The sequence below is a fragment of the Rhamphochromis sp. 'chilingali' genome (assembly GCF_963969265.1).
Source record: "Rhamphochromis sp. 'chilingali' genome assembly, chromosome: 22".
Taxonomy (NCBI): domain Eukaryota; kingdom Metazoa; phylum Chordata; class Actinopteri; order Cichliformes; family Cichlidae; genus Rhamphochromis; species Rhamphochromis sp. 'chilingali'.
This window is the reverse complement of record NC_137950.1, coordinates 16,241,465-16,385,643: the sequence shown is the minus strand read 5'-3', so window position 1 is coordinate 16,385,643 and position 144,179 is coordinate 16,241,465. Positions and strand designations below refer to the sequence as shown.

The following is a 144,179-nucleotide window of genomic DNA, read 5'->3' as shown; positions in this document are numbered from 1 at the left end:
GTTCCATCCGATCCTTGTCGTGTCATTGATGTACGTCTGATGTTAGTGTCGTCTGTATGTTCAGTTAGCCAGCCAGTCCTTTGTTCATTCATTCATTCATTCAGTCAGCCAGCCAGCCAGCCATTTCCTCCCTCTGTACTGTTTGCTCACTCCTTCGGCAATAAACATCCACCTTCACCTACCTGCCTGTGAGTCCAGCGATTGGGTCCTCCTTCTCTCGTCCACGACACTACTCCTGACACATTTATATAGCGCTTTTCGAGGCCCTCAAAGTGCTTTACTCATTACGCTACTCATTCGCACACTGGTGGAGGCAAGCTACAGTTGTAGCCACAGCTGCCCTGGGGCAGACTGACAGAAGCAAGGCTGCCATATTGCACCATCGGCCCCCCTGGCCATCACCAGTAGGCGGTAGGTGAAATGTCTTGCCCAAGAACACAACGACCAAGCCAGACAGAGCAAGGGATCGAACCAGCAACCTTCCGGTTACAAGATGAGCTTCGCAACCCATTGAACCACGGTCGCCCCTTAATTTCAAGGTTCGAATTTTTTTCAGTGAAGCATGTCACTGTGTTTAAAGTTATTTAATGCACCATAAAGAAAGGCGACAGTGGTAACCACTGCTCCAGATGAAGTCAGATGAACTCTATGAAGTGTTGCTGACTTCAGATGTGCTACTAAAACAGTATGGCCCCTGATCTGTTCAGTGCCACATTGAACTCAGTGGTAAACACCACTTTAGATTTAAGTCAAACAATCAACATGTGATTGACTTACAGATTGTCAGCTTTTAATTCAAATGGTTTAACAAAAGTATTGTATTAACTTTTTAGGAATTACATCAATTTTTATACAGCATACACCCCCTCGTCTACAGGGCGAGTAAGTGGATAATTAACTGACGATTGTTTCATGGCCAAATGAGGCCTCTCCCCTTGTTCTTTTATAACAGCATAAGCAGAGAGAAGATCTGCAGTTGATTGAAATTTTTTACTTTGGAAGCAGAATAGCTATCCCTTTATTATTTAATAGCTTTTCAACTGAATTGTCGATTTAATTCAAAAGAGAGGTCAATCCACCTGAAGGAAGCTGGAAAAAACTGAGAAATGGCAGAAAAATTGTCTCCAAATCAACAATCTGGTACATTCTTAAGGAGGCATGCACTGACCAGCTTAGCAATACAAGAGTCTGAAAAATTTGTGCCATTTTCTAATACAAATGGTTCTGACTGTAAATGAAATACAGCCATACTTACTATGCACATGGTAAGCCAGACTTACCATATGTAGTCTTGAATTTACAAAGGTTTTTCATCATAATACCTCAGGGAAATTAATATCAAGCACCAAACAAAAGCATTGCTATACTCTACAGTTTGCTATGATCAAAGAAAAAAAGATAAGGAAAATAAATAACTGAGAGTACTGACTAGCATGAACTGTATGGAATGACAGTTAAAAGGGATGCTGTGGACAAGTATCTTCCTGTGTGTTTTATGTCTCAAACACACCTTTTTTATGTCAGTTGCTAACGCTCCCATTGTTTGCCTCTTGTCTGAATTGATGTTTTTCAATTCCTTTAATCCTTTTATTTTTCGACTCTATCCTATTCACCTTTTCTTCCTTTTTTGCCATCTTTGTCTCCATTGAGATTTCACTTCTCTCGCCATGTTCACTTCATTCTGTGTGCTGATTGTTTCTACACTGAACCTTATCTGAAACTCCCTGTAGGATTGGTGCTGGGTAGAAGTGTACACACACACACACACACACACACACACACACACACACACACACACACACACACACACACACACACACACACACACACACATCCAACTCCTTTCTTTCTTACTACATACAGCTATTACACTCACAAAAACAGACATGGAAAGACAAAAAAAACCTTAGCAGAATTTCCTCTCTTGGTTTAGAAGAATTGAAATGTCACTGCAGTCTTGATCACAAATCAATAAACCATTCTCACCGCTGCCATTTTAGTGTGTGTGTGTTTGTACATCCTTTCAGGCCAAAACTTGTGAAAACTTGGACATACCTCGCTAGTTTTCATTCGGTGTGTTTTAATCCCCTTAAACATCCCTTAACCAAGATGACATGAACTTCACTCATCTGCAGGAAAAGAAAAGAAAAGAAACTTTGGCAGAAAAGAAAAAGATCTAAAAACAAGAAGCTCGTGCTCTCTGCAGTATTTCCTTTACAGGGAGTAGGTAGGCATTAGAAAATATGTATTGATTTTTACATAACGGTACCTGATTAACACAAGCATACTGTATAATATTATCCTATGACATCTCTAACTAACTAACTAGACAGCTCACTCTCTTGATAATACCTTAATGGACCTTGACAGAGGGCCAAAATAATCTGATATTTAGATTGTCCATATATATATATTCCCATATGCCATGTCAATAAAAACAACCATAGTATGAAACAGTTGTACATAGTATGAAGCTTCAGATCAGTCTATTGGCACTAAAAGACATGTCAGAGGTTAAATGGGACACTTATGTGATATTTTAAATATTTTAAAGGATACTTTCTGTGTGTATATGTATATGCATTTCTATATGTTAACAATACACATCACACTTGTAAGAATCATAGTTTCTATGTTAAAAGACTTTTTGTCAATAATCAACCAATTAATCATTAAGTTGACCTTGAAGACCTTGGTGGATGTGAAACAAATTTTAATGGATTTAAACACTACGAAAAACACAATCTCCTTTGTGGAGGTAAAAAAATATGAAAATATCTTCCCTTTTTTCTGCAGTGAGTTAAAAAAATTCTTTGGCTATTTGCCTTTCACTTCAGCTCACATATATTGTAGGCTGAATCCATTCATAAAACGTTGCTGGTATTTTATAGAGCTGTCTGTTGTTTGTCCAGTGTTGGTGCATACTGTAAGTCCAGCGTGCATAAGAGAACAGTCTGTAGTCCAATTTGCAGTAATATATATTATAGTTACATAGAACATGACATCTACCCAACAGATCCAGTATTGATTGGGCTGTAATATTGAGAACATTAAGCTATTTATCGATGTCAGCACAGTGTGTTTGCTACAGGCATTAGTCCCACATATCCAGCATTATTCGTTACAAAAAAATAAGCATTTCAAAAATTAGAGCCCAACCAAATTCTTAGTGGACCAATGATATTTGCAGATATTATGTATTACCCAATCTATTTGTATTGGCATTGATAACACCCAATCCATTTTAATTTAAAAAGTAAAAGAGAAACACCATTCAGTTATGTTTTGAATGCTGATGTTGCCTAGTTTGCCCACCAGAGAGAGCTCTGCAAAACATGTTCGAAATGCCACAAACACAGAAACCAGCTGATCTGAGCAGAGCGTGTAAACATGTAAATAAAAAGCTACACATAAACAGGAAAATGTCGTTATGATTTGTGAGTCTGAAAGAAAAAATATATTTTATTTGATGTAGTAGGGTATTGTGTTTTTAATTCTAAATTTTAATATTGGTCTTGGAAGTCAGCTTCTCACCTCTATTTTTTTCATCTGTAGTGTGTCCAGTCATCTTCTCATTGCCAACAGGTCAGATTAAAATTTAAAAAAGAATTTTGAGAATTCAGAAAGATTGGTAATGATATGGTGAAAATGTGCAGAGGGATTTGTTTATCACGATAGAAATCTGATTCATTCACAATTAATCCACGCTGACTTTGCTACGATTTCCTTCGTAAATATGGGATCCTCTTAGTTTCCACATGCTGAAGCACTTTGTGAATTAAGTACTTAGTTCTGGATTTTCCTTTGATCGGTGCTACAGACTGGTATCCTCCTCAATCTCCTGCTGGCTGAGTTCAATGTGTCGCTGAACTCCAACATAGCAACGAACACCCTAATTTCCCTTGGGAGTGTTTCGCGTGTCCCAGTAATGGTGCATTGCCTTTTGTAAGGCCTAAGTGAAAGCATGAATAATTCTGGCACTATATTACACTTGATATGTTGTTGGAAAAGGCACGGAAGGTGATACGGGCAATGCAGGGCAGAATAAATTTATTAGTTATGCCACCTCAGCAGGGATCTTTTGCTGCAGCCGTTGAGATGCTCTTAATGGTTACTTTTTCAGAACAGCTTTGTATATTTAAAAACTTAATGGCAACAATAGACAAAAGTAACCAACATTAAAGAGTTCTTCCTGTATTGTTATTTTTGAAACAACCAATGATATAAAACAAGAAAAATGACAATGCTAGTAGTAAAACAGTTTTAAAACCATTTTTGTTAATTGGGGTTGACTCAAACATAATAATTTCTTGTTAATCAAATATTAAAAACTAACATAAAAATGCATTTTATTGTACAATGACCAGTGATATACTGCTGTGCCCCCCATCCTCCGCACAGGCCTGTTCTAAGCCATGGGAAAATCTTGCATTCCAGCTGCTCCAGCTCTGTTTCCTCTTGGCTGGATGTCCTGAGCAGTGTCTGCTGCTTGTACATCAGCATTTAAAAATGATTGATGGTTCCCATATCCTGTGAGATCAAGTCACTCTGGCCGATGTCAGACTTTTATATTTGGGAAAATGGTCTAGACGCTTTTCTGTCCATGCACTTAAGATATGAGACCTGACATGCACTTAACTTTATGTACTGCAGACAAATAATAGTGAATAATTCCTGCAGAAGTTAGGTCTTAATAAATCAAACAATGTAAGTCTCTAATGCATTATCTTGTCATATTTGTGACACTATTTCATATGGTGGCCTCATCCGGGGGCAAGCTGAGAGATCACAGACAAACCCAGACACTAGAACATTTTAGAGGACTTCAGATAAAGTCAATGATGTTCAAAAAAGTAGAAGAAATAACAGAAACACCTCTGTGAATACTGCAGTGCAGTTCAATAATACCACAAATCACACCCTCAATAAGCTCTATGGACACTTCTATCATAGAGTTTCAGCAATAAATAGCCATTATTATATACAGTACAGGCACTAGCTATTTGTTCAGTGCACCTGTTCAGTTACTCTTTAACTCATATATCTAATCAGCCAATCACATGGCAGAAACTCAAAGCATTTAGGCACGTAGACACGGTTGAGACAACCTACTGAAGTTTAAACTGAGCATCAGAATGGGGAGGAAAACTGATTTAAGTGACCTTAAATGGGCTTGGATGCAATTGGCAATGTGAGCGTTGGCATATAACTGTCTCCAGAGTATCCCTGTGACACACTGGAGATCTGTCTTAGTTGCACCCCACCTCTCGCCCTATGGTAGCTTGGATAAGCTCCAGCCGCCCCATGACCCTGATAAGGATAAGGGTTTTAATGGTCCAGAAAAGCAAAAATATCCAGTGAGTGGCAGTTTTCTGGGAGAAAATTCCTTGTTGATGTCAGAAGACAATGAACAGACTCCTTCAGGCTGGTTGGATGTAACTCAAATAACCGCTCATTGTAAACAAGGTATGCAGAAGAACATCTCAGCATGCACAACATGTTGAACCTTGAAGCAGATGAGCTACAGTAGCAGAAAACCACACCACGTGGTCCTTCTGCCAGCTGAGAACAGGAAACTGAGGCTACACAAGCTCACCAAAATTGGACAAAAGAAGACTGGAAAAAGCTGCCTGGTCTTATGAGTAAACATTAAAAAAAGAATCCACAGTGCTTTGTATCAGTGGTTTAGGCTGGTGGTGTAGGTTTGTGCTTGACTTTTCTCAGCACTCTTTGGGTCCCTTGATCATCATTTAAACTCTGTCTTCATGACCACAGTGTATCCATCTCCAGAAGGACACACCATGCCAAAAAACAAAAATCACTTAAACTTTACTTGCACAACACAATGAGTTCATTGTGCTCAAATTGCCTCCACGGTCACCAGATATACACTTTGGATGTAATGAGATTTGTGCAGCCAACAAATCTTCAGCAATTGTGTGGTGCCATCATGTAAATAGGGAAAGAAAATCTCAGAGAAATGTTTCCAGCACCTTGTTGAACCTATGCCATGAAGAATTAAGGCAATTCAGAAGGCACAAAAAGGGCCATACTCGGCATTGGCAAGGCATCTAACAAAGTAGCCAATGAGTGCAGATAAAATGTATAAAACCGCATTTGTGCTTTATTCATTAGTGGTTAATAAACCACCAGCTATGTATAATAGTCCAGGTAGATGGCAGAAAAACAAATTACTTGGCACTTCCTAACCAAGTAACAGACACAGCTAAAAGAACCAGCAGGCAGCACAAACAAAAACACAACACACACAGACAAAGGCAAGAAATATTAATTGTTAAAAGCCGTCTACTTAAAAGAACTAAGGGATTGGCAATGTGGCCAAATTACCACACATCAACAACACATCTTTCCTCCCCACTGCTGTCAGACTCCATAATAAAGACTTTAACTGATCAAGCACACACATCCATACATATGCAATAATACTAAGTGCAATAATCCTTTCTGTCATCGTTGTATTTTTACTCAGTTGTATATAGTATTTGTATTTGTATTCTATTTTTATCTTATTGTATATTTATTTTATTTTATTCTACTGTATATAGTATTTTATTTTATTCTATTCTGTACAGTTGTGTACTGTATTTATTCTTATTGTATTCTAATTTTTGCCTCATAACTTTTGCACTGTCCACTTCCTGCTGTGACAAAACAAATTTCCCACGTGTGGGACTAATAAAGGTTATCTTATCTTATCTTATCTTATCTTATCTGGCAGGAGCAGCTATATCTTCCATTCGCATGAACATCTGTATACTTCGTTCTTCCCAATTTAGAAAAAGTTTACATAAACAATATACTGTGTGCTTCAAAGCTAGCTTCAATTCACTTAAAATTAATGCCAACAACAGCAGTCAGACAGAACAGACAGAAGCTAGAGAAATATGTCCGTCGTGTGTGTTTCATCCAGGCAAACAAAGCTTGAAGTCCCTGTCCTATTATTTATGCATTAGACACAAACAATGTCGGCAAGAGGTTTTAGGGCTAAATTAGCAGCCATGAATTGTGCAGGTAGTCTTTTCATTTAGATACAAGCCACAGAACTGTGACTTTGAATTGTTTTTCACTTTCAATTGTGTAGAAAACCTTAAATAACCCTTTCCATATATAAGGTTAGCCTACTCTCTTTGAATAAGCTAGCTAGTCTCACGCACCTTTTGTGACCTTTCATGTATGACATGAAGTTTCTGCAAATTTGTTTTGCATCCACCTAAACACTACAAATAAGGCTGAAATATAGTGATTAGAGAGCAAACATCTATAGGGAAGCAATTGCATCAGTTTGTTGCAACTCAATTTCTTTCTGTTGGTCTCTCGACGCTGGTTGAATGTCAGCGCTGCCAAACGTCTGCCCAGATTACTTTGGTGCACAGGTGGTGTAGGAGTGATAGGTTGTGGATTCTCTGCCGACAGAATTTGGCACAAATTAGCTTCTGTTATTTTTTATGTATTTTTTATGTATTTATTTTGAAAGTGAAGCGGGTGAGTGGATGTAATGCATCAATCCTTTTGAACAAATGGCAACAAAACTATGGTAAAGAAGAGCTCTGGGCTTGTGTTTTCAAAAACGTGGCTCTGTGAGTGACATCTCTAGAAAAAGAGAGTAGACTCTAGAGAAGAGAAACAATCAATTAGGAAAGAAGAACAAGAATAATCTCTCTCTGAATGAGATCAGCGACTGCATGTGTAACACAATTGGAATTCATAACCAAAACTTGGAAAGAGTGATTCACATATGCTGCTAATACTTTCCCCAGAGCAGTTCATGCTTTAACACACACCTCACCAAACCTATTTTACCCCATAGTGAGAAAACTAATCATGTCCAACAACTATTCAGCTGTCAAGCCCTTCCTCTGGCAGTACCACAAATGTTGCCCTGTTCGTCTCTTATGTTCAGCCATCTGCTGGAAGTCCCCGAGTCACCTCAACACAGGATCATCACCTATTCTTCTCCTTTTAAATCAAACAGACTCCACTGAGGATTTTTCAGTGCAAACCTAATCCATCATCAATGCCTGACATTACTTCGCTGCATCAGAGCCAAAGAAATTCATCATCTTCACCTCTCTTCACACAAACAATGCAAAACTTTAATAGATTTGGCAGCCTAATATTGGAGACTATCCTTCTATTCCAATGCATGCCAAAGTTTTTTGAAGTGCCTAGCCTCATCACGCTGTTTTTGACTGCTGCTTCTTTTTAGATTCTTAACGTTGCCAGTGTGACATGCGCTTCTCTACAGACACCCAGAGCTGACAGCACAGATATGTGATTCACGGTTTAGAAAAAAACAAGGTGAGTTCTCAAAAAGTGAAACTGAGCTTGAGAACTACACCTACACTTTACGTTTACATTTTAAAGCAGCTTTAAAATGATATCTGTCCATAATCTGTATTGTCTTGTAAACACATCTTGTCTCCAAGAATCATGTCTCGATGGAAGTAGATTTCTGAGACTGTATCCACACTGGAAACTATTTTCTCGTTGTAAATCTCCAAAGGCGAGGGCTCAAATGTTGCTTGCAGACACTCCAGTTGCCTCCAGTTCACATGCCAATTAGGCACAGTCATCGGCTATCTAAAGATTCCAAAAAAAAATTATTGGGATGGATTGGTTTCACAGTCATGTAGTAAACATGGGTGTATCTTTGCATTTTCAAGCTAAAGCTAAGGAAACGGTCTTTCTAAATATCTCAATTTTAGGGATTCTAAAGGACCGTTCTAGAGTTCTGGGACATTTTTTGGCCCACCAATAATGTTGAACATAATCTCTGCCCTACAAACATTTGTTCTCTAAATGACACGTGTCCCCCCCCCCCCTCCCCCCCGACCACAGTTCAGTCCCCTTTCATATAATTTGTGTCATCCCAATGTTTTCTGATTAGGCAGCAACACCCTCATTGGTGCGACCCTGTAAACCATATTAGCAAAAGACAAAAGAAAATTAATTAATTAATGAATTAATTAATTAATCACCAAGCTTCCTTCTTTTAATTTATGTATTTGTTCTTGACTTTCACATAAACATGTGTTAAAACATAGAAAATATTGTTAAACAACAATTCTGTGGTCCTGAATATTTATTTTTCAGATGTATGGCATAATATAGAAAAATGAGTCATGTATTCCTTTGGCCCTGTTATCTTGTGCACACTGTTTCTCTAAGTTTAACCTTTTTACTATATAACAAAATAAAATCATAATTGTTAATATTATAACCTTAAATAGTTTTCTTGGTTTGCAAGGATTTAATCTGTTTAATCTCTCTTTGTAATTATTTTATGAATAGTACATTTTATCAAAGATAAAATAAAAACTTATATTAGCATTAAAAAAAAACATGAGTGACTATTAATAGGTACCTTGGGCAAAGTAGAAAGTTGGTTAAATTTATATGAGCCTTATCTGGCACTGAGACTGATTATCTTTAACTTAAAGGTCAAAGATTTGGTAAACGGTAGTTTTAAAATCTACTTTGAGGTCCCAGAGTATTAACATTAGCAGTATAAATGCTCACGAATGGACCATATACACATCTTTTATTTTACATATAAAATTGTGGATAGTAAAGCATAAGCATAGTGGTTTTAAAGAAAAAATATCAAAAGTGTCAAATAAAACTAAAATATACAAACTATCCCAGGTCTTTACCAACACATTTTGTTTCATATAACTACTTGTTTCACATTAGAGAATTTTGGTTGAATATGTGTCATATTTTTGTTCTTCCACCCATTTAACTTCCCGGTGTAGACTGTGTCACAACAAAACATTTAATAGACATTCAAGGAAAGAGTTTTGTTATTCGATTTTGTGCCCTGACAGTGTCTCTCAGCCCACTTAAATTGAATTCTAAAGACTTTTTTTATTACAAGAATTGAATTTCAATTCTGAGAAGTGACTGTACAGTTATATAAAGATTTTAGCTGAACTGAATCAGCAAAGATACTGAAGTACAATTTGAGTTTCAACCAAATTCAGTTCTGTAAATTTGCTTTTGGATGCTTTTATAAGGTATTGTGAGTGCGCTCACCACAAAATGGACCATTTTAGCCCCTTGCTAGGTGGTTGCCCGGCAACGTGATAATATTAAAATATATAATGTATAAGGCAAGGCAAGGCAAGTTTATTTGTATAGCACAATTCAACAACAAAGTGATTCAAAGTGCTTTTATAGATATATAACTGAGCTTTTATAGATATAAATATGATGTTATTATCATGAAATTAAAACAACAGGATGGATTGTTTGGTGTTGCAGGTGCAGAAAGTCAGAAAAAGTCATTTTAGAGTGTTGCTAGGTCGTTGCTAGGCAACATGATGGCATTATAACATATCTAAGTTTGTATATAGGTTTTGTGAATATAAATTACTTGTTGACATCAAATCTAAATGATGCAAAGCATTTACAAATGTTAAAGATACTAATGCTAAAAACAGGCAATTTTGGTTCCTTGCTAGGTGGTTGGCAATAAGGTGATGTCATAATATCGGGGGTCTAATATGTACGCATATGCCAAGTTTGGTTGCTCGGCTCCTGATTGTGTAAAAGAAGCCTGTGCACAAAGAAACAAACCAACACATAGACAGAGATTTTGTGTATTATATAGTGCTGTCAGCGTTAATCTCGTTAAAATGACGTTAACGTTAGCGAGTTAACGCGGCTCGCTCCGTGCGAGGCCTGCACGTGTTAACTCACTAGCGGAGATTTACCTCGTTAATGCAGTTATGGCGTTAACGTCATTTTAACGAGATTAACGCAGACAGCACGAGTATTATAGCAAGATTCTATTTCAAATGATTCAATTCCTGAAATTCAAATTTTTAGTGCACTTCCTCAGGTAAAACAATTCAAAACATTAAACTCTTAAATTTAACTGCAATTAGTCAAGTTGAGGAATTCAAATATTAAAGATTCAAATTCAGCATTTTTGGCCTCATATTTCAACCAACAGATCAGATTTAGCAATGTGTGTCTTTCAAGAGACACAAATGTAAAGTGTGGAATAAAAATACATTTATTACAGAAACACTTGACATCAAACAGATAAGAGATGAGCATGTGTCTGAAGTTTCCAAGCCTGAAGTTAATCAGTCCACAGAGAGTTTTCTTTATAATAGCTCCCCTACAAATAAGACAAGCAGTGAAAGTCTCTCAAACAACACCCAGACAACAAGCAGCACTGTCCACGAGGCCTCCATAGCTGCAGAACAGATTACGCCAGTCAGTCTCCACCAGTCCTGACCTTTCCAGGCCTCTCTGTAGTATTAGCAACTCACCAAACAGAGGGAGCAACTCTGTTTGGTTTCTAAAGTCCAAATTAATTATGGCTGCCAGAGGGCTTTGGTACTCCATAAATGTAAGTTGCTGACATAATTGATAGTCTTTTCTCTTGGGAGCGCTGTCTCTGCCAGTCCCTGACTTGCTGTCTGCTCTCTTGGTACTTGCTGAGCGTGACTGAAGGTCTTGGCTAGCCAGAGCTATTGCTTTTTTGTTTTGATAGTTCAGGATGAATCACCCTCATCACCCTTCAGACAGGTGCCAACAGTCATGGCATCAGCTCATGAGTGCAATGCAACTTAGGCACCTGGGTAATTGGCATTTTTTGTTTGTTTGCATTTGTTGCACATTCAGGCGCAGAGAGCTTTATCAAAATGATGCAATTTTCACCCACGTTTATTAAATCAGCACCAACACTTTTCTTCCGGCTACAAGAGGATGCATCATCCCGTTGCAGGGTAGACGACTGTGTGACAGTCATACAGTATTAGAAAAGCATAAATATGTACAGTGTTTCCCCCAAGAAATGTGTTCTCGTACAGATTCATCATGACTCAGTTTGCACTGCCGGGAGCAAACCTGTGCCTGCTCACATCTTTTCTTTGACTTTATATGCAAAAGTGCTTTTCTTGAAATTCATCTCGCATTCACTATGAACATACCTTAAGGCTCTAAGAATCTCTTCTACCCGGTCTCGCGTGCTTCACCCTGTCATGAGTGCAATGGATTTAATGGGCAAAGTCGTTTGGGGAGCATAGCTATGACCTGGATTCACACAATAATGGTTCTATTGCACAGAAAGTGGGACATGTGACATTCGAAGAAAGAAAAATATCAGTTTCAAGTCCCTCTGCTTTCATCTCAAGAGCTGAAAGTCTCAAACAGGGAAGCACTGTAAACAGGTTTTTCTCTCATTGTGTTTTTTTTTTTGTCTGTTTCTCAAGCATGACTATATACCTCTGAGTATGGATATGTGCGTGTGTATTTGTATTACTCGTGTCTTGGGAACTTTGGTGTGTTTACATAGTCACAAAAATTAGAAAATTGTTCCATTTTAAAGTGAAAACCTAGTTGAATCCTGGGGTACAAGACGAGGCGTGTGGGAATATCTACGCCACATGTTCTCAAGTGATGGAAAGAAAACTGTGATTCTATGAATGCCTGGTTCTTGCTTTTTGCTACCTGGACTGACATATTGCCAGAGAGCATGGGCAAATTGCAATGTCAACCATTCCTGTTGATATCAATCTTCTCAGAAATGTGAGTTCATGTGTGTGAAAGTGTATAAACTGCATATGTGTGCCTTTTGGCACATTCGGTCCTCAGCAAATATATTTGCACTATACCATCAGTGGGGTGTCTGATTGAATTCATTCTGCGGTGTGACAGTGACTCTAATAATGGTATAGCTCCCTTAAAGTCCTGATCTTGAAATCGTTAAGCTAGTGTGAGATAACATAAAGAGACAATGAGACATCCTGAAGCCAAAGGAGAACTCTTGCAGGTAATTTGATTTTCTTTTTTCAATCAACTGAAATTTTCATGAAGTTAATTGATAGAAACTGCTCATGACATTGTTTCTGAAGTCATCTTCACTTCCCTTATAGTGCCTGAAACTTTTGCCTGGTACTGTGTGTTTGATGTTATTTTATTTCGTCCTTCCCATACATTTTTCTGTATTCTCGATACGCTGGTGCATGGTGGATGTCGTTGCGTATGTGTGTAAAGCTTACCCAAATGCATGCTGTCTCATCATGTTGTTGTACTGCTCCTCCATATAGTGTTTGTGCTGAATAAATCAGCTAGGAGCAGGGAAGAAGTCAATGATCCCATCGCCTCTCAGTAAGAGGTTACAGGAGAATCTCTGCCACTGCCACAAAACCTTCTAAAGCTCCAGCGTTTGAGGTATTTCTTCTTTTTAAACTTCACAAGGTCCTATATTCATGCTGTTAGGAACCATAAAAAACTGTTCTTATCCAGCTGTTAAGTACACAATCGAATTGTTACTGTAAAATTTGACCCATTTTTAATATTAATATTATTAATAGTAATTATTATTTTTAATCATTAGGTTGTCTTGTCCCATCGTCCTCCCTTCACCCCCAACCAGACGCTTGTCTCCTCCTCCCTGAGCTTGGTTCTGCAAGAAGTTTCTTCCTGTTAAAAGGGAGTTCTTCCTTCTTGCTGTCACCAAAGCGCTTGCTCATAGTGGGGTTATCTGATTGTTGGGGTTTTCTCTGTAATTAATGCTCTGTTATTAAACCTTTTCATTAATAAACTTGAGATCTCGTTGTTTTTGAAATGGTTGCTTTGTAGACAAGGACAGGTCTGCAAGCACTCGCAGTCAATTGTTATTATCAGAACAATAAAGTAATAAGATGGCAATAAAACAGCAAAAAGACAGTTTGTCTGCTCTCAGTTCTGGACTGAATGGTTTCAATCACAAATCTTTTGCCCTCTGCTGGAAATCTGTCGTCATTCGTATGCACATTAAACATAAATTCCTATTAACTACTTACATTCAGACCCCAGCTGGAACCTCATGGATTTGAAATAAAAATCCCTCAACAGTTTGTGATGTAGTTGCTGCAGGAACTTGCTTTTACTTAGGAATAAAAACCAGTATACTGTACAGCCAGTTCACTGGAGTCTCATATTGCAAAGAGATGTGCCACAGATGAGTTTCATTCATCAGACTCAGACTGTTGTCTCTATGTTTATAAATTAGATGAGAATTATTTGCAAATCTTTGCCAGTCTGTCTGAGAATGATTGCAGTCAGTCCAAGTCAGACTGCGATTGTTTGGAGACAGGTTGCCTACCACCATCTGTCCTGGCAGCTTCACAGTGGAAATTTGAAATTATTTAATGCAATCACCATTTGATAGATGTAAAAAAAAAAGAAAAGAAAAAAAAGTCCCAATAAAATGGAAAGAATATTTCAATCTCAGGTGACAGTTTTTTTTTTTAATTAGCAAATATTCATCATAATATGAATGTAGTGGTTTGACGCTATTCCTGTGTATTCTTGTTGTAACATCTCAAGATTCATAAAAAAGAGAGACTTTAAGGTGACAAAACCTGACTGATTATTATCTTAAGCAGTCATTTCTTTGATAAGTGTCCGAACATCCAGTCCTTCTTTTGCGCTGCACATTGTGCAGCAGAATGTTGCTTAGCCAGAGCTGAAAAAGTTAAACCTGGCTCGGAGATTTATGCAAGCTTCCCTTTTCCCTCTAAAATAATGTCTTAATATCACATCCTCATTGTTACGCCAATGGATTCATTCACTCACGTCATGCCAATCCCTCTGTCTCTGCCAGAGAGGCAACCAAGCATTGCCAGTCCCTTGTGCTAGTCCTGGCTCAGGATACAAGATCCCTGCATGTACATGCACAGACTGCATATGTGAGTGCAGATGAAGGTCCGGTACCTGTGTGCATGCATAGAAATGCATGTTTCTGTCTACGCATACACTTATGTGCATCCCATTTTATTCCCTGAGAATTCCATCCATTTTTTCCCCCATATTCCTGCCTTTTGTTAAGGCGATGGCTGTGACACCTGGACTTAGCTTGTCAGGTGATCAGTTGAAATGTTTTGTTTGTTCGCAAATTAATGAAGAGTTTGCTCCTAAAATGTGTCTCAGAAATGCCAATGACCTGGTTGACATTTGTTTTTGTGCCACTAGCAAGTGGTAATATTCACTTAATGACACTTCAGCTCATGAGAGAACACATGCAGCAAAACAATAACCATCTTTCCATTACATTTGCAGTCTGTTTATTCCACTCTCAAGGTGACTCGGGTGGATTCTGGTCACCCCCTGACCTTGCCATTAACATAATGGCTGATTTTCACCATGACATACATAAAGTGGATTATGCTTACCTACTCTAAATAGATCTGTGCGCCCCAGGGGATTCATCCTTTGGATTTTTAACAACCTCTCTCTGAGCACCATCTGCAGGGAAACCATTTTTACCCATTGTATCTAAAATTCCTAAAGGTTAGATTGTCATAAGCAATTTCCTGCCTCCTGCAGAAAGGACCACTTTACTATTGACAGCACCCTGACCTTCTCACAAGCACCTCATTCAAGTTATAATTTACACTTATATACAAAACAGTAGATTCAATTAAAAAATCAGTGCAATACTTAATACATTACAGATATGCTTATGCCAATATTGATTAAATAAAGAGAAGATTGCAAGTGGATTCTGGCTCCACTGCACCATAAAGGGGCCATTGAAACTCTGTAAGAAGGATTATTAATGAACATATGCCTGGTTGAAAGGCATATATCGCATTCAAACATGCTAAGTGTTGTTTCTTATTCCTATTGCGCTCTTCCCAGGGTTTCCTTCCTCCTTAGCAGCTGTGCAGACAATGTTGCTTCCATAAAAGAGCCTGGTTGCATCCTAATAAACAGTTAGCTACCAAGGTGTCTTTGAGTGCACCACTCCTTCAGAAGGTCTTTCTAACAAATATATATATATCAAACATCCATAATCCTGCATGAAAAAAACTTTCTAGGCAAGAGAAGGCATATTTAGCTTGTCAGCTACAGAAGTTTTATGAAAAATACCTACTCAGACTTGAAGAACTGTTTTAAATCCAGGCCATTGCTTTCTACCAAGGATTGTAGCCTGAAGCACACTACAGCATCTTAAAATTAATATGCATTGTTAATATACACTGCCAAGCCCAAAAATGAAATACTTGGTTATAACTAAGCAAGCCGTTGCATCCATCAGATTATTACATCCGTGGTTAAAACAGTCTGCTGGAAACAGTTATTAGACTGCGTCAAGCTAAGAAAACAACTAAAGAGAGTGCTAAAACTACTAACACCTGATTAAGAAATGTGAAGTATCATCGTTGAGGAGGAAACTTTGCTCAGGAAAAAATTGTGCATCTTCATGATCTTTTAAATGTAGAAATGATGAGATGGCTCCTGACCAGGAGACAGAGAGTAACTCTCTGTCTCCTGGAATCTCCTCCACGCTCTTCAGACTGTGCTGAAAGACAACCAACATTATTGTTGTGCCATCCAGGAGCTGGACTACCTGTGCAACCGGTGCAGGGTCATCATACTACCAGTAGTTACACTGACTTCAGTCAAATGCAAAAGTAGTGAAAAACAGTCAGAAAAGATGATGAGGAAAAAATGTCAGTGACCTCAACCTGTTCCAGGGTTTCTCTCATTGTTGTCGCTCTAGTGCACTTTTTGTTAATTTCGTTAATACCAAAGCAGCTGAATCTGATCAACTGATTAAATACCTCAGGCAGCAGAAACCCAAAGAAGAAGAGGCGGTAGAAGAGGAACCATGATGGAAGGACAGGCCCCTGCATAGCATGTACCACCAGCAAATAGAAGAAGTGGCTGATATTGAAAAATCCTACCAATGGCTGGACTGAAAGGTAACACAGAGGCACTAATTATGGCAGCACAGGAAAAAGCTCTGAGTATAAGATTGACAAAGGCTGAGGTTTACCACACCAGGCAAGACCCCAGGTACAGACTGTGTAAAGATGCCCCTGAGAAAAACTGGCACATAACAGCAGGCTGCAAGATGCTAGCAGGCAGGGCATACTTGGAGCAGATCCCAGCAACAACATCCTAGATATGTGTCCAGAGGAGGGCAGTCCAAGAAATAGCAAAGATACTGTGCAGGACCCTCAAGCTCTCAGACCTCTGGTAGAGAATCTGAGGTTGAAGGATAGAGACTGCTCACAGTGTTTGATTCAGGTTTAATGCTATAAATGCATTCCTAAACTCGTTGAATAGACAAATATTGATAACAGTAACAACAGTGTTGCTTGAGTCATTTTTTGTGTTTGTGCAGTATGATATCAGTTTGCTCGCGCTGTGTTTTGTTGACCTTCATGTCAAATTTGGAGAGCAGTGAGTAGCTAGTTTGACCATCCCTCGGATAAGTGCAGAAGAAGTGAGAGAGTGCTCTGCTTGCTGATAAAAAAGAACCACTGAGTGTACACAGCATCATTTGCAGGTGGTATTTGCAGCTGCCAAAATGTTCTCTCAATAATGCAAATATTTAAATATCAGTGGTTCTGAAAGACATTAGTCCATATCTTTGACCATTTTTTAATTGACCCACTTTTTTCCCTCTATTTTTCTAAGTAAAAGATGTAACTTGAAAGGATTTTTTCACCACTTTCTTTTACACCCTCCATTTTCCCTTTTGTCCCTCTGCTTAAGGAAAAACTCCTCTTTCCTGTTCAGTTACTCTTGGTCCGTCTGTCAGTTTTTACTGATGTCAAAAATAGACCTTTTCATTCCTGTTCCTGCCTCTTTCCCCTCCTTTTTGCTCTCGCTCACCTCTCTGTTCCACTCTCCCTCTGTCTTTCATAGGTGTCAGAAAGACGTCTGTGTGCTCTGAATGTGGAGTGGAGGTGATGTTTGGATGTTTTGAAGCAGAACTGTCTGTCTAACCGTCTGAATACAGAGACCTATTGATTGCTAGTTTACGAAGGGATCAGAAGCTAATCTGTATGGCCTACTCACATACACAGAGATACACGCATACACGCCTGTGCGTGGACCAAGCGCTCGCTGTCAGTGTTCTTTTCTTAATAACTGTCCAAGCAGAGATAAACAGTAAAAACAAATTAATTTCTGATGGCTTTCATGGGGAGTCATGACCTTCACGTGGATATATAAGCAGCTGAATATGCTCAAATGCACAGCCACATGCACGCGGAGTAGGAGTGGGAGTTTACTGTAAGGCATAAGAAAGATAAAATGTAAAACCCAGCAGAGTACCAATAAATTAGAGTTTCTGAATATATGAGAATCAAATTTATCATCTATTTTATTTATGATTTTATGGTTGGTTCATTCACAATGAAATAGACGAAAATGTGTGCATGGTGCTGAATGTGCTCACACTTTAACGTGTGATACACACAAAACCAAGGCAGTGACATGAATTGTCTCATGATTTTCCATGCTAAGTGATTTGGGAGGCTCCCAGGATGAGTCACTCACAGCCTGACACTCCCAATAACACAGCTCTGCTTCATGAATTCTGCACTGTCTCACTCTCTTCTAATCACTACTCCATTCATTCATCCACTTCATCCGTATGTTCCGCCTGTTGTCATGATGATTTGGGGTGAAGCTCACGTGGAAGAATAAAGCAATCTGCACTAAACCAGACCTATATCCTCATCTGAAACCAACTTCTGACCCTGAAGATTTTTATCTAATCATACTTGGAGTATAAATTGAATCTGAATTTGACGTAATAGCAGAAGTTGTCCAGTAATGCATCGATAGGATTACAGTAAACCTTTAAAAGAAGGGGATTGATTGCAGTGATCTGCGGAGTGTCCCGGCTTTAAAGCTGAAGCTGAGAAGACAGCACTAATAGGGAATAACTGGTATGTCTAAGTGTTGCGTCGTCTGTCATGATGATTTGTGATGAAATTTAGATGTAATAGTGTCCCAAATGGAGCCAAACTGTTTCCTGAACTTAAGCAGCATTATCTGCCTGACCCTAAGGCAGCTGCTGCTGCTCCCGCTGCTGTCTGAGTGAGAGTTGTTTCCCTTACAGCTTTAACTTTTCAGCCTTTGCACGCCTCAAAAACTGGTGCAGCATCCAAAGTTAGGTCACTAGCTTATTTAAATTGGGTACAAATTGTTCTGGAGATGTTTCTGTCAGAAAATGGATTTATAAACGTCTTTGCATGAAAAGGCTGGTGACAAGGATGGATGGATGTCTATTTTCGCATTCTTACATATATCTCACACTGCATACAATCAACATGGGGTTTGACAATATGAGCCAACAGCCAGTAAATGCTGGTAAATTTTGACTGCTGTTGTTTAGCTGTGTGTATTCTGCCACCATGGCAAGTGTCCAAACTGGCATATGGTGGTTCACTTAAAGCACAAAATTACTTTGGCTGCTAGAATAATAGAAGTGACTGACGAATTTTGGGATGCAGAAACCACTATGGCTGACATCCAAGAGAAGATTTGTTTTCTGCTTAGAATATAATCGAGTAGGACAGGAAGTTTATAGTTGCTTGAATAGACAAAGCAGATACATGCTTGATTAGTCCTGAAAGTTAGTGATGACAAGTTTCATGGAGAAAGACAAGTTGTTCCTCTAAGGGAAAAGGTGACATGGAATTTGCTACAATGAAACTGGAAAAACAAAGGCTCAATCATCTAAGAAGCAACACCATAGGTTATTTCTGGAAGATGATAAAGCAGCCTGATGATATAAGGATGACCTTATAAGTAAATGCACATAGATTCTGTGGTTGTAAGGGATCAGATGGAAGAGGATTCAAATAAACACCAGGAGGCAGATCCAAAATCCAAATCTTTAATCCGCACAAGCAGTGGTCATACACAGGTGAACAAGTAAACAACTCTTTTGAAGGGCGGGAAAAAGTCACGCACGAAGGGATCAGTTATGAACACAAGGAAGATGCGAAGAACACTGAGCCAAGAACCAAGAAACAATGGACAGAAAGCCTAAATAAAATCAATCTGGGAACTGGGCAGTGACATGTAGAAGGTGGGGTCACTATCTCTAAATTTTGAATTATATATTTCACAATTTCCACTCAGAAAGTATCTTGACATTTTTATTTACCTCTGGGTAACTCACAATTTTGAGATATGAAACTTGAAATTTCAAGTTATGTTGAAATTTGGAGATTTTAACCCAAAATGAACAAATGAAGTTCATTCTGAATATCTCTTGGTCTGGTATATTAAGTAAATGTTCTTGAAGTGAATATGTTGGATGCTGAGAAGTGGGAAGGTGCAAAGATATAAGAGTAACTCTGACAAGAAGCTAATGGTAGCACGCCAGAGTTGATAAAGCTTGTTTCGAACTCCTAGTGTCAGCAATGTTAAATACCCACAGTGTTCTGACAATAGACAAACCACTGACTTGCTACAGAGTACAAGCGATCTGCACAAACAAATCTCCTGGCAGAGAGGCAGCTCCTTCGACTCCTAAAGGCTTTAAGAGATCTGCTGCTAATCTCTAAGGGCAATGGGCACCATCAAATATCTTTTACTCTACCTAAGACTGCATAAGCAAGACAGACACAGGGAAATTCAGTGATTAAGAATTCATTATCAATTTCGATATCGCAATTGATTCTCATCAGTTCTCGCAGTTGCTAAGTAAAGACATTACATTTTTGTGAATTAATTGCCTGCTGCGTGGTCAAATGTTTGTGCATAGATGTATTTCCCCTCTTTGTTATAATCATTGTTACTCAAACAAAATGAATGCATTACACATATTACACAGATCACTGTTCTTAAAAGTAACACATTACTTTAATGCCAGGAGAAAATAACTTGTTGCACTACTCGTTACTGTATATTACTGTGGCATTTCTCTGTAAAATTACCTGAAATGCATTGTCTCATGATTTCCATTAAACAATATAAACCTACAGGCTACAGTCTCACACACCAACACAAGAATCCTTATCCTAATGAGGACACACATATGATCTTTCTCTTGGTTTTTATGTATAAAAACAAAGCTGAAAGCATTTAGCAAAGATGAAAACTGGCACAAAGAGACTTTAAAGCGATCGCCACACTGATTCTACTTTAGAAAAATGAAAAGGTAGAAATGGAAGCTGCAGCCTGACTGCTCATCACTGCCTTTGTTACCTGTTAAGGTTCAGGGTCTGGCTGCAGGGCTGGGGTTGGCATTCACTCAGGTTTAACATCACTCTGGTTTCTTGGCTAGCTTAGCATTGCTGTCTGCACAGGTGCTTGCAAAGAGCAGTTATGCTATGTTACTGCAAATATTTCTGTCCTGGATGCAGTTTGTAAAAAATAAATAAATAAAATAAAAGTGATGTTGTAAACCAACCACTATTTTTCTCCTCTGGCACTCAAACTCAAATCAGTTGATTGCAGCAAAAAAGTGGAACCAAGCCAAAATGATTGGCTAACAATTCCAAGAAATTGAACTACTGGGAACCAGTTCTCTACAAGAATTAGTTCTTTACTCCTATCCCTACAACCAAGTACATAAAAAAACCAATTAATTTTCAAAGGACACTTATGAAACAAAAAAGGTTGCTTTTCATAGTGTCCATAGGTATTTAGCTTAGAAAAACTCCGAATTGCACACCTGAAGCTCTCTGACAAAGGGCACTTCATGAAGTCACTGTGAAAACATGTTGGATTTTTTTGCACCTAACAGAGTTAATAGTTGTTATCTAAGTTAGCTAAACATACCAAAGAGGCAGGCAAGTCCTTCAACCCTCTGCAAAAAATGGATAAATAAATGAATGACACGATGGTGTTCAACTAAAGTAGAGCCTGACGTTCAACTTGTGGACTGATGTTATTGACCAATTTCAGCTATTTGCCAGTGTATCGGTATCAGCATTAATAATGGTGATTTTTTTTTAAAATTAGAAAGTGAACAATAGATGAGACAAAAACCCACTGACTGTATTATTTGTGTTGAAATTGCACAATTTGTCCACCAGAGGGACTTGCTGCAACCTTCCTGTTGGTTTGGAATTCCAGTTGGCTAACTTGTGACAATCAAGTTATTTTTTTTTGTTTGTTTGGGTTTTCTTGACTACATCATCACATTATCTTAGTGCGGATTCATAAATAACGTTTAATCTGTCTGAAAGAGAACAGTTTTGCCAGATGTATCCAATTTTATATTCCTAAATTTCAATATTGATCTTAAAAAGTAATTTCTTTGTTATTATTTTGAATTAAAATGTGTATAAAAATTTGCTTTGGTTTGGTTATAAAGTTAAAATTATTCTCCAGTTTTAAAAATGACATTAAAAAGGAGCCTGTTTAGCTGAGAAGGTTGAGCGGGCAACCTGCAAGGCTAATGCAGAGACCTAGGTTCAAATCAACCCTCAGGCTATTTACTGTGAGTCTTTCTCCTACTGTTTCAGTCTTCTTTTCACTGTCTCACCAAATAAAGGCTTGAATCACACAATCGCACTATTTTAGATTCAAACTACACTTGTCTTACCCTTTTTTTTCTTTAGTGCTTGACAAGTGTGGATCTAGAAAAAGTAGAAACCACATATTCATTCACTTTACAAACACAATGTTTCGTCCTCTGATTTATTGTAGCCTCATACTTGCCAACGATTTTTTGGAAAAAGATGTATGCTGGTTATTTTGTGTCTGTCAGGGATGGAGAGCCAGAGGGTTTTAAAGTGATGAGTCGTGTAAGAGAATATAAATACAGGACACCAACAACAAAGCTCAGTCGGTGCTCTGCCACATGGTGAGATGAAATCATATGATGCCAGAAGACTGTCCTATTTCAAAGTTTGTCATCTGTTTTAACAGAAAAACCATCTTCCATCCAGTCCTCCAAAACATCTACACCACCGGCTAGACTCTTGCCCTAATTCCTGTGACTGCTGGGATTTCATTGTGCTGTGATGTGCCATCAGAGTCTAGCATCCAAATAGCATAATTAAATTCTCTATATCAATAAATCAGATTCAATTCAGTCTAATGATCTGTCCTTATTGAACTAAAATGATAGCATCACACAGCCGCTGCAGATTTGTCAGCTGCAGATCTATGATGTGAATCTCCTGCCCTACCACATCCCAAATGCGCGCTACTGGGTTGATGTCTGGTGACTGTGAAGGCCATTTGACTACACTGAACTCATTGTCATGTTAAAAAAAAAACAGTCTGAGATGAATGTGTGCTATCCATCTGTTCTCCATACCTTGGTTGTAACAAGTGGTTATTTGCCTTCCCATCATCTCAAAGTGGTCTGGCCATTATCCTCTGACCCCTGCCATCAAAAAGACATTTTCACCCAGAGAACTGCGGCTCACTGGATGTTTTCTCTGTTTCACATCATTGTCAGTAAATCCTAAAGATGGTTGTGTGTGAAAATCCCAGCAGATCAGCAGGTTCTAAATTCCTCGGACCAGCTCGTCTGGGACCAACAACCATACCACATTCAAAGTCACTTACATCACCAGCAGGTTGCATTAACCAAGTTTGCATACATAAATAAATTGAGTTCCAGCCATGTGTTTGGCTGATTAAATACTTGCATTAATAAGCAGCTAAACAGGTGTACCTAATAAAGTGTCCAGTGTATATGTCACAAATACTGTATACTTTTATATACAACATATTTTGTGTTCATTTGGCAGTTAAGTGGATGATGTTTTTATTGAATTTCTCTATCATGTCAAATGATATAATGTGGGATTTATAATGCACAAGAGATTGCCTACTGAATATCGCGCCAGGCCAGAAATAATGAAACGGCTGCTTTGAATCGAAGCCAAATACCCATACTTAGGAGGACTCTGCATCATTCACTCGAGACTTAAAGTAGTACTTGAATTGTTAAAGTTTAACAATAGTAGAATAAAAATAATCAAGGCCTTGGCAGAGTGCGTACCCTTAATCTCAGCGTTCAAAACCAGGTTTTAATCTTAAACTGTGATGTTTTTGCTTGAAAATGCAATCCATGGTCTTATGGACACACACAAAGTAGTACAGATGGTTTTTAATGACATCATTATCATCATAACAGAAAAATACCTGCAGTAGTCTTTATAGTAAATGTTTTTTTGGGGGATGGGGAGATTCTGGGTGTACTCAAATACATTTTAGAAAGGTGCAGACCCAGACAGGTGATGTGTGGTTTTGCTCCATTTTCTGTTTCATTTCTTTGCCAGAATAGATAATGGGATTGCAGAGTGATACAGAAAGAAAAGGCGAGGTGAAGGTTGCCAATAGTAATAGTCATTATTGGAAAATCAACATTTCAATCTCAGACCATGGGGATTTTCTCAATTATCTGCCATGCCCTTGAACAAGACACTCAACATTTCTTGTCACTTTTAGTTACTTTTACTCATCAACTTGTAAGTTGGAGAAACACCCCCAGAAAAGATCCCCAACTCTCCTGCCATGAACTCTCCTGACTGACTTTAATAATGAAAGTTGCACAAAGAAAGAGAAAGACAACGATACTGAGCTCAGAGCTGATTTTGAATGCAGATACTTTTGTCCAGTTCTTTCATCAAGTGTGGCAACATGGCCAAATAACAATAACAATGCCTTTGATTGCCTGACTTACGAGGGAGGACACTCCAATCAGTGCAAAACAAGCTTTTCATTTTCGGAGTTGTTGGCAACATGAGAGACGCGTCATGGACTCTTTGATGAAAAGCTGCTGTTTTGGAGCCAAAATTGGGCTGGTAGTAATTTCACACTGACAGGAAAGAAACAACCTCTGCCTTCTCGAGTTTAATGAGAAAATTTGACCAAGAAGTTTGGTTCAATGGCTAACCCCATAAAAAGTTTGAACTTTCAGATTTTGTGCAAAACTCTTGAACAATCACTCATTTCTTTATATTTTGTTAGAAAAATGTGAAATAGTTGCCTTGGTTTAATGAAAAATCTGCAAATATATCTGGAAATACAGTCGATTAGGCAAAAACAGAGTTTGTACAACTCTGACGAACTTGAAAGTGAATATTTGGTATGAACAACTTCATTCTTCAGCACAGCCTTAGGCAAGGTTTCTTGTAATTTTTGTGAGTAGTCTTCAGGAATAGTTCTCCAGGCTTCTTGAAGGACATTCAAAGCTCTTCTTTGGATGTTGGCTGTGTTTTGTTCTGTTCTCTGTAAAGATGAACCAATACTACTTCAGATCTGGTGTTACTTTTATGCAATTGTAATTATTCAATTTTGACAACATCCCCAACAACACTGGCTCAAATGCAGCACCAGACCGTGAGTCTCCACTGCCGACACTCACTGCTCTACCTCTCTCCTGACCTTCTCCATACATAACGACGACAATTTAAAATTTGGATTCATCGCTACATATGACTTTTAGTTCAGTTCTTTTGGCATATTTCAGCCTGATGTAGCATATCTCAGCTTTTTCTTATTGTTTCCATTCCTTAAGAATGGCTTCATGACAGCCACCCTTCCACTCAGACCATTCCTGATGAGGCTTCAGTAAACAGAAGATGGATCAGCTGAAATGCCAGATGTGTCTCTCAGGTCCTAAGTCAGGTCATTTTCCTATTTTTCTTATTTATTTCTGACTTTGCTGCTTTGAATTGGGTTTTGGGTGAGGGTTTATGTCTGCCATTTCTTCCTTTGTCTGCCACTTATCCAGTCCATGCTAAGATATGCCAGGTTTTCAGCTAATAGCTCTTTAGGAATCACCTTCTTGGGGCAAAATACTATTTCATGCTTGTCAAACTGTGTTAACTTTGGCATTTTTCATAGATTCAAAAAAAGAAATTGGAACAAATTCTGTGTTTTTGCAACACTCTGCTTGTCAGGTACTGAAAATGAATGAAAACACAATGTAGAAAAACTTTGAAAGGCATTCAGAAAGCCTGGAAAACAACTGCTCAAGATGACTTGAAAAAAAATTACAAGAAAGTCTGTCTCCTTGAAAGCCAGACTTGTATTGTATAACCAGACACTATACTAATGCCACAATGCAAATGTTTTACTGTTACCAATTAGGCAAACTCAACTATTGAGGAACCATCCTGCAAAAAGATGTGTTGCACTGTTTGATGATATTTGTGAAATATTAAAACAATTGGGCAACTTAAGGCCATTTTAGGTACTGGTTGACAAACTGGTTTGATGCCCCATCAGTGGCAGTATGAAAAAGTACAACAATAATACCGTAAAAAACAGCAGGAAATGTCATCTTTGCAGGGTGACCTCAGTCACCTGGAGGACACACCAGGGAGTTGAGAGAAACTCCCTGGAAATTTGGAAAACTGAACTTTTTAACACTATTTAACCTTTTTAAAGGATATATTTTGACTCTAGACCTTGACATTTACCTATCCCAAACCAAGTAGTACCTCCTAACAATGGCCATGTCATTCCTTAAGTGACACGGCCCTATATGCTGTGTCAGGAACTTTGTATAAGGAATTTCAGACAAATGTTTCAAAAAACTGTTTGACAGCTGATCACATGATATTAACAAGAAAATCTGACATACCAGTAACATCTCAAGATCAATTTGTAGCATTAATCAAGGGATAAATGTATAATTTGAACTACTTACACTTTGCTGCACAGCCCAACATAACAGGATTGGGCATCCGTAGCAAAATTTTCCACTCATTTTTGTGAATACTAGCTTTTATTGTGAGGGGAATATCCAAACCTCATACCAGGTGTAAAGCTTGGTGGTGGAAATGTTTGGAGCTACTTTACTGCCTTGGAGATTCAGCAGCTTGCGGTCCTTGATTCAACTATAAATATTCTATTCTGCATCATATCAAAGAGTATTTGAAGGTAATGTGTGGCCATCTGTCCAAAAGTTGAATCTGAAATGGAAGTGGAGTGTTCAACAGAATGATGACACTAAATACAAAGCAGAAAGAAGAAAGAGAAGGCTGTGGAGTTAAAACACAGAATTAAAGACATATTTAGTTTAAAAAAATTACAATAATTACAGAGCTGAGGAAGAAGGGTGATATTATAAGAAATATTCTAATAAATTTTAAGGAAAAAAAGCATTCCTGAGATTAAAGTCAAGAAATCTGTGATGGGGTGTTATTATGACAATAGATTGGTGCAGTTAAGTGAAATAACTAAACAGACATCTTTAAAAAGTGCATGCAAGAAAACCTTTAAACACCACTGATGACTGTGAACTTTGGAATGGGAAAAAATAATGAAAAATATCTGTGAGCCGATATCAGAGGCAATTATGCCAAACGCTTACAACAATTCGTTTTTCCTTAAGGAGGCAGTACCATCTGAGTTTGAGAGTGTACTTGCTTTTCATCTATTGATATTTTTGTTTAAAGATAATTACCACCTCCCACCTTTATCTACAGGCACTGTTTCAAAGAGGATCAAATGTTTTCTTGTCCAAATAAGTCTAAAAATAATCCCAATAATTTCTATTAATTTCACGTCTGTATCTTTATCTTGTCAAAATGACAATGGGGGAACCACATATGGGAAAGAGAGAAAGAAATAAAGTGGCAAATGAACAAATAAGAAAGCAAAGATAAGCCAGTCCAGTTATTATTTAGGCTGAATGCAGAAATAAAGATAAACAGATGTTTAATGGAGTAATTACTCCTGTGCACTTTTTTAGAAATATCTCAGATATATCTGGAGATCGTGATGATTCATTTGACAGCCGCGGCTGACAAAAAAAATTGAGCTGAGATAAAGAAATGCATAAGCGAGAGGGAGAGAGAATAAGACGAGGGCAGAACAACAAGCTGAAAAATAAATCTGAGCGACAGTGAGTCAGAGAAACTGAAAGACAAGAGTCAGCAGAGAGAAAGGGAGACGCTGAGATTGTTGCTCATTCATCCAGACTTGCAAACAACAGAGTTACAGAGTCTGAGACAGACGAGGGAGATGGGGAAGAAGAAGAGAAAGCGAGGCAAAGAGAAGAGGATCTTGTTCGGCAGAGAGATCACAGCAATACAGATCTATTTACAGATTAGTAATGGTTCTGACTTTGTGTGTGTGTGTGTGTGTGTGTGTGTGTGTGTGTGTGTGTGTGTGTGTGTGTGTGTGTGTGTGTGTGTGTGTGTGTGTGTACAGCAGGTACCAACACCTACAATGTCAAACTCAGAGACACACACACACGGCAAGCATACCCCTTTGGCAGGTTATCTTTGTATCCCCCGAGTAGAAAGCAAAACCTTCCTGCTCTTGCATTGTGTTTATTATCAGTTGTAATGGGCTGCAGGTGTTTTTGCGCCATCTAGAGAGTGTAAATATAAAGCTTTTGATTTTTATCTCTGGGATTGTGATGCAGGAATTAATTGCAAAACTAGAAACATGGAGTCATTCTGTAAAATTTGATACTTAATACTAGAAACAGAATGCCTTCCCAGTCATGTTTGACCAGGTCTGCCATTCTATGTCTGGAGAATTCCACCTGTTTTCTGCTGCTCGTCTGTGTTCGGGTCATGGGGGCAACAGTCTAAGCAGCGATATCAGACCTCCCTTTCACCTGGCCATCTTTTTAAGTGTAATTTATGGTTCTGCAAATGTGCACCTGCTGCAGACACACTCCTGTGGAGTCTTTCAAAATCCTGACTGTCTATCTGCAGAATTCTGATTGGTTGTCAAGTTCACAGAGAAAAAAAATTCAAAGATCAGAAAATACAATTTGAAAAGCACTGACAGTGGCTGCAGTGATCAGTCTTCATTGTTATTAATGCTCAGTTTCAATTCAGCTCTTTGAATGTTATAATTCTGCTGGGTGACAGACCAACAACAACAAGACTACCCACTGATCGGTTGTAACACCAACTTTGTATACTGTCTCTATCTGACAACAGAGCTCTCTGCATTTAGACGGGCTAATTCCAGATGACCAGCAGACTGAGAATATGCTACTCCTGCTGGACCATCAGTTCCTCTTCTGCTCCTTTGTGGAAACACCAAGGTATTCCAAGCCAATCAATAGACATAATCTTTCAACAATGTCCTGGGTCTCCCCCCATTAGGGTATACACAATTTTATTACCTAGGAGGTGTCAAGGAGTTATCGTATGCAGATGGCCAACCCACCTCAATTGGTTCCTTTCACCACTTCGCAGCAGATAGAAATTCTTTTCATAAAAATTATTCACAGAATTGGTGACAAATGACAGCGCTGGCAGAGTCCAACACCCACCAGCAACAGATCTGACAAACGAGCAGCTCTTCTCCTGGTCCACTAAACACATGTAGACTGCCTGGGCAAACTCAGATATCCTTGAGAGGATAAAGAGCTGGTATGCTGTTCCATCACCAGGATGGAAAACTCTGAGTATCCGAGGCTCAACTAACAGACTCGCTCTCCTCTTCAATAGCTTAACCTCCAGACCTCCTCGCTGTTGAAAAGATATCTCAACCACAACAGCCCCACAGCAGATCCTCAAACAGATCTCGTCCAACCCAGGAGCCCGCAACCTCACCGACCACTGACGTTGTCGTCTCCTTTGTCCCCAGAATGTGCTTCCATTAAGAAGGCACACCAGAGAGATACTCCCATACAGCTTATGACAAAATTTAATCCGAAGTGATTGATGGCCCTAATCACGACCTTTTGACCTCCCCCCTCCCCCCCGGAAGTGTGTAATGAGCGTGACGAATTGCATCCGGAGAAGGGGGGGGTGAACCCCGGAAGCGCGCCATCTGTTGCTAAGCGTGTCGAATTGCATCCTGAGAAGGGAGGGGGGAAACCTCCGGAAGAGCGCCATCTGTTGTTGGGAAAAAAAAGTTTTTAGAGGGAGGGAGTGCAGCGGGGGAGGAGAATAAAAAAGCAGAGAGGTGGAGTCCGTCACAATTTCTAAGGCACAGACGCAAGATGGATTTCCTTCTGCAGCCCAGCAGCGTTCCTGTGTCCGATGAGATCTGCTCTCCCAAAGAAGAAGGCTTTGAATATGACATATTCAAATACAGCATATTTACTATGGAAGGCCTCGATCCGGACCTTATGACCCTACCGGAAATACTCCGGAAGTGTCTAGTCATTTTCAGACCTGATGCGTCATGTTCCCTAAGCACAGCGGTGATGCAGCAGATGATTCTGTGATGTATAGAGAGACAGAGCGGCAGTTAGTTTTCCGCAAACTCATAGTTTGAATTCTGTTTCGATATTATGACAATTTTCTCTGTTTTTTACAATAGCGGGTGTAATTTTACTTTCTTAAGCTGCACCGGCGTTTGTAATGGGAATAAAGACTGACTTCCTGTAGAGATTTCAATAGTATTTTATTTTCCTATAATACAGACGCTGTAAAAAACCTTTAAGATACACCATAGCTTGTGATGAAAAGAAGAACTTTCTATCCGCTTGTAACCTACAGGCTGCCTATGTGTAAAAAATGAATAAATATCCCTTAGTGAATACTACTTTTCCTTTTGAGAGACTGAAAAACAAACCATAATTGCAGCGACAGGCAATCTTGTTTCACACACACACACACACACACACACACACACACACACACACACACACACACACACACACACACACACACACACACACACACACACACACACACCGCGGGTCAAGGAGGAGTGAGACGGCGGAAGAGTTTTTTTCTTCATTACTTTTACAATGGGTTTTCTCAATAGATAGAAAATGATGACGCTGAGGAGTCAACAGTCGATATTATCGTTGCTTGTAACCCGGTAAATAATTTCGTACATCTCCCCATAAAACAAGTCTTAGTGGAAAAAAGCTCATATTCGAATAAGTTTATTCCCCTCTGTGGGAAAGAGTTTTTTTCTCAGAGTCAACCATGAGGCGAGTTTTGTCAACAGCAAGATCAACTGTTGCCCATAAAGTAAAACAAATATCCGCCTCTAAGTCGTATTTTACCGTTGCAGAATGTGGAAAACAGACAGCCCTCACAGGAGGCACCATAGTTAAAATATTTAAATTTCAACTAAATTTGTAGTAATGATCGGATTTCCTCACTTATCTACACCACACTCCTTGTCCTTGATTTCTTATCGTTTCTTATCGTTCCTCTGTCCCTTAATAGAAACCACATATATAGAAACTATCCTCCCTTTCAGTTGTCTTTTGCACTTCCATATCGCAAAGCAGTTACTGTAGGTTATTTTCTGCTTATGCATTAATGTAATTAATTAACTTATTTATCCTTAAGTAAGGTAATGACTTGAGTTCTAATGCTTTTTGTCTCTTGAGTTAGCTGTCAATGTGGGATTTTTTTCCCCTTTTGTCCAGTTAAAGCTGCCTTTCATTCTTCAACACAGCTTAAACTCTAATAGGTAAGCTTTCTTGTAATTTCTTAGTTCTGCAGGCTTCTTGAAAGACATCCGAGACTCTTCTTTGGATGCTGGCTGCCTTTTGTTTTGTTTTCTGTCAAGATGATCCCACACTGCTTCGATTATCTTGAGGTTCGAACCCTGGAGAGATCAATCCATGACTGATGCGTTGTTTCATCCAGGCATACTTTGACTACATTGGCAGTATGTTTGCGATCATTGTCGTACTGAAAAATGAAGTTGAAGCCAATCAGACACTACGTGGTATTACATGGTCGATCAAAATCTGGTGGAACTTTTCTACATTCATAATTTGATTAATTTGGATAAGAGCTCCAACAACACTGGCTGAAATCCAGCCTCAAAGCACGGTAGAGTATCCACGCTGTGTTAAAGACGGCTATAGACATTCACTGTTGTATCTCTCTTCGGACCTCTTCCATGCATATTTCAAATTTGGATTCATTACTCCATAAGACATATTACAGCTGATTTCTTTTTCCAGTCAATTTCTTGTGTAATTTGGCACACCTCAGCCTTATTTTTCTCTGTTCTCCTTCCTTAAGAATGGCTTATTAACAGCCACCCTTCCAACTCAGATAACTTTTGATGAGGTTTCATGAAATGTTTACAGCACTTGAGTTACTCGCCACGGCCATCCTAAATGCTAAGAACACTAAACTTTAATTCTAAATTACGTAATTAACGTTAACCAGAAAAAACAAGCCAAAGTCGAAATGTTGCTGAGCTGACCTGTGGTATGCTATGTCTTCTAAAGCACGTATAATGTAAACAGAACTGGTCTTTGCACAGAAGCCTGTGGAGCTTCATAATTAACCTCAGTGTGTGAAGAGGACTCTCCATTTAATAATAGCTGTAATAAAATGTTATGGCCGACGGTGTTAAACGCTGCACTTGGGTCTAGCAGGGAAGATTTCAACTTTTCAATATGAATGAAGGCTGAAAACTGATTAGATTAATGTCTGATGATCTTTTCTGTGCTTCTTCAAGTTTGTAACACCAAACATATTAAAGGATGATGTAAGGCTCACAGGAAGAGTTTAATTAGACACACATTTACTATTTTTCTTTATACTCTTTCTTTCTTGACATGTTTAATATGATTACTATCAGAGGAGAAAATGAACCTTGTGTAGTCTAAAAACTTTTTTATTTAATCAAACTGTAATGTTGTTGAACTCTGACGGACGTGTCTTTTAATCTTGTCAACAAATCCTTAATCATCTAAATCTGCCATTTATCATCTTGTAAAATGTTCCCTCTGCTTCTGTTGCACATCTTCCCCCGACACTCTCTGCTTCACCAGCCCTGTGCAGCTGGTTCAACCCCTGCCTGCCTCCTTAAACTGGGGTGTTTAAATCTCTTTACCTCTGTTGTGAACTTCACACAAAGTTTGTGGTAACAAAATCAAACTGACGAGGATCTCGTTTGAAAAACACACACACTCACGAGACAAAATAAAAACAGACTGCTCAAAGCAAAAGCAGAGCCCTCACAGCTGGTAGTACAAACACATTGACAACATGCGTATTAGATACCCTCAGTGCCAAAAGCATAAATATGAAAAAATGTGATCACCAAGAATATCCTAAAAATGGCATTGAGGTGCGTGTTACAGTAAAGAAAAAAAAAAAAGCAGCCAAATTTTCATCGGAAAATGTTGAATTTTAGTAAAAACAATGCTCTGTAGTTTGATACTGTCGTTACAGACAAAGCAGATGTTTAAAGCCTTTGGACGCACATTTGAAACGCACTCATTCTCCTTATCAGCTGGAAACATTAAAGCCGTAAAATGACTTTTTCAAACGGATAAAAACTATTGAACAGCAGCAATGTTGAGCCTGTTCCAAAATTTGAATGTACATGTGTTGAAGGTGCGGGTCTTGTTGAATTATTAAACATACTTTCTTTAATTTTTCGAGCCACAAAAACAACAACTTTTAATTTTCTTCTGCTTGAGTATCGGCCTCGGGTAGCTCTACTTATCATTGCTCAGTCAGTTGTCTGTTTGTGCTACTTTTTTTCAAGGAGCAGTGGATTATTGGTAAGGGTGACTTTATGTGTTTAGTTACTTAAGTGGAAGTACTGTGGAAAGTTTTACCTTACATACATAGATCTACCAGTACAGCTTCTGAGGTATCTGTTTACAAAATGTTATAATCTATTCAAAGGTTCTTTGCAATTTTACATTGATAAACATTATCCTTAACACATTTGGCCCACATAAAGTACTATGGCCATCACACGGTCATTTAGAATTGTTTAAATAACTCGTGTCTTAAGTCCTTCCATCAAACAGAAAATTAAAAAAAAAAAAAAACATGGTTCACTTTTACATCACAAAATGTTAGAAATATAAGCCGTTCATAACAACCTGAAAGGCTGGGAGTTTAAAATGCAAACCGATGGAAGCAGAAGTAGAAGACTATAATGTCTCAGAGCACACGGTGTCTATTAATGTGTAGACATGTATAAATAAGAGCTTAATAAAGATGCTTAATTTCTTAAGAAATAAACAGGTGGAGTGATCTTTATCAAAAGTGGATGTTGCATCTGTGGCTAAACCACTGTACCCAAAAAAACTTTAAAAATCTACTGTGTGTGAGGCTGTGTAAGTAAAGCTTGCCCTTCACACCTGCGTGTAATAAACCATTTGTTGGGGGTTGTGGATTTGGCACCTCAGCATTGTGAAAGTGGGGAAACATGTTTCTGGCTGTGCATAAGATTCCTCCTTACAACTTAGAATCTCAGTTCTAAATGAAATTCAGATGTTTTTTTAAGTATGGCTAATGTATTATTTGACTTCTAAGGCACGCACACACACACACACACACACACACACACACACACACACACACACACACACACACACACACACACACACACAAGAACAACACAGAGAAGAAGAAGAGGGGGTCGTTTTACTACACATCATAAAAACGCAATCATTCATCTTCCAACTGTATCTTTCTGTTCTGGCTTTAGAATCATAGGTTGTTTACTGAGCCGTACTTTGGGAGTCATACTGTTGTGATACTGAGGAGAAAAGGGTAAGGTTTGATAGACTAAACCATTACACACACAAAACTTGAATAACCTAAAGAGTGTGTGAGACTGCTAGCTGTGTTGTTCAGCATTAAACTCATCTACAAATGTGTTAGTAAAGAGCGACTTGTACTTCTGTCCCATTAAGCAACGGTTTAACAAATTTCACTGCAAACTATAAAAGGAATCTGGATTTAAATAGAACATAGTAGTGATGGATTAAGTGCAGGAAACACTAGTATAAGGTGTCTATTGAACAAATCTCCTTCAGCGTTCAAAATGACCAAAGTGAGGCCTACAGGCGTTTCTCTCGATTGGTTGTGTTCAGGGAAAAAGCAGCTAAATACACTGAGACTGCTCCGCATTGTTAGTGAGTTAACTCTGGATATCTGTAGGTTTTGTCAAACTTGGAGTGAACAAAAGCAGAAAAACAGTAAAAGATGCAGACAGTGAAAGTCTGGTTTATTTCATGAACACAATGAAACATTTTACAGTACAAATTTAGTTGAAATTTAAATATTTTAACTATGGTGCCTCCTGTGAGGGCTGTCTGTTTTCCACATTCTGCAACGGTAAAATACGACTTAGAGGCGGATATTTGTTTTACTTTATGGGCAACAGTTGATCTTGCTGTTGACAAAACTCGCCTCATGGTTGACTCTGAGAAAAAAACTCTTTCCCACAGAGGGGAATAAACTTATTCGAATATGAGCTTTTTTCCACTAAGACTTGTTTTATGGGGAGATGTACGAAATTATTTACCGGGTTACAAGCAACGATAATATCGACTGTTGACTCCTCAGCGTCATCATTTTCTATCTATTGAGAAAACCCATTGTAAAAGTAATGAAGAAAAAAACTCTTCCGCCGTCTCACTCCTCCTTGACCCGCGGGGTGTGTGTGTGTGTGTGTGTGTGTGTGTGTGTGTGTGTGTGTGTGTGTGTGTGTGTGTGTGTGTGTGTGTGTGTGTGTGTGTGTGTGAAACAAGATCGCCTGTCGCTGCAATTATGGTTTGTTTTTCAGTCTCTCAAAAGGAAAAGTAGTATTCACTAAGGGATATTTATTCATTTTTTACACATAGGCAGCCTGTAGGTTACAAGCGGATAGAAAGTTCTTCTTTTCATCACAAGCTATGGTGTATCTTAAAGGTTTTTTACAGCGTCTGTATTATAGGAAAATAAAATACTATTGAAATCTCTACAGGAAGTCAGTCTTTATTCCCATTACAAACGCCGGTGCAGCTTAAGAAAGTAAAATTACACCCGCTATTGTAAAAAACAGAGAAAATTGTCATAATATCGAAACAGAATTCAAACTATGAGTTTGCGGAAAACTAACTGCCGCTCTGTCTCTCTATACATCACAGAATCATCTGCTGCATCACCGCTGTGCTTAGGGAACATGACGCATCAGGTCTGAAAATGACTAGACACTTCCGGAGTATTTCCGGTAGGGTCATAAGGTCCGGATCGAGGCCTTCCATAGTAAATATGCTGTATTTGAATATGTCATATTCAAAGCCTTCTTCTTTGGGAGAGCAGATCTCATCGGACACAGGAACGCTGCTGGGCTGCAGAAGGAAATCCATCTTGCGTCTGTGCCTTAGAAATTGTGACGGACTCCACCTCTCTGCTTTTTTATTCTCCTCCCCCGCTGCACTCCCTCCCTCTAAAAACTTTTTTTTCCCAACAACAGATGGCGCTCTTCCGGAGGTTTCCCCCCTCCCTTCTCAGGATGCAATTCGACACGCTTAGCAACAGATGGCGCGCTTCCGGAGGTTTCCCCCTCCCTTCTCAGGATGCAATTCGACACGCTTAGCAACAGATGGCGCGCTTCCGGGGTTCACCCCCCCCTTCTCCGGATGCAATTCGTCACGCTCATTACACACTTCCGGGGGGGAGGGGGGAGGTCAAAAGGTCGTGATTAGGGCCATCAATCACTTCGGATTAAATTTTGTCATAAGCTGTATGGGAGTATCTCTCTCACACCAGTGGATTCTCAAAGTACTTAAACCTTCATTCTCGGGATTCAACAGCACCTCCCTGCAGTACACGTGTGAGCAGAGCATTGGTTCCCCTTCCAGAGTCACATGTCAGTTTGTCAGAATTGCTCCAAGGCCGTTTTCTGCAAGTTAGCTAAGCTTGATATGACTCCTTCCGCAGATTTATGACTCCATTTAGCTTGGGTGTCCACCATTTAGGTCAAGAGTTACAGCTACAGCTGGCACTGACCACCTTACTGCAAGGACCGCAGGATAAATGGGGTGTATGTAGCCTAAACTGGGAAACTTGGCCTGTCTTACTTTTCAGCCAAACTGCCAAAACAAAAAATGTTACTCTGTACTTTCATCATACCAAACATAAAAACCCCAAACAAACATGGGCAAAATTTAATTAGATCAATCGCAATCAGTGACAATGAAGAGATTTATTTTGCTGTTGTCTTACCAGACGCAGTAAAAACACAGAAAATGAAACAGATAAAGAAACACCACAGACTGTAACAGGTCTGCCTCACAGGAGCTTGGCCTCCTCATCAGTTGTTTCCTAATATTCCCTGTCATGAATATGATGGTGTGGGGCTGAACATTCCAGTTTTATCTAACTGCAAATCTTATCCTTTTCATGCTGGCTTCATAATAGCACTCGATGGTCACCAGGCACATGCTGATTTTGAACACTATCATCTTGAGCAAGAAACTGTACTGGCAAATGTACCGGCAAATGCATCTGATGTCAGTTTATGACAGAAATCATCACAGACACATTCAATTTATTAGTTCATCGAGCTTTACCTATTCTTGTCATAACTGATAAATTGTTTTCCACGTGTGGGTGTACCCCTTCAGACTCCTTCAGATAGGACTACGACTCCGTTAGAAGATTAAATTTTAATGTCTTCTGGGGGAAACTTCAGCTTTATAAGAGAAATGGGATTGAACTAGAAAAAAGTATGCTAGTATGAAGATGAACATGAATATAAAATTTATTAAAAAGCTGTTTCAGCTCACTAGAAATTCATTGTGTGGCTAGCAGTTGGAAATGTCATCAGCTCGTCTTCCTCCCGTTCCACTGGCGCCTTCAGGTTGCGCAGCTGAGCTAGCTGTGCCACCAGTTACCACCGGCTGTCTCTACCATGTTTTGCAGCTGCAGTGCAGTGGCCTTGAGTAATTTGTAATTGTTACATTATGTTAAAGCACCTGAAACTCAAGATGAGCACGCTCCAGTGCCCACTCTTGCCCGCTGTCTCTTTGTTGTCACATCAGAAGTTTTGTCTGAGGTAACTCCACTGCCTCACCCTGAAAGATGACAGGTGTTACGAGCATCCTTCTGTTGGCATTTAGCTTTGAGTGGCAGGATAATAACACAGCAGAACCAAGAAGTATAGACAAAAATAGCTCCAGGGTGCACATTTAAAAAAATAAAATAAATAAAAGATGCAGGCTGCATCTATTTTACATGTATATTTTGGTTAAAAAACACTCGGATCAAAGCGGAGTGGACCATTTATAGCACAAATCGGTATGCAGATGAATTGAGCTCAGTACTCCGGAGACGAATCCAAGAAAGTATGCAACAGACTCCTCAGGGACCGCAATAAACCTCCCCTGGGGTATAACGGAAGAGAATATTTGTCATGCACAATGCAAGAGATGTCAGAATTATCATTATTATTAGCAAAAGTGGCAGCAGGGAGAAAGCATGGCCAAAAGCAGCTGATTAGTTTCAATCTAACTGGAGATCAGCGCTTATGAAACAAAAAGAAAACGCCTAAACTTAAGACCAGAGAGCACAAATATTTGTGTCATAACACATTTTACAGTCAACAAACTGTTATTCCCCTTAAGGGATTTTGCCAAAATTACTGTAGCGGGGGAGAAGTTCTGAGCTTTGTATTTTATTCAATAAAAAAGCAAGTTGTCCCCAAATTATTAATACTTTCCAGGCATAGCAAAATGTTATTCCAGCCACTCTGTGTTTTCACATACAGAGCTGCATAATAAAGAGTATAACAGCTCTTTGAGAAGTCTGCAGCTGCTGATGGACTGCATTGTTCATGCACTATGACATGAACAAAAGCCATAATTTTATGTAACTATTTGATCTTTTATTTATTTAAAAAACTCAAGTGTAAGAATGACATATTAGATTAATCTTTTTTGAAGTTACAAACCCCTTTTTCTGCTCTCTTACAAAACAATTAAGACTTCCCTTCTCTTCAAAGAAAAAAGGAATAGCTCTCCGTCTTTCCTGGATTAGAACAATCGGTACCTTAATATTTTGTTCTCTGCTGATCTTATATGCAGAGCACAGATCTCTTGATGTGTGTGTTGATGAACATTGTGGTATTTCTAAATTAAATATCAATGATGTGTCAATAATACACATAGTAGGATAATATTATAAATATACCTGTGAAGTCTTGTGTTGGCTACGGAAAAACACAGAGTTCTAGATGAATCTGACGATAGCCTTAAAAAAATTACTTATTAATTAAAATAAATCTGTAGATATTGTGATATTATTATTATTGGAAATTGTTCTGTCAGCCCGGATCAATAGGCTGCATGGATGATTATATAAAAGTTTGCTTATTCATCCCAGAAACTGTTCCTATGCCGGGATTTGGGTTTTATTCAGTTTCATTCAATTCAGTTTTATTTACAGAGCGCCAAATCACAACAACAGATGCCTCAAGGCACTTTTTCTTATAAGGTGAAAACTCAGTAACAACAACAATAACATTCCTTACCACAACACTTCCTTTCATTTAAGGACATTTTTTATTCTGATAAACAAGACATCTGCTCTTTTGCTGCTGCAGCTCATCTGCATCAAGGTTGGATATGCTGTGCATTCAAAGACAATCTTCTGCAGACCTTGGTTGTAACAAGTGGTTATTTGAGTAACTGCTGCCTTCAGCGCAAAGGAGTCTGGTCTGGACCTCCGGCATCAACAAAAGAACTGCCGCTCACTAGTTATTCACTTCAACGACCTTTCTTCCCCATGCTGGTGCTCAGTTTAGACTTCAACAGGTCATTGAGATCATGCTTGCAGGCCTAGATGCACTAAGTTGCATCCATTTGATTGGCTGATAGACATTTGAGTTACAAGCAGTCCAACAGGTGTACCTAATTAATTGGCAAGTGAATGTATTTCAGCCACACTGAGCTCTTATTACTCCCTAGTACTTTAAACTGTAAACTGATGTTACTTTAATATTTTGGTAATATTTGAATTCAATCGCTATCATTTGCTTGTGTGCAGAAAAATCCTCAGTGAGATTATATGGTCAAATTAGCCGTGTTTTCTTACATTGTGCTGAAAAAGCACAAAGATTGTCAAGTCCACAGGAGATATAAAGTTCTGGAAAAGTGCTGAATTTTAAAAGGGCGCCTGTATGGGAACTCTGCAATTAGACAGCCCCAACCAATTAAAACCTCTACCTGGATCAAGCTGCTGTAAGCTTTAATCTACCAGAGGACTCTATTTAGCAGCAGTCTGACATATGAAGACCGTGAGAAGTCATACGTAATTGTCCGTATTGTTCTCGGTTATCTATCCACTGGGTGGGAGCTGGGTTGGGTAACTGAGGCGTCCGCCCTCCTCCCCTCACTGCTTGCAGAGATAAGAGATGAAAAAACCACAAAACACCACCAGTCACCCTCAGCTTAAGGGAGTCACACTTGCTTACAATGGCTGAGTCAAAGTAGTAAGTACAGCAATAAATTCTGTTTTCCATTAACTGAACATCTAAAGTTTCAGTATTGAGTATAGAGGAATATACGGGAACTTTAGGGCATTAAAAATGTCTTTCAGTGATGAGAAGCTGCCAGATGACAAGAATAGTAGCTTTAAGAAGAGCAAAAAGAAGAAAAAGGGGGACGATGCCTGGAGACCACAGGGGCCAAGAGACCCACTCGCCATGGTTTGTTTTTTTGTGCATGGTTGACTGTGATATTCAATATGTTTTGTTTGTGGACTATGAATATTTGGCTGCTGGAAACATTTCGTTTTCAGTGCATTTGTATTCTAGCTGTAGCTGATTTTTCTTTCTTTTTGACGGTCAAACTTTTACTTTCTTAGGTGGGATATTTGCACAATGACCTGTCCTTTCAATGTCCTGTTCTGTACTAGCTGGATGCTTTGCCAGAGAACAAGCAGCAGGAGATCCAGAGAGCCCTTCACCTCTTCTCCTTGGAGCCAGGTCTGCCAAAGACCCTGCAGCAGGCCAAAAAACACACCTACTGCTTTTGGGACACGCAACCTGTCCCTAAACTGGGTAACCCGTCTTTTAGAAAAAGTCTACCTAAGAAAGCACTAATAAAAACACTAAACTTTTTCTTTCGTCTGTCTGCTATAATTCTGGCGGCTGTGGGTTAGCTTAGCTTAGCACAAATAGAAAATTTAAACAAGCTTGTCCAAGTGTCCAAAGATAGCAAAATCTTTATAAACTTTGATTTTAGCAGACTAGACAAACAAGGCATTATAAGAAAGGCGGTTTAATAGTCAAGGTAATTATGGAGCTTTAGCTATCCCAATATGATTAGGTTACTTGTTTCTGTGTCCAGTTTCTATGCTAATCTGTAAGATAACTGGCTATATACAATTAAGGACTTAGTGGAGTCAGAGTCTTGTTCACCAACAGGAAACTCCCGTGGTTGCAAAAATAACTCCAGTTACAAAGGAGTCAATAGGAAAACAATAATTCCATGTACATGAAAGTATAGTGACTGTCTTCTGTTGAGTTCACAGTCACACTTGTAGTTTCAATCCTTACTGAATAGACTGAAATGTTGATTTTTCAAATTATGGCCCATAGCTGAGTCAAAAACAGAGCTATAAGTAAATGAAACTGGCTATACAGAAGGAAGCCTTGCTAATGGTTTCTAGCCCAGCACAGTAAACTGTGCAGTGGTTGTGACATCTGATTGTAATACTGGTTTAATTCCTTTCGGTTCACTCACACTCACTACAGCATTAGTGTGCAGTGTCCTTGGGGTTTTCAGTAAGTTCCACCCTTCACTCATGAGGTCTGGATTTGAAACAAAGATGGAGGGAGCCATAAGCAAGGTTACATGATGGGGTTTTGCTAACCAATATGGGGGGGGGCTAAGTCTATCTTTTACATACAGCCTGGACTGGCTGCTTACTAAAGTCTGTATACAGAGAAAGAAGTAGTTTTGGACTGTATTGGTGCATTCTTACATTTTACAGCAAAACGTATCACAGCTACACATGTGGATTGTTAGTCGGCAAGATACAGGACCTCTTCTGGAAAACAGTGTTTTTTCTTTTCTTCCACTGTTTCTGGCATCTGTATATTATGGAATGCCCTTTAGGAAAATATTATATATATATTCCAACCAAAGTCTGAATATATAGAATGATCTTTTGAATATATAGAATGAAACTTGAGTATATAGAATGAAACTTGAATATATAGAATGAAGCTTGAATATATAGAATGATCTTTTGAATATATAGAATGAAACTTGAATATATAGAATGATCTTTTGAATATATAGAATGAAACTTGAGTATATAGAATGAAACTTGAATATATAGAATGAAGCTTGAATATATAGAATGATCTTTTGAATATATAGAATGAAACTTGAATATATAGAATGATCTTTTGAATATATAGAATGAAACTTGAATATATAGAATGATCTTTTGAATATATAGAATGAAGCTTGAATATATAGAATGATCTTTTGAAAATATAGAATGAAACTTGAATATATAGAATGATCTTTTGAAAATATAGAATGAAGCTTGAATATATAGAATGAAACTTGAATATATAGAATGATCTTTTGAAAATATAGAATGAAGCTTGAATATATAGAATGAAACTTGAATATATAGAATGATCTTTTGAATATATAGAATGATCTTTTGAATATATAGAATGATCTTTTGAATATATAGAATGAAGCTTGAATATATAGAATGATCTTTTGAAAATATAGAATGAAACTTGAATGAACCTCATTTTTAGAGATGATGTGTTTCTGAATTCTCTGCCTTTACAAAATGGCATCAGCTGAACTATTTCAGTACTTTTTAGAGCTTGACAACTGTTTTGCGACAGCTGTTCAAATTGCAAATGGTAGAAATAATTTGAATTTATACTACATCACCTTGAAGAACATGTTTTCATTATTGCAACATTTCTAGTGCTCATGAATAATGTTCAACAAAATGTTTCTGGGAGAAGATTATGCACACTTCTTGAGGGAATTTATCAATCACTGATGGAGATGTCAACTGAGCTAACACTTCGAGCAGAAGCTGAAGCACATGTTATGGGCTCATTATATCATTCTACATCTCAAAGAGGAAGGTCAAGGTAAGTGATAAAAATGGAAACAAATTCATTCGTAATGTGTATGGCACTTGAAAGAGTCAAGAGATGGCAAACAAGATAATGAATGCAAGAAATAAGAAAGAAGTTAACATATTTCTTCTTTTGTTTCTAACTCTTTTAGGTACAACATACCAGCTACTGAGCTGACTGATATGCGAGACTTGGGGTTTAGTTGGATGGCCATATCTCAAATGTTGTCAGTAAATGTTCGAACACTGTACAACCACAGGATACAACTAGTGGACTATGGAAATTTGCAATTTGAACAGCTGTCGCAAAACAGTTGTCAAGCTCTAAAAAGTACTGAAATTGTTCAGCTGATGCCATTTTGTAAAGGCAGAGAATTCAGAAACACATCATCTCTAAAAATGAGGTTCATACATTCTATATATTCAAGTTTCATTCTATATATTCAAGTTTCATTCTATATATTCAAAAGATCATTCCATATATTCAAGTTTCATTCTATATATTCAGAAGATCATTCTATATATTCAAGTTTCATTCTATATATTCAAGTTTCATTCTATATATTCAAAAGATCATTCTATATATTCAAGTTTCATTCTATATATTCAAAAGATCATTCTATATATTCAAGTTTCATTCTATATATTCAAAAGATCATTCTATATATTCAAGTTTCATTCTATATATTCAAAAGATCATTCTATATATTCAAGTTTCATTCTATATATTCAAAAGATCATTCTATATATTCAAGTTTCATTCTATATATTCAGACTTTGGTTGGAATATATATATATAATATTTTCCTAAAGGGCATTCCATAATATATATATATATATATATATATATATATATATATATAAAATTTTATGCTCAGCTGACCTTCCTTTTGCTTTTACATATGATAAGAAGTCCTGAAACACTGACTTTGTGTTGACCTTTTGAGAATATATTGTAAGTTTATAGTAGATAGTATAAAAAGTGCATTTGTACATCACTCCTTCATTCACTTGTACTGAGAATAGTGTTATCTGAATGTCATTCGATGCAGTCATGTCTATTTCTCTGCCCTCAGGTGACAGCATTACAACTCATGGCCCAATAGTAGAGGGTGAGGCAAGTATCCGGAAGGAGCCCTACTCACTACCTCAGGGCTTCTCCTGGGACACTCTGGACCCGAGCAGCCCTCCAGTGGTAAGTTATTTATTGTAGGTTGTTGTATGCAATAACAGAAAACATATGGCAGTCTTTTGCTAGCATTTCAGAAGTAAAGGACCAACTTCTTAGTGTATGGCTCAGAAAAATCAAATGCTATTTAAAATAAAATGAATCCAATTCAGCGGTTTTCCATCATTTCAGTTGAGAGAACTATGCAGTCTGCTAAATGAGAACTACATGGAAGAAGATGATAACACGACCAGATTTGACTTCTCTCTGGAATATCTGCAGTGGTAAGCTCCGAAAAGATGTAGTGCCTTTTGATGTCTACTTTTTAGCATTAATACCTTTTAAAACCTCTTATCTAATAGAGAAACACACAGACATACACACACATACGGCTCAGGCATACTTCATAGATTTTTACAGATTCACAGCTGGACTCTGCTCTGTGTAATCACAGTGCTTTGCTTTCAGCCTCTGCATTACACCGAATTAAAACACTAAATGTCTTTAAAGGACATTTTTTCCCCAACCTGACCTAACACATCATATCTTTAACAAGCCTCTGCTTTAATGTCGTCACTGCTGTTTTGGTTTTTTTGTTTGGGTTTTTTTTTGGCAGTGATCTCCATAAAGCAGTACCTTCGGGGCTACTAAATATAATAACATTTACTTTGAAATGAATAATTAGCGCTATCTTTCCAGGAATTGGCACAAGTGTTTGGCCCTGAGGTTGAAAAAACTGCTGCATTCATTCAGCCTCTGAATTCACATCATGCTGAGTTCTTTCTTTTTTTTTCAGGGTGTTGTGAACTATGTCTATATGAAATGAGTGTTGTGCTGCAAACAGCATTATTTGTTTTCCCTTAAGGGCTCTACAGCCTCCTAACTGGGTGGCTCACTGGCACTGCGGTGTGAGAGTAGACGCCAATAAGAAGTTAGTCGGCTTCATCGCTGCTGTTCCTGCAGATGTTCGCATTTATGAGATGTGAGTAGCTCATAAATATATGCAAAGATGTGTGTTTGTGTGAAGTCTGATGAGTGATGTCCGCATTCAGAGCACGTAACCGTGGCAATTTCCTCGTGAACATCTCAAAGCTGGGACTCAAAATGTTTCTGCAGGGAGAGGCGGGTGGTACAGGTCAAATTCCTGTGTGTTCATAAGAAGCTCCGCCTCAAGCGAATGACTCCAGTGCTGATCCGAGAGCTCGCCAGACGGGTCAACCAGCAGGGGCTCTGCCAGGCTGTCTACACCACTGGCATAGTACTGCCCACACCAATAAGCTCCTGCAGGTAGTAGCTGCCACACGTAGTTGAGTCACAATTTAAAGGCACGGTGCAAAAGGGAATAAAATCTGCACGTTTTTGTCACGTTGCCATGGATGCCAGACTCTTCCGCCTTTATCTACAATAACTAATTATACATTTAGGTGTTTGTGTATGCTTCACTTAGGTTACATTTCGTGTTTTATTTATGAAGGAACGTCTCTGTCAAATAAATCCTTTTAGACTTTGGCATCGCCCACTTAATCCTCGTAAGCTGATGGAGGTCAACCACCCAGCACTGAGACAGAGCATGAACCTGCAGAGAGCTCTGAAGTTCAACCGCTTACCTGAGGTTAGTCTGTGCCGCCATCTAGAGACAGAAGTTTACTGCTGCATGTTGCTACTGCAGCACTTCTCGAAAGCATTTCTCCTGTTTTCATTCACTTTGCTCAAATTATTTCCAAGGTGACAAAAGTGCAAGGTCTGCGCCCTATGACCAGAGAAGATATCCCGGGGATACATTCACTACTCCAGACAAACTTCTGCAAGTTTCACCTCAGCCCCATCTTATCCCTGCAAGATGTAGAGCATCTGTTGCTGCCGAGGGAGAATGTGATCGACACCTATGTGGTCGAGGTCTGACCTCACTGTATCTCTACTTTAAATTATATCGAAGAAGAAAAAAAAGTTTTTTCGCTGGGGTTCTTTTTTGGGGGGAATTTAAAATGATATTATGCTGTAGTCATTAAAAATGTATTTGCCTCCTCTCCTCCCACACAGGGTGATAATGGTGCCCTGACAGATATAGTGAGTTTCTATAGCTTCTCCTCGAGAGTGCTGAATCACCCGGTCCACACAAGCCTCAGAGGAGCTCGCCTCCTTTATGTTGTCTCTACTAGAACGAAGCTGGTCGACCTGATGGAGGACACCCTGGTCCTGGCAAAGTCTGTGAGTGTGTCACTGTAAAACCTTAGTTCATATAAAGCATGGGAGCCAGGGATCCTTTACAGAGGCCAAAGTACATCCTCATATTCGTTACCCTAGTCTCTGGTCTCTGGTTGGGTGGTGGCTGGAGCCTATCCCAGCTGTCGTAGGGCAAAAGGTGGAGTAATGCCTAGATAGGTTGCTAGTGTGTTGCAGGGCTAACAATTCACACTCCCATTCACACCTATGACCACATTATATAACCATTTATCATCTAAAAACTGAATTATGTGCCATTATGTGTCACTCCACTTCATATGCTGTAAGCTATGAAGCTGTGTATAATTGATTTTGTGCATATAATGGTCACGTTATTGTTTTTCATCCCCTCGCTAACAGAAAGGTTGTGACGTCTTCTCTGCCATCGATGTGATGGACAACAAGAGTTTCCTGGAGAAGCTCAAGTTCAGTGTCATTGACCAGAGTGTTCATTACTACTTGTACAACTGGATGTGTCCTAATATGAGCCCAGACAAGGTATTCAGTGCATTAATGTTGCAATCAGTTAAGAGCCATTACTGTCATTTTTTACATTTACATGCAATGGTCCACCACTTTATTGTCTAATCTTGGGTCAAAGCACTGATGAGTTTTGCTTTGGGTCAGATTGTGGGTTCAGTGCATCAACTGTAAAGAAAAGTGGGACAGAAGTCCTCCACGGTGATGTGGAGAAAACCACTACTGCAGGTTATTGCTGCTCAAAGTTGTTCCACATGCTATTTAATCATTGGGTATACATCGTTTTTAACAGGACCCAATGGATTCCAGTGCTTGCAAATGCCTTAAATGCACATTTTTTAGACGACTAAGATTATAGTGAGGACAACGAGAAAATGATGCTACGTCTCACTTGATTTAACACCTTGTTGTATACTTTTTGAATTAGTTCATGGCCTCAAATCAACTTTCAAGACAGGTTTATTATAACATGATGTTTACTTTATAAAGTATAATCCCATTTAGATTAAAATAGACAATAAATGATTCTGGATGTGAATACTTTGTGTTTGACAAGTTGCTACATTATGAGTTGACAGCGTTACCGTTTTTTCACCCGTTTTGTCTTGTCAGGTATAAAAAGTAAATTAATAAAATGGCAATGTCAGAAACTGCTTAAAAATGTTTGCGAGTCCACCCTGTAAGGTTCAGTGTAGGTGTCTCCTGTCCTTGATAACTGTTGCTCATCAGTAATTCATATAATGGACGTGTGCTTCACAGGTTGGCCTTGTGTTCCCAAACTGACCTGCTACTGGACGAGGGCAGAGTGGCAGAGCGGTGAAGCGAGTGAAAGGACTTTCAGGAGACTGGACGTCAAACTGCATCAGTATCAGCAAAGGGGAATTTGGGGTTTCGGGGAGGAAAACTGCAAAACACATGTTTTCAAAAAATCAAGAAGAGGAATAAAGGCAGAATTAAATTTCCAGATGCATTTCTGATTTTTATGGCAGTTATTCATTGGGTCCAGTTTTTTAGTAACAGGGACAAATTGTTTTTGACGTAAAGGAGAATTTGTGCTGTTCAGTAGATAGACCCTGCACATCCTAACACCTGTGTGTGTGTGTGTGTGTGTGTGTGTGTGTGTGTGTGTGTGTGTGTGTGTGTGTGTGTGCGCGCGCACACTCGCAGAAGGGCATGTCGCTGTATTAGTCTATTAGCCTCTGACTAATAGAGGAAACTCATATAACCTGTGATGGCATGACTCTTGTTAGAGTGCAACCAGCACAAAAACATGATTGGAAGACAAAGGCATTAGAGTCACACTCACACACACACACAGTTGTGTTTTCATATCTTTCTGGGGACATCTAATTAACATAATGATATCCCTAGCCACTTACCCTAACACCCTAACCATAAAAAATGAATGCCTGACCCTAATCCTTACCCTAACCATAACCTATTTGTAACACTGACACTAAAACCACATTTTGAGTCTCAAAAATACTTTCAAACTCATGGGGACGTGGACTTTGGCCCCATAAGGGATGTTGGTCCCGACAAGTACAGTAAATTTCCAATTTTTGGTCCCCACAAAGATATGTAAACACAGTACACACACACGCACGTACACAAACCAGTCTGTCTTCTTATCTGCTCTTGCTATTCCCTTTTAGTTTCCAAGTACACCATGACAGGAATGAAGCCATTCAAGTTAAATCTCAACTAGGCATGATTTGTTCCAGAAGTGTGAAAGTGAAACATTAATGAGCATTTCTGGGGGGGTTTCTCTGTAGGGCTAACAGTCAGCAAAGAAGCCAAAGGTAAATGCTGTAAAGTGAACAATGCTCTCACAATCTATAAATCTGTATCTATCACACAGCAGGAAGTTTAGTTTTTTTCTACATCTTAGACATTCTGGAAATCAAGAGCTGACCGTATTGCTTCAGAATAACCTGTTTGTAACCTGTTTGTTATGTTTGATGAAAAAAAGACAAATTACACATATTAAATTTTTGTTTTACTTTCTCTCCTGAATGCAGTACAGTGTAAAAGCTGTTCATTGTACATAGGTTTTAAGCATTCCCTCATTTTTTAAAATATTTTCTGCCTTTACTTGAGAACTACTGCTCAGGTGGCCTTGAATGAAGAAAATGGATTTTTTGTTCTTGCTTTCTGTTTGTTTGTTAAGCCTCGTAACTCCAACCTATGAATCATTTAAGCATAAAGACATACCTAACTCAAGGGACAAACCACAGTTGTGTCTGCACAAAACAACTTAGCAAATACCTTATTTTAATTTGTGTCTTCAGGCACTTTGCTACTAGGAGCCTGTTGCAAAACACATAATTTGTTCCCAGTTCTTTAGTTGAATCTATGAAAAATGCCAATTTTTGCACCAACAAGGTCAAAGCGCTGTTAGCTGTAAACTTGGCATAAACCAGACAAATGGAGGACAAAGGAAGAAACTGCAGGCCTTATAAACCTACATTTCCTTAAGAAAGAGGGGAAAAATCCAGGAAAGACCTGACACAGGACCTGAGAGATGCATCTGGCTCTGCAGCTGTTCAGTCAACTATTCACTGAAATCTCATTAGAAATGGTCTCAGTGGAAGGGTGGCTGTCAAGAAGCCAATCTTAAGAAAGAGAAACAGGAAGAAAAAGCTAAGATATGGCACATTACACGATAACTGCACTGAAAATCAGGGGCAAAAGGTCTTACGTGCTCAATCCAAATGAAAAGTTGCCTATGATAGTTCAGTGTGTGGTTAGAATAAAGGTGTTCATTCCAAATTCTGATTTTCAAGCTCTTAAGAGTTTTCAAACTAAGTTCTTGCCTTAGATGCTGTATTACGATGTGTATTTGCACATGTTTTTGCACCTATTTCTCATTTTCCTTGCAAAATATAAAGAAATGAAGGGTTGGTTCATGACTATTTCACAATGCTGTACCTACAGTGCCTTTCAATGAACACCAGGGTGCGCTGCAAGATATCAAAGCGGGCCTTCGCTTAATGAGCAACCAGAGTGCCAGATATAGAACTCACCTGCTTTGCATTATGTGGTTGCATGTGTAACAAAATCTGTAACATATAAGAAGCAGCGACAGTGACACGCAAAGAGAAAGAGGGGAGAGTGTGTTTTTAAAGTGTTGGGTTTGTATACCCCCCACCCCACCCCATTTTTTAGTTTATGGATCGATAAATAGTGTTAAAGCTTTCAGTCCCTCACTAACAGATCATAGACTTTGCCACTGGCTCAATTATTGTTTTTATTTTAATCAGTGCGGTACAATGCGGTGTATCAAGCAGCACAAACAAGAAATGCCCCAATAAGGAATACACATAATGTAGTCATGTAAAGCTTTTGGCATTTACTAAATTTAACTTCTTGGTATATAATTACTTTTATTTTCTTACTGTACACACACAGACACACACACAGTCATAATTTATACATTACAGCTAGGAAAAGGGGCGTTTACTGGAAAGACGCGAACGCACCGCCGTTTGGTTCCAACCAATCAGAGAAGAGATAGCATTTTAAGTTTGAAGCCACTCGACCTGCTTCCAGTAGCCGCTATCACAGCTTTTTCTCTCTCTGCATACTGACCAGGCAGGACTCCGCCGTGCTGACCCCTCAGTTTCGGTGAAGGGTGGTATGGAGAGCCTATCTGTCTTCTGAAGAAGGCAAGTGCTGACTCATTGCTCACTTTGCTTTCATGCCGTCTGTCGTGCAGGACTCGCTCTTGCCGGTGAAACGCTATCTGACGGCTTGAACTACGTGCTCAGGTTAACGTTAGTGCTGCCACCAAACTTTCCAAAACAGAGCGAGTGTTTGAACAGCTGTATCACAGAGGGTCTCTAATATCTCGACGTGTATGTGGTTGTTTGCTGGCGCGTAAGGAGACCTCCACGGTGGGTCGCAGGTATGTTTACAAGTTAGGGGGTTATTTTTCCCCCCCTTTTTTGTAATGACCGTGTTGTTATGGCGTAACTAACTCCGGTGCTGTCACGCTGGATGTTTGAAGGCATTAGCACAAACTGTGTACTTCCTGTGAACAATTTGAAGCATTTAATGGCTGTTTGAGGAAATGCTCATCTCTGATAGTCGTGCATTTTTGTATATGGAAAAAAAATGTTGCGCACAAGGATATGATGCATGCATTGGGTCGAAACACTCATTGTAAATCGGCTGTCATCGCCTTTTTCATATTTAGCTTCGTATTTTACTCAGTGTGAGTAAAATGTTGCTTTTTATAACACCAGTTTAAATCTTTCTGGTTAATATTGCACTTGAATACGCCTACTACCGGCTTGTTCCCTTTAACTGTATTCATTGAGCAAAACGACTCCAAACGCTCCTTTCCATCTATAGGTTCCCCCCCTTAAGGCAGTTCAAGTGTGACATGTCAAATTGCATGTTAAAGTTAGCTGGTTTTATGCGTCCCCTCACTCTTTTACTTAGGTTTCGGCAAATTAGTCAGCAGAGAGTTGTTGAGCTCACTCTCCACAGAGGGGAACTAACCCTGGGCGCAGTGAGTGAACATTTGAGGCCTGTTCTGCAAAACCACCTGTGAAAACAAAGTGATAAAAAAAAGACAGAGAGAGAGCGATAAAAATGAAAAGGCTTCAGGGCCCACTGCTGTTACAGTAATGTCACTCCAGCTGGCACATAATAGTTTGGAGCCAGAGTCGTGTTTATCTGTGTCAGAGTACCATGGCTGTGCAAATACTCGCAGACTGCTGGGGAGGTGTGTATGATTGTCTTTGAAGTATGTTTTTCTTTTTTTGATCATATGATTGGGTCTGGTTCTTGTCACATGCCACGAAGCATATTTAAATTCAAAATGTTGTCCTTTTTTTGGTTTTTAATGGAAAGGTGACCCTAGAGTTGATTACATTCTGTTCACATGTTTTTCATCTGTCAAAAAGGGTTTGATGTATGATTTCAAGAGTCGCTGTTATTTTTTTCTGAAATTATGAATAGAACTAAAGTTTTTTTTTTTTTTTTTTTTTTTTTTTTTTTAGAATCCCAGGGGTACTGTGTTTAAGGCTTGACTGTAATTTCCCATTGTAAGGCATTTCAGTGGCTTGTGTCACAACAGGCTTCCCAGGACCATCATGAGCCAGCTGGTGTTGAGCAACTCAGGGGAAAAAAAACCCTGATGCCTTGATAAGATGTACTATGTGCTGTGTGTCAGGCGCAGAACAGGATGGCACATGTTAAAGCATTGCTCTTAATCGCTGTTGTAATGGGGCCTGTTTCTCTGTGGGAATAAACCCAACACTGAAAAGGTTGAAATGCTTAGCAGAATCTAAATAAAAGCAAAATGCTTTTCAAATCCCATGAACCCATATCTTATTTACCATAGAACATAGGAAACACATCAAATGTTTATATTGATAAAATGTACTTTTTGATTTTGAGTCCTATGTTTTGCCAGGTTTACCAGGTATGTCTGATATAGGATTTTACTGGCCTGTTGCTATTTAACCTAATTAGCTGCAAAGTGTTCCTCTAGCTATTTTCTTTATAGCTCCAATTACTTGTCCAGCCATTTGCTGCCTCAATTCTAACTTTTTTGAGACATGTTGATGCAATCAAATTCAAAATGAGCAAATTTCTTTTTTGTAAAATAGCAAAAATGTCTCACATTAAACATGTGATTTTTTTTTCTTCTGTTTTTTATTGTGAATAAAATATGGGTTTATGAGACCAGCAAACAATGCATCCTGCTTTTATTTACAGTTCCTCTCTCTCATCTGCATAGTGCTGCCGCACATTACCTGCCTTTTCTTTGAGCCATGCAAAGACCATAAACAAAGAGAGACAGAGACTCCATTGTTGTCAAGCAAAAGTAAGTGTTTTGCAGTGGCATTGGGAGGTGTTATCATTCATCCAAACACCTCCTGTCAGTCTTGGGGTGGTAATGGATTGTCCCTGCAGGGATCTTGTTACTCAACACTAGTGGAGAAGTGTGCCGTGGATGAGGGCTTTTGCTGCACAGACTTGTTTTGTTTTCTTCTAGAAAACTCAATTCCTGGATCATTGCCATCACAAGAAAACAATAACAAGGTGTACGAGGCTCTTAACCATGGGCCAGTTCCCTGGAATCATCCTGCAGAATCAAAGACCGTGGGACATTGCCCTGCTACTTGGTGGCTGCGCATTTCTTTCCTTGTTCTCTTTTTTTTCTGCTATCAGAGAAATTTCCCTCTTGTTTGCAAGCGACAGATGGGTTGAAGACCTGTCATTAAGGCTTGTTCTGCATTTTTGTGAACACTGTCAAAATTTTTTTTTTGTTTTTTGGTGTTTGCACCTCCGATAGTGTTGCTTCGCTCAAAAGTAATTAAGGGATGTTTATTTTAAAAAAAATAAAATCTGTAAAGTTAGAGCTGTCAGTTGGGCAATGACTGTTTTAACAAGACTCTAAAGGCAAAATACCAAAACAAGCACACCAAGATTTCCACATTAATTTAAAAAAAAAAAAAGAAACAACCGACTAAAATCACATTGCTTTGTATTTCAGTTCTCCGAGGAGTCTTTCTGTCTTGTAATTCTTTTAAAGTGATCTTGAGCAATAGTTCTCCAGGTTTTCTGAAGGTCTTCTTGACATTGACTGCTTTTTCACTTATTTTCGGTCCAGTCCTTTCACAGAAATGTTTTCAGAGAAATGTTTTCCTGTTTTTCTTGTTTGCTCTGAATCATTCAAGCATAAAGGCAAAACTCAAGATATGAACCAGTGTTGTGTCTGCTATGAGTAGACACAACACCTTAGTTTTAAATTATATCTATTGGTATTTAGTTTCACTTCAAAGAAGATCGATGTTTTATTTTTAATTTTTATTTTATTTAATCTGTGAAAAATGTCAAAGTTGACACAGTTTAAAATGAATAAAATAGTAATTTTGGAGGCAGCCGACATCCAAAGCAGAACTTTCAATGTCCTTACAATGCTGGCAAACTGTTCCTGAAGACTACTGAAAGAAATTACAGGAAAACTTGTCTAAGAGTTCAGATTCACTCTGTTTTGCTTTATCTACTGTATTTCCATTTATGTTTGCATATGTTTCCATAAATCATTGCACCTACTTCTTATTTCCCAAGCAAAATATAAGGGAATGACGGGGTGGCTCAAGGCTTTTGCATAATACGGTATGTGTGCAGGTCCTACAAAAAGAAAACTTCACGTAGCCTGACAGTGGTAAAACACTGAATGACTGAAGCATTGTTTTGAACAACAACAAGGACATCAGGAAAGAGGAGGAAGTGTGGAAGAAAACATCAAAAATCAACAAAGCACAAATAGGAAGAAGAGTTAAATTACTTCTTTTGACAGTTTTTGTAACCCTGGCTTCATTTTATTGTTATCTCTATTTTCATACTATCACTTCTAGTTTGTTTGTTTTTTTTTCTGTGGTAGAGGCTTAGCTAACGGGACAACCGGTTATTCCACATATTTATGACAGTGCCCCCAGGTGACTGTCACTACAACTACAACTTGCTGACATGTGTCTCACCAACAGACTACCAGTGCAGTGCTACGTTGGGACCTTAAAACCCACACAGGAAACCACTAGCAGAAAAGTGGTCAATCAAATTCAGTGATTTCAAGACAATGTCCCTGACCTTTATGAATTGGAAAGGTCCCGAATTAAACTTTTGTTAACTTTGAGTCGAGTGAAGTGACAACTACTGAGAGCCCAGGATCCTGATGATTGTCATATGACAGGGTTTTGATACGTTAGTGGAATTTCCGAGATGTCTGGTCGTGACAGAAGCAATGGGTGGCAGGTATGGACATTCCTTGAGTTTGTTGCCACATTGTAATCACAATCTTATGACTGAAGAAGGCTTTACTCACTTCACAATAATATCCCCTTTGACAGGATAAAGTGTACATGTACAGATGGGCACAAACCTCCAGGGCTGAAAAAATTAGGCTGAATGGTGCAGAACAACTGCAGTTCCTCAGGCGGCCACTTGAGGCTGAATCCCACAAGCCAATCAGTCCTCATAGACTCCTGTATTAAACATAATATAACTTGTTTCCAGCCTACTATATAAACGTTTTTCGGTCTCTGTAGCTAATTCGCCCTTTCACACCAGTTGTGCAAACTCGTTGGTTTTTATTCTAACTTAAATTAAATCAACTTGACAGGTACTCGCTGATATAGGTAGTTTTTATCACACTTTATGTAACAGTCTGTCCAAAAGGTCCCCTCAGTTATGGTGAGGGGAATTCTACCGTTTAATTGTGTGGTACTTAGTGCTAATAGATGGGTATCTCTGGCTGTAGTGTGCATACATAGTGCATGGACACAGCTGGCTAACCATGTCAGAAACCAATAACTTTGGGTTCAGGAATAAAATGAAAACAAAACAATGTTCCAGCATCCAAAAGGCTAAAACTAAGAGTTTAAAAGATGACTCTGCCATCTAATTTGAGTGCTAATGTTTTATATGTAAAAGGGAGGGTACCCACTCTGGGCAAGGGACAAGTTGCTCCCCCAAGTGGAGGAATTTAAGTGTCTTGGAGCAGTAATGAGGATGTTGTACTGGTCTGCTGTGATGAAGAGAGAACTGAGTATAAGATGCTATGTCCAAGTGCTTTGGGTAGCATGAGACTGTGGATACGAGTGGCTAAAATAAGGTTCCCCCGTAGTGGGTCTGGGTTCTCCCATAAATATAGGGTGAGGAGTTTAGTCATTCTGGGATTCATTGAAATGAGCCACTTGAAGTGGTCCGGGCACTAGGATGCCTTCTGGATGAGATATTCTGGACAAGTCCTATAAGGGGAGGCCACAGGACAGACCCAAGACATGCCGGAGAGATTATAACTCTCAGCTGTTTTGGGAACGTGTGCAGTGTAAATAAGACAGTTATTAGAGTAGATATTGTTTCACCTGGTCAGTGGAATTTAAGTATACTGAGAATTTCTCAGTCTTTAGCTATAGTGTACTTGAGAAAGTCAGGCACAATTCCACTCAGCCCTGTTGCTCTCCTCTTTCTTGCGCTGACCCATCTTTTCTTCCTCAGCTCTCAGTAGGATTTGATGTCAATTGCACAGCCAAAAAGTTCAGCAGTACAAATATTTATATAAACCAGACGGGATGTGACAGTGTGAGGAATAGGAACTCTACTGGGAAGATGCTAGAGGGTTATCCTTGGGCTAATCTCTACTAAGACATATTTATAAACCTTGCTAGCAGTTAGAGTGGACCGCTTCCAGCTTCAGCGCTAAGATGCAAACTGTATTTGGTCAGCACCACCACCACCGGGACCAACTTCAATAACGACGTCTGTTTAACCAATTTAATATTTGCATGGCACATAAACATATGGTTATACTTCAGGGTTTCGTTTGATTTGCACAAACGCGTAATAGTTTCCATGCGTTGAGGGAGCACAGGGGATTTCTCCGTACTGCCTTTCGCTTTGTTTTTTTAGCTGTCAGAGCCGAATTTCATCTGACACCACCGTCAACTGACAACAAAGCCTCAGAGTAAAATATAAGTGAGGTAGTTAGTGTATCTGCGGTGGTGTTTTTTTTATTTTTTTTATTTTATTTTATTTTTTTCTGTGCTTTTCAGCCAGCGTTTTTATTGCCTTCAAACCCATATGAGTGGCAGATGTTACCATGAAATACCCATGAATAAAACATGCACAGTTATTGGTAAACCATATTTGGGGGGAGTGTTTAAAGGCAGCAATACTTCCTGTTCTGAGCCAAAGTTTGCATGGAAGTTTTTCAAGCTTACAGAGCAAATCCAAATAAGGCCTCTTGTTCATCATATATGCATGTCATATGTGGGGCAGTAGACGTTATGTAAATGTAATTAGCCATAAACTTTGGAATGAACTGCAAAACAGCATTTTTGGAAAATTCGGAGGGGGGGGCCCTTCACTTTTTTCATGAGCGTTTAATGTCGTATTTCTGCTTTTTCTCCTTACTTGACACATTTTAGTTTGTCTGGCATTAAGTGGTTAATACCACTACTGTTAATACTCTATCTCTCAGCCATGACCCATCCCCCTGCAAGATACTACGCCCCCTTTAACCCTCCACTCACCCCCTGCTCAGTAGCATTCCAGCTGGCCAGATGGTGTCTGCCCTGCACAGTGGACACCACAGAGCTGAGAGGGAGAAACCCCACTGGCAGGATGAGACATTCCACCCCACTAATTCCCCCCCTCAGTCCTCATTTTGCGTCCTCTTTCTCTCTGTTCTTCTTCTCGGTATCTCAGAGGCTGCTATTCTGTGGAAGAACTCTATGCTGATAAGTTGTTGCCAAGCGGAAAAATCTCATTATGGTTTGTCAGGGTCTTCAACTCAGCTGTGAGGAAGAACAACAGCAGAGATAGTTACATGCTCTTATTTCAAATACAGCTATCGAACAGCTGTCTGAAAAGAGAGTGGATTAATTCTCATGTAGTTGAGGTCATGTCATTTTTAGCTACTGAAGTTGCTACTTTAACATGTGCAAACCCATTTATTTGTCAAATGTCCTGCCTCTGGGCAGTTTTTGAATTTAGTTTTGGTTGTGCAACAATATTTGCATTCGATCAAAAGTGGCCTCACAGCAGGAACTACTGCTATAAATCGTGGAAGTGCATGCAGAAGAGAAGGAACAATGGATGCAAACATCAGTTCTCCCTCGCTTAACTGACCCAGTAGAGGTTTTTGTAAAATTGAAACGGCTTTTAGTCATTTACTTTTCACATTTTCCATCGTAAGTTGGCAAAACCGATGTGCTGGAAGTGTTGCTGGAGCACTAAAATTCTTTCTGTGTGCCTGCTCTGGGGGTTGTGGCTTTAATTGCAGCTACTATGCTAGATGTATCCCATTTAACAAAAAAAAAACCCCAACATCTGTCTGGGTGTTTGCTTCTGCTGTGCATGTGTGTGTGTTTGTGTGTGTGCACGTATATGATCTCCTGGCTAGATAAAGTAGCATAAACCCCACCCTTCCTTCTCACCGCTGCAGCTTCCATGATTGCAGTATTTTGTTGGAGAGGCAGTGTGTGTGTTTCTCCTCGCCTATCATCTTCTTCTTCTTTTTTTTTTTTTTTCTTTTTTCTTGTGTTCCCCTCGTTGCATGTGCACAGTGCATTTGTGTGAGTGTGTTTGCTTGTTTGTTTTTCCCCATATGCAATGCTTAATGGCTTCTCTGAATGGAGGAAAATGGAAAGCTTGGAAGGCTTGGACAAAAATGTAGTCTGTAAATAGAGAAAAAAACACACACTCGCGCTGTCCAGTGTAACTTTGAGGCTTGATTGTGTTTGAATGACATGTAGCCAAATTAAATATTTCCAGGAGGGGAAGCTGCACGCTTTCTTTGTCTTTCTGGTGACATAAGTAGTGCTGCCTGAAGCGGGTCAGTGCATTTCTACAGCACGAGTACCCACAGGGTTGTTATGTCAACTGCTTTTCAGGCTACTGGCTCCAGTCAGCAGGACTTCTGGTAAAAGGGATTTAAGGGACTTTGTGTCTCTGTGAGAAAGAGGGGGGGGAGAGGGGGAGATGGATTAGTCTCAGACCCTGTTGTTTTTTTTGCAGTAGCAGATTTTGTCCTCCTCCCTCTGCTCCTCACCCCCATATCACCAGACTGAGGCCTCTCGGCACCCTGGAAACACATGCCCCACAAAGCCATCACATCCATCCCCCCCTTCCCCACAAAAGCCCATTTTCTCCAGCTTTCTTCCCATCTCCCGTCCTCTTTCCCCACACATTTTCCTGTTGGACCCTCTTGTTTCCGTTCACAATCCCTTTTTTGTATCGTCCTCTGCCCTCCGTACTCTTCTTCTGTCTACAGCTGCTTTTCCTTCCTCTGTCACTTTAACTCCATTTCCCTCTTTTCCCTCACAGATCAAAGGGATAGTTTAGTCATGTGATTGAAGACCCCGTTGCCAAGATAGACAAACACACCCTGCTGTCAGATTGAAACTCTGAAGCGGACTCTATTAGCTGCGACGGGGATGCGAGCAGTTGGAGTTGTGGTTCAAATTTGCCAGTTGTTGCAGGCAGGGCACTTAAACCACCTTAAGTGCTGAAAGATTGCTTTTTAATGAGACACACATTGAACACTCACTATGTGGTTAATTGTTATGTGAGGGTTGCTTAAAAAAAAAAAGTAACACACCCTCCATCTACCGTCCTCCCGGGCCACATCACGGTGAATTTTTTTCCATTTGAAAAACATTGGTTTGATTGCTTGCATGGATCGATATACGTATAAAACATGGGGTTATTGCATTAGGACTAGTGACCTGTGTCTGCTTTCAGTGGAAAGGCACATGACCTGGTTGTAGTCATACACACCCAATGCAACATATTGTATACCAAACAAATCACAGGACTTCTTGTGCTTCCTGTCATTTTTCTGTTATCGACAGTGGTAGGATGACATGCTGCTTTCTCTGGACATAAAAAGAACACAATAATGGTAAGATCTGATATTACTATATTACTTCTTTGGGTAAGAATATTTTTGTGGACTAACTGTTTTTGTGCCAGTGACTTTTTGACTGCTTTTGAAGTGCAGTGAAGGTGGAAGTTTGTCCTCTCGGGTGTTTGACCTGTGACTCTGCAGCAGAGCTCCTGGTGGGCTAACCAGGCCTAGGGCTTCCTTTACAGATGTTTGTTGGACTTAACTGGGCTAAGGATTTAATATTATTACGTGTCTCTCATCTGTTTCTATGTGTGCATGTATCACTTTAACCCTACCCCCCTCATGTTAACACCTGTGGAGAGGAAGTACGATAGAAACCATTGCACAACATACATGAGTCCAAAATGCAGTAGAGACTTGCACACTGAGCTGAGACGTGCATAAATTGGGTACATTTTCTTGAGGGCTGGATGGGTGATGTCACAGTCATCAGTAAAATTTGGGGATTCACATTAGATGGCCAAATCTCAAAGGAAGGAATACTTTTGGAAGTTGCTCGCATATGCTTCCTTCCTCTGCACTAAAGAGCACACTTTTTTACTTCCATCTTTTGTTTTGTTCCTTCATGGCTCCTGATGCTGGCTGAGGATTTCTCAGCACACCACCAGCTGTAAATCCTTTTTTTCTTCTTTATTTCAAAATTGGAAGGCCAGTTTATTTTTCCACTGGCACCTGGCTTTCTTAGTGGAGCAGAGTTTCCACTCTCCACCCTCTTCCCTCAGGAAGAGACTGTGTCAGCAACTGGCTGGCTCTGTCTTCAGCAGCTCCCCCCGATTTTGTACAATTAGGAAAAGAACATTTCTCTGATGGTTTACTGTTTATGTGAATTTGTGAAGTGGCTAAAATGTTTTCATGATGATACAAAACAACATGTATATCCTGTGTACTAATGGCCATAAAACAACTTGGCAGATTTGAAACCTGAGCGCTGTCACAGTCTAGGGCTGTCAGGTGTAAATGTCTGTGGTGTTTAGGGTTTCAATGAGAAAAAACAGAAGACTTGTGGGAATTCTGGCAAAGCTGAACTGAAACAATACTGAAAGGTTGGACACGAGTTCATATCGGTCTTTGGTTGCGAGCTCAATATGTTTCATTGGTCCTGTGACTTCTCTCATTAAGTTGATGACTTACAGAGCTGTGGGCTTTGTGGTGAAAGGCTGACTGACTGTCTGTCATAACACCTTAAATGTTTGCTAAACAGTGCTTACATGCACTTTGGTTCATTCTTTACCAGTGATGTATTTTTTTTGCATATATACACAGTTAAAAGCCTTTTCCATACAAATCTACTATTCATAGAGTAGAGTGTTGACCACAGTCCTGCTCTGTCCTCTTGTTTGGACATGTGATTTCTGACAAAATCTAGTCTGGTAGACTACAGGTCAATATCTGCCTCTAGGGCAGCATTCTGTCTGGCCCTTATCTCAGAGTAGTTTCTGTGTATGCTGTTCTTATGAATATGTCAACAGGTGTTCATTTCCTGTAACTCAAATCATCAGTGACCAACAGTGACATGGTGAAAATTAACTGGGTTTTCTCATTTGAGCTGCTTATACCAGCCAGTAAAACACTTGACAGTTTAACTGCAGGCAGCATAATTGTTTTATCCAGTGAGTTTAAGTGTTGTAACTTCTGCATTTGTGGTATATTGCATTTCTTACAGACGTTATGTAATCTCAAGTAACTCCTTACTTGAGAGGAGTAAACATTTTAAGATGGCCCTGTCATGTAGTACTTAGACTTACAATATGAAATGATTTGAAGATATTTTGAGTCCAAAATAGATGCTGCCTGAAACAATTCAAAGTTTTTCTCACTACCCATCCCTTCTATTTAAGAGAGCACTGGACATTTGCCAGGGTTGAGAAAAAGCTTTTAGGAAGAAGGATATGGGGCACGGCCAGGAAGTGACATACTTGGCCTGTGTTGAGACAGATCTTCCTCTTGTAGAGAGTAACAGCTCCCAATGGGCAACAAAAGGTCAGAGAACACTCTAGTGATTGGAAGCCGATGATTCAGTTTGTTTGCGTGCCCTAGAGCAGCAGAAATATTATTGCCCACATAAATTAGCCGGTAGGACTGGTATAACTACATAGTGAACAAGACAGACACATTGTCACCAGTGACACAAAACAAAAGAACAAGATGTTTTTTTTTCTTTTTGTCTTTGTTAACAAGCTGCTCTCAAATATGTGATGTGATCCCCTTTCAGGGACAATCATACTGAACCAGATGACTTAGCTGCTGTGATGGGAACAGATGTTTTGTTCTGTTGGGAGCTTTGGCCCTTTTTTATTGTTATGTCGACTGCTATTACTCCTTTCACTTATGCAGGCCTGTCTTACTGCTTTTTTTGATCCTGGTAGCTGCTCTTGTCTTCATTACTCAAGAAATAACCATAAATAGGGAAAGGCACCATGCAGTGTTTTGGTGTTGTAAATCACCTAACAAAACAAATATTCTGGGTGAGTCCACATGTGCTGATAGAGGGGGTGATGATTTTTAAAGTATGACTCACAACTGCATTTTGAGTCCCCTTGTTGCTTAAAATAACAGAGGCGGCTTCCAAACAAAGCAGCCTCGACGTTCTGGGTCTCCACGGATAAGCTTTAGTGCACTGTGGAGCTCTCCTTTTATAGGTAGTGACCTAGGTGAATTACGTAAGCGCACACACACGCGTGCGTGCAGTCCTGAAATCAACATCTAAATGAAGGATCCTTTTTGCCTTCATAAGGCTTTGTTTTGGTGTAGCATTGAGTTCAAACCTAAAGGTCAAGTCAAATTAAAGATTTCTTTGTTAGTATTTGTTGCGAAAATGGCTCTTTGCTTCAAACAGGTCAGGGAACGTCACAATTTAGGGTTGTTTTGGTTCTACTTTGATTTTGGTGGTTTTACCATATTATAAGAATGTAAACTGTGAAATACCCTAAAACAAATTAGGCTTGATGAGAAGTCTAATACACTCTAATCATAAATATCTGTTTCTTTTTGAGCTCTGTAACCCAGGAAAGCTTCAGTCTTGGAAGCGGTGTTCCCAGTTGATTAGGCGTGCGTGTTTAATTTCTCATTTGGTTTTCGTATTGTGTTGTGAACTCTGCTTTAAAAGCTTTTGCCTAGTCTAAGCTGGGATGTGTACCCAGAGTCTGTTCTAGTTTAGTTGCAGTTTTTCCCACAGAGCTAGGTTCCAGTTGTGGTCAGAAGTTTACATACACTCATCATGGGCATAAATGTCATGGTAATTTGGGGCTTTTAATGATTAATTCGAGCCGTTTTTCTTCTAGGGTGGATATGATTGTACAACATATCTTCAATGACTTTAAATAACAAATTTGGTGCACAAGTTTAGAGAAAATCCATAATAAATCCAATCCACACAAGAAAAGAAGTATACATACAGCCTCAAATACATACAAACACCCCCAACTAATATTTGGCTAAATGTCCCTTAGTAATTTGTACCACAACCAGATGCTTTTGATGCCATCAACAAGCTTTTGGTATAATTCTGGCTGAAGATTTCACCACTCACATACGTCTTTTCATTTGGGACCAAATATCAAGCTTAGTGCAGATCGAAGAAGGAGAAACTGAGTTTCTTGGACATTTTCCTGAGTATTGGTCAATCCAACGAGTCCTGTCAAACAAATCCTTTTTATGGCAGCAAAGAGAAATTAGCAGTTGTAGTCAATCATGATGACTAATGAGAACTTAATAGGCCTTATTTGTCAATCCTCAGCACCTGTGAAAAGATTTGCGTGAATTCATTTGAGCCTGTATGTGTAATCTTGACCCAGTGTGCCCCAACTCTTGTGTTTTGAAGTAATTGAAGATGTATGCAGCACAATTATTCCACCATGGAAAACCGCTTGAAAAAACCCCAAATTACCATGACAGGATGATGAGTGTATGTGAACTTCAAACCACAACCTCTGGCGCTTACATCATTTGTTGTTAAGTAATACATGTATAAGAAGCTAGCCTTTAAATACCTTAATACCCATGCACTTTGTGACAGTGAATTTTTTCTTTCTTTCTTTTTCTTTGTCTCATGCAGTGGGACAAGAAACCAGTTTCAGCCAAGACTGCACTTGGTTGCAACTGTAGTCCTGATTCAGCTCTGCAGTTCTGGTTACAGCGGCCCTCCAGCTTGCAGCTGCTCATCAGAACAAGAGCAGGAATGCAGTACACAAAAGTTATTATTGTCAAGGCATAAGGCAAAACACTAATTGGAGAGGCAGCTAAAAGTTACCAAAGACCACCAAAACAGCGACTTAGTCTGTGATCCAAAAACGCAAAGACAGGAAGAGCTCGGACCAGCATGCGGGCAGTCACTGAACTTTTAAAATAGATGCAGGGGACTTTTCCATGTGTAATTTGATTGTCGATGGCACATTTTCTTGAAGGCGTGACAGAATGAAAACTGAAGCACTAACATAAGTTGCCAAGCATAGTTTGTAGCACTTAATATACCTGGGCGTCTGCAGGAGAAACGGTGAAATGAGCACAGATGTTTGACATCAGACTAACCGGAATCAATGTGAACTGTACTCATTGACTAATTTTTGGGATCTTTTCTGCACAAAGCAGATTAATAGTAGGTGTCTAGGACATCTGCAGGCTTGTAAGAAGGCTCAGACGGCATGGAGCCGTCCAACACAGTCGCAAAGTAAACTAAGGGAGACACTGTGGTCGCTCAGTGTTTAGAAAATCTCTTATTTTAGGTTGAGGAGGAATGGGGGAGGCCAAGGTGAACACCAACGGACACATTTTCTCTTACTGGATGGCACTCGTATACATTAGGGCTGCCACGATTAGTCGACTAGTCACGATTACATCGACGACTAATTTAATAGTCGACGCGTCAAAGCTTTGTAAGATCCCAAAAGACGCAGGAATAAGTAGTAGGATTTAAGAGTGTAATAACGGACTGAAACAGAAGATGGCAGCACAGCATGTACAAGGATGCCAGCTGCCGTTAAACCCCGAAGAAGAAGAAACTGTGTCCCAGAATTCACTGTTCAATGTTTCCAACTTTGAACAGTGGTGGCAGCTAGTTAGTTTTAATGTTACTCTTATTATTCTTTCTGGGTCACAAAATAAACGTTTAACATATTTTCAGGCGAGAATGTAGCTGTGTAAACTTCAAATATCTGCTCAGTTTATCAAGACGCCACATATTTTCAAAAGCGCTCCGACATTTTCGGAGACGTCTGTTACCCACTAGCTCGACAGTTAGCCGGGGTTCAAGGCTCACTAGAGCCGGTGAGAACACCGGACACCCGGCAAATCGTTTTGAAACCCACCGCCGTCTTTCGCTACTCAGGTTAAACATATATAAGTCACTTAGATAACTTAAAAATGTTATTGTTTGGCTTTTTTTCAGTATTTTATTTGTTCCTGAGTAAATCGGTTTGGCTGAGATTAAAGTTATAGTTTTTGCACAGCTGAATAAACGTCAAGCAGACAGCTGATTATCAGAAGTGTGAGATGCTCGAGAGTATACTCTGGTGTCCCATTATATTTTAGATAGCAAGGAGCAGACGGCTGAGTTTATTAAACTTCACCGAAACAATCTGCAAATTTCATTTAAATTTAATAAACTATCATCTTGTCTTTATTTTTAGTTAGCACATACCTTAAACACTTAAATCTGTAAGCTAATGATAGATATATAAAAGCAGATGCATGCTGGTGCAATAAGCTGTACGATTTACGTCCAATGGACGCATGATCTGATTAGTCGACTAATCGCAAAAATAATCGGTGACTAGTCGACTATCAAAATAATTGTTTGTGGCAACCTAGTACACATACACATTCTGTATAATATACACCAGTTTCCTATGTAATATTTCAAAGCTGTATTCTCTTAAAGGGAGTCATTTATTAACTAAAAGGTGGTCAGAGATTGTAAGCACTCAACATTTGTTCTAGCTTATCACTGTTACAGAATAGGCTCTTAGAGTCAGAGCATTTATTCTACCTTATGATCAGACACACCTTTGTTTTTCCTGTTGCCTTGACCCATTCCTCAGTTTTCCTCTTTCTTCTTGCCTCTCACATTACTAACATTGCCCAGATGCGGAACACTTATTTTCCCATATCCCTGAAGTGTGAGAACTGTTCTTAATTAACTCATGCTCTGTATTTATAGGGAATTCGGGGGGCTATGTTTAACATGTGCCCCTCTATGGTATATGCATCTGTGATTAATGTATGGATACGTATACTGGTCATGCACGTGCATTGGCTAAAATGACCTGTGGTGTTGTTGCTTTTGGCTTATCGGCAAATATGAAGATGTTTGGCTAACGTTTATCTGTGGTGTCACATCGACTTTGCTCTGGTTAAATGTTTAGAGATGGTGTGACGAGCCTCTAAAAGACTTTGTTTTTTTTTTGGTATAATGACGGTTTCTTTGTTTCCCCAATAAAAATACCTCACGCCCCTCTCTGTCTTCTCTGTGACTTTTCCAAAGCATCGTGAGCATACTTGTGCTGTGAGAAACGTCTGTGGAAAAGCCCCAGTGCTTTTGGTCCAGCGGTCAGAAACGGTGCCTAATTATTATTGCTGTTGTCAGCTGGCAGTGCCATTTTCAGAGCTCTGCGTTCAGACCGTGTGTGGCTTTTTTTCCCCTCCTCTGTGAATACTTACTGGAACAAAGTGAGTTGAACTTAACAGTCTTTTTTTTTCTTTCTCCCTAAATCATTGTGACTCACTTGGTATTGAAAAGTCAAGTTATTTTATAGTGCTTTTTTTGGGGTGCTGAAGAATGTGGAAAGGAGATGATTAAAAGATGATCCTTTTCACAGACACGGGTAGCTGAAGCCTGTCTCAGCATGCATGGACATGTAGAGATGAAAATAAACATTTACTGATACACACTAATGGACAACATAGAGATTTCAATGCACTGTAAAGACAGTCATTACTCTGGATAATAATTCTGAGAGCAGATAAGCTAGGTGCAAAGCTGTAAGGAATAACATGGGATTAAGATAATATTGCATGTGCATTTACCACTCTATACCCCCACCTCAACTTTCCAACCACCTCAAAGTCGGCCGATGTAATAGAGGTTCAAATCGGAGCCTCACAGCGGTGGTCGGGCGTCTTTGATCTGGCTGACATCATTTTCATGAGGTGGGGGCCAGATGTGATACGGCAGGGCTTGGCTGAGAGAGATGCAATTTGCTTAGTTTCTTATGAAAGCTGCACCAATGTGTGTGTTTCTGATTCCTGAGTTTGTCTTGTCAGTCAGTATTTTCGATATTTCCACAGGCTAGCATGGTAATCTTACCTCCCCCAACATCCCACCTCTGTGCATACTACACGTTCAAAAAACAAATAATTAACTAAGTAATTTATTTTCGTCTTATCTCAGAGTTCACAATCCTTCTTTGATGTGCTTTAGCAACGTTTATTATTTTTCTGGATGCAGTCTATTGAGGTCAAGGTTGTGCAAAATGTCCTCCGCAGTATCTGAGCTGTTACTGATATGCACTGATGCCTCTTGTGCCAAGTCTGAAGCATTTACCCATCTGTTTTGCATTGGACGTCTAAGTGATGTTGTACAGGAGTGCCCTCACTTCTCTTGTTTACTGTATGTGTTGGTACATCCGGTTTTAACCAGCTTTAATGGGCCAGTTGTCTGAAATTGTATCTGCAGGATGCACTAATGATGTCTTCCTTCCTTGTTTGCAGCGCTGGAATGATTTTGATGGAGTGAGACATTGCTGTCACGGGAGATTTTAAAGAAAAAAGTTGGATCACATATCAAGAAACTAGTCTCTTAAACCGAGTCGAACAGCGTAATGGATGGAATAGACACCCTGCAGAGCTCTGCGCCGGAGACCAAGGCTGAGCGAATTGCTCGCTACAAGGCAGAAAGAAGGCGGGAGTTGGCTGAGCGCTATGGCAACACAGAGGAGCTCACCTCAAAGTACGTGCGTAAGGACAGGAAAACTGCAGGCACATCCGAAACAGTGTCTTTAACAACAAAGGAGAAAGAGAAATGTGAGGATAATGGAGCAGAGCAAACATGCACCAGGAGGGGCTTCAGGAGTAAAGTAGCAGAACCTGTGGAGCCTGCTAATGAAGAGCCCACAAAGAGAACAGCTCACCCCAAAACAGAAACGACTACATCCTCAAAATCAGAAGCTGTGCCCTCCATAAAGATGTCCTCCCATTCCAGGTGAGTTTATCCACATTGTCATAATATTAGATATTAAACACACACTAACCCGTTGTTTGTGCAAGACCAGTCTCATTGTTGTTTTCATGGTGACATAAAATTGGCCAGGGTCATGAAACAGAGCTGCACAGACTTGTGCAAGAAAATCCCCTAAGAACAGATAACTGATGCACATGTAAATCTCTTAAAACTAATTTCAGGAGAAGAAAACGTAGTGTATTGCTTTTCTGAGGTTTCTTTGATTTAGAGAACATTTGCAACAATTGAGCCATTTTTATTCAGCTATTAAATAACTTTAAATGGGCTTGCTGGCTCCCAGTACGTGAAAAGGAGGTAACAAATCGGCGCATTTGGAGAACACTTTGTGCTATCTTCTGTTTGAGGTAAACACAAGTGCTAGCATTTCCAAAATTGGCCATGTGTGCAAAGAACAGGACTACCTTGTTTATTTTGCCATGGTGTGTTTTGCTGTGATTACGTACATGCTGCTTGCTTTGGTTCACTTCACAGTTATATGAGGGGCTCACAAAACCAGCGAATAATGAACCTCTATTGTCAGCTTGACTGGATGAAGAACCTGGAGGTTTCTCAGAGGAATGCTTGTTTCTGAGAATTGTACACAGACGGAGTAAAACATGTCCAGTCGTGGGTCTGGGGCTGTAATCATGCTGCGGATTCTGCTGCATGCACATAACTGGACTTGTCTGTTCCTGAATAAAGCTGCCTGAGGGAGTGATGCTGGTGAGGAGAAGAACAGAGATGGATAAGAGTGCTGAGATAAAATCAGAGTTGGAAGGGAATGAGTGTAGAGCTGTTGAGCTCTGCCAACTTTTCATGCTTTGCGCTTAATTAAGCATATTATAGACAAGCTATTTTATACACTGGAAAAGACATGACTTGGGTTATGGCCTTAAAATAAAAATAGAGCACAAGCAGCATGGCATGTTTCAGTGTTCTACGTTATCATATTTTATGGCAAGTTTGGCTAGTTTGATTACGTTTTAAAATAAATATATGTCTTTTTTTTATTTCTACATGCATATTTTAACAGTGATCATCGTTCTGCTTTTGTGGCTTTATTTGGATTAGAACTTTCTCTCTCTTTTTTTTGTAAACAGGTTATGAAATGTGAGAGGAACTTCTCTCAGTGCGTCGGCTTACCACTGCAGAAAGAGTGTTTGGGGAAAGTACAGAGTGCAGTTTATGGACTGTTTTTAATTACAGAGAGCAGAAAGGCAGGTTGACAGTTTAAGGTGTTTGTGTCACATGCCTGTCATGTTAGCTACTATTTTTGTAAGTTCTGTTATGATGTTCACTACACATCACAGCCCAGCTGTGCACGCTTACACAACATACATAAGTATGGTACTGTAGAAGCTTTTGTTGTCTAGGTATTCCCATATATTAATGGTTTTTAGTACTTCATATATTTTCCTTTATTTTAAGACATCTGCGTTCAGCATTGACTCTCATGTCTTTAGTGGGTCACACATATTTACTGAAACTTGAGCAACATTTTTGTGTAGTCTTTTACAGAAAGAGCGTACAGGAAACTGGAGCTTGGCTGTCTCGGTGATAATGAAAGCTGTCAACAGGCGTTTATCTGCAACAGACACGAATCTTTTCCTCGTGAAGTTGCAGTTGAAGGGTGACATTCCAAAAGTCTGCTTTTTGACGTTAAACTGTTACATTGCACCCTTAGCAATTTAAGAAGAATCCGTTTGGTAATGCTTTGTCATCCAACATCTGATGCGTTTGTGTGCATGAAAGCGCACTCTTTGGCTTCTTTCTCCCTTTATTATGATTTATTTTTTTAAATTTTATGTTAAAGACTCCTGGTTTTTAATAGAGGTAGGAATCGGAATCACCCCACAATACAATATTATCACAGTACTTTCCTCACTGTGCGATATCAACTTTAAATTATGTCCTCAAGTTAAACTTTGTCGATATCTGTTATGTTCGATAAGATAACGTTCGCTTCAGCTATTATTTTGATGCAAAATGTGATTGTCAACACTGTAACTAAAGCCTGCTATTGAGACAGAGTCAGTCTAATATCAGTCTGACTGCAGACAAATGAGCTCAAGTTGCCAACTTCAACTTCACTTCAACAATCTGTTTCTGATAACATAGCAATGACCCGTGCTAAATGCAAATGTAACCACTACATTTGCCCTCAGCATCCTTCTCATTCTATAGGAATATAACCAGAATACAACCAGCTTGCTGCCAATTGAGTCCAGTCCCCTTGAATTGTGCTCATTGACAAAGACTCGTTCAGACTGATGGCAACATGCTGGCAATCTGTCTGAATTGATAAATTAGACATCAGTTATTTGCAAACCTTTAATCTCTCTGAGATCGATTGCTCTCAGTCCAGACTGTGACTGTTTCCAGAAAGTTTGCCTCCTATCAGGTAAACTGTGCAATCTAACATGATGGTGAGTGTGAAACACTCTGGGCAACCATTTAGTTACCACAAGTTATATTCAGTTACATAAGGTTAAAAGCCAACAGTATCTATTTTTTAGTGTGTGTGTGTGTGTGTGTGTGTGTGTGTGTGTGTGTGTGTGTGTGTGTGTGTGTGTGTGTGTGTGTGTGTGTGTGTGTGTGTGTGTGTGTGTTATCATATGAGTTTGGGATAGTATACATAGAATTTCCAGGACAAGTTGCTGCATAGGTCATAGTAATCTTGGTTTGAAAGTGCTCTATGCTATCAAGCATGTGTAACAAACCACAACTATTAATGCTACTGACATGATGGGGTTGGTACCTCTTTATAAACAAAACAGAATTGGGATTAAGGCTAAGGACTGTTTACAGTACTGAGCCACAGCAAAGACAAATGCCTCAAAAAGTTAAGCACACAAATCAGATGTAATAAAATTACAGCTTTTAACAACGCTGCAGCCACAAGTTTTGTTTTTATGCTCTTATTTCATTTTCTCTCATGATATAATTTAATATGATGCACACAAAGCTAAACATAAATTTATGTGAACACTTTTACTGTGAGTGTTTGTTTGATTACACAAGTGCCCAGCTGGATTGGAAAGTTCCCCTCTGTTTTGCTTTTCGCCCACTAAACTGCATTCCGGTTTTCTTCATCTACTTTCAGCTGACCGTCAACGTGTGGGTAGCAAAGGTGATGTGTTTCTGAGACTTATAAGGTTGGTTGTTAAAAATGGGCTGTCCGAGATCAAACAATGAGGTTTACAAGGTCTACAAATACATGCAAGTCAGAGCAATGACCGATTTGGACTTCTGCAGCAAATCATTGTAGAGTCTACAACATAATCTACGCAAGTTGCCGTCACCATTACCAGCATTCATACTTGTGTGAGGTGCATTATGTGTTAATTACCTTGTGGTCCTGTCCTGATGTTTTATGTGCTGCCAGCCACAGCAGAAACAAAGTGCTGGGACTTTTTTCCTCCTGCGTTCCCACTCTTTGTTGTGGTCAATTTTTCTTTTCTTTTGTTTGTTTTCAAGAAACAAACATCTTCGTCCCTCAAGTTTTTCCATTTCTTTGTACAATCCATTGTCTCCATTCCAATAGTTTTGGCAATCTCCTTCCACAAATGAGCTGACATCTGTGAGTCCTTACATTATAATGTTATGATCATTCTCTCATTGATCCAATCAAAAACTGGGGCCCCAAAAAAGAAAATATAGCTGGGAATGCGTAGGAGGAATCAACGGTACTGAACAGGCCACTCAAAATAGTTTGGAGCTGTGTTGACTTGACGTATGGTTGCAGATCTACGAAGGCGCACGTCATGTTGTGACGGAGAATAGTTTCAGAGGGGTTCGTGGTTTGCTTACACACAACATAGGTTTTATACGTCTGTGTTAAATTTAAATCTCTGCAGCCAGAGATTTTTGAGTATTGCATCACTTCAGTTTATTGTTAACTACATAAATACAGGCCAAAGAATATATTGGCCAGTGTAGCATGATGTCTTCACAAAACTATCAGGAAGCGTGGCTGTTAAGAACTGACAAAAGTTTGTGTAGTAAACAAATCCAAGCCAAGAATTACTCATAAGAAACTGCAATAAAAAACACTTCTGTAGTAGTTTTAGGCCCACAAATTACAGCAGTACAGGGAAAAGCGAAATAATACGGAGTCCAAGCCAATGTTTAAATGTTGTTTTGTTCCCTTTTGCAGCTGCATAGTGTAGTTGTAGCTCCTGTGCATGTAAACGGTTAACATTAAGTGTCAGCTAAGAAGATATATTGCTTACTTAATAAGAAAAAGGAGGAAACAAACATCCTTTATGCCTGGGTGTGGCATGCTATCAATTTTGGACTGATGGGCATAGGCAGCTTTCATAAACTGACATTTGATTATAGTATGGTACCTGGCACTTGCTCATCTGTAGCCATATTTGCTCAAAATAGCTTTAGGAAGATTATCAAATCCTGATAATAATCCAACTGTGTCAAGTCTGTCTTTGAGGAAAAGAGGGCTGGAAGAAACCAGCCAATTAATCAGCTTTATTTGCTTAAAACTACTACTTTTGCTTATCTCAGATTCCTTTTATTTCCACTATGCAGAAAGTATTTGGTGACAAATGTACACTGAAGGAACAACTGAACTTAAGAGTTTAGACTCTTAAAGTAGAGGCTAAACCCACACTCCCTCGTTCTCAAGAAGCACTCTGTGATGCAGTTAATTGGAAGCGCTTGCTGCTGCTTGTTTATAGTGTGAACTTTGAGGTTCACTTTCTCACAACAGTGTGTGGTTGCGGGCTTTTAATGAAGCACAGTGGGATGTACTTGAATGATGCATCTGAAATGAACTAGGGTTTGTGTAGCCTCTGCCTTCCCTCTCTCCAATAACCTTTGACCCGTTGCAGATGTCTTCCATTGTATTAAAGCATTTCTCCCCTCCTCCTGTTACATCACTGCTGCTACCCCACAGGCAGCTGCTGTCCCCATCCATTTTTAACGCCCATTACTTGGAAATGAATGGCCATATCTTCAGATGCAAGAAAGGCTTTGCTGTTATATCATAGCTGACACAGGAGTGGAAGAGCAGCATGAGTAAATGGATTTATGTCATATGAGACGCAGTAAGTTGCTTGCTGCAGTTCTTGCAATTTATTTTAGACTTAAGTGTGCATATGTGGACTATAATAGTGTATTTAAGAGGGATGTACATATATTTTGTGCTGTTTGCCAGCATCACTTGTAAAAAACGTGTAACTTCTGTCATCTCTTTATTGCATTAGAGAGTGACCTCATTTCTCTCTGTCTCCCAGGCTGCTGGAAACTGATGACACAGAGGAGCCAAAGGGTAAGATGAACTCTTTCACTGCGCTCTGATCCTCTATTGTTCCACACACTGCCTTATCACTAAGCTCATTCAAGTTCTATTACTCAGTGTGAAGGGAATACTGAGCTCATTGCTGATGTCAGATTACCTTCCTGATTTATAGACGTTGGCTTTTTAATACTCTTTTATCGAGAAGTGAAGAAAAATACATCTGAAATGTTCTTTGCTCAGTTTGTGGTTGATGTATAATTTAAAAAAGCATTGCTTTAGGTTTTCTAAACTGATATTTTTTCCAATAAATAAATAAATAAAATAGAGAAGCTGTTTGTCATTTACTTGATGAGACAGCTAACCAGCTAGCTTTACAAACTAAAGCTGTGTCCAAGCTGTGTAGATAAAACACAGAAACATATCTTACATACAAGTATAGTTACAAGGATTATTATTTGTGTCCACTGTGGAAAAGAAGCTACGGAGAAGTAATTTTTTATCTTCTGTTTACTTATTATTCTCCTCTAAATATTACTAACTGATATAATTGACAATATAAACAAGTTTATTAGCTGATAACCCTTTTTATACTTTATATCATCCAGTGGTTTTGTACTTTGAATTATACACTTTATTGTTAGCATTTGGGCTGCTGCCATCTGGAAGCTTCTATATTAGAATGAGAGGGTGGAGTGCTAAGTCATCAGCTAAATCAGCTAATGCCAGCAAACTTGGTTAGCAAGGAATTCATAAACCATTTATGTGCCTTAGCAGTGCACAGGCACATATACAGTCTTTGCTTTGATGCTAAGTATCAGACTGATAAAATACTATAATTTTACTTATTAAAACTGAAGCATAAACCTGTTTAGATGGTCTGTACCAAGCAGCACATTGTTTGTTTCTTTTAAGATGTTTTGTTAAAATGGTACAAAAGGCATCAACAGCATAAACACGGTCTGTAGGTCCAGTTTAGTGACTGTTGTTAGTGGATGTGAAAGACATACAGGAAGTAGGATGCTAGCCATAAATGTAGTATAAATGCCACATTTTAAACAAAAACACTTTTTTCAAGTCTAGTCAAGTGGCTTTGTTATTTCAAGCATGTGCAGTTGTACCATACACAGTGAAACGAGACAGCGTTTCTTCAAGACCATGCTGCTACACATAACAGACAATCAAGGCAGGACTACATAAAGTGCAAAGTGTGCAAAAATTGCAAATAACCAGTGCAACACCAGACAGAACAGAATGATACAGACACAGAATAAAGAAATAGAAAAGTGCAAAAATCACAGTGGGTTGTGCAAAAGACAGAAACGTTGTGCAAAAGGTAACATGATGTTTAAAGGTGTGTTTGTATGACATTGTGCAGATAAGTGCTTGAGGTGTTTTAGTGTGGATGCATGCAACAATCTGTGACCATGCCTTTCTTTGTCCATGGTTGGCCCACTTACCCGTGTATTTCTCTGCTTACATGTTTGTTGTCCCTTCCGTTTGGTTACCTTGTATTTAGAGATAAGTGTAAGTGCTGGGTTAGACAAAGAAAGTAGAAGGTGAAAGTTTTCAGAATTGTGCGGTGAGCAAAACAGTTACTTTAGTGTTTCACAGCAGAGTAATGTTGTGTAGCATCTTATTGGCACACACAATGATCATGTTTCCTTGTTTTTTTTAGTGCTTGAATTCTGGAAGTTAGCTTTAGATTTAATTAAAAGTTGTTATTTAATCATCAAAATCATATGTTAGAGAAGAGAAATGGAGCTAAATATATTCTTCCTATGATTGTTTTCATTTTAGCATATAACAAATTTTAACCTGGACTTGCTCAGTGTAAAAGGTGCACTGCAGGCATAAATTATAAATGATAGCACTATTGTGTCCATAGTGTATTTGACTGAGGTGCACACACACACTGGCTATCACTGGTGTTGCTTTTATTCCCTGCACCAGCTGTAACTTCTCTCCAGTGAACTCGGTCTGATCTGTAATGAGAGGGTTTGAAATTTAAAACCCAGCATGAAACAAGCTGCAGGCAGTATTCTGCTGACTGTCTCAAACTGCCATATTCTTCAGTATTGAGTGACTTTTCTTTTCTGTCAACACCAACAGGACACTGAATCATTGTGTTTCCCAGCTAAATGTACCCCAGCTGGGAAACAACAGGATTACATGACCATTACTTATGTTATTTCAGTTAAACCATGTTATAGCTTTAAACAGCTCATTTCAATCTTGATTTTGGGAACAAAATATTCACAGAATAACATTAAAAAATGATATGTTGGCAGAAGAGTCGATTCTCAGGCAGAACACCTCTTGTATTTACATCAAAGGTTTCTCTGACCTCTCATCAAGTCAGTAATGCATGTATGCAAACAGCTAGCTGGTTCAAATTTAATACCTAACCAAGATGCAGCACTGTTGATACCCACATAATTATTAAACTCTACAAAATAGGTGATGCCCACCACAGTAAATACACTCCATTTGATGTTTGCTGATACTGGCTAAACATCACCTCTGCTGCAAGTTTGATTTTACAAATCTGATGTTTTGATGTTCCCTGGTATTGTAGTGTGATTGTTTACACTTGTCAAGCAGAAGGTTGCTGGTTTAATTCCAGACAGTGACAGAAATTTGCTTTGAAGTTGTGTCAGAGAGGCCATCTGGTGTCAAACATCTGGAGCTATGTGCTGTGGCGACCCCCAATAACAAGGGAGCAGCTAAAAGTAGTAGTGCCTGGCTGTTATTTACATTTGACCTGAGCCTTTGACCTGGGCATCAACAGTAGAACAAAGATCGCAGTCTTGTAAGAAACGCTACCTGACGAGTCTTTAAACTTCAGTGGAAGTTTTTTTTTCCCTCTCTCTAGTTTGGATCTTGGATGGGTGATGATGTTAAAGACTGGACTAAAGTCAAAGCTATAAGAGTACAGTCTGAGTGGAGTCACTAGTCTGCAATGCTTAGCATGATTTAATTCAGATGATGAAACACTATGTTCTCGACAGCAGGGGAGCTCGGAAACATAAATTAAAAGTGGAGCTTTCTTTTTATTTTTTCTTTCATTGGAAACAGTGAGTTTGTCAGAGACGTGCTGTTATTTTGGCATAAAAATGTCACGTTGTCGGGGCGATAAAAACAGATTTAGAGTGCGGGGATGAATTTAAGTGCGTTGACTTAAGAAGTGTGTGTTGTTTTGGAGTATTGTAAAATTTAATGATTTCCTTTTGTTAAGATTAGAAGATTATATTCTCAGGGCTGTTCTTGATTAGGGAGTTCACATGAGACCCAATTCTATTTCTCTCTAACGCATATGCTCAAGTAAACGTATTCCTCTCATCAGATGTTGAACTGTTGCATTATTGAAAGACTCGCTGAATTCACTGTGGCGCGTCCCACTGACTTTTCAGACTCCCCCTGAAGCCAGTGGAGCTCATGAGCCCTTTGACATGACTATTTTTTTTTTGACCAAGAGAGAGATTGGTGTGTAATGCATTAAATTACCTGTTATGTCTACTTTTGTACAAGCTTTAAAAATGCAATGTTTTCTGTGCCAAACACACTGTCCTGAATCATTTTCCCTTGCATACACTCCCACTGATCGTTTTTTACTGCACTGGCAGAAAGAAAGACACTTGTGGAGCAATTAATTCTCACTCTTTTATTCGCTGTGCTCATTTTAGTTGATAAAAAGCCTGTGGACTCCAAGAGAAGTGCAACTTCAGGCGTGTCTCTTTTTAAGGTACGGTATTTTGGTTTGCCATCTGTCTCACTTCATGCATTTGTCTGTTTGTATATATTTGCACTTGTTGTGGACACATAAATCTGTTTCTACTGCCTCATTGTAAGGACCTGGCACCTTTTTAGGGAACAAACATCAAATCCATTCATGAAAATAAAAGGCTATGAGCTTTAGATGACAGATTGGAAATCAAGGTTAGGCAATCAGCTGTTCGTTTAGTGGTAGAACAGTTGCCGTATGTACTGCAATGTATGTGTATTTTATTTTTTTGGGGGTGCGTTTGTCTTTGGTTTATCCCTTTCAGCCCCCTTGCTGATTTACTCACAGCAGCTTTCCAATGCAGCTGGTGTGCACTCCAACTCCCCTCTGGAGGTTTGCACCATTAATAACAAATTGAGCCTTTCCATACAGCACAGAGATGTCCTGCACCTGGATGCATGCTTGGCCAAAGTCATGACTTCAGCTCACACAGGCAGTGGAATTGGTGGTGGAAAAATAAAAAGATGCACTCAAACAAAAATGTCGATAATGTCCTCAATCCTATGGGAGAGTTTCACATGTGTTCTTAAAATGAACTGAGTGTTGGTCTTTCCCAGGCTGCTAAGGTTTCAGAAGTGGTTAGGTTTCATGATGTTTGATGTAAATAGCTGTTCTAACTGGGCCTGCAAACTAGGGATGGTGCCAAGACTGGCCAAGTGAACCCAGATGGCAGCAAGTTGCTTGAACCAAAAAATTGCTGGGAAAGTAGCCTCTCTTTGGGAGCCCAACTGAAAATCGCAGTACACCCCCACCCCCACCTCCATCCGTTCTTCTGACCTAGATCTGTTATTTTAACATGCCTCACTCGACTGTCAGCAGCAGTGACAGATGCCCATTTTCTGTCTTCACGTTTCCCTTATCACTCATTTCTCCTCCTGTTGAAAAAAGCAGGTGAGTCAGTGTCTCCATCAGAAGAGACAGAGTAGGAGTGAGGTTACAGCATGTCTTCCAGCTCGGATGGAAGCAATAAAAGAGAGATTCAGCTCATTTATACTTAGAATTTCCTGAATGTATAAAAATCTGTTCTGCAGAAGGCAGCACATCCTCCCCGGTGGAAAAATGTGTTCCTTCTTTGTAATCAGTGAGCATCGCCTAGGTTGTAAGGAGCCTCTAATTCTCTAATTCGATGGAGTTTAATTTCCTCACTGCTGGAGATCCACTTATCTTCACCAGGTTACCTCAGGGCTCAGTAAAGTGTTTACTGACAAAGGTCCCACACAGCTGCAGGTTTTAAAGAAAAAACAAATCTGGCGATTAGACAGAAATATAAAGGAAGACATGTAAATCCTTTCACTTTTGCTTTCTTGGCAAGTTTGATGAGTAAATTGATGCTATTATTGTCACAGGCTGGGTCTCTGACCCAGCGCTCTGAGTTCATGTTTGTATTTGTCTCATTTTGTTATGTGATTTAGTTTGTGTTATTTCCTATCTGCCTTTAGTTTAGGCAGTTATTGTTCCTGGGTTTTCTATGTTTTGGGGTTTTGTATTTATTCATCACATATTAGGTCTGTTAAGTTGTGTTGTCATGTTTTAGTTTTAGTATTTCCTGTTTTATTCTGACAATGTCATGTGTTCTTTGTTTATTGTATTTAGCTTTCCTCTCCTGGTCCTGTCATTAGGTTTATGTCTGTCAGCTGTTTCCCCCATGTGTCTCCACCTCCCCTGATCACCTCATGTATGTATTTAAGCCCTTTGTTTTCTGCATGCCATTGTCAGGTCGTCTGCTCATCCATGTCTCATCTCCAGGTACCCATGTCAGTTCACTATGGTTAAGGTTTTTCATGTTTTGTTATTAGTTCACCCAGTTTAGGTTATTGTTTAGTTTTCACCGATGCCCTATTATTTTGTACCCTCGTTGCCAACCTCAATAAACGGCTTGTTTTGTTAATCCACACCACATTTTGGTCTGCGTTTGAGTCCTCCTCTGCAACACATACGGTCTGCCCCAGTCAGACCGTGACAATTATGTTACAACACAACATATACAACCTGTTAGTTTACGAGCTTGGGTGAAGAGTTACCATAGTTCAGTCTAAAGGTAGTCATACTTTCTTAATGCTGTTTTATTAGCATTTAAAATAAGCACACGAGCAGAATTGGAAACAACACAAACAAGAAACCTGCCTCAGCGGTTCCCTTGCATTAACATGAAAAATATAGCCCAGCTAATTCCTTTCTTTTTAATTCTCACACTGCACGTACACAGGGTGGATGAATATGTCATACCTGCTCTTTGACATCACATACTTCCTTTTATCTTTTTTTTCCTGGAACACCCTGTTTGCGTTGCAGGGGTTAACTGCTTTTCTCAAATAGAGGGAGGTGGAGCCACATTCATTTATTTACTTCCTATATCAAGAAATCCTTTACAGCTGCCGTAGGACTTCAGAAGTATGTGTTTAAAAACTTAAACCTAGCCTTTAAGATACTACTCCCTCCATTTTTTCTTTACCTGTAGGAGGTGGAGGGGATGGAAGATGGAAGCAGCGGCCGACAAGTTGATGTTAAAGGAAAGCATCAGGTAATCGACAGTGAGGAAAAGGAAACCTCTACGAGGTAAGCAATTCCAGCCAGGTCGAACGCTTTTATTAGATGAACGATATTAACCGTTTAAATGCTGTAGTGTCTTTCTTGTGGGCTGTGATACATTATACAGCACAACATTAATTGTTAGATATACCTTGAAACACGGTGACATGCAGGGCGAGCAGACTGAATGGAGCACAGAGGTAATTACAGGCTGTCTAATGTTGTAAACAGCTGCAGAGATAAACCAGATAAACCTGCAGGGCTTGCCTTTAATACTGCTCTGTCTTGCACGCACGCACGCTCGTGCACATGCATCAACACACAAGCACTCAGGTGTCAGTGGTAGCCACAGTGATTCAAACCAGATTGAAGTTAATAGCTGCTGCAGTGAGAGCCACACTGTACTTAGCACTGTAACCACTGTGTGGACAGTTTAAGGTATAACTGAAACCATTCCTGGCCCTTCTGGTCCATGTGGAGTTTGAATGAATCCCACAAACTGTTCTCAGCTTCTCCCCAAGTCAGGAATTGTTTCAGTGTGTATGTGTGTGCATTACCATTTCCAACTAAACCTCATCACTGCCTGCAACATGTATAGTGAATAATGGTTAGATTCTTATTTACACCTGCAACATGTCTTCTGTATGTAATCTCATATCTTCTGTATACATTATACTCATACATGCACATATTAAACATGGCTGAAGTTTCAAAGACATCAGACTACTGTTTCAAGAGCTTCTTAAGTTATAAATTAATAAAATACAAACAGTGAGAGTATCATCAGCTCCTTTTTATTACTGTGGATTCACCATGTAAGCTGTCACAGTGGCAGCCTTATGTTATAGTAAGCTTAAAGTCATATCAGTGTTGCCAGTTTAATCCAGCAAATTTATATAATGTTTAATTTTGTTCTAAGATCTTTGTGATTTCTGTCTTTTTTTTTTCTGATATATTATTATAGGCTCCATAAACCCGATCCAGGCAAAGTCATGGAAGAGAAGGAGTCTGCAGACGAACCTTCATGGAAACAGCAACATGAGGACACTGCCACTACAGAGGAAAAGGTCAGCTTACCAAAATGAAAAATAATGCACTCATAAAACTGTGAAGGTATATAAAAATAAGAAGTGATTCTCATGAGTCGATAGGCAAACCTATAAAAGTGAAATTCTGTGAATTCTTTTCTGGGTTGTGTGTTTTGTGGTCAGGTCTCCATACCCCGGATATGTAAAATAAAGATAATTTTTAAAGTAAAAGGACCACTTTTCAGCCGTGTCTTTCTTGGCTCTAAAGAATCCAAAAGAACCGGATTTAATAATATCCTATTTCTAGACATCTGCAATTTCTAGTTCCAAAACTCTTTGCTTGGTTTTGTTTTTTCCTGGTCTGGTTTAGTTTAGTTTAGTTTAGTTTGTTTTTGTAAACTTGATTTATAAATCCCTCATCTGGACAAAATATTATAACGTGACCCAAACTGATTCTCGAAAGTAATCAGATGAAGTACACACACATACTTCTTCGTGTAAATGCCCACACACATATCGAACTCTGGAGTTCATTAAAGGAGACCACCGAATTAGCACTGGACTTTAATCTTACACCCAGCTGGCTTTGCAGTCTTACTTCTTTGTGCGTCTCTTCCTAAATCAGCACCCTCTCATCACCTTTGACCTCTTAGCGTCTGCTGTCACAGCTGCTTTTGCTAAGTTATAGCATATTAAAGACATGATCATGCCTCCTCTTTTTGCAGGGAAGAAATTCATGGTCTGGCCTTGGAATTTCTAATATTTTCAAAAAGCTTTGCTTTCTGACACCAGTTTCTCTATCGGAATCTTTTCCTTATATTGCAAAAGACAAAAAACTCTTTCAGATTTGTTGACAATATCCGTATTTGATATGTTGACATTCTTAGAGGGGGGGGAGTGAGGCTAAGTCATCGTCATATTTAATGTGACTCACTAACCTTAACGTGGGAGTAGGTCACTGAAAGCAGTGAGTAAGCACTTGAATCTGTCTTTGTGTTGATTGTATTAGGTTGTACAAATATGGAGAAGAGAGGGAGAAAGAAAAATAGATTTTCACTATAAATGCCGAAAAACTGAGAAAGCTGTTAGATTTAAAAGTTGTATTTCTTTTCATATTATAATGGCTGCTAATAAAAATAAATTAAAAAATACCCTTCTGTGTTGTTTCCCCTCTACAGTCTTCCAGTCTCCACTCTGACAGAGCTCTCCCACTCAGCAGAAACAGAGACACCTCTCCCCCTCCCAGTCCTCCCTGCCAGTCTGCCGCTGTGCTGAAGCGCCAAGACTCGGGGCCTCAAGGCATCAAGGGAATCCTAAAGAAAAGCCGCTCTACTAGTGTGGAGTCAGACCACAGCGACGGCTCCATGCCTGACCGTTTTCCAGCACAACAAAGTAGTGTCACCCTAAGCCACCCTCAGAGTGAAGACAACGAGGAGGAGGTGGAGGTAGAAGAAGAAGAAGAAGAAGAAGAAGAGCGGGAAGAGGTGGAGCAGCAGGAGGAGGAGGAAGAAGAGATGGAAGAAGAGGTTAATGGGGAAAATGGCAAAGAGGATGAGTCATTAACAGATGAGTTCCCAGACGGAGGGTGCATCAGTATCAACAGATATCAGAGGGGGAGCAGCAGCAGTAGCGGTGGAGGGAGCTATGAGGAGATGCGGAGTCCCTCCCCTGATGAGAGCCTGGAGAAGTCCTCCACAATGTCAGAAGATGTCGAGGAGCTCGAGAGCAGTTTGGATGGAAGTCAGAGCTCGTCATTCAAACAGAGGTCAGCACGTGGAGAAACATGATTGAGACAAAAAAATCAATATCATGCATAAGATGGAAATTTAAACTTCTTTAAAATTACTGAAAGGTTCAGACTTTTAAAGAGAAGCAAAAAGGATTCATGTGTCTTGTTTTCTTTTTAGATTGGCTGAGCTCGGTAGAGAAGGTGAGAAGGACACACCGAAGAAGGCGAGGCCATCTCAGGTGCTCCAGACGTCACTGGCTGACCGCTTCAACCAGCTCCAAGATGCTGAAGGTGCCTGGAAGAAAAAGGTGAGTTTTTACTTACTGAACAAATATGTGATTGCTGGTCGCAAACTTGTTCACTTTGTAAAATTGCACCTCTACAAAACTTTATATTGGTCATTTTTGCTGGAGGCTATTGTGTTGGCAGGGTTGCAGGGCTTTTTCTTCACTGGGAAAAGGGTGGTAATGAGCAAAAACAGCCATATGTTGCAGATTACCATCAGTTTTGTGTAAAGGCAAAGAAAAGACTTGGCTGCGGACACATGTATTCCTTTGCTGAATCAGCTTGTTTGCCTGAATTGCTGCCAAAGAGGTGTGAGGTCAGGAGGGCTTGGCGGTGCAGCGGATATAGGAGTGGCGATGCTAAAGCCAGAGATCCAGGGCTTAGCTAGCCTGCCAGAGAGAATGAAGGACACACCTTTTACCCCTTGTAAAAATAAAATCCTACACCATGACCAAACACCTGCAAGCCTTCCAAGCTTATGCTTCCTTCCTTTGTTGGCTTTTGCACTCTCCTTTCTTCTTCACTTCTCTAAGTTAAAACAATAATTTCCTCCACAGGGTTAGCTTTTTTGTTCTTAACAGACTTTCATTTCTCAGAAATATATATAAACATCCAGATCATACGGTTTTGCACAGGTCAGTGTAAACGGTCTAGTAGATACATGCTAAAGCAACTGTCGTACTTGGCAGTGATGCAAGTTTATGCAGGTTTCTACACGCTCTTCTTTTCTACAAAAACATGACCACCCACACAAAGCAAGTATTCAAGTGGAAACACAAGACTACACCATACAAAAACCAGTCCACTGAAAGTGCTTGTACTGGATGATACTGCACAAGTGAAAAAAATCCAGTGTGTTCTGCATGGACATCCCCAAAACGGTTAAATGGACTCTTAAGATTGAAATGATGTCATATTTCTTTATATATTTTTATTTTTTATTTTTGGCTGGGTGTCTGTCAAGATCAGTGTTTTTTTCTCGGGGGATTACTGGTTTGGGTTCATCCAAATATGAGCTAACGTTAGAACAAATCCAGGTCTGGAAAAAGCCACTTTATGAGTGAGTGCAAGCAGCCAAAATTTGAGCAAATCCCCAAATACTGAAGCATGATGTCATTTCATATTTGTGTGGTCTTTATTCGTTCTGATAAATCCATGCTAAAGCCATAAAAAAAATTTTTTAGTGTATTTCCAGTGATGGCACAAAAACTGCATCCTCAACACTCGCACGCATGAACGGGTGCCAAGCTGGTGTCTGAAATGTCTCTGGATCGCTTCCTTTACTTCTGTCTGAGGCTTGTGAATTGGAACCTACTGTTTATTGTGGCTGCTACTGTAGAGGTCTGGGAAACCAACTTATGTCACGGATGCAGCTAATACAGGGTTTGACTAAATTACCGGCATTAGTGTCATGTCTGCATTAGCCATGGGGCATTTACTCCCATGTGGAACATGTCTCTCTCATGTGGAAAGGTCATCGGTTTTCATTAGAGCCAGACAAATATTACCAACTGATATTGGCCTATTGCCGATATATCTACGCTGGGGTATGAGTTGTCTGAAATGTAGCAGATGCACAAGCAGTTGTCAGACACTTCATTAGTTGTACCTTGCCTGTACTGGGTTGGACGCACTTTTTGCCTTCAGAACTGCGTTAATTCTTCTTGGGATTGATTCAAGAAGATGCTTCAAAATTCCTCTGGGATTTTCATCCTTGGCATCACATATTTGCTGCAAGTTCATTGCATCCATGATGCAAATCTCATGTTACACTACATCCCTAAGGTACTCTATCAGTTTGTGATCTGTTGACTTCATACCATTGATCCACCCTGAACCTTTGAGCCAGGATGGATTCATGTTTCCATGGTTTTTACACCATATTCTGACCCTACCATCCGAATGTCACAGTAGAAATTGAAACTCATGAGACTAAGCATCTAGTGTCCAGTATTGGTGAGTCCCTCTGAATGTAGCCTCAGTTTCCTTTTCTTCACTAACAGATGCCAACAGCAGAGAACCCCACCCAGTATGGTTTTCTGCTGCTGTAGCCCATCTGTTTCAAGGTGTGATGTGTTGTATGTTTAGAGATGCGCTTCTGCATCCTATAACGTGGTAATTTTTGAAACTATCAGCTTAGACCAGTCGGACCATTCACCTCTGACCTCTGACATAAACAAAGCATTTTCACACAGAGAACTGCCACTAACTGGATATTTTCTCCTTTTCATGTCATTCCCTGAGCCTTGAGATGACTGTTTGGGAAAATCACAGCAAATCCCTGTCTGGCACCAACAACCATGCTATGTCCAGATTCACTTAAATCACCTTTCTTCCCCTTTCTGATACTCAGTTTAAACTTGCACACGTCATCTTAAGCATGTATGCATATATAAATGAATTGAGTTGCTGCCATGTGATTGGCTGGTTATTTACATGAACAAGCAGTTGAACATATGCATCTAATAAAGTGTCTAGTGATTCAATTTCAGACAGAGGAAAGCTTTGAGTAAATGGACATGTGCGTTCACATAGTTTGTCCAAAGAATCCTGTCTAATAGATCTGTTTTTTCTCACAGCCTCAAAAATCCAGAATCAGTCAGACTCGAGTTTTCATGTTAAACACTTTCTCTTATCTCATACGCTGCCAAGTTATTTCAGATGTTTTTACTCTTCGGTTACTATGTGGAAGACCAGAAAATGTAACACGCATGGTACAGGCCATGATCGGCTCCAGATGTTTCCTGTTAAGCCTGCTAAGCTGATCTGTACACAGTGGTGCTGTAAAGTGATGCTTTGTTGTAAATTTAATTTAAAGAGGGTCTATTGTGCCTGTTAGTCATAAATTGCAATGAGTGATGGCTACACGTTTCGAGCTAATGGTTAATAACATAAGAAACCAAGCTGTTTTAGGTGTCCTTTACAAAAACATACTGACTCTTGAAGATTGTTTAAAATTGTTTGCTGTATAATCCTTGAAGGCTTGCTAAGTTTTTGGGTTTCATGTTTCAGAGATGACTTAACAAAGAACAGTCTGGCATCCCTCCACAAGCTAACACACTGACAGTGCAGGCCCCACACAGAAACTTAAGTGCATTAACTAGTCATTAGACTTATGTGTGTTGTTCCCAGAAAGTCTATTAGAGAGTCTATTAGCGATCGACAGAGACTCATATGTGCTGTCTCTTAATGCAGCTTTTAAAACAGTCTCAGCTTCACCCACTTTATGCTATAAAAATAATCCTTGTCTTTACTGTTGCCCTTCTTCTTTTCTAATTCTTCTTTTGTTATATTTTTCCTTTCTTCTTCTCCTCTTATATTTTCCCTCCCTTAGTTTCCTCTGTCTTGCTGTGTTCCTATGGCCTCTGTCCTCACATGCAGACTCTTCCCCTTTCTTTGACTTTGGCATCTTTTCCCCACCCCTTCAGGTGAGTGTGCGTGTGTTTGTGTGTGCGTGCACACATACATACAATGCATGGACTTAACTGCTTAACATTCGCTCGTATTTCTCAACTTGTGTCCCGGACAGCCTCTCGCCCTCACAGAGTCCCACTGAGAACTCAGAGCTGTTGACACACTTTCTTTCGCTACATGAATGCGGTCTGCTGAACTACAGGTGGTTGATATCTGTGTTAGTGGTTCGCCCAAAAAGCTGCCCACACTGTACGGTAAAGCGGGGGTGGAAAAGTGGTTTCCTGTGGGGCTTTGAGGTCTTTTCCTCTCCTCCACTCTCTCCGGGGTCCTGTCAGGCCAAGGTATTTCCCTTTTCTGATTGACTCCAGAGGAGCGTGCTAGCTTGAAGGGCTATCGCAATGTGCAAGTGTGTGAGAGTTGTTCCAAGACTTTGTGATTAGGGAGATATTGTTTGTATTATAGCAGGCATGAAATATAATATGGAAGGGGTTGAAGTTGTAGTTTTTGACTGCAAGAAGCAGACTTTACTTAGTCCTGTAGTCCAAAAGTGTGTTATTGGTATGCAGAAATGTTTATTCGGGCTTTCTGGCTCTTGAAGTGATTTTAAGAAAAACACAGAACACCTTGTAGAGTAACTCTCACCCTTTAGTGTGTGAGATGAGCAAAAGAGCAGGAATGTTTTAGAGGGATTTGTCTGTTAGAGTAGAAAAGCTCTTTATTAGCCTATCCAGGTGTCTGTGCATTCCAGCATGGTTCAGTCTTAATTCTTTGAGCTTTTGTCTCATGTAAGGCAAATATTTGAGCACATATGGCAGCACATTCGATATGAAAGCACAAAATAAAGTTCAGGTTGAAATGGCGAGACGCGGAAGGAGAGAGAGAACGTGCGATTTGATTTGGTGGATAATTGTTTGAGCATGTCAGCATGCTTTTTTTTTCCCCCTTCGTTTTTCCATTTTCTCATACACAGTAAAAAAAGCACATTTATTATATTTCAGTGTGCTAAATATAGCAGAGGCCAAAGATATGTTTTATCTCTAATATTGTTAAATATGAGACTGGATGTGCTCTATAGATGTGCGATTTATTGGCTGATCAAAAATGATTTTTCTTGATTCACAAAAGGATTATTTTTTCCTACTAAGTGATGTCTGAAGGTAATGAGATAATGCCCGATGGATTGTTCTTGGAGTGTGCTGATCTGACCTTGGGTCTCCAACTTTGTGCCTGTTGGAGCATCAACAAACGTCTGTTATCTCATATGAAACACTGAACAGGACCTCGCTGTCTTATCTACATGGGAGAGAAGCTGTAAATCCAAGTATTTAAAAAGAAAATGGAGGATTAACTGGATGACTGCACTTTGTTGATCTCTGATTTCTGTTTTATGTTACCTAAAAACATAATTGTCTCCTAACTGACTGGCTTGACGTGGTGCTTGAGTGTAAACCTGCCCTCACAGAGATTTGTGTCTGCATACGTTTTCTTTTAACTGTACTTAGCAATTTGCAACAACAACTGTAGAGAGACTTAATGGTACATTTATGGTACATAATAAAGTTTAAATTGCTATTAGACGTTTACTCATGGATGCCTTGAAGGATGATATGAGTTGGTGTGATTGAGGATGCGAGGGATAGGAACAGATGGAGGAAGATGATCTGCTTTGGCGAAACATCTGGAAGAAGAAGATGGTAGTTTTTTCAAATTGTTTTGCCAAATGATTTCGTGTCACTTCAGTGTTAGAAAAATAATGAAAACAACAATAAACTGCACCGACAGCTTGTTTTGAACCTCTGTTAATCCCAAATTTAGCTAAATATGTTTTTCTCTTTAAAGCTGCCTCTAGCATCTGTAAGAGTTTAAGGTTTCTGAGCTTACAGTAAAAATGAGGCGATGAGTTATAGAGTAAGAGTCAACAGATCACACAGATCGTTACTCATCTGCCGAGAACATTCCAGCTGTTTGGTGTGGGGAATCCCAAACATTAGCTTTCATCCTGCGCTGCTTAAATGCTGTACGTACAGCTTGCATGCATAAATGAATGTAAAATCTAATCGTGTAGACCTTTTTTATGACCTTTCATGCTTGGTTAGCAGTTAATTCTGTTTTTTGTTTTTTTTGTTTTTTTAAATCTGTGCAGTCACTGACTAAGCTGTGTGTAATCAACTGCAAAAACTAAGGCACACATTGCGCACGGTGTGACTTACTAATTAGACAGCAATGGGAAAAGTGTGACAGAAACAACCTAAATATTTCAGACTGGAAAATCATTAATTACCGCAACACAGTTCCTGGGCTGTAGGGAGGCCAGTAAACTACTGCCGATTCCCTTTTAATGGTCGAGTTCAGGTGCAAAAATGGCAGCAGGAGTAAATCACAGAAGAAACGGTGTGCTGAATAATGGGTGAGAGATGGATTTGAAAAAGAAAAAAAGGTCTTGGTTTTTGTTGCCAGTATTAAATTTTCCTAACTCGCTGACAGAGTAATATTTGCCTGTATGAGTGTTTCACTCTCCTTCCTTCACCCTCATCAGAGTCTCTGTTTTCCTGATGCAACACTTTTTTCTCTCTCATAGTTACTGCACCAAGTTTTCATGTGTGTCTGCTCTTGTGTACACAGTTTATCAGAGTGTAAGCCTTAACAGATTTGCATTCAAACACACACACAAACAAACACAAAGCTGAAAGTGTTTGAATGTTTCAACAGAAATCCAACGTAGATGTGGAGCCCAAAATGTCGCTGGCAGACAGGATGAAAATTCTCAAGGAGAAGGAGGAGCAGTGGAAATGCAAAGGCAAAGGAGCGGCCAACGACTCAAACCAGTTCACTGTGGCTGGACGCATGGCCAAGAAAGGTGAGACTATACTCTGGGCTTTAGTTGGCCTGAATAAGCTCATTGTTTTCCACTGACAACAATCCTAATAACTGCAGCCCTTATAACATTATACACAGAAATCCAACCCTCCCAACAGACGCAGACGACCTATATTTGATTACACAAAGCGTACTACTTTGAATAGGACGTTTCCAAGCCGTCGGGTTGAATGCACTCGTTGTAAAGTAGATACAAATATCTCTGTAGTCCAGACAGTCACAAAAAACCAAACATTTGAATTTAAAGACCAAAAAAGAAACAAACAAATAACCAATACTGAAACGTTTTATTTTTTTGCAAGGTCTCGTGTCAGGAGTAGAAGAGTCACCCATTCGAGCTCTGAAGAAGGCTAATGCAACACCCGTCAAACCTCTTGAAGGTCTGTAAATCTTTCTAATACCTCACTGAAAGGTCTTTTAAAAGTATATTCATGATTAAATATGGCTCAAACTGCCACTTAATTACAGATGAAAAAGATAGTTGGAAAATCCACTGAAAAGTAAATGAGTTTTTCTCTGCTGTACAGAAATCTCCACTCGATCTGATGTCAAGGTGGAAGGAGATAAACGGCTCGACAAGCTGGAGTCCTTCCTAGACAAGCTCCACAATAAAGGTACACTTTCTCTGCTTCTGATTATTGTACACAGTATTGAATTTGATGATGTATTGCACAATCGTATAGTACATGATTATACCGAGTCGGTAAAAATGTGTCATTCCAAAGTTAAAATCTAGAGCTGTAGTTAAACCCACTGAAATAAAGCTGAAAGTCTGCATTTCAATCACATCTTGAATGTTTGATTTAAAATCCACTGCTGATCGTTTGCTGAGGCAAAACTACAAAAATTGTGTCTTTGCCAAAAAACAAACAAACCTGATTTTGACCACTTCAACATGTGGAGGCAACATACAGGAACATATTTTTAAGCATTTAAGAATCACGCAGAGCAACTGCCAACACAAATGTTTGGGCCACCATGTGGATTAGTGGAAACGATGAGATTGGCAGAACATTTGTTTTTCAGATTAAATTAAGATTTTGGAGCTTTTTTTTACTTTAAGGAATTTAAACAAAAAAAAAAAAAAGCAAAAATAAATGAATGCACAAGTAAAATTGCAGAATTGTTATTTTTCCTTCTATTCATCTATTTTTTGCCCTGTTTATTATTTTTTTAAGTAAATTTTTATCCCTGTGCAGTTTAGTAAGCTCTTCTCTGTTTCATCCTATTAATATAATACACACTAATTTAATAACATTAAAAAAAGTTGACTTTCAATTAGTGTAAGCATTTGAGCTATAGACATCACAGGACATCCATCACCACATGTGACCTTTGACCTGTAAAATGCCAGAAATGTTATGCACAAAAAGTCTTTGTAGCACTTCCTTTTCCATCTTTTCTTCTTGCCGATGTTATGGCTTGTGGGCGCAGGCTTGAGCAAAAGCAAGACATCCACCATCGAGGTGACAGCAGAGATGGAGAAAGAAGTGATGAAGCTGGATGACGAAGAGACGTTCGGCAACTTCTACAGATCCGTCTCGCCCTCAGCAATCCAGGACACCGGCGTGGTGGTGACTGAGGAAGACCTAAGCCAGATCCCGACTGAGTCGCCAAAGTAAGTTTGTAATAAACATAAATGGGTTTTTTGTCCTTTGTTTTTTAGTATTATAATATTTTTAAGTCTTAAACTTTGTCATCAGGCTCACTTCAGCAGTAGCAGAGCACAAGCGAGCGGTGCGACCAGCCAGAAGGAACCAAGGCTCCAGGAACCCTCTGCGAGCTTTAGCTGCCCGCAATGACATCAGGCAGGTCTACACCGAGCAGAGGCTTAACGTAGCCACCGTGGAGACCAAGAGGATCCAAGTGGAGAGGAGTAAGTGCTCAAACTTTCCTACTGTAGCAGTGCTTACAGTATATTCTCACCCAAGATAGCCAGAAAGTCTTGGATAGCTTTAAAGGAGCACAAAAAGGGTTATTTCTAAAAAAGAAAAAAATCACATTAAAGTCAGTGAATTATTTTATACAGGAAATATGTCTGGAGAGTGAATTTCTTGTTTATGTCGTGAATCAGCCGTAACGTAAACACACTGTATGTAAGAAGAAAATATGAAAATGATGTTCAGGTAAAGCTGTGGGGCTGTTGCCAGCCGGTTATTGTATCATATTAGTGTGATGTTTGCTTGAACAAGTATTCTACTCTGCTGACTGACCACAGTGACGTCTTCACAGTTTACAAAAGAGGAAGTGAGCACCACAGCTACGTGTGCTGTGTGCTAGTATAGCTCACATGAAAGAAATAATTAAAGTGTGTCTCGTCTCTTTGTTTATGAAGAATTAGAAAAAGGAACAGAAAATCATCAAAACCTCAAAACAGTTTAATATTTCAAGAGCTGATGTGTAACTGAGTCCCTGTTCTTGTTTTCTCACCTGTCCAGTGGCAAAACACTCGAACCTGGCTGACGTTGCCTTGGCCGGTCTGGCCAGCAAGGAAAACTTTCGCAAGGTGAACCTGCGAAGTGTGAAGTCCACTGATGTTGTGACCAATAACAGTGCAGTTCCTTTCAATAAGCTCATGCTTATCCGCATCAAAGGTGAGGAAACACGAGGGGATTAACTCTTTCTATGATTACGTGTTGAATATTGAAGCGATCAAAGGTTCAGTAAAATGTTTCTTGTTTCATTTCTTAAAAATATTTGGTAAATCAACTTCTTTTTTTCCACAGTTTAAATCCCTTTAATGTTTCAAATAAGTAAAAGGTCTTTTTTTGTTACTTTGTGAAGGCCGGAGGCACGTCCAGGTTCGGTTGGTGGAGCCCACAGCTCAGTCTCTAAACAGTGGTGACTGCTTTCTTCTGATAACACCAAAGCACTGCTACATGTGGAGTGGAGAGTTCGCCAATGTCATTGAGAAAGCAAAGGTAGTGAACCTCACACACTGAATCAGCACCCTAATGACCACATTTGAAAAAACAAAGAGATTCAGAGCAGATAATGTTGTGCATTGACGGGCTGTTTCCATCATGAACTGCAGGATCAAGTTTGATGTTTGATATATTCAGAGTTGAAACAAACGGATTATAAAAGGCTTTAACTATACCTACCAAAGGGACACTGTCCCGTGGGAGGTGATCTCTGCTGCTCTCGTGTTTATTGCATTGTGTAATGTATGAAAGCTTGTTTCTGCCACTGAAATCAAAAAAGCTTGTCAGACGTTCATGTTATGTGAACTTTTTCAGTTATTATATGTCAGTATCTTCACGTGAAAAATGAGTTTAACAAATTTGTCTCTGAAGATCCTGAGGTCTCAACCAAAAATCTTAAAATCCATGAAACCAAAATAAGGTCTCTGACATAAAGACGTCTTTACACTGTTTGATCTGTGACTCAAACAATCATCACACCAAAGAGATGCAACAGAGAACCACTTTGGTTTTAGGAGTTCAACCTAAAACATGTTTGTTTCCAAATGTAAAATATTGAACATAAAAACATAAAATATATAAACAGGGATACGTTGAACCCTCAAACATATACAGGTAAGTAGACAATGGTGTCAGTGTTTATATCAGCTGAATTTCATCAGTAGATCAAAGGCTGTGCCTGAGCTGGAGAGCTGACACTACAGGGTGACGGATTCTTGTGGTTAGAGAATTGCTGAATTAATAAGACACCGGCTGAGACAGGTTCAGATGATTCCTCCACCTCTATTTCATCATTTCTTTTCTCACTACTGGGAATACTTGATTTGGTTGGGTGAGGGCCCTGTCTGAGTAGGGCCTGCAGAATGTGGGACAGCCACAAGTGTTGCCTGTGCTATTCTCACACAAGTTAGCATAGTGTAACTGCTTTGTGTTCTCATTTTCACAAAGTCCGATCACTACAGATGGATTAAATGAGCTAATATGTGTCTGCTCTTACACATTTAGAAAAAAATGTGACTGCTGTGTATTTGCTGTAACGTGTGCTTTGTGTGGACAGGCGTCGGAGATGGCGGCGTTCGTTCAGGCTAAGAGGGACCTCGGCTGTAAGGCCCCTCAGGTGACGGTGCTGGAGGAGGGCATCAACACTGAGAGCAGATGGGCCAAAGAGTTCTGGACCCTGCTGGGTGGAAAGACCAAATACAGAGGTACGTGCACACATTTTCATAAGTAAACACCAACACAGTCTCTGACATCTGTATCTCTAATAATACTGACTAGTACCAGTAGATATTCTGTCAAACTCTCCTTAGAGCACTTCTCTTATCCTCTTAAAGGATTATCTGTCTAACCACTGAGCCCCCACTCCACCACACACATGTGCTTACCCTGTTTTTGATTGTAGGGGCGGGAGAGCCAGAGGAGGATGAGCTGTACGAGAGTGGCGTGGTGGACTCTAATGGCGTGTACAGACTCCAGGGAGACAAGCTGGTGCCTCACGAAGACGCCTGGGCCTCTATCCCAAGTGTGTCCTTGCTCGACTCTAAAGAGGTGATGTCACTCATATGTCTGGGAAGTTCTGATAAGTGGAATAGAAACTCAGTCCATTTCATTCTCCTACAAGCCTTAAGTCTTTAAAAGCTTACAGGAAGCTGAAGATCTTTAGGACACGTCCATAAAAGTCAAGACAGAGATTTCAGTAAACACTTAACCAACGTCTCTCTCTCCTCCTTCCTCTTGCTGCTGTTGTCTCACACCAGGTGTTGGTGTTTGATTTTGGCAGCGAAGTGTACGTGTGGCACGGGAAAGATGTGCCCTTGAGCGACAGAAAAGTGGCCGTCAAACTAGGCAAACAGCTCTACAGCGGCAGCTACGATTACAGCCACTGCAGAGTCAACCCGCTGGATGCTTCCTGCACAGACCAGAACACGCCTCAGTGAGTGTGACATGTTAATCCTGTATTCTGTCCTCTGTGGGGTGCTTTTTAAATGCATGATGTGGTCATCTCACATTTAAAGCAGCTATAAATGGTTTAAGAAGTTTGGAGCTTCAGCAGCACACGTAGTTTAAAGAACAGCTTTATTGTTTGGTTAAGTAATAAAGCTGTTCTTTAAACTGCATGCGCAGCTGGAGCTTCAACCTCTTCAGACTCTTGTTCTTCTCTATGCACTTTGGAAGTAGGTGAAGTTGTGCCAGAAACCTCTATTGTCTGTTCAAGCGGAGAGCTATGTTAGATTTTTAGTTATATTGCAGCCCCTAGTGGTCTCACTGTGCATGTACAGCCACACAGAGAAGACACTAAAAATACTAAAGGTAACTTTCATGTGTGTGACATGTAGGAAAGGGGAAGGTCGTCCGAGCTGGGCTCTGTTTGGTCGTTTGTCAGAGCACAATGAGACGTCCCTGTTCAGAGAGAAGTTCCTGGACTGGGCTGAGAGGAAGAAAGAGGAAGCGGCTCAAGCTGAGGAAGTTAAGGTAGAGGAGATTTGTTTTGTTTGTTTGGGTTTGTTTTTTTTTTTTGTTTTTTTTAAAGTAACAAATTTAAAGCTAATTAAAAGTGTCCTGGTTTGCTCAGAGCCCAGTCCACTCCACTGTGCGCGCCCCACTTGACTTGGAGCTCCACCCATGTGACGCTAAAGATCTGCTGAACAATGAGCCAGAGCCGGTGAAGACCATTCTGGAGGGCATCAATGTCCAGCGGGGTCACGGCCTGGTGAGGACGGAGGATGGGAGGCAGGCAGAGTTAGCAACCGTGGCCGTAGAGGCGTGGCACATAAGAGAGCACGGAGAGGAGGAAGTGCCTGAGGAAAGCCTGGGCCAGCTGCACGAGGGCGACGCCTACATCATCCGCTGGAAGTACTCTGTCACCACGCTCGGTGAGTCACATTTTGGCACAGCCTCAGAATAAATAGTGGAAGAAGATGCGAGCAAAAATAATAATAATAAATTTGTGTGGCTTCACATGCTTACCATGTTGGCACACATTCATCAGAACAGCATGTGAAGAAAAGCTGACTGTTATGTCACTGAAAGCCTGAACCGAATAAGCAGAAGGTTTTCTGTGCTCTGTTCTTCCAGTGGGGAAGCGGCAGAAACCTGGGGAGCTGAGCGCTGGAGGTCCTGGGAGAGAGAGGGCTGCGTATTTTTTCTGGCAGGGCCGCCACTCCAGCGCCAGTGAGAAAGGAACCTCCGCTCTCATGACGGTGGAGCTCGGAAGCCACAGGGGGTCACAGGTGAGTCACAGATGCACCAAAAATAACCACAATAAGTGTTAGAATCACAATCCCTGCTTGTTGAAAGTAAATTTAGATCCAGCTTTGTTCACCTTTTTCTTTGCGGGTGGCTCTCCAGGTGTTGGTGACTCAGGGAAAAGAACCTCCTTGCTTCCTGCAGCTCTTCCAGGGAGGTCTGATCATCCATAAGGGCAGCAGAGAGAACAACACCAACAACACAGGTAACCAAAAAAATGTCATGTTGAAACTTTGACTTGTTGTAAAAGATTAAAGCCTCACAATACTTCATAAACCGAATGAATTATTTAGGTGGTTCTGGTAGAAAACATGAAAGCATGCCACGTCTGTTTCACCTCTGCAGAAGCCTGGAGGTTGTTTTGTGTCCGTGGTGAGGCAGAGTCAGAGGCCTTGCTGGTGGAGGTGGACTGCCAGCATAGCAGTCTGCGCTCTCGTGGCAGCCTGGTGTTGCTTAATGCTGAGAAAGGCCAGCTCTACTTGTGGCACGGCTGCAAAGCTCATGCAAGCGCCAAGCAGGTGGCCAAAAGAGCAGTGGACAAACTAACCCAGAGGTAAGGCACAGGATGTGTAAATGTATGAATGGATGTTTGGCTGCGGCTGCGGATCAACACGTGTCTGTGTCTTCAAGGCATCCGTCAGAGTTAGGCCTGAGCCTCAGCAGCAGCGTGAGAGTGGAGGAGGTGGAGGAAGGATCTGAACCTGCGGAGTTTGTGAAGGCTCTGGGTCTGAAAGACAAGAAGGCCTACGACTGTATGCTGGATGGTACGGCCCAACATGCGCTGCTTAGCAACTATCCAGGTGTTTAGCAGAATGTAGATATGTAGATAGAGAGATAGTGTGTGTGTGTGTGTGTGTGTGTGTGTGTGTGTGTGTGTGTGTGTGTGTGTGTGTGTGTGTGTGTGTGTGTGTGTGTGTGTGTGTGTGTGTGTGTTGCAGATCCAGGAAAGTACAACCACACACCGCGGCTCTTCAGCTTAAGTGCGAGCTCCGGGGTGTTTGAAGGGGAGGAGGTGCTGTATCCCGCCAGGGTAGCAGAAGGAGTCATGGCGATGCCTTTCCTGCAGGAGAACCTCTACGCAGCACAACAACCAGGTAACACAAGCTGCGAGCAATGTCGCATTTCAGTTATTTCTACATTTCAGTTCTTAAAGAAAGTTTAAAGTTAGCGAAGCAAGTTCAGGCTTATCTTCAGCAAACATCTACAGATATGAAGAAAGATGGAATCAAGAGGAACGCCTGCTTATGCCACATGCATCACAAATATTTTGCAACAGTTCAAACGCAACACAAAAGTTCAATGTAATCATGTTATGGCTTGCTATCTTATCACATCACTATTTCTTCTTCAGCCTTGTTTCTGCTCGACAACCGTATGGAGGTGTATCTGTGGCAGGGCTGGCAGCCTGAAGACACACAGTGCACCGGATCTGCGAAAATGCGCTGGGACAGCGAGAGGAAGTGCGCCATGGAAACTGTGCTGCAGTACTGCAAAGGTCAGAGGTCACACACAAGCATTTTGAACATTTTATTTAAAGTTTTGCAATATTCTTCACAAATACTTCATCATCATTTTTAAATATAAGAAAAGAAGAGAAATCAAAGAGAGAGGCCATAAAAATCTTCAGATCACAGATTTCACTTTAACAGTCGAGTCATGCAGGAATGATTTTCGTAGTAACGTGTTTGTCTGAGTAATGTTGTTCTTATGTAAAGGCTCTAATATTCTGTACTTAAATGTCCGGTCTCTTTTTTGGCTTATGTTTTCCTTCTGTTTTTCAATACAACATTGACCTACAGAGAAGAATCCTCGGCGCCCCCCTCTGGCCTATTTGATCCTAGCAGGCTGTGAACCCCTGACCTTCACCAACATCTTCCCATACTGGGAGAAGGACCCCAATATCGCTTCAAAGGTGGGTGATGGCTTGTCTTTTACTGCAGTCTGTCTTATGAAGTGTTGGTGTCAGGGAGCTGTCACAGCTTGAACTGGAGATTATTTTGTCCTAAGCATCGCAGCAAGAGTGCAGTGCTGTTTTCTATCCTTTTATTCAGGTGTTATGTTTGATTAAATGTGTTGCAAAAAGACAGAGTTTGAGCTTAAATGTGGAAAAAAATAGAAAGTAGAGTATTTCTGCCTCTGTGTTCGCAGGCTGGGCTCTCCAAAAAAGTGATCTTGGTGAAAGAGGCCCTGTCCAAGCTCAGTAAGCAGCAGTACTCCATCGAGGAGCTGACCAGGAAACCGCTGCCAGAGGGAGTGGACCCTCTGCGTCTGGAGGATTACCTCTCAGACCAGGACTTCAAGGTAGGACTCGCTCCGTGGCCATTAGAATTATTTGTTACATTTAAATTCAGTAAATAAAGAAAAATGTTATAAATGCCGACATTTATTTTTCCGCTCACTTTTAATGTTTTATAGAAACTTCTTGAGATGAGTCGCGTTGAGTTCAACGCTCTGCCAAACTGGAAGCAAAAGAATCTGAAGAAAAGCAAGGGTCTGTTTTAAAACCGCATCGTTTTCTTCACGCATCTGTTGGGTCTTTTTTATTTTTAACGTGTTTTATTAAAAACAAACAGGCCTCATTTTGTAGAAAGACTTAGGAAAAGCAAATGTACAATTTTGTTCAAATGTTGATCTATTTTTAAAAAACAGTGCCATTTTCCCCCTTTATCAGTGAAATATTCTAGCCTATGTGCAATTGCTAACCTTTTTTTTTTTTTTAACCCTTGTATGGTGTTCGGGTCTGTGAGACCCGTGTTCAGTTTTTTTCAAAAGAAAAATTTAACAATTAATTATTTTTTTCACATGTAAATGTGTTGTGTCTTTCCACTCACTCCACTTGATTATAACTGATTTATTTATAACATTTTATATAAAAGAAAAACGAGAAGCACATTAATTCATAAATGTGATCTAACAAAGGTAAAGGGAAAAAATTAACCATGTTTGCTGTTCATATGTCTTGTAATTGGGATGAAGTAAACATCTGTTGAGTAATTTAACATAAAATTGTTTGATAGTGTTAATTTGGAAAGCCAAAACTCTAGCGGGTCCACCAGACCCATGAACACTGGCTGAGTAACAAAAATACGAACACCACACAAGGGTTAATAGAAATGTTTTGTTTTACATTTATCCTCATATTATAAATATGTAATATACCATAAATGTTTTTTATCAGTTTTATTTCTCATTTAAAACTGTGTTTGTTTATGAAAAAATGCCTGTGGTCTTTATACTTTGGGAATTTTATTTACTCCTTTTCTTTCTTTCTTTCTTTTTTTTTTTTTTTTTTTTGAAATGCGTCATGGAAAAGCCACCTCTGTGTTAAGAAAAACAATTGCACAGCAGAAATATGACATATCGACATATTTTGAGAACAGAGGAAGAAAAATTGAAGGTCTGTGCACAATTCCTGTAATCTATGATTCTCTGCTGCTCTTTAACCAGAGTGTTGATACAGACGTCTGATTCACACACAGAAAAATATTCAGTTTTTAGCATTTTTAAATTTGTGCAGACGCATGAGCAACAAAGCAATCTGCAAAACTCTCCCCCCCAAAAATTTCCTCGTTGATCATTAATATCGATTAGTTTGTTCTTATAATTAACTGCCCCTCTGGTTATCTGGGACCAAATCTAAGCTTTGTCTCATTTATGTTTTTCTGTGTATGTGTGATTTTTTTTTTTTTTTTTTTTTTTTTTTTTTTTTTTTTTTTTTTTTTTTTGTGAGCAAGGGTGCAACTTTTAAAAGTATTAGGTGTGTGTTGTGAAGAGAGACTGAGAGAAACTGTGCTGCATAACTGCCTTTAATGCAAACGTACTCCCTGTAATGATATGATGGTATATACAGCATGCTGGTAGTAAAGCTGCCTGTCACGTCTGAACTAGAACACTCTCTGCATGGTGTTCACAATCATGCATTCATTATGTTGCAATATGCATCTTTTTTGTGATTAAATAAGATCTGTATGATTTGTTTGGGGCCAGCTTTTATTTTTTTTAGCACATAAAATAAAAGTTTGGTGGTTTGGAAATGAGATGCTCAGTATTCCCTTTTCAAATAAAATGTATTAAAAAAATTATGTATTCTGATGTAATTATTCAGAGAGTATTGGGAATAATTTCATCATCACTCTCATTGTTAGCCTCATAAACAAAAGTAGATAGAGAGATAGATATAGAGGGGAAACTGCACAATCCAGTGATAATACGATGAGACGCTTCGAGCAGAGGCTCCAGCCGTCCATTCCAACACAAACACAAAGTATCACTCATAATTCAACAATAAAATAGCTTCATGTTGTGGCCATCACATAGTGATTCAGGATCTGAAAGTGAACAGATTTAACGTACATCATGCTTTGACAGGTTTATCATTTTCATTTCACACGTAAAACAGATTCATTCCAACCAGCTCTCATTCCCAACGTGTAAAATATCGACTTGTCACAATCGTCTGTATTTTACGCGTCAGGATGAGAACGTGTCGTAGGTAAACCTATTCATCTGCTAGTCAGGAAATCACATGGCAGCTACTCGGTGCTTCTAGGTATGTAGATGTGATGTGGTCAGGATGATCTGTTGACTTTAAAATGTTGGAAGCCAGAGGGGCTCCTCTGAGTATTTCAGAAACTGCTGATCTACTGATCACATAATCTCTGTAGTTTACAGAGAATGGTCCGAGAAAGAGAAAATATCCAGTGAGTGGCAGTTCTCTGGGCAAAAATGGGTTCCAATGAGGGCAACAGTAACTAACCAGTTGTTACAACCAAGGTGTGCAGAAAAGCATCTCTGAAGCCTTAACGTGTCAAACCATGAAGCAGATGAGCTGCAGCAGCAGAAGACCAGACTGTCAGCTAAGAACAGGAAAGTAAGACTAAACACTCAAGGTCAGCACATTTGGACAACATATGGTTGGGAAAACATTGCCTGGTGTGATGAGTCTCAATTTCTGCTGCAACATTTGGATTGTAGGGTCAGAATGGACCCATCCTGCCATATAGCCAGGCTGGTGGTGGTGGTGGTGTAATGATATTGGGAATATGTTCTTGGCACTTTTTGGGGGTATTGTTGCTGACCATTTCCATCTCTGACCAAAATATATCCAGTATCTGATGGCTGCCTACAGCAGGATAACTCACCATCTTACAAAGCTTATATAATCTCAGACTGTTTTCTTGAACATGACCATGAGTTCACTGTACTCAAATGGCCTCCACAGTCACCAAATCTCAATCTAATAGAGCACCTTTGGGATGTCGTGGAAGAGAAGTATGAGGGGCCGTAAGGGACATTATTACTGAAACGCTCTCACACACACTACTGAAACGCTCTCACACACACTACTGAAACGCTCTCACACACACTACTGAAACACTCTCACACACACTACTGAAATTTTAGCTCTCACACACACTACTGAAACGCTCTCACACACACTACTGAAACTTTAGCTCTCACACACACTACTGAAACACTCTCACACACACTACTGAAACGCTCTCACACACACTACTGAAATTTTAGCTCTCACACACACTACTGAAACGCTCTCACACACACTACTGAAACTTTAGCTCTCACACACACTACTGAAACACTCTCACACACACTACTGAAATTTTAGCTCTCACACACACAACTGAAACGCTCTCACACACACTACTGAAACGCTCTCACACACACTACTGAAATTTTAGCTCTCACACACACAACTGAAACGCTCTCACACACACTACTGAAATTTTAGCTCTCACACACACTACTGAAACGCTCTCACACACACTACTGAAATTTTAGCTCTCACACACACTACTGAAACGCTCTCACACACACTACTGAAACGCTCTCACACACACTACTGAAATGCTCTCACACACACAACTGAAACGCTCTCACACACACTACTGAAATTTTAGCTCTCACACACACTACTGAAACGCTCTCACACACACTACTGAAACGCTCTCACACACACTACTGAAACGCTCTCACACACACTACTGAAATTTTAGCTCTCACACACACTACTGAAACGCTCTCACACACACTACTGAAATTTTAGCTCTCACACACACTACTGAAATTTTAGCTCTCACAGACACAACTGAAACGCTCTCACACACACTACTGAAACGCTCTCACACACACTACTGAAACGCTCTCACACACACAACTGAAACGCTCTCACACACACTACTGAAACGCTCTCACACACACTACTGAAATTTTAGCTCTCACACACACTACTGAAACGCTCTCACACACACTACTGAAATTTTAGCTCTCACACACACTACTGAAACGCTCTCACACACACAACTGAAACGCTCTCACACACACTACTGAAACGCTCTCACACACACAACTGAAACGCTCTCACACACACTACTGAAACGCTCTCATACACACTACTGAAACGCTCTCACACACACTACTGAAATTTTAGCTCTCACACACACTACTGAAACGCTCTCACACACACTACTGAAATTTTAGCTCTCACACACACAACTGAAACGCTCTCACACACACTACTGAAACGCTCTCACACACACTACTGAAATTTTAGCTCTCACACACACTACTGAAACGCTCTCACACACACTACTGAAACGCTCTCACACACACTACTGAAATTTTAGCTCTCACACACACTACTGAAATTTTAGCTCTCACACACACTACTGAAACGCTCTCACACACACTACTGAAATTTTAGCTCTCACACACACTACTGAAACGCTCTCACACACACTACTGAAACGCTCTCACACACACTACTGAAACGCTCTCACACACACTACTGACATTTTAGCTCTCACACACACTACTGAAACGCTCTCACACACACTACTGAAATTTTAGCTCTCACACACACTACTGAAACGCTCTCACACACACTACTGAAACCAGAGGCATTTCCGCTGAACAGGAAGTTGTTTCCTGACAAGGAAACTGATGGAAAAAGTGGTATATTTCAAAACACTACAAGGATGTCTACTCAGCAACCTGCTAGTACAGCAGTCCCCAACCTTTTTTGCGCCACGTAAACGATATAAAAATAAAAAAACGATAAATACCATGAAAACCATAAATAGAAATGTGTTCGAATTTTTGTGGAGGAATAAAACCCATTACATAGAAAGATCTCAGCTTGTGAAGGGATACAATAAAGGTGGTATCAAAACTCCAGAATTGGAATTTATGGTTGGCACCCTTAGAATTAAATGGTTAAAATCTTGTCTGTCACAGCCAGACTCTACTTAGCCCCACATCCCATGATTCTTGTTTAATAAAATAGTATACAGGATTAGACTTTATTTTGAAATGTGATTTTGCGGCAAATAAAATCCCCATAAAGATATCAAACTTTCCAAAACAGACGTTGCATTTTTGGGAAAATGAGATGTACCCACAACTTCTCCCCATAATTCAACCTTATGGAATAATAGGGTAATAACACTTAATCAAAAATCAATTTTCAAGAGTGACTGGTTTGAACAAAAATATTATATTCATAACAGATTTGTTGGATGATAAAGGTGTCATTCTAAGTTACACAGAACTTTCAGAAAAATATTGTCTAAACTGTTCTCAAAGAGAATATAACTAATTTTGTGAACTGGTCCCACTGCCTCTGCTTCATTTGATTAAAATTTTTATGATATACAATAATTTCTCATCAGTGCTCCCAAATTTATTGCTAGGGCAATGTCAGCTGTTTGATAAAAATGCAATAAGAAATTTGTTAGTAGTTTCTTCAAAGACAAAATATTTCATAGTTACAACAGAATGGTTACATGGCATGGTTCTAGTTTAGTTATTTCATATACACTGGATAAAGCATACTAAAAATTTATGAAATAGCCTATTCTACCTAAAGTTAAAGAAACACACTTTAAACAAAACTAATACTGTGGCAGAATTTCTAAAAAAAGAGATTTGGCTTTGAGGTGGATCAGTGTTCTTTTTGTACTGATGAAAATGAAACCCTAGAACATCTTTTTTTTTTCTATGCCCTATCACACAATGTATTTGGTGCAACTTAAAAAATTGGATTTCCCTAAATATTAATGATGTGCCACTGTTTGAATTACATCATAATTTTTTTTATATGGATCATCTAGCATTGGATGTCTCAGACATTATTAACATCATCATACTTTTGAGTAAATATCATATCCATTGTGCTAAATGGAGGAACGCTAAGCCTTCTCTCCCTGGTTTTATTGATGATTTTAAGATATTTTTCTTTGCTAAAAAAGACAAAAAGCACATATGCCAAAAAAATAACCAGGATAATGCACGTCTCCCGCTATTCTAAATTTTGACTTATGCTGAGGCTAATATATTGTTAAGTAATGCAGCTGTCTCACTAAGGTCCAGAATCGATTTGTTCCAGGATTCGATTCAATTCAATTCGATTTGATTATGGGGAATTTTGACAGTCAGAAATATTATAATTCAGATCAGTACATTTACATATTTTTGTATTTAAAAAAAGGAAGCTGACACACGCAAGACTTTATCAAAGGTGTGAGCATCACAGCAGATGCCTTTGTGTCAAAGTAGCTGAAGATAAAACACATAAAAACATGAAGGTGGTTTTCCTGACCTGGGATTTTATAAAAAATATTCTGCAGTACATCAAAAACGAAAGAAAACCATTAATCAACATATGAACGTTACCTCTGACGTTACAGCGGTTTTATTAGAGACACGGCTAACGTTTTGCATTTTGCATAATTTTAAAAAGTTTAAATTTATTCAGTATTGAATGGCAGAAATTAGGTTTTCTTTTCGGAAGTATGTAAAATGAAAAAAAAAAAAAAAAAAACAGCGGCCAACTGCGCTGTAAACAACAGTAGACTTGTGCCTAACAAGCAAGCGAATAATGCAGAAAACAGATTTTTAGACGGGAAACTGTTCTTGAAGTACAGAGAGAGAGAAAGAGAGAGAGAGGGCTGTGCATGACGTGCGATTTTATCGTGGTGGAAGCAAAACAGTGAAGGAATTCATGACGATGTTTATGTGAAGCGCAGTTTGGATCTTCTTTTGCTGCTGGTTCAGTCAATATTGTTTGGAGAGAGATCAAACTAACAGCTTTAGAATCGGCGCAAAAACGGCGTGAAAACAAAGCGCGGACCTGCCGACAGATCAGAGTCAGCGAGCTGTCGGCTTTCAGCCCCGACCGTGTCCGTGCTGTCGGGTGAGAAAGGCGACATCTCACTGATTCTGATCCGCGGGTCCGCGCTGTGTGTTTACGTCTTTGTGCAGAAGCCGTGTACCTGCTCTCATTTACTGTCTTAGCTGTTTGGTGGTTGTTGAAATTTTGTGAGGTTTCACCAGAGATTCTGGCATTTCGGGCAAAATAAATTTATATTAAAAAATCGATTCAGGATTTTAATGAATCGATTTCACGTTATCCAAGCCAGAATCGATTTTAATCAATAAATCGATTATAAAAACCCACCCCTAACTAACAGGTTGCTGAGTAGACATCTGTGTAGTGGTTTGTTTGAAATCTAACACTTTTTCCTTCAGTTTCCTTGTCAAGAATTAACTTCCTGTTTAACTGAAATGCCTTCCTGTTCAACTGAAATGCCTTCCTGTTCAACTGAAACGCCTTCCTGTTCAACTGAAACACCTTCCTGTTTAACTGAAATGCCTTCCTGTTCACTGAAATGACTTGGTTTTTCAGTAGTGTGTGTGAGAGCGTTTCAGTAGTGTGTGTGAGAGCTAAAATTTCAGTAGTGTGTGTGAGAGCGTTTCAGTTGTGTGTGTGAGAGCGTTTCAGTAGTGTGTGTGAGAGCATTTCAGTAGTGTGTGTGAGAGCGTTTCAGTTGTGTGTGTGAGAGCGTTTCAGTAGTGTGTGTGAGAGCGTTTCAGTAGTGTGTGTGAGAGCTAAAATTTCAGTAGTGTGTGTGAGAGCGTTTCAGTAGTGTGTGTGAGAGCGTTTCAGTAGTGTGTGTGAGAGCTAAAATTTCAGTAGTGTGTGTGAGAGCGTTTCAGTTGTGTGTGTGAGAGTGTTTCAGTTGTGTGTGTGAGAGCGTTTCAGTTGTGTGTGTGAGAGAGCGTTTCAGTAGTGTGTGTGAGAGCGTTTCAGTAGTGTGTGTGAGAGCGTTTCAGTTGTGTGTGTGAGAGCGTTTCAGTAGTGTGTGTGAGAGCGTTTCAGTAGTGTGTGTGAGAGCTAAAATTTCAGTAGTGTGTGTGAGAGCGTTTCAGTAGTGTGTGTGAGAGCTAAAATTTCAGTAGTGTGTGTGAGAGCATTTCAGTAGTGTGTGTGAGAGCGTTTCAGTAGTGTGTGTGAGAGCGTTTCAGTAGTGTGTGTGAGAGCTAAAATTTCAGTAGTGTGTGTGAGAGCGTTTCAGTTGTGTGTGTGAGAGCGTTTCAGTTGTGTGTGTGAGAGCGTTTCAGTTGTGTGTGTGAGAGCTAAAATTTCAGTAGTGTGTGTGAGAGTGTTTCAGTTGTGTGTGTGAGAGCGTTTCAGTAGTGTGTGTGAGAGCTAAAATTTCAGTAGTGTGTGTGAGAGCGTTTCAGTTGTGTGTGTGAGAGCGTTTCAGTTGTGTGTGTGAGAGCGTTTCAGTTGTGTGTGTGAGAGCTAAAATTTCAGTAGTGTGTGTGAGAGCGTTTCAGTTGTGTGTGTGAGAGCGTTTCAGTTGTGTGTGTGAGAGCGTTTCAGTTGTGTGTGTGAGAGCTAAAATTTCAGTAGTGTGTGTGAGAGTGTTTCAGTAGTGTGTGTGAGAGCGTTTCAGTAGTGTGTGTGTGAGAGCTAAAATTTCAGTAGTGTGTGTGTGAGAGCTAAAATTTCAGTAGTGTGTGTGAGAGCGTTTCAGTAGTGTGTGTGAGAGCGTTTCAGTAGTGTGTGTGAGAACGTTTCAGTAGTGTGTGTGAGAGCGTTTCAGTAGTGTGTGTGAGAGCGTTTCAGTAGTGTGTGTGAGAGCTAAAATTTCAGTAGTGTGTGTGAGAACGTTTCAGTAGTGTGTGTGAGAGCGTTTCAGTAGTGTGTGTGAGAGCTAAAATTTCAGTAGTGTGTGTGAGAGCGTTTCAGTAGTGTGTGTGAGAGCGTTTCAGTTGTGTGTGTGAGAGCTAAAATTTCAGTAGTGTGTGTGAGAGCGTTTCAGTAGTGTGTGTGAGAGCGTTTCAGTAGTGTGTGTGAGAGCGTTTCAGTAGTGTGTGTGAGAACGTTTCAGTAGTGTGTGTGAGAGCGTTTCAGTAGTGTGTGTGAGAGCGTTTCAGTAGTGTGTGTGAGAGCGTTTCAGTAGTGTGTGTGAGAACGTTTCAGTAGTGTGTGTGAGAGCTAAAATTTCAGTAGTGTATGTGAGAACGTTTCAGTAGTGTGTGTGAGAACTTTTCAGTAGTGTGTGTGAGAGCGTTTCAGTAGTGTGTGTGAGAGCTAAAATTTCAGTAGTGTGTGTGAGAGCTAAAATTTCAGTAGTGTGTGTGAGAGCGTTTCAGTTGTGTGTGTGAGAGCTAAAATTTCAGTAGTGTGTGTGAGAGCTAAAATTTCAGTAGTGTGTGTGAGAGCGTTTCAGTTGTTTGTGTGAGAGCGTTTCAGTAATAATGTCCCTTACGGCACCTCATAGTGAAGAGTGAGGTCATGGATGTGCAGTCAACAAATTTGCAGCAACTGTGTGATGCTATCATGTCAATATGTTAGTCATTAAACAAAACACTATTAAACAAAAATGTTAATTTAATAGATTCTTATTTTTAAAACCACTATACTGATGTCCAGAGACCTGTCTGTTCTGACACGCCTTTGCAATCTGCAGTTTTTAGAAGTGACCAGAAGAGGGTGCTGTCTGTCTGGCCAACCTTCACTCCTGTTTAAACACTGTGTTTTCTCCCCCCTACAAATCTCTCCAGCCTTTTCGTTCATAAATATTTAAAAGCTGACGAGCAGAACAAGAAACTTTAAAAACAAACTTGCCAGATGAAAGTTTCATTTGTAGGCGGATGTTCTGGAAATTTCTTCAACACCATGTCAACAGCAGTCATGAATATTTGTCATGCCTGCCTGCCTGACTCATGCATTGGAATAGCTGTTTTGGACAACACCTGCTCATTTAGGATGCAGTACATCTGTGCCTCACACTCTCAGGGTCACTGACAAGCAAAACAAACCCAGATAGATGTGCACCATATGGATTACACACTCACCACCTCATCGCTTATCTACATTCTCATTTCATATAGACGCCAACAAGAATGCGGCAGTAAAGCTTTCTCTACAACAGATTACAGAATGCTGTCATTGCTCCTCCAACAGCAGAGAGATGAGAGGCCGGTGGGTTTATTTATCATAAACTGTGGCTTGCATTAATCACCTGCATCGTTCTGCCTTCTGGCTCAGGTGCCACAGCAGCCCACGATGTGGCTGACATGCAGACAAACAAAGCCGATGCTAATACAAAGCAGATTAGCTTGACTAATGATGTCCTGGATGTTAGATGACGGAGCTGGGCCTCAGCTGGAAAAACATGAACTAAACTCAGTCTGAAGAAGAAATTAAGAATTAAGAAAATTTAAGAGTTCTTACTTTACACCCCGAGTTTGTACATATACAATGTGCAAGTGACTAGAAACAAATACTCCTCTGTCGATGTTTGTTGCCCATCCAGTTCATAAGGACACACCCAGCTAGGTTATGCAGGAAGATGCAGCTAGTACATGTTTAACTTAGCTTAGCTTATCTTAGCTCAAACACTTGTTTAAAGTGTTATAGCCTACCTCCAATTAAAGATATTGTAATTTTCCTACAAGCACTTGTAAGCTCACTGGTTAGCAATAAGTTCTAAACTAAACTTAAGTGCAGGAATGAAACATTCCCAGATTATATCTTGGGCCTGGATGAGGAACGCCCTGGAGTTTTAGCTAGTTGCCGTCAGCTGCTTCCAACCAAGAAACTGCTCTAATCTCAGTTTATAATTTTTTTTAAAATCTGATAAATGTCATATTTAACCAAATTACTGACAAACAGTTGAACTATGTTAAATAACTGGCTGTTGGACAGAGCCTTAAAATATATGCTTACTTTCATTGTTTTGTTGTTATATTTTTGTAAAGTAGCTTTGAATCAAAAATTCAAACCAATCCTATTTTAATTTTTTGTCTTAAAAAGTGGATAAATAAAAACAGTTGAGACTATGTGTAACACTACAATTTTACCAGTATTTTTTTTTTTTTTTACTTTTGCCACTGCCAGACTGGATTTTTTGTGTTATTTGTTGCATTTTTACCTCAGCCATTCAAATTGCTAACGCTATCCTTGTGATCAGTTCCCAAGTGAACGCAGAGCTCTGTGTTCCAATTGCAAGACTTACAAAGGATACAAAAATAGCCTCAGCGTATTTTTTTTCTCATTTTAGTTTGTTTACCTTTTATGCTGAAAGATGGGATGAAGTCATAATTGCTCTGCACGAGCTGAGAACATCAATATAACAGGCTATCAAAAGAAAAAACACTCCACCAAAAGTCTTCCCAGGAGACATTTTAGAAGAACTGATTGTGTGTGATGAGCCAATCAATCCTCATATGCTGTGGACTGTATGTTTACACTCTGGCTTTTTAGAGGCTTTCTTATACTATCATGCATATCATTTGAAGCATCAGATAGCAGCCCCTTATGGACAAGACAAGTGAGTTCTTCAGATTTTAATAACTCACAAAACAGTTCTATCTGGCTCATTTGAAAGGAGAAAAAAAAAGAAAGAAAGAAAAAAAAAATCATGTTTGTATGTGAGAAATCCAACGCTTTGAAAAATTCATTGTCACTCTGAGTGCAGCAGCCAATATCAAAGTGAAAGAAACCTGCAATAACCTTGGAAGTGCCTGTGTGTGTGTGTGTGTGTGTGTGTGTGTGTGTGTGTGTGTGTGTGTGTGTGTGTGTGTGTGTGTGTCGATGTGTGTGCGCACAACTGGTAGGAATAGAGGTGATAATGCTGCTAATCAATGTTGCTCCCTGGCTTCTCTCCCAGCAGTGCTCTGTCTTTGGATTTCTGCTACTGAGATGAAATTTAGTAACTTCTCTGAGACTGCTGGAGAGCTGCAGGATTAATGTACGGAGCTGTCTAATTCATTCTCCTCACAATATGCTTTGATCTATGAGGTATGACTCATATTAAAACACCTCGAACCATTTCAGATTAGTCTGAAAGTTTTTCAAGACATTGAATTTTATCTTACAGTGATTGTTATGCATCACATGTCTATTAAAGGGAATATTAACAAAAGAAATATGAATAAAAATCTGCTGTCTCTTTTCTAGTCAGTGTCATCAGAGTAGTTTCTTTTAGTTTCCATGAAACTGCAGAAAGGAGAATCAGAAGCCACTGATCCTGTGGAAACCTTCAGTTCCTCTGGAATCTCGGGTATAACCCAAACAGTTGGCGAAAAATGTGTTGTTGGTTGCTCAGTGGAATCACAAAGAGGGTGTCCTTGTGATTACAGTCACACTGATACAGAGACTAGTCTGCAACTGTCTGGCAACCACTTGGCAACCACTGGTCAGTAAAAAATTTGTATTCCCCCTGGCAACTATGTTGCCAGTTGCTGGCAGTCAGTACCACAAAACCAATTGCAAAATGGAATTTCTTTATGCACTGAAAAACTACAGGGTTTTTCGTCACTGCTTCGTTTTTGGTTTTTTGGGTTGTTTTTTTCAGACTCGTACCCAGAGGTCAGACCAGGCATAACCAGGCTGCTGCATTTCAGCCTTGGGTAATACAGACACCAGCTCAACCAGTGAACTAAACTGGTGCCCTCATGGCCACCAGTTTGCATGGAAGATGGCGATTTGTCTGCAAACATCAAATACATGCCAAGCAATAGTAAAAATGTGAAATGCACCATGCAAATTGGAAATAAAGAACTTTTACTTTGAAGGTGAACTTTATTCGTTTCCTGTTTGCAGCACATTTTTTCAATCTTAAATGGTAAATGGCCTGTATTTGTATAGCTCTTTTACTTAGTCCCTAAGGACCCCAAAGCGCTTTACACTACACAATCTTCAATGCAGCTCAGAGATTAAATGGCGAGCGTTCGCAGATAAGTTGGCTATTGGCAACCATGGAAATCTGCTAGTGACTAAAACAATCACAAGGAGGGTTTTTTGCACCTTGTGATAGCTAGCAGTGTGTTGCAATCACTTGCCAACCAGTTGAGGATTGCATATTTTTGCCAGAGTGTCACTGACCAGTCTGTAGGCCTGCTTAAATGTTGCTTTATAGCAATCATTTTTCCAGCAACTGCCATTACAGCAACCACTTGGGTACTGGCTGCAACTACTCAGTTTTCCCTCCTGATTGTTGATTGCCAGATGGTCACAGACCAGCTGTGTTATGAGACCTTATTTATATTATCATATACTGCCACCATAGTTGTCACACATGCAAAATAGCAGAGGAAGTTAACGTCACATAATAAGTGGTCACATGTCCACAAAATATCTAAAGATGCTCAGACGTACTTAAATGATGTGCAAGCATTACAGTGAAAAGCCAAGTTAATCCAAAAGAGTCAGTCTTCTTAAACTTGCTTGTAGCTACTGAATCATTTTGCATATGTTTGCCTGCAGAGTTGCTGCGTAGGTGTTTCATTTCTGTCATCTCCAAAAGTCTGCCTGTGTTGATCCGTGCAGTTGCTCATTATGGTGACATTACAACAGAGATAAGTGTGATACAGAAGTTAGAGCTTCGCCTCACATATATACATACGGTATATTGTATCTTCTTTGCATTATAAAAATTTTCTCCATTTCTCTCGTTTTTTCTAAACATATTGCCAAGGCGAATAGATTTTTAAAAAGAAACTTCCAAACATTTCAGAGGAGCTCAGACAAATCCCTCCACGACTTTAGATTAAATTTTAGGCTTCTCCCAACCTCTCAAAAGTACAGAACTTTTGGCATTAGATTATCAAGCAGCTCAAACTTCACAAGGCTAATAGCATCCAGTCGTTTCCATCGTCAGGAGGAGGGCAAAGTAGAATTAAAGGAGAAGAAATCATGGCTGTCTTGCTTTGGATATGATGCATAAAGCTGCTCTGGTGGTCAGGGCTGGCCTAAATGGAATTCTCTTCTCTTTCCAGCAGATGGATTGAGCAGCAAGACGATGATAAAGAGGCCAGAGTGATGTATGAGAGAGAGAGGAAGATCTTTTCAATCAATCTGTCATCTGCAGTTCCTGTATCAGGATAGAGGCAGGCTTTTGTCGCTGGTAAATGTGTGTGTGTGTGTGCGCGTGCGTTTGGGTGTTTGCATTTAAATGGCATGCAGTACCTGCTATTTTCAGATGGGAATATGGGACTGAGAACGTATAGGGGTTTTTTGTTTTGTTTTTATGGTGAAAGTTGGAGTTTGGGTCCCTGTGCTTACGTGTGTGTGTAAGTGTGTTCAGATGCATTGTGTTAAAGTTAAGTAGGCAAACTGTCACCATCTGCTGCCTGGAAATACCCGCTGACATTTTACATCACACAATATAAATGCTCACTTCAGCGGTTGGCTCAGTGGAAGCAGCTCTACTAATCCCAAACATGTGAGTGTGTGTGTGTGTGAGATGTGCAAGTTGTTGTTTTTTTGTCTTCTTTCTGTTTAAACGACTACGATTTGAATAAACCAAAGCAGCACTTTTAACATCTCCTTTTTAAACAGTTTTTAGATCCCGTTTTCAGCCAACGAGCTGACGTTAAAAAAACGAACTTTAATATAATGCTCTGAATTGAAAACAGTACAGGCACTTTTAAATGCTAAAATATTTCAGTTCTTTATTTTGTTTTTGTCCATCCTACACACATTTCAGGCAGAAATCAAACATCTGGTGCTCTTGTTTCTGATTTGGTGCGTCAGTTTTCGTGGACAGAAGGATTTAAAAGCACACATGACCTTATTGTCTATGCTGATTTAAAAGGCCCTTATTCAGAGACACTAGCACAAGAAAAACTTGCAGGTCACTAAAAGATGTCCAGTAGAAGAAGTGGCAGGGTCGAGGCTGTACAGCTTCTTGTTCCAGCCTTGAAAATAATGGAGCTCATAAAAAGAACCTAAAATCACATATACACTGCAGAAGGGTTTAAAAAACATTTTTTTTTCTCTGGTTGGCATATTATTTCCTTCATTGAGGACAACAAAGCCATAGAGCCTTAGTTGAAAATTACTGGTGTGATGTGCATATTGCTAAAAGACTGCTGAAAGAACAGCTTTCTGTGGTTTACAGTGGAATGAGTAGAAAATGTGAACAGATTATGTGGGAGACTGACTCAGTAGAGAAGAAAGCAGCCGGCTGCGTTTTAATATCCATGATCATGCTTAGTGGAAGTCGTAGTTTATCCATTTAGGGATGGTAGTGTTCGTCAGACAGACGCCACTTTTCTTCATCCTGAAACATCACAGGTTTTTAGCTGGATTGGGAAAATGTCCCCAGAGGAATCGGGAGCATCTGAACCCAAATCATCAACACATGATATGATGTTAGAACCACCAGGGATCAAAATTTACTGTTTACTGTGTGAAGCCCTGACTTTCCCTCAAGAATTACCATAAAATTACTGGTTTGTTTGTTACAGTTGCCTGTGGTCTTCTCCTCCTTCAGGATCAGGATGCAGTTTGTGACAGGGGCGACTGCCAGGTGCTGCTTACATCAACTTTATTCCTTGGCTTTCAAATATTTTGGATCATTTTGGAACAAAAACAGGTAAATGATCTGCTGACACCAGCTCTAAGAAGGAAACACGGGTGCATTCTTTCACATCCCGCTGAAGGCAGCATTCGGCACTCTTCACTTTGATTTAGCAGCTGTAATTACATTTTGGTGCTCGTTTCATTTTTCTAAAGCGGAGAAATGATGAAAACAGTCAAAGTTCTGGGAACCTTCAACCCCTCAACCTCCCATCTTGTGGCATCCCCCACAGCGTTGTTTTTTGTAGCTGTTTCCTTCGTTGCCAAGTTTCTAAAACAGCGGTTTTAAATTTGGTGAAGGAGTAACACCACCGACCAGCCAATCAGTGGCATGCAGTCTGCTGATGTCACATTTTTGGATCTCCTCGGATCGCTTGGAAGCCGGGTGGAGTAGGTACCAAAACAGTAGCTGGTACCAGGAACTAGCAACAGCTATTCCGCATTCAGTATGTGGAAAAGTCTGGCACAATTTTCATTTCAAAATGTAAGTTTCTCTAACGCTGGTTAATGACTCAGTGCTTGTCAAAATAATGACATCACCACCGGTTCAGTCTTACTTCATGCCTAACTCTAGCATGCTAACATTCTAAACATAGTTATACTTGTAAAGTAACATTGTTTAGCTTTGATATTATTAGCACTGTGGCAAAGAGCTGCTTATCTTTTTAACTGACAATGACAACAACCATTGTCATCAACATGCACACATTTAAGGCTTAATTCCCCTACAAATGTATTTGTATTTTATCTGAAATTACTATATTTAACTACAAAGCCTTACCAATAGGTACATTCAAAAAATGGGGTAACAATTCAGCCTTTTATAGGAAGAAAAAAGTAATATTTTATAGAAAAAATGACGCAGGAAGTAACTTAAATAAGTGTGTAACTGTGGGTAATTTAGCAGCAATTCCTGAAGTTATGTGGTACTTCAAATTACACAGTACTATTATTTATGCAGTTCTTAAAATTACTTACAATCTATTTTTTCTTCCTTTTTGTGAAAACCTGAATTGTTATTATAGTGTATCTGCTGGGAAATATGTAGGAAAATGCATGATTACATGATGTCATTCATTTCTGTTCATTTCAGGTAACATTCCTTGAAATTCCCTTTAATTCTCTGAGATTTCTACAGGAGTCCTGGGCTATATAATAAAGTTCTATCAAACATTTCAACACAGTAAATTTAGGCTAATGCAAGAATAAATAAAAGCACTGTCTAAAAACAATCCTGTGACTGTAACTATGGAAAATCACAAGGGTGACAATCAAAACCTCAGTTACTATAATGTAAGACGTGTTACTATAATGTATGTCTGACACCAATAGAAACAGACAGTCTGCTGTCACTGAGCTTTGCTAATCTCAGAGGTTCAAAGCAGGCTGAGAAAAATGTGAAATTAATACAGTTCTTCCCAGGCCAACACGTCTCTGTGGGGTTTTAATATGAAAAGACGGCTTTGTAATTAAACCACAACCTCCGTACGATGTTGGGTCTCGCCTATCCTTGTTCTGTCTGTAGATTTATGTGCTTGATATTTCTAATTCTCACTAAGCACACCTGGGTCTTTGGCACAGCTAAACGGGGTTGTCCACTGTTTCTTACTGAGTGACCTTCAGCGTGGCAGAGGAAACTGAATTATTTCTGTGAGGGCGCCGTCGCTGTCCTGCTATCATTTCGTCTTTCTTACTCACTGTCACTCCCCTCATCCTGAAGTGCCTCTCTGCTTGCTGTTTATTACATGAACTGTTTTACTGCAAAATAACAGTTTTCTGCACCGTGTCACCCACTCCTCAACCCGAGCAAACGCTCTCAGAAGCAATCATGTAAAATGAAAAGTGTTTAATTTTTGTGCATGGCAGCATCATCCACTTTGCTCATCATCCCTCTGTCTGTTTTGTGCCTATGATGTCACATATCTTAAAATTTGGGATAAAAAAAACTAATTAAAATGATAATTACAGCCTGCACTGCTTATCTTAGCTTAACTTAAAAACTGAAAACAGCAAGCCTGACTGTTCGGTGCCAAGGTGTGTGTCAGACTGCTTCTTGAGCAGAGGTGGCGATAACCTGTTATCAGGTGGGTCACAGCTCTTGCAATTATTGTCAAATAGGTGAATTTTCTTAACCTGTTTTCAGTCTAATGCTAAGTTGAATGATTTATTTAGGCTATCAGCTAACTCACAAGAAGAAGTAGTGTTGAAGTATACTAAATAATATAGCCTAATTGACTGATTTGTATACATGACTGACTTAAATGAGCATTTCATTTAATCTGATCTGCACTTCAAAACACTCTAAACTTTTTTTCCTTTTTCATGGATTTTTACACACAAACAAAATTGTGGGTTTCTCATTTGAAGCTGCTGAGGGTTTGGTGACAGCTTGTTTATTAAATATAATAAAATCAGTGTAAAATGAGGACAGATGCATATAAAATCTGTGTGTGTGTGTGTGTGTGTGTGTGTGTGTGTGTGTGTGTGTGTGTGTGTGTGTGTGTGTGTGTGTGTGTGTGTGTGTGTGTTTAGTATGTAGTCATCTATTTTGTAGGTAAGCGCTTTGATGTTTCTTCCTACATTAGCCTTATTTTCCAGTATCTCTTACAGCAGACTTCCTAATTATCTGTATCAACAGTATGCACACCTTTATATCCCTCCTGTGGTTTTATACAAATGCCCATGCAGATGCTGTGAAATTGCCTTTACAGTTCTGTTTACCTTCGCCTGTGTGGTTCACTACCTGCACACAGTTACACTCGTGTACTGAAACAGAAACTTTCATGCTGCTACAACTCAACCCAGTCGTATCTAACGTTTTACATATCAGGAAATAATAAAACATTTTCTGGTCTTTACCAGGTGCTAAAATGATTTAAGTCCAAGCTCAGATGAACAGCAACACATGAGATATTACATAGTGTCATTATTTATTTATTAAAAGCCAAGTAGTGTGTGTAAACACAAGCACACCTCATAGTAGCTTGTAGAACCGGTCTCTTCAGGTCCCGCCACAGACTGAGGGCTGGACTTTGACCGGGCCGTTGCAGCACATTGATTCTTTTCTTTTTCAGCCATTCTGTTGTAGATTTGTTGCTGTGCTCGGGATCATTGTCCTGTTGCATGACCCACTTTGTGCCAAGCTTCAGCTGTCAGACAGATGGCCTCACATTTGACTCTAGAAGGACAGACGAGAAGTCTTGCAGTTTGTTCGGATGCAACTTTGTAAACCTAAGCTGTGCTGCCATGTTGTTTTTTTTTAGAGAGAAGATGCTTTCTCCTGGCGGCCCTTCCAAACAAGCCACACTTGTTCAGTGTTTTTCTAATTGTGATTCAGATTCTCTGAATATTGCATGGGCCTAACTTGTGTGAGTGAACGGGAACACTGATACCTGCCTTGAATGTTTTCAGCTTGTGAATAATGTTTCTCACTGTAGAATGATGGAATTGGATTATTTGGAAATGTCCTTGTAACCTTTTACAGATTGGCATGCAGCAGCAGTTTCTTCTCTACGATCATTTGTGATGTCTTTCCTTTTTGGCATTGTGTTAACACACACCCGTATGCTCCAAACCAGCAAACAGCCCAAAAAATCTCCTTTCACAGAGGTGCTCACGTCTCCTACTTACCCTCATCTTAACTCCTATGGAGGCAGTAAGGATGCATGATTTTAAAATAAGTAAAGACTCGGTGTCTGAGCTTGTGCTGGAATAATTGTAAGACCTGCTGAGAATAAGATGATTTTTTATTGATATGTAAAACATTAGAAATGAAAGAGGGCGTATTTTCTTTTATCTGAGCTATATGAGTTTCAGCATCCCTGCAGGTGTTTCACAGTGCATCAGCCAGATTATGTGTATCATTTCCAAAAGTGTTTTTCTCTGGTATCCGTTCTTCCTCCCTCTCATTTCCCCACCACCTCATCTTCCCCCACCCGATCCATTTTTTTTCAATCTTTGTATATCTATTCTCTCTCTCTCTTTGCCTCTCACTTTCTCTCTCAATCTGTCAGCCTCCATCTTCTTTTCTTTTGCCCTCCATGCTCGCCTTCTCCATCTCCTCTGAATCTTTAACAATCAGCGGCAGCAACAGTTGAAAACTATTTTCTAGCTCCATGCCAAACCCCAGCATCTGAACTTTAAGATCAGAGAAAAAAACATAATGTAGCCTTGATTTCTTGATTTCTTACACCTCTGACAAAGAGTCTTACCCTGGATAGGAGGACTTTAGTCTCATTTGTGCAGCATAAAGGCCTCGGGTTTCTCTTGAGACACTGGATTTTGTTAACTGGGTGCATGAGTTCTTTGTTGCTTGATCAAGAAACAAAGATTAGCGTCTGACGCTAAATCAGACGCTAATCTGATTTACCGTCAAAAACTGCTCTATAATTGCCTCGAATGGGTTCCCTTAACAGACTTATCCCATTTGTGAAAAATGTGTTTGAAAGTGTCACAGGCTGTAGAAGTGGGGGTGAAAAAAAAAAGAAGAAATCATTGTTTAATTGCACGCTTCTGATGAGGATCACAGCGCGATTTAAAATGATAGCAGCTCTGTAATTGTGATGAATGAGGTGTCACAGTGTGTAACAGTGAAGCATTAAGCTCTGTGTTAATTGGCACGACTGACATTACCCGACTGAAGGATAATGGATCCTTTCTGAGCTCGTGAGGAAGTGTTGAGCTCAAGCAATCAACTCAAATCCCCCAACATATCAGTGCACACGGGTAGCAGGCGAAATCGCAAAATATTTAACACACTGTACACACACACAGAAGCAGGCTGAATGCATTCTTTCCTAATCTTTGTTCATCTTCACATATCTGCAGAACATGGATACAGTAAAGTGTTTCCTCAGACAAGCACATCACAAACTTTAATGACATCAAAGAGCCAGCCCTTGCTCTCAGCTCAAAACCTTTTGTTTATTTCCTCTGCTGTACTTCAGCTTTCCCCCGAGTGTAATTTTCTGCAAGCGGCGTGACGTCTTGGCTCTCGCGTCTCTGCTTTTATTTGTAACGCCGACTACTCATGTTTAAGCAGGGAATGTGAAGGTGAGACGTCTGCAAGATGATTTAGATTTTTCATTATTTGCTTTCTCTTTAATATCTACAAATGTTCAGGGAGATTTGCTTTGGCAGAATCCTCTATTGTGTTATATATCACAGTGATGTAATAAATGTGATACAACGGCGACAATTTGGTACGAGAAAAAACTCAATTTGCCAGTTGGTATTCTCTGTGGTGCTGCTGTGTTTCCTCTTCCTCACTTTGTCCCACCCTCGCGGTGTTCATTACAACCCTTTGCTATTGTAAACCTGGTTAGATTCACAGCACTCAAAAGTACAGGGTTCTTTGAATGCATCATAAAGAAATTTCCTGTTCATCAGCGTGTGTTGTGTGGGCTGGAGGCCTTATTTGCTTCCATTTAGTCGGCTACGGCCAATCTCCTTTCGGAACCTAGTGGGTTAGTGAGTGCGAATCGGAGTAGCCTTGTGGTGATTCTACACTGGAAGGCCCTAGACCCATACAATGTAAGTGTTACACTCCACGGAAAGTTTTCCTTCCCCACGAATTGGACAACCCGTGCTTCCCTTCGCTCTCCCCGCTCATACTCCTGTTTTTCGGCCCCACCTGAGCTGCAGGTGATGCCTCCAGGGCAAACCCGGAAATTAAACTACCAGATGAGGGCTGTAAGTATTACACTTGGGGCCAGTAGGGTGGATCACTTTATTGGGATAGAGGGACACACGTCCAGGTTACACTATCGAAGAAGTTTATTGCAGGCAAATATATTACAGTCATACCTCTGTTTCCACCTGCCAGCGTACATTTCCCATAATAGCACCTCCTTACTTTGACATGTTTGTGAAATAATCTGTGCTGTGACCTCTCCTGACAAGAGGTTATGACCAAAACCATTTCCTGCTGTTTCACAGCCTCCCTGGTGATTTCTACTCCTGCTGCCTGGGTGCATTTTTTTCGTTACACATGGCCCTGATCCATCTCAGCCTGACCCCAAGGTCGACCTGTAATTCTGGGGCAGAGATTTCACGATGTGGGAAGAAGGCTATTCTGTGAGTTTGTGACATGTCAGTGCAAAGGGTTAAAACATAAGTCTGTTTGATCCTGGACACAAAAACCCCACCCATTTTACTCCACTTCCTGTTTTCATTTACATCAACAAAACACATTTCATTGGATTGGTCTTGTAATTAGGGATTCCTGCCCATGTGCAAACAATCAAAGGTTGGAAAAGTCCATCTGAATCACTTTGCTGGTCACACTTGAAACACAGATTTAATCCCACAATGACTCAGCAGCACTTTATAATACGGCCTGTATGTAGGGTTGCAAGACCCCTGAATTTAAATTAAATTACAATGTAATTATATCTATCTACAATTAGTTAAAGATATATGCACTAGAATAAAGGGGTAGCAACTTAAGTTTTGAAAGGGAAAAATCATTATACTATAAGTAAAATTAAACAGTTTGCAGGTAATTTTGAATAAATCACAAGTAATTTTAAGTATTGTAGAACCTCATTTAATTTACAGGAAAGTATACAGTACATATATTATTATGTAAGTATTTTAGGTATTTCCTTTTGATCTTTGAACAGTAATTGTGAAAGAAAATTTAAGTTAGACTTTACTCCATTGTTATAAAATCACATAGACCTGAGAAATGTGATAGTGTTTATTTTTTCATGTACGTTAGTAAGAGAGAACAGTATACATACACATCAACATAATTAATATTAAATAAAAATGCAAAAAGGCTAGATAAATCCACTCAATAATATGGCCCGCCCCCCGAAATGTACAGCGTCTTTATCATGTAAGATTATATATAAGTTAACATGAAACTGCACACTAATTAAACATTTTTGAACAGTACTTAAATCTACTTACGGTATAAACATTTCTGTTTCCTGTAAAAAACAGAGTTGTTACCCCCTTTTTCTTGTGTGTCTACTTTTTATTATTTATAGGCAACTATAATTTAATCACAGTTTTGAATGAAATACATTGAAATACGGCCTGTTAACCTTCTTAACACATCTGCCAAACCAGCTCCATACTGACAGCAGGAGCTAAATAAATTATGTACATAAAACAAGAGTATGTACAAATTTGTGCCTTGTTAAAATAGTTAGTAGTTAGTATAGTTAGTATACACTGCCATCAATTTGAATTCAAATGAATAAAGTCCAGCCCAGAGCACTCCTGCACAGACCCTGGAAGCCAAAGACAGCAAGGTCTGAAACTATGAAATGTATGGTCTCAGCAAGTGGAGCCCCATCATCCATCTTTTATATACATTATAGGGCACACACATGCATGCATATGGGCATTTATCTATTATGAATACATGTATCCAACCTTTTTCCTAAGAGCAGTGCAGCAACAACAAAAAAAGTTTTCCCGTTATTAAATTATTGGCTGTATTGGAGCAGCAGTGAGTCTCTGCTGAGCAGGAAAAACTCCCTTTTAAAAGGAAAAAACCTTCAGCAGAACCAGGCTCAGGGAGGGGCAGCCAATCACTGCAATTGGTTAGAGGTCGGGGAAAGAGCGCAGAGGGAGAACGGACAAAGTGCAAACTATTGGAGAGACAGCCGGACTTTTTTCCTTCCTGTCACCTCTGGCATTGCCATGTTACACTGTGGATGATGATAAAAATGAATAAACAGACAAAATAAAAGAAAAAGAAAACTACAATGGTGCTATTCAATAAGGCAAATTTTGGTGTTGATCTGATACCTATTAAATATAGGGCTGATACTGCCACTACCAATACCGATACTGAGAGTTTTTAACCCACAAAGGCAGCTTATGAAGAGGAGAGCAGTGCGTCATGATCCATGAGATGAACCATGATCAATTTGCAAATTCTGAATACATTTTAATGTCCACTAAATCACATAACAGCATTGGTATTGATACTATTGCTATTTGGTTCTATCTGCCCAACTTTAAAATACAAACAGGAGGAGCCTATAGATTTTAAAGAGCTTGTATGGGAGTTTAATGATGAAGCCTTCCCAGGTGTAGCACACTGAGCAATGACAAACTGACGCTGACATTATCACTGTCAGTTGTGTCCTTTGGTTTTTGTAGAGATTAGATAAATGGAACAGAGCCTGTTAATTTGTTACCTGTAAGATTTTGTAACCTCGTAACATGCTTCAGGTATAACATATATCCAATTCAGTCCGTCCAAATCTGGTTTTGAAATCTCCTCAAACAGTTAATGCGATTTCTGTCAAGGTATAAATTTTACTTACTTAGTCTTGAACAAATGTGTTATATTTGGCAATTGTGTAAACAGAGTTGATCCAATAAATGTCACCTGCTCATGCGTCAAATGCGCTCGTGCTGGATAAAACTGACAGCTCTCCTGGACACCTCGTCCCCTGCGGTTAGCTACTGATCCAGCCATGGGAGGTTCACTCCTCCATTAATACTGTACATGTAACACATGCACACCACATGCTCCACACTTCACTGCACACTTCACGTCCTGTGTGGTTCTCAACCTACCCACTCCGTGCTGAGATGTACACACATGACACACATGCACACCCCCACATTCACTTACACTACTTACTAACACACTTGGTTATACATGCAGAGATGCTGGTTGACACAACACATGTGTTTACTGCCCTGAAATAGAGAATGGCTTCAGCATTCATGCAGCAGGTGCTGCAGGATTCACTGTCTGAAGATTCACTGCTGTACGCTTCTGGGACTCAGTGCTGCTATGCTACAATGGCTCTGCAGTGCGGCTGGGATAGTTGGAGTCTAAAATACAACGCTGTTCATTCCATCTGCATATGACACAGAAGATAAATACACACCTTTAATGGAAATCTAACAAAATAAGGTACTGAGGTGTTGTTTCCAAATGAAATTTATGATCTTGGCAGGTATTAAAACTTGGTAAAAACATATGTTACATCCTTTCTTGTTTTCTATTTAGCATTTCATCTGCCTTTGTTCATTTGAGGTTGTGTTTACCTAATTCTAAGACGTGCTTAGGGCCAGATAATTTTTCATTATAGCCTCATGTGCAAAACCTTAGAACTGAACAGATAATAGGTTATTTTTATTATGTATTTTATGCTTTGATTATTTCCTCACTATCACAGTACTCCATACAAACTGGGGGCTACTGGAGATCAGTTATTAGTGTCACATAGCTAGAATTAATCAAACCCTTTTTTATTGTTGCATTTCTTTCCACTTTTTCCTAGTCCTATATTTACTATTTAATTTTTATCTATTTAGCAGACAGCTGTATCCTCTTTATGAATGGCATGGTTTTTGAGATATGTATTGTTTATTGTTGGTTAGTAGATGCTAAATGTTAGATGAACTAACAGTGTCTTTATCAGTACTCTGTTGGGCATTTTCCCCCATAAATGATCTTTTAGATATGTATGAGGAACATTAAAAACACAGATAGACACACACATACACATACATACCCAGCACGCCCCTTCGGGTGGTTTATCCTTCAAGCTCAGGTCCTCTACCAGAGGCCTGGGAGCTTGAGGGTCCTGCGCAGTATCTTAGCTGTTCCCAGGACTGCGCTCTTCTGGACAGAGATCTCCGATGTTGTTCCCGGGATCTGCTGGAGCCACTCGCCTAGCTTGGGAGTCACCGCACCTAGTGCTCCGATTACCACGGGGACCACCGTTACCTTCACCCTCCACATCTTCTCGAGCTCTTCTCTGAGCCCTTGGTATTTCTCGAGCTTCTCGTGTTCCTTCTTCCTGATTTTGCCATCATTCAGGACCGCTATGTGCTATGGGCTTGAAGATGGTCTCTAGTGTTGTACGCCACATCCCCACTGAGTTCCTGATGAAGGCTCTTAGGGTCCTGTTGATCTTGTATAGTTCTAGGGATTCCAGGATCCATATGTGGGGCATTGAGTTATAGGCCTTCTTGTGATCAATCCAGGCAGTGCACAGGTTTGTCAGTCTGGTCTTGCAGTCTCAGCTGATTGTTCCCCACGCACGGGGCGATCCACGTTAACTCGCTAACAGAGATTTGTCATTTTAACGAGATTAACGCTGACTGTACTAATACATAAATTTATATACAGATATAAATTTGTTTGATCAGGCTTTAACAAACTTCACTTTACTTAAGCCTGTGACTAAATGTCAAAGCAAGTTAAGAACTAAAAATTATAATAATTTAGTCTTTTTAAACCACAGCTAAAATGATAATAATTTTTTAAAAAGTGAATAAGTTACTGTGCTGCACATGCATTGGCAGGAAGACAGGAGAAAGCATCTGGCCTCCATAAAGAGCTTTGTCCAGAGTTTGTTGAACGTCAACAATGTTTTGTATGAGAATTTTTTTTCGTTGTATCATGGTTTATACATTTGGTACTAAGGAAAAAAGAACCTCAGTTCAACCCTGAGAGCAGACAAAAATCTCTCTAGGGTTGTGCCAGGAAGAGCATCCAGCATAAAACTCTGCCATATCAAAACATGCTGTGACCCTTTGCAAATAACGTAGCAGTCAAAAGTATCTGTACTTTATTTCTCGAGAGAAGCGAACACTGAATTCCACCATTAGTACCTCATTCAACCTGCGAACCATGGTGGTGTTGATGTCATGGTCTGAGCCTGTTTTGCTTCATATATAGGGCGACCATTTCTGATGAAGCAATGAATTATACCAGCAAATGGGTGCGTGTTGTCACAAAGGTGTTAAAGTGTTGACCCAGAAAACCCCAAACTGCTCCCAATGCATCCATCAGAGTGTGAATATGTGCATGTGTGATAGCTGGAAAGCATTTAAAGGCGTAGAGTAAAACTTGCGTAGTAAAGTGCTTTGAGTGCTCAGTTTGAAACACACTACACTGTACAAGCACCAGTCCATTTACCAAATTCTATGGGAAAATGTCAGAGCACCTATCAGTGAACTGAGTCCTGAAGAAATTGTCATGTGGTGGAATATCAGGAGACAAAACAAATGAGCTTAAACTACTTTAGGTTGATGTCCAGGGCTGGCAACAATTATTTATTAAATCTTATTTAATTAATTGCTGAAAAAAACGGTTAAAATGTTTTGAACACAGATATGTGACTTTCAGCTTTCAAGATCTAACTTATCATCACCAAAAAAATTCATTACAAATGTGTCATATGTTTTATTAAAGGTGCAGCTGTAGCTCAGTAGGCAGAGCAGGTTGCCTGCTAATTGGAAGGTTGGTGTTTTGATCAAGTCCATGTGACAAAGTGTCCTGGGGCAAGATGCTAACCCCCCAGTATTACGAAGTGGCTGATCAACTCTGTCGTGTCTGTCGTGCATTGAGTGTGCAGACTTACAAGAACATTATCAGTATAAGACTCCATTCCCATATTGATCCATGAGACATCCTCATAGTCCTGCATCTTGCATGAATGTGTCACATGTGTCACTTACAGTCCTGGCTTTATGAACCCCTCCATGAACAGGGACATGGGTTAAAAATCAGACTGTGTGGTGGGAGTGAAACCCATGATGAATAGCTCGGATGTGAAATGCAGAAGCTTTCTTTTTTTTCTTTTTTGAACTACTGACTCAGTGAAGAGGAGCACGCAGAGTATCAGAGCATGAGTCTGTCCATGTGAATATACGTGTGGACGTGAATGTGTGTGTGCGTCATGTGTCTACCAGATGGAGCTCTTGACAGTGAACAGTTTGGGGGTGAGGGGGGGAGAGCGACAGAGGCGACATTGAAATGATGTCACTCAGTTCTCTTCCTGTGTCTCTATAATTAAATAAACTCTCTCTCCCTGTCTGCTCCATAGCCCGCTCTCTCCCTCTGTCTCACTCTAATTCCATCAGATCCGGATCCCTTTGCGTACATTGCAGGGGCAGGAGATGTGTGTGTGTGTGTGTGTGTGTGTGTGCGTGCGTGCGTGCGTGCGTGTGTGTGTGTGTGTGTGTATATGTGTATGTGTGTTAGGAGCACATGGGGTTAAACATGCGGATAAGACAGCGAGTGCAGTAAATTCACGGCCTTCTCCGTTTGACAAATGACTCTGTCAGCCTCTGGAAGGGCAGCGGCCCCTCCATCGACCCTCAAGGTGCCCTTCCACACATTCATCTGCCACTGCCAGGATCTAAAGCGCAAGTGCAATAAAGTTTGCGAGAGGATCTGCGGCCTCTGGGGATCACAGTTAACACATTTCATTGTATCCTGCAATGCAGTGCATCCACCTTCCTCAGGGTTAGCTGCAGTGGGAATTAAACTATCAAAAGGGCTAATTTTATGCTGACTTATACAAGATGATTCGTTAAGAGGGAGCACTGAGTCGACAGAGGTTGTGCAAATTCGCCGGGCGTTAAAGCTCTGAGCAGCATTGTTTAAGGTTTGTCCACATGCAACCTTCAGTGTTTAGGCTAGAGAAAATGTATTTTAACATATCATCCAGGGTAGCAATGTGCAGAAATATTCACACAATGACGTCTAGAAACAGAATGATGCTGAAGATAGATAGTGACGTGAAGCTGATTGGACGGACACATGGACATCACTGGTGATGAAAACTGGAGGTGAAAGGGGAGAGCACTGCATCAATATGACACTGAAATGACAGCTGACAGCAGCAGAGAAAGCAACCTAATGACTGGGTGTGAGACACGGGTTATGGTAAAATCTGACAGAAGTCCCCTGCTTGGGTAATGTGATGAGATGGACACAAAGGGAGAGGCAGAAGAAGGGCATAGCTAACAGGAGAACACAATTATCTTCCTTACTGTAATTTTTTACTTAGATTTATGTTACAGAAGAGGAGATGATGCCCACACCTTCTGATAATTTTATTTGTAGTGACTCAGGATCACTTAAAGTCAGGCAAGAGTGTGCAGTTGCATAAGGTCACTTTACCCTTGAGTCTTTATGAGCTATATCTTTATAGCTCCTTTTAGACATAGGATACATAACATTGTTAGCATCATTGGCACAGGTCACTTTTATATTACTGTCTCTCACAGCTCCTGATTCAACCAAGCTGCTGTCCTGAAATTAACATTTGTATGATTTCCCCCAGGGTAAATACTGCTTCAGCCAATCAGTGTTTTTAATGTCATCACAGAGAGTCCCTGCTGTCATTAAACAAAAACTACAGAAACTTAAGGACAGCATGAGGGTTTAGGATTTACTTATTGGTTTACACCTCTCTGCTACTGCAGCTTTGTTGTTATTATCATGACATGATGATATTAAAATGTTCTTAGGCCCAGTAATATCAATGAACGTCTCCATTTTGAAACATAGTACGAGCAGGATTTACAAAATGGACTTAATGCGTTTTATTTAATTTCACCCAAAACAAATGACTAAGCCTATTAGCTCAGTAGGAAAGTGTTTGGAGAGGACTAGTCACAAAAACTGCTTTGCCAGTATAACATCAGGCCAGTTAAAATTCCGAGACATTGATCTGGTCGGTCAGGTAGCAGATGGGGGTGCTGATCAGTTTCAGCTGCTTCAGTGTTGATGACAGTGATAGTGACAGTGAGACAACCCCCCAAACAGGAAACATTTTACAGGTAGAGGCCACTGAGTTGGGCCAGTGTCCTTACTCGTAGTGTGAGGCGATACATGGACCCTACAGAGGTTGCACAGGTATCCAGAATGGTACATGTGCATACCTTTGTGAGAAGGTTTGCTGTGTCTTCCAACATAGTCTCAAGAACATGCAGCAGATTCAAGGAGACAGGCAGTTGCTCTAGGAGGGCTGGAGAAGGCCGTGGAAGGTACTCAACTCATCTGGAGGACCAGTCTCTGCTCTTTTGTACAAGGATGCTGATTGCTAGAGCTACCAAAGGACTTCCATGAGCCCAATGGTGTAAATGTCTATGGTCAAACAATCAGAAACAGACTTCATTAGGGGCTACTGTCCTCTAGTGTGCCCTGTGCTCACTACCTGGCACCATGGAGTCTGATTGGCATGTGGCAGGTGTGGAAGAGTCTGGAAAAGCCAAGGAGAAAATTATGCTGCCTGTAACATCATTCAGCATGACCGATTTGGCAGGGGTTCAGTGATGGTCTGTGGAGGCATATCCATGCGGAGCACCAACAGGCCTTTACAGGCAACAGCAACATGACTGCCATTAGCTATCAGAATGAAATCCTTGATCCCACTGCCAAATTCTAGGCTGGGTTGTGGGTTCCTGCACACAATTCCTGGCCTTAAGTGGTGAGAATATGCAGTAAGTTCCTGCATGATGAATGAACTGATACCATTTTCTGGCCCCTAGCACACCTGACAAAAATCCAGCAGGACACCTTTGACATTTTGATTCAATCTATCTAATGCCGACCATGTCAGTTTTTTACTTTGACTCTCGTGATGTCTTTAAATTCATCCCTCTGCAAGTTGATAGTTTTTCTTTCCATCAAACGATGTGGCATACTGTCTGTGAAGGTTCTCAGTCATCCAGGTTATCGTAGTCTAAGGAGCTTGGAAAGAAAAGGACTTCTTTGAGTTGCTTGAAGACGTTTCACCTCTCATCCATGAAGCTTCTTCAGTTCTAAGGTAAATGGTGGACAGTCCCAGATTTAAGCCCTATGGGAGTTTCCTCCAAGAGGGACATGGACGTCCTACCTAATCACATGAGCCAAGGTGTGAAAACGGGTGTAGGTGACAATCAGCCAAGGTTTCGGGTGTCATGGTCCTGGGCCATGTGGGCCCAGTATTCTTAGTTCCTTGTATTTTTGTATTTCGTTCCTTATTTAGGCCATGTTTTCTGAGTTGCCCTGTTGTGTTGTTCCCTAAGTGTTTTCCCTTCATGGCTTTTACCCCCTGTGTGCCCCTCTGTGTATCTGTGAGCCCTCGTCTCTCCTTATGTTTTATTCCATGTTTCCCCTGCCCATTATGTCTAAGTTCTCCCCGTTCTCTCTCTCCCCCCTGTGTGCCCTCTATGTATTTATGAGCCCTCGTCTCCCTTTGTGGTTGTTTCATGTTTCCCCAGCCCGTTATGTCTGTGTTTTCCCCGTGCTCTCTCTCCTCCTGTCTGAACCTCTGTGCCTGTACATGTCATGTTCAGTTCACCCCGCCCTGTCTCGTTATGATTATCAGTGTCACCTGTGTTCCCCGTGTGTGCCCACTTTCCTCGTTTACCCTCTGTGTATTTCTGTCTGAGTCTCCCTCTGTTCGGCGTCGCGTTCTCCCTCATGCCGTGTGTGGTTCTCCCCGTGTCTTCCGGTATATGTTACTTTAGCTTTTCCCAGTTTAGTGTAGTTTTGCATTGCTTTTGTATCATCGTTATTGTTTATCACCTGTCAGCAATAAAGCTGCATTTTGAGTTTATCCCCCGTGTCTGTGAGTTTGCAATTTGGGTCCTCATCCTGCCTGCCACACGGCCGAATCATGACAGAAGAACGCGACCACAACATGGACCCAGCAGTTCACAACCCCTCCGCGGACCTCCAGGACGACGCGACCATGTCGGACTCAGCGGACATTTCAGAGGAGGTAGGGGAGGAGCTGAACCGGCTCTGCCGCATTATGGATCGCATCATCGGATGCGCGGATCCAAGTGTGGTTTCCACAGGATTGGCGGCCGTGGACGCCGTTTTGTTGCGGGAGCCACGGTTGCGACAGCTCCCCCACCTCGTCGAGGCGTTTGACTCCCTGGGCCCCCTTAAGGAGGAGCTTCGTGCCCGTGCGCTGGCCCAGAGGGTCCTGAATGCCGCCTCAGCACCCACACCTCCGTCCCGTGAACGGGTGTCATCGCCGCTGTCTCATGAGCCAGTAGCGGTCAGAGTTGGAACGGTGAGGCTCGCCACAGACACACCTTCCGCCCGCACCCCGCCGGCTTCCGCGTCTTCACCGCGGTCTGGCCGCACGGCGTGGCGCACAGAGACAACGGAAGCCATAGACTTTGGCGAGGAAGAGCGGCAGCAGGTGTTACGGACTTATCGGGAGGACGAGCTCCGGCGGAAACCCTGGCTCATCCCGGAGGAGGACCTCTCACCTGCTGCACAGCCTACCAGCCGCTCGCCGTCTCCGATCCGCTTAGGCTATTTTTCGCCTGTCTCATTTCTGGCAAGGATGGGGGCGGACGACGGGGAACTCACCACTACGTCACCCTCTGTGTTGGCGCCATCAGCGCCCATCGCGCCAGCTTCCTCTGCTCGAAGGAGGCGGCGCGCCCGCCGCCATAAACCGGACAATGCTAAAACTACAAAACATGAAGTGGACGGCGGGTTCATTTTTGATAGAGCTATTTTTGTCGACCCTGAGCCTGCTCCTTTTCCTGCTCGTGTTTCTCCTCCCAGGCCAGTTCAGTTAGCTCCCTCGCAGCCACCCTCAGTTCAGTTAGCTCCCTCGCAGCCACCCTCAGTTCAGTTAGCTCCCTCGCAGCCACCCTCAGTTCAGTTAACTCCCTCGCAGCCACCCTCAGTTCAGTTAGCTCCCTCGCAGCCACCCTCAGTTCAGTTAGCTCCCTCGCAGCCACCCTCAGTTCAGTTAGCTCCCTCGCAGCCACCCTCAGTTCAGTTAGCTCCCTCGCAGCCACCCTCAGTTCAGTTAGCTCCCTCGCAGCCACTCTCAGTTCAGTTAGCTCCCTCGCAGCCACTCTCAGTTCAGTTAGCTCCCTCGCATCCACCCTCAGTTCAGTTAGCTCCCTCGCAGCCACCCTCAGTTCAGTCTCCAGTGTCACCCCCAGTTCAGTCTCCAGTAGCTCCAGTGCCGCCTGTAGCGCAGGCCCCAGTAGCTCCAGTGCCGCCTGTAGCGCAGGCCCCAGTAGCTCCAGTGCCGCCTGTAGCGCAGGCCCCAGTAGCTCCAGTGCCGCCTGTAGCGCAGGCCCCAGTAGCTCCAGTGCCGCCTGTAGCGCAGGCCCCAGTAGCTCCAGTGCCTCCTGTAGCCCAGTCCCCAGTAGCTCCTGTAGCCCAGTCCCCGATAGCAGTATGGTCCGCTGGTCAGCTTAACATTCAGCCAGGGGTCCCAAATCTCCCTGGCTCTGCATCAGCTCCTGCTGGGAGCTCGGATGAGCTCATCCAGGACTCCGCGGCTCCCACGCCGCCATCTACCTCATCCGCTGGAGGGTCCGAGGGGCCCGTTCAGCCTCCTGTCTCCGCTGGAGGGTCCGAGGGGCCCGTTCAGCCTCCTGTCTCCGCTGGAGGGTCCGAGGGGCCCGTTCAGCCTCCTGTCTCCGCTGGAGGGTCCGAGGGGCCCGTTCAGCCTCCTGTCTCCGCTGGAGGGTCCGAGGGGCCCGTTCAGCCACCAGCTGCTCCACCGGCAGCCTCGTCCACGTTCGCTGCAGCTCTAGCGTCTTCGTCTTCGCCTGGCCCGGCTTCATCTTCGCCTGGCCCGGCTTCATCTTCGCCTGGCCCGGCTTCAGCCTCGCCTGCCGCAGCCTCCGAGTCTTCAGCCTCGCCTGCCGCAGCCTCCGAGTCTTCAGCCTCGTCTGCTGCGGCCTCAGCCTGTGCTTCGTCTGCTGCGGCCTCAGCCTCAGAGTCTTCGTCTGCTGCGGCCTCAGCCTCAGAGTCTTCGTCTGCTGCGGCCTCAGCCTCAGAGTCTTCGTCTGCTGCGGCCTCAGAGTCTTCGTCTGCTGCGGCCTCAGCCTCAGAGTCTTCGTCCTCGTCTGGCCCAGCCTCAGAGTCTTCGTCCTCGTCTGGCCCAGCCTCAGAGTCTTCGTCCTCGTCTGGCCCAGCTCCAACTTTGGCTTCTGCTCCTCCTGGTCCAGCCTCAGCCTCTGCAGCGACGCCTGGTCCGGCCCCCGCATCGCCATCGGCTGGTCCTGCCTCGTCTGGTCCTGCCTCGACTGGTCCTGTGCCCACCAGGCCATGGCCAGCACGCCTGAGACTGGAGAGCCGCCGCTGCCTTCCGCGCGGTCGGCCCCCTGAACTGCTCCGTCGTCTCCTTCGTCGCCGCCGCTGCCTTCCGCGCGGCCGGCCCCCTGAACTGCTCCGTCGTCTCCTTCGTCGCCGCCGCTGCCTTCCGCGCGGCCGGCCCCCTGAACTGCTCCGTCGTCTCCTTCGTCGCCGCCGCTGCCTTCCGCGCGGCCGGCCTCTTGAACTGCTCCGTCGTCTCCTTCGCCGCCGCCGCTGCCTTCCGCGCGGCCGGCCTCCGGACCAGCTCTGCCACCTGTGCCACCCGCCTGGTCGGCCCCCCGACCGTGTGACCCGTGAACTCTTGTGCCTGTGGGCTCTGGGTCGGCCCCCTGAACTTTATTTTGACTATGGTCATGTGCTCCCGTGTTTTCTGTTGTTTGTTTTGTTTCCCGTTCTGGTCCCTCCGTCCTGGTCCCCCGCCTCCCGCCCTGGGTGGGTTGTTTTCTGTTTTTGTTTTTGTTTCTCGGGTTTGGGCTGTCGGGAGCCAGCCCTTTAGGGGGGGGTGATGTCATGGTCCTGGGCCATGTGGGCCCAGTATTCTTAGTTCCTTGTATTTTTGTATTTCGTTCCTTATTTAGGCCATGTTTTCTGAGTTGCCCTGTTGTGTTGTTCCCTAAGTGTTTTCCCTTCATGGCTTTTACCCCCTGTGTGCCCCTCTGTGTATCTGTGAGCCCTCGTCTCTCCTTATGTTTTATTCCATGTTTCCCCTGCCCATTATGTCTAAGTTCTCCCCGTGCTCTCTCTCCCCCCTGTGTGCCCTCTATGTATTTATGAGCCCTCGTCTCCCTTTGTGGTTGTTTCATGTTTCCCCAGCCCGTTATGTCTGTGTTTTCCCCGTGCTCTCTCTCCTCCTGTCTGAACCTCTGTGCCTGTACATGTCATGTTCAGTTCACCCCACCCTGTCTCGTTATGATTATCAGTGTCACCTGTGTTCCCCGTGTGTGCCCACTTTCCTCGTTTACCCTCTGTGTATTTCTGTCTGAGTCTCCCTCTGTTCGGCGTCGCGTTCTCCCTCATGCCGTGTGTGGTTCTCCCCGTGTCTTCCGGTATATGTTACTTTAGCTTTTCCCAGTTTAGTGTAGTTTTGCATTGCTTTTGTATCATCGTTATTGTTTATCACCTGTCAGCAATAAAGCTGCATTTTGAGTTTATCCCCCGTGTCTGTGAGTTTGCAATTTGGGTCCTCATCCTGCCTGCCACACGGCCGAATCATGACATCGGGAGAATCCGCTGTGATACCTAGCCCCACCATATAGCCCACCAAGTCTTGTCTTCTATGTTGTGCCATGCGTTTATGAAGTGGCTGATTGGTCTCTCCAATGTAGAGGTCTGAGCATTCTTTGCTACACTGTACAGCATACACTATGTTGCTAAGGTTGTGTTTTGGAGTTCTGTCTGACTGACTGTCAGATGTAGATTACTGTTACTAAAAGCTTACTGTCGTTCAGCCTGAAATGACAGTATAGCAAAAAATATAAAATTACAGTGAAGTTACTGTAAATAGTTTTTTGCAGTAACTTTATTGGCAGCTAGCAGCCAGTGAATACTCTAAAATTGACAGTAACCCGTTTACAGTGTTTCTGTGATGTTAACAAGTCATCTGTGGTACTGGACACACTGCTGCTCTGCTAGGTTGGATAACTTAGGCCAGGGCTGCCCAATCCCAGTCCTCGAGAGCTACTATCCTGCAGCTTTTAGATGCATCCCTACTCCAACACAGCTGAATCAAATGAATGGCTTGTTATCAGGCCTTTGCCAAACACGATGGCATGCTGAAGAGGTAATCAAACCATTTGATTCAGCTGTGTTGGAGTAGGGATGCATCTAAAAGCTGCAGGACGGTAGCTCTCGAGGACCGGGATTGGGCACCCCTGACTTAGGCTAACTACCTTAACTTAGCTAACCTATGTTTGATGCTGACCATCAAAGTAAACAGAAGAAGTAATGTGATGCTCTTAGAACTTACATTACTCAAGTATCTGTCACTTAGCCTTAACAGTTAAAGCTGGACTAGAAGCATTTAGTTAGTTAGTTTTATCTTTACACCCAGACTCTTTCTCTTTTTATCCTTTCTCTTATCACTCTGAGAAAGATAATACTAGTGATGGGCAGATGAAGCCCCATGAAGCACTGAAGCTTTTCATCCAATTGGTTCACCCCAACGCGAAGCTTCATGAAGCTTCATTTGCTCTAGCAGGACACCTACTGGACGTAAAAATAATAGCTGGCATGAATTTGAAGAGTGTGGCATTTTGCACACAGCCTGTAAATGTCAACAACAAAAGGAGTGTGTAAAACATGTATATTGTAGTGATGCAGTATACTGTGTATATTTATAGTGGCAGTATGGGAAATGATTATTTGGAAATGCTTGAAATGGAAATGATCATTTACTGTGAGGTGAGGTGTGGTTGGGGTGTGGACAGTGGTTGTGCTTTTGTAACGTTGAGGTATGGACAGCTACACAGTCCTGCCTGTTCACATTTTATTCTGTAAAAACTAAATTTTCACTGCTTTTATGACCTTTTTAGTGGGGAGAACATAGCTAGGATTTAATGATTTAACAAATCTTTTGAATCCTTTGTCCTCCACAATGCTAAATGGCTGGGAGTCCTCAATCACCATGCTGACCAGGTCTTCATCTATTTGAGATTGTTCTCCTGAGGAAAGACAATAAAGATAAAGCACAAATATAAATATCACATACGTAACTTATAACAGTTGTATAATATTGTTATATCATTTAGTAACATTACTGCATGCTATATTATCATGGCATTTGATGGCTCACCTGGTCTTGCTCCACAATCGGTGTCCCCCTTATTCTCATGCAAAGCTCTGTAGTGCCTAAGCATGGATGAGGTGTTGTTGTTATATCCCAGCTCCCTGGCACATAGAAAACACTTCACCTTGTACAAAAGTCAAGACAGCTCAACATAAATTGTATTGCAGCATCAGTATTATGAAAATACATCTTCTGTAGAAATTTACATACCTTGTTGGGAGGAATAAGATCAAAATGTTCCCACACAGGGGAGGACATCCTCCTCTTCTTAGCTGGCTCCATTCTCTCCTGACTTTCTCTCCTCACTCTCATAAACTTCCAAACGGTCTCCAAACTCTCACTAACCGCAACTCTCCATCAAACACCCACATTTTTGAATGAAGTCTGAGGGGTTTATATCGCTGTCATAGCTCGCGGCAAAGTTCGAACCACTTCATGAACCAGTCACGTGGTACAGCCGGGCAGCGAGGCTTCGGACGTCATCATTTTCAGCTCCTCCCATAAATGAAGCAAGCCTCGATACGCGCTTCGCGGAAACGCCCCCTCCATTACTCGACACACGCTCCGAAGCCTCGATACAGAACGTCCCATCACTAGATAATACCCTTCGTTTTCATTGAGTGGCTTTCCTCATTGAAATTGGGTTTGTTTAAACAGAATCATGCAGGCCACTTGCAACTGAAGTGAGTGCGGTCAAGTGGGGCCCCCATAGGGAGGTCAGGTCTCTCCGACTGTCACTGCAAATGTTGCATATTGCTCACTGCTGTAGTTTGAAGTTTTGCAGCCATCAAAAGCTCCCTCCACTGCAGCTCTGTACATTCAGACATAAAGCCATGTTCAGATCCTGTCAGATTAATGGGAAGGAGCTCATGTCTGCAAGGGGCTTATGCAAAACATAAAAGCAATCAGGCTTTTGTACCATCGATGCATCCCAGGTTTGTCATCCTCCTTTTGTGGTGGTAACACCTATAGTTTTAAGAGTCTTCAAACTAGCCTTAATAATTTCTGTGAAGTGTCTAAACACGCCTGAGGGCAGAACTGTTTATAGCTGAAGGTGGGAGAGAAACTGCCATAACTGAGCAGTGAGATGAGTCATCAAAATGGGGACAACAGGGGACACATTCAGGCACACTGTCCTCCAGTGTCTTCATGCTACTGCACTTTTTTGAATGCATGAAAAGTGACTGGAGGGAGCATTTAATTTTAACCTCTGCACATGTAGTGGATCACTGTCTAATAACTGTGCAAATGAGGAAAACAGAGCAGTTTAAGGCAGGCTGACACTTTTATTAAGGGATATAAAATTGTACTTGGTTAGTTGTATTTTTAAGGTAAATGTAATTGTCTACCTACATAGACAATTACTGCCTACATTTAAAATTGCTTATTGACATTTCAGAGATAAGAAACAGTTTTTCAGGAGGAGTCATTTTATCTCGTCTCACTACAAATGCTGGGAAGAAAATTAAAAAACAAACAAACAAACAAACAAACAAAACGTTGTTTAAATGATGCTTTACATTTTAAAAAGTGAATTTTAAATTCACTGAATGATTGGCCCATTCTTCCTCGGGCTAAATTAAACACTTTCCTTTCCAAAACCTTATTAAAAGATGTTTTCAGTGATGACATTTGGAAATGAAAATCTAATCAAAACCATCAAACAGCTCAGCTCTCAAATATTGACTTTCTGCACCCATTAAGGGAAAAAAAGAAAAGCGAATTAGATTTTCAAAGTAAATTTGAACTGCTCCATAACACGAGGTGGTTTAGCTGAATCCGAGTGAATTACAGGAGAGGGAGGGGGGAGCACTTCCATTAGGTTGGATGATGTGTGACAGCAGGGGGAAATGAGTTAGTTTGGAGTGGGCGGCCGGGATGTGACTCCCTGCGTTGGAGAGGGATAAGGGGCTCTGTTTGATAGAGTTTGGTCAAAGTGGACTGGTAGAGTTGAGCTTTGCTGTTATGAAAGCAGCTCTGAAATGGAAGCATGTGGGCGCCAAGTGCCTCATCGAACACTTGCTTATCTAATTGCACATCGACAAGTGGGGAAGGGGATGGGGTGGGGTGGGTGGGAGTATAACAGGGAATTAGCTCTCACTCCGTTTCTGCGTTCATTCATCCCCTGCCTATTGCAATTCCTTCATATGAAATCCATATTATTGCTTGTGTGTTTTGTGGTTTCCTGTGCCAGCCTTTGTTGTCATTTGCTCTGAGGACATAATTAAGGTTATTTACTCATCTGAGTCACTGAGTGTCTGTTTTCGTTCAGCTCATACTGTACTTTCGTGTGCGTGAACTGGGTCTCCCTTTGCTCATAAATGCTGCCGCAGTGACTCGGATTTAAGATCTAGATAACTAGTGTGAAGATTCAATACAACAGCTCCCCTGGTGGACAATCACAACAGTTCACTTGAGTTTTAGGCATTTGCGAGATTGCTTTGGTCTTTCACTGCCGTAGTCTGCTTTACTCTTGCAGTAGATGTTGAGAAAAAGTGTTGCCAACGATGAGAGATCTCAGGACGGATATGTAGTGTTTATATAGTTTTAGTAAAAACTTTTATGGACTTTGGAGGACTTTTATTGGTTGGCACCAAAGATTATTGGCCATTATCCAAGAAAATGTGAAATATGGCCACAATCTCCCCTTCTGTTCCTGGAGTATTTTTTTAAATAACAGCTTGAAAAAGCCTGTAATCGCTTCATCATATTATCCTCTTAGACATCTGTGTGACATTTTATCATCATAAGAGGAATTTATTCTTGAGTTTTGGTTAAAAAGGGGGTTTTTTTTGAAGTCATAATGACCTTTACTTTTGACCAACAAACTTTTAATACTTCATCCTTGAGTCACAATGAAGGTTTGTACTGAATTTAAAGAACTTTGAACAAACACAAGGTTAAGGATTTTCTTTTAAATCTATGAAAAGAATAATAGTCAACTAAATTCTGGAAAAGCATAAATGAGAATACAGCATGTGACGCCATATGGTAGTGTCACGTATCAGAAGATTATACCAGCCTCCACTTTATTTTTCATGATCTTTATTAAACTGACATTTGATTTTCGTGTTTGTCTTTGTAAAGGAGGATTAGCTGTCCCAGGTGAAATGCAGCTGCTGCACAAATTTCATAATACTGCCTCAAAGAGCACAGAGTACTTTAGCATTGCTACCTCACAGGAACAAGGTGCAGAGTCCAAAGATATGCTTGTTAAGTTAACTAGCGACTCTAAATTGACAGTAGGTGTGAATGTGAGGATAAATGCTTGTCTGCCGCTCTGTGTTAGTCCTGTGTTGGTGTGTGTAAGGTGTACCACCATCTCCCACTGGACTGGAAAGTGATTTGCTTTCAGTGTGTTTACTCGTTGATTTTAGTGGTGAAAAATGTCCTTTAACATCCATGTTAAAAGTGGTGCATTCCTGATAATGAGACAAATGCATCAAAATAAATAATATTCCTCATTCATCTTATCTTAGTAATACAGTGCACAAGAAAAATTAAAAAACACACACACACATTTTAAATACTGTACCAGAAAAATCTTGAGCAAAAGGGCACTGATTGCATCTTTTCACTGTGCTACAGTTTTGTTAATTTAAATAAAATCATAAAAAATCAGGTCTTTAGTCCCCTGACTTGAGTTTACCTGGTAGAAGCAGAATAGTCTTTCACTCCATTCACAGCTGGATGTGACTAAATCTTGGATGCAGTGTGGATATTGCAATTATTTAGAAAAATAATTGCCTCAGGAGATAATAAATAATAATAATAATAATGGATTGTATTTATATAGCGCTTTTTGGGACCCCTCAAAGCGCTTTACAATACCACTATTCATTCACGCTCACATTCATACACTGGTAAAGACAAGCTACAGTTGTAGCCACAGCTGCCCTGGGGCAGACTGACAGAGGCGAGGCTGCCATATCACGCCATCGGCCCCTCTGGCCATCACCAGTAGGCGGTAGGTGAAGTGTCTTGCCCAAGGACACAACAACCTTCCGATTACAAGACGAACACCCAACTCTTGAGCCACACAGCTGCTGTCCACTGTGCTGAGCATTTTCCTGAAGCCTTCATTACTGACCGTGTCCACTGAACACAGTCAGTAATATAGGGCATGTAGACCTATTTGTGATTTCAGTGTGTCTTTGAGAGCCGATAAACACACTGACAGCTGAGTGAATAAGACATAACTCTACATCACTCTTTGCATTGGATTTGCTCTTGTTAAACAAAGCTTGTAGTAAATCCAACAGTATTTTCAAACAGTGGATAATGAACTGCTTTGAAGGACGAACTCTTCGCCTTCGGCTGCGCCAGACATTTGAATTTTGTTGTATATCTGCCTTTTAACATAGTGTTACACATCTAGACTTGTCCAGGATATTTCAAGCTGCACGGTGCAGGGAACGGCTGTGATTTAGGGAGTGCTCGCTTTCTATTGGTGGAGCACACATTTTCAATATTGTTCAGTTTCTTTCCTTTAAATGTGGGAAGCCAAAATTATGATTCAGATCTGAAATGTGATTAATTGTGGTGCCCTACAAGGATAGTCTCTCTCTCCGCTGTACTCGACTTCTGTGGAGAATCCACAGATTACAGAAAACTGTATATAATCAAGAACAGAAATATTAGTATGTAGTGAAACAAACATACAACAACTTCATGGATTAGGGCTTTAATGTCTGTGACAAACAACACTAAACAGTTGTGACAAGCATGAACAGGGAAGATGTACGATCTCCAGGTTATTCGGTGTGTGTGTGTGCATGTGTATTTTATGTATTTGTAAGGCCGTACATAGTGGACTTTGAGGGTAAAAACGGTTTTTGGAAAGACTTTTTAAAGGTTGGGATTAGACAGACATACATAGAGAGGCTCACAAAGCCAGAAATCCCAACATGCACATGGAGAGGGCTTCATCTGTGCAATATTGACAGTTTGGTATAAGCCCTCAGCTAAGCCAAGCACACTGTGCACCTGTTACATTATTAATGAGCACTGTGTTTATGGATGAGTAACACACGAAGAAGACAACAGAGAGACGTCATCACTTTGCCTCCAACCTTCAGCAGGTAAACATCAAGGTTCAAAGGTCAGCTTGAGTCCGAAACTCCATTTAGCTGTTCACTTCTCAGACACAGCGAATCTCTCAGTAAGAGATGATGAATATCACTGTTTTCTTTGTGAGGCCAAATGAAGTATTGAGGCATGCTTCACTCAGAAATGAACAGTGAGCTTGGAAACTGTAGAATTCATGTTTCATTCATTGCGGCTTCCAGCAGCAAACGGGAAGAGTGTGAGATCAGGTGTGGATCTGCATGAACTATAAGTGTTTACAGTTAAAGATGGTGCATGGGCACTGTTCCTTGATAAACAATATGTTTCATACATGCATGAATGAACAGTGGTTGCGAGTTAACCTCTGAGAGCAAAGCTTGTGTGCATGTACAGTATGTGTTCTGGATGAGAGAGCATATGCGTATGTAGCTATTCAGGGAGTGTATGCTTTGCATATAAGACCAGACCTCTGTGCTTACTTTCAATACGCTCCTGCTGTGCAGCAGCAGCACTGCTAAGCCCAGCCTCCTCCAATAATGCGTCTTATAAAGACACAGGCCTTGATTCTTTTGTTTAATTAATCACTGATGCATTCGGAACAAATCCTTATCTTCCCTAGCTTCAAAATATTCCTCTGAGTAAGAGCAAAACATTAAATTTAAAGCGATACTCCTCATTAGGTTGTTTACGCTCATGTGGTGAAGAATTTTGGGATCTGGTGGTATCTAAACAAATTACATGCCTCTTGAGCTCCCATAACTGGACTGTAATCTTATATAATTTACCCTTGATGCTCATACTACTTAATAATAAATGAAGAACTGGCTGAATACATATATCAGCTGGGAATGCTTTGTGCACTCCATTTTCATTTTGGCAGCATTATTAACTGTAGGCTATTCAGTGTCAACATTCATCTCATTATTAAACCGCAGGTCTGTGGCTCATTTTGTTTAGTTGACTACTTAACTAATGGATCTCCTAAATTCTAGTAAATTGCTTCAGACCTGTATTGTGTGACGGTGCCCCCAGGCTGATTACTATGTCTTCTTTGGACAATATGCTGTCCAGTTAGCTTGAAGGACCAGGTCATTCACATGACCCCAAAGAGCATAATGTTTTATAATTACTGGATAATTGCACCTCTCTGCTGCTCTGTTCAAATAAACCAATTGTCTGAACAAGAGCTGAGAGGTTCCATGAAGGCAGCTTCATTTAAAGTTTGAAAGTAACCTCAGTATTAGGCTAAAATGTCAATCACCCATTCACTGGACATTTATTTTCATAACAACGTGTTATGTATTTGTTATATTTTATCATTAGATGTCTGTCTACTGTTCATTGAGAGCTTATTTTTGCATGGAGAGCAAACAGTCAAGCCTGAGTGTTTTCCATGTTGAGGTTTTCCTGCCATGCAGCATTTAACCATGCAATGTTAACTCATTCGTCATTTTGCATGTGTGACAATCTTGTGTATCAGTGTAGGATCAAAAGAATGAGGCCCCAGTGACACAGAGACTGCTCCGCCCACTATCTGACAATTACCAGTTGTCGAATGTGCGTGGTTGCTGGAGGTTGATGGCTGTTAGTAAAAACCTCTTTGTGTTTACTTTGTTTGCTAGCATATTGCTACAGTCAGGTAATCTCCCAGCTGTAGTAAAAAGTGTAAAGCTGCTGCTGCCAACATGTTTCAAAAGGCATCACTTTTAATTTAAAGTTTAAGTGACTTTAGCTAACCTTCACCATTTCTGGTTTGTGCTGCACTTTTTAACTTTTACTAATGTTGAACTGGTAGCTAGTTAGTATGAAAAACCATAGCAGTCTGCCAACAACCAAAACAATCACAAGGAGGTTTTTTGGTCCAGCACCACCAACCAATCTCACCAAGTCAAGAAGGCTCCTGGTTTAAGTGGAGGTTTGCACGTTTTCCCTCAACCTGAGCAGATCTGGGTGCTCTGGTTTCCTACCACAGTCCGAAGATGTGCTCGTTTGGTTAACATCTAAAATGTTACCTCTATGCAGAGCCCATGACCACATTCTTTTATACTCTATGTGACCGTGGTGCTTTCGTCTATTTGTCTATCTTCTCCAGCACTATTTCAGAAATCTCCCTGAGGGCCTATCTGGGAATCCCTGTTCTGTCATGAAATGTCTGTGCAAGCAGACTTGCTCACACAGCCATGCCTCAAACCCGTTCATTGTCCAATTGCAGTGGCAATGGCTAAACTGTATAGTTACAAAAGTTGAGAGGTGCACGACTGGCCGAAACAACAAGCCCCAGTGAACATGATATCACTTTTTGTTGTCTGGCACCATTGACAAGGCCAGCACAAATGGGTTCTTTCACCTGTGTTCATTTGCAATGCTTTGCAAGTCTGCCAACAGAGAACTAGATGGTGAATCTCTCTTTGAACTTATCTATTCTCTTCCCGTCCATTAGGAAAAATGTAGTGGTAGAAAAAAAAGACATGCTTTAGGGTTTCAGAAGGGTTTACGATGAAGATGCACCTATGTTGCAGAATCATAAATTCACCATTAGCCCTGTGATTGACTGTCATGGCTGGGTGGCCGGTGTGTGGCGTGGACCCAAAATGCACACAAACTAAGGCAAGACTGAACTTAACAAAAATATCAGGCTTTTTTGGTGCTTGATACACAAACATAAACCAAACGAGGGGAGCAACTAGAGGAAAAACTAACATAAAACCTAAACTGGAAAAAAACCAAATGCATGAAGCCTAGAATACCTGGAATGTCTGGAAATACCTGAATGCATGAGACAAGGAGACACAAGATGATCTGACAACGATCACAGGGAAACAGGCACAATCAAATCAAATCAAATCAAATCACTTTTATTGTCACATCACATGTGCAGGTACATTGGTACAGCACATGTGAGTGAAATTCTTGTGTGCGAGCTTCACAAGCAACAGAGTTGTGCAAATACAATAATGTAAACAAGCAAAATACAAGAATGGCTACATCTGAAACTAATAAATATATGTACAATATATAATAGTATATGCATTTCTGGATGTGTATACTAATATTTTTCTACGTGTGTGTGTGTGTGTGTGTGTGTGTGTGTGTGTGTGTGTGTGTGTGTGTGTACACATATTTTACAAATTAAATAGAGTAAACAATAAATAAAATATATAAAAATATACAGAGTTGAGACATGTGCAAAACAGTGGCATTACTGTACAGTATGGAGTGCATAATGTTAAAGTTCCAGTAGTGAAGGTGCACAGCAAATTCAAAAGTGTTAAATGTTTTGGTGTTAATAGTCTTCTTGCAAAAGTAGAGTTAATTTTACTCTAAGCAGAGTCACATTCTTTTAATGTAACTCTGAGGTGTAAAATGATAGTAGTTAAAATCGAGTGTTAAAAATGAGTGTTTCTCTGTCAAATCTGGAGGTGTTACAATGGAAACATTAACTCTTGACCTCTTAACTCTGAACTCCTAGAGGGGCTATGACACCAACAGAGTAAATTCACAGACTCCGCCCCCAGCACGGCTCCAATCAAAGCTGAAGTGAAGCTGTTTCAGAACATTTTGCTCTACATATTTGAGTTGTTTGCCATGCTTGGTAAGTCATTTTTTCAAAGATTGTTTCAATTATTATTATGAGCTTTTACTTCTGTGGCTCTTTGGAGTTGAGACAAAGCTGTGTGGAAGGCATTAGCCATGTTGCTCGCTGATAGCATAATATTCTGTTTTAGCTAGCTGAAAGGTATTGTTTGCGGGCAAATACCACAGCCTTGAAAAAAAGCTTGCATGTGAATTTTCAGTCAAACTTTTGGTCAAATACACCTAAAACAATGTCTAGAATGTGAAATGTTGGTATAATGGTGCTACTTGAAGCCTGAAAACGATCGCCCATAAAAAAAAAAAAAACGAGCAAAGAGCAGTAGCAGACGTCCTGACTGGGTTCTACGTTAGCATAGATCCCTCCAGAGTTTTGTGCACACGGTTTAGGTAAAAATTAAAAAGGTTGAGGTTTTACATTTAGTTCAGTATTACCTGTTGCCTGTGTCTTTTGGGAAAATACTTTACACAAGTAATGGCTCAAAGAGGATTCCTTTTTTTTTTTTTTTTTTACTGTGCTGCAATTGTTTACTGGATTATTTGTGCCATTAATTAGTGTCAACTAATTTTTATTCAATCTCCGCACAGGATATGCTTGTGAAGATGGAATATGGGGGAGAGCAGAAGTGCGTTGAAGTTCCACAAAGGGATGAATGAAGGACATGCATATTGTATTGAAGAAATAAGTGATGAGAATGCTGTTATTTGCATTTACCATGTCAGACCTTTTGATAAACAAAATTCTAATGAAAGTGAGAACATGTATACTGTTACATCTTTCAGAAAATGTTTTGAAATTGTGGTGCACAGTTCAGAATAAATGTTTTTCAAAAACCATTGCATCTTTTTAGTAAATGTTTATTTCCAAAAGAAATTTCTAGAAGTTCAGAACAGTAAAATTCCCGCTTTTTAGAATGAATTAGAAGATAACTCTTACGTAGTTAAACTAAAATACTCTTTGAGAGTTAATATATAAACTCTTAACACCAAGTGTTAAATTATCAACTCCAGACAGATTTGGTGTTTAACACTAAATCAGAGTTAACGTACCAAAAAGAGTTAAATTAACACTCTCTGGTGTGGACCCATATAGACACTTTAATAGTGTTGAAATCAAATCCGACAGTGTTAATTTGGACATGCTGGATTTGCTGTGTGAGGTGTCTATGACGTGTTCAGCAGTCTGATGGCCTGGTGGAAGAAGCGGTCTCTCAGTCTGCTGGTTCGGGACCGGATGCTGCAGAACCTCCTTCCTGAGGGAAGTAGTCTGAACAGTTTATGGCTGGGGTGACTGGAGTCCTTGATGATCCTCCCCGCTTTCCTCAGGCACCGCTTCCTGTAGATGTCTTGGAGGGAGGGAAGCTCACCTCCAATTATCCGTTCAGAGCACCGCACTACTCGCTGGAGAGCTTTGCAGTTATACACACGAAGGTGACAAGGGAAGTGGAAGCACACGGGAAACACAGCAGGAACGAGTTAAACATGACAAGACATGAGGAAGCAACACCTGAACACACCGGACACGAGACTGCCAAAGTAAAACAGGAAGTACACAAAGACTCAAACTTGACACATGAGCGGGGATAAACAAACAGGGAGGCAAAAGGTGAAACACACGGAGAGGAAGAGGAAAACCGGTAAGGAAGACAAAACAGTGACAAGATTTAGACACAGAGGGCGGGGGAGAGGGAACGAGAGACATGGAGGGAAACGGAGAGAGAGGGGTCTAGGAGAACACACCTGGATGTACGAGCATGGAAACCGAAGAGGGAGACGAAACACAAAGACATGACTAAGACATGTGTAAACACAAACGACAAGACAGAGTCTCATAGGAGACACAAAGAAAAAGGCACAAAAGGGAACCTAGCAGACAAGAAGCTAAACTGGGAGCACAAGAAAACTCAGAAGCAACTTGAAAGGTGTTATGCAAAGAAATCTAAAGGTGAATGCTTTTCAAATTACCTTAAGCAGTTAAACATAGCACCAAACCAATTGCGTGAAGGAGTACATCCTTCTTTCTTTTGCTTTCCGTAGTACAACAGACACTGCAGTAGCAACTTCAGCGCTGGTGGTTGACTCATGTTGTTGTTTCAGTTCAAGTCACTCGCTTTATCAGACGGAAGTATTAGAGCTTCTCAAAGGCAGTGACCCCGACTACACCGACACATCCTACTCTACACCTCACCTTAGGACCTCGCAGAAATCTGGCAATGAGCTTACAAATAGATTTTCTTGACAGAAAGAGACAAAACCAGTGTCAGCTGAAATGGTGCTGTACCCGCTGATTCGCCTGAGCAATCTTCTGTTATCTCCTACAGGGCCAGAGCAGCACCGCTGGCTCTAAGCTCTCAGCAAAACACGTTTTCTTTCTCGGGGCCAAAGCTACAAAGGAACATGTCTTTATGGGTAATCCATTTTTAAACAGCACTTCTTGTATTTAGTATAAATGTCTCCATTTTTAATATCTCTGGTTTAATCTGTTTCCCGTGGCCTCAGCTGTTTCAGGCCTTAAGGGTAGAAGAGTGGAGACGTCTTGTGTTACACCTCTCACCCAGCGTTGTGTAAGAAGCATATATGTGCCTTTTTAAATATTTATATGCTACAGCACATGCACTGTGCTTATGCTTTTTCTCTTATAGTTTGGTTTTCCAGATTCTTGGGTATATGAATACCTCACCTTTAAAGAGGATAAATTGCTGTGCATCTATACTTAAGGAATTAATCAGTAAAATCTAATATTTTAATATTCTGATTGCAAATAAGCCAGTACAAACCTGAGGTTAAGCATGCTAGCTTCTCGGCTCAAGGGGATGCAGAAATTTGTAACTGAAATACTGCTAGGATTTCTAACAATCCAACAAATGAATTTTGAAAGCATTGTAAGTGTTTCTAGTCTTCCCCGTCTGTGCCTCTGCTTCTTGTTTTTCAATTCTCGTAATGGCAATTACCTCATCACTTCTAAACATGTTCCCAAACTAAATCTTACCCTACAAAGGAATCAGCAACTCTCTGAAACTCTCTGTTTCAAATCTAATAAATAAATTAAAAATCTATAAATGAAATAAAAAAAAATATATATATATATAATTACATTGTGTTTATATTTC

General features: G+C 40.4%; 2 protein-coding genes and 1 long non-coding RNA gene across 6 annotated transcripts; 2 read left to right on the top strand and 1 right to left on the bottom strand.

Annotated features, from left to right (window-relative positions):
* Nucleotides 1–39,795: 39,795 nt before the first annotated feature.
* LOC308391024 (glycylpeptide N-tetradecanoyltransferase 2-like) lies at nucleotides 39,796–48,318 on the top strand. The gene is made up of 12 exons (XM_080873443.1): nucleotides 39,796–39,879; nucleotides 39,987–40,095; nucleotides 40,305–40,449; nucleotides 43,589–43,707; nucleotides 43,873–43,964; nucleotides 44,546–44,662; nucleotides 44,797–44,967; nucleotides 45,184–45,292; nucleotides 45,406–45,576; nucleotides 45,721–45,888; nucleotides 46,264–46,401; nucleotides 47,143–48,318. The coding sequence occupies exons 1-12, from the start codon at nucleotides 39,863–39,865 to the stop codon at nucleotides 47,164–47,166; spliced, it is 1,380 nt and encodes a 459-aa protein (XP_080729569.1). The 5' UTR covers nucleotides 39,796–39,862; the 3' UTR covers nucleotides 47,167–48,318.
* A 1,578-nt stretch (nucleotides 48,319–49,896) lies between these two features.
* On the top strand, nucleotides 49,897–98,170 carry svild (supervillin d). 4 transcript variants are annotated; one of them, XM_080872234.1, is made up of 29 exons: nucleotides 49,897–50,051; nucleotides 66,521–67,010; nucleotides 72,281–72,315; nucleotides 75,969–76,027; nucleotides 78,525–78,622; nucleotides 79,560–79,662; nucleotides 80,802–81,388; nucleotides 81,531–81,660; nucleotides 87,761–87,908; nucleotides 88,231–88,308; nucleotides 88,456–88,542; nucleotides 89,363–89,546; nucleotides 89,632–89,804; nucleotides 90,367–90,522; nucleotides 90,713–90,849; nucleotides 91,910–92,057; nucleotides 92,255–92,400; nucleotides 92,610–92,785; nucleotides 93,189–93,324; nucleotides 93,425–93,725; nucleotides 93,928–94,082; nucleotides 94,201–94,303; nucleotides 94,444–94,651; nucleotides 94,729–94,862; nucleotides 95,037–95,192; nucleotides 95,450–95,593; nucleotides 95,898–96,010; nucleotides 96,247–96,399; nucleotides 96,514–98,170. In XM_080872234.1, the coding sequence occupies exons 2-29, from the start codon at nucleotides 66,631–66,633 to the stop codon at nucleotides 96,598–96,600; spliced, it is 4,515 nt and encodes a 1,504-aa protein (XP_080728360.1). In that variant the 5' UTR covers nucleotides 49,897–50,051; nucleotides 66,521–66,630; the 3' UTR covers nucleotides 96,601–98,170. The 4 variants fall into 4 exon arrangements, with proteins under 4 accessions (XP_080728360.1, XP_080728359.1, XP_080728361.1 ...); XM_080872233.1 differs by having other exon boundaries at nucleotides 49,922–50,290; XM_080872235.1 differs by lacking the exon at nucleotides 49,897–50,051 and adding an exon at nucleotides 58,789–58,810.
* Nucleotides 98,171–131,728: 33,558 nt separating this feature from the next.
* Nucleotides 131,729–132,708, bottom strand: LOC308390872. Its single transcript, XR_013970515.1, has 3 exons — nucleotides 132,622–132,708; nucleotides 132,418–132,535; nucleotides 131,729–132,286 (listed from the first exon to the last, which is right to left on the bottom strand). It is a non-coding gene; the product is annotated as an uncharacterized lncRNA (long non-coding RNA).
* Between the last annotated feature and the right edge of the window lie 11,471 nt (nucleotides 132,709–144,179).

What these genes read in the sequence shown, in the direction of transcription:
- LOC308391024 (XM_080873443.1), top strand. An exon ending in CAAGAGACCCACTCGCCATG is followed by an intron (nt 40,096 to 40,304) that starts GTTTGTTTTTTT and finishes GTTCTGTACTAG; the next exon opens with CTGGATGCTTTGCCAGAGAA. An exon ending in TCTCTGGAATATCTGCAGTG is followed by an intron (nt 43,965 to 44,545) that starts GTAAGCTCCGAA and finishes TTTTCCCTTAAG; the next exon opens with GGCTCTACAGCCTCCTAACT.
- svild (XM_080872234.1), top strand. Translation starts at nt 66,631, where the DNA reads ATGGATGGAATAGACACCCTGCAGAGCTCTGCGCCGGAGACCAAGGCT. An exon ending in GAACAACACCAACAACACAG is followed by an intron (nt 94,304 to 94,443) that starts GTAACCAAAAAA and finishes TCACCTCTGCAG; the next exon opens with AAGCCTGGAGGTTGTTTTGT. An exon ending in ACCCCAATATCGCTTCAAAG is followed by an intron (nt 96,011 to 96,246) that starts GTGGGTGATGGC and finishes CTGTGTTCGCAG; the next exon opens with GCTGGGCTCTCCAAAAAAGT.